Here is a 144,179-nt window from a genome sequence, read left to right as displayed (position 1 = left end):
GGTGTTGTCCCTTCCATTCTCCAGTCAGTGAGTCTTTCCACCTAACCACAGGGGCTGGGGGCTGGGATGGAGAGAATCCCCAGTGTTTATAAGCTGGGATGACCCTTTGGGAATCAAAGTAATCAAAAGTAAGAAAATTGGGCATGTTATGAGGGCTAGTGGAGGGCTCTATGTGTCCCTTTTCCAATTGTTCCTGTACCAATTCTCTAAGGATGCCAAATTTGGATTGTGATATTGGCTACTGCTCTACCTAGATGTTTCCTGTTTTTTCTCATTCAATGGGGATTGGGCCTGGCTTTTGTATGAGGTGAGAAGTGTGTTCTATGGGGGTGAATCTTACTTGTAGGCTCTTCATCAAAGCTGTTGGCTCATGGGGATTTGTGATCCACAGTAAGAACCACTTGCATTTGTGAGAGAACATCTCTCCCCCATAAGGTCATGGAAACCTCAGCAATTAGTGGAAAGATGGTTCCTGTATCTCCACAGTCATCTCACCAAGTTACAGGCGTGATGACCTGATCAGCCAATTTTAATCCTCCAATGCCTTGGAGGTTGGGCCAAGGGAATTTTCTTCCAATGGCGCACTTTCCTTGCATTCCTAGCTTTTAAGACAGTGGAATCCACCCCCATATCAATTAAACCCAAAAAGGCAATATCATCAAAGAATAGGGTCAATTTTTGCCTCAGATTGAAGATGGGCATCGACCAGTTAATGGTGGTGGAACTCCCATTTACTTGCTGGGCCGAAGGTTGCCCCACTGGGAGTTTAAAGGCTTGGTCTTGCAATATCTTTCCCAGTGAAAGCCTTTTTAAAATCTGGAACACAGTGTTTTGGGCTTGCCCTGTCAGTAGTTGGGCAGTTTTGCTGTAGGTGTCCTGTTTCCTGACATCCCCAACAAATTGGAGGATAATTAGACTTCCTTGTGTTTAGTATGTTAATGGATGCAGTTAGGGATTATACGGTGTATCAACAGGGTTTACCTCCTTTTTAGCTACTATCCAATGAAGAAAGGCTTTCATTACAGACAGGGGCAATTGCAACATTTGCCTCTTTGGTAGCACCTCCCCAAGCTAATTGTTTGACCAAGTTGTCTTGATGAGGACCAAGTGGCAATCTTTTCTGTACTGTCTCCAAGACTCTGGTGAGGAAATCAGGGAACAATTTGCCTGGGCCTTGAACTAGGTTTCTAAAGAGCTGACTATAATTAGGAAGATTTATAGTTTATGGCTCTAAGTGCCAAATCTCTAACCTGATCAAAATAGGCACCTACTCCAATGCGGGCCTGTTCACAAGGATATATGTAGGTGCCATGTCCTGTCAGCATATCAGAGGTTACTGCAATTCCATAGGCAGCATTATTCCTTGCCACAGTTACAGCCTCTTCCTTTCCACTGTAAGGACTATGGTCTTGACAAAAATGCTTTGAGCAGTGTAACCCAGTCAAAATGAGTTTGAATGTTCATTGCCCACTGTGTGAGCATCTGTTCAAAAGAGGGAGAGTTGGGACCTGACTCTTGAGAAGGCTTCTTTAGCATAGTAAGGTCATTTACTGGCATTCGTATCCAGGCCCTGAATTCTGTGTCTGTTCCTAAATTAACAGCAAACATGCAGGTGGGATGGATTCTAGCAGCTGCCCTGAGAGCCTGGGGTGCCTGGGGACTGCCACAAATCTGGGGATACTCACTGGGTACAGATGGGATGACTTCACATGGGTTATTGCTTTGAGGTCATCTAAGTTCATCCCATGGGTATTTGGGGAGTGGCTGACTAGGCATTGCTGTGTTGTGTGCTGTCATGTCATTTTCACTGTCAGAGTTCTCTCCCCAAGTCATCAATTGTTGCCTGTGAGGCAGAGGCCTGGAGTGACAGGCTCTTATAATTCACAGATTCATTATGTTTGGTAATCTGTGTGGGTTTCTGACAGGGGGTACCATTCCCATGTTTGAGCACTTAAGAGTGGCATGCCATGCCAACTCTAGACAAAGGAAAGAAACCCACAGCACTGCTGCCAAAACAAAACAATTCCTAGCACCTCAGTGGCTGATGGCATTATGCAGGGGGTTCCCTACATTAGACAAACAGACAGTGATGTATCAGATCATATGTATGTCCTGTGGTTAGTGGGGGACTTCTTTGACTCATTAGGTCAAGACCATCTGCTCAAATGGTGTCTCCAAAGTGTCACCTCTCTTGAGTGAGGGAAGAAGACTTGGTTCCGAATTCGGGGATGAGCAATCCCTTATATGAATTTGCTAGATGGATTCACTGCTGAATTGTACCAGATATTTAAAGAGGAAATAATTCCATTTTTTCCCAAACTTCAAAACAATTGACAGAGAGGGAATCCTCCCAAATTCTTTATATGAAGCCAAAATCACCTTAATCCCTAAGCCGGAAAAAGATGCAGCATTGAAAGAATATTACAGACCAATATCCCTGATGAACATAGACACAAAAATCCTCAATAAAATTCTGGCCAATAGAATGCAACAACACATCAGAAAGATCATCCACGCAGACCAAGTGGGATTTATCCCTGGTATGCAGGGATGGTTCAACATTCGCAAATCAACCAATGTGATTCACCACATTAACAACCTGCAGAAGAAAAACCATATGATTATCTCAATAGATGCAGAGAAAGCATTTAATAAAATACAACACCCTTTCATGATGAAAACTCTAAGAAAACTGGGTATAGAACATTCCTCAATATAATCAAAGCAATTTATGAAAAACCCATGGCCGGCATCCTATTGAATGGGAAAAAGTTGGAAGCATTTCCAGTGAGATCTGGTACCAGACAGGGATGCCCACTCTCACCACTGCTATTCAATATACTTCTGGAAGTTTTAGCCAGAGCCATTAGGCAAGAAAAAGAAATTAAAGGGATATAAATTAGGAGGGAAGAAGTCAAACTATCCCTCTTTGCAGATGATATGATTCTTTACTTAGGGGATCCAAAGAACTCTACTAAGAGACTATTGGAACTCATAGAAGAGTTTGGCAAATTAGCAGGATATAAATCAATGCACAAAAATCAACAGTCTTTGTATACACAGGAATTGCCACAACTGGGAAAGAACTTCTAAGATCAATCCAGTTCACAATAGCCACAAAAACAATCAAATACCTTGGAATAAACTTAACCAAGGATGTCAAAGATCTCTATGATGATAATTGCAAAACCTTAAGAAAGAAATACAAGAAGATACCAAAAAATGGAAAAATCTCCCATGCTCATGGATTGGAAGAATCAATATCATCAAAATGTCCATTCTCCCAAAAGCAATTTATAGATGCAATGCAATACCAATCAAAATACCAAATACATTCTTCTCAGATCTGGAAAAACTGGTGCTGAAATTCATATGGAGACACAGGAGACCTAGAATACCTAAAGCAATCTTGTACAACAAAAACTAATCCAGAGGCATCACAATACCAGATTTCAGGACATACTACAGGGCATTTGTAATCAAAACAGCATGGTACTGGTATAGCAACAGATGGATAGACCAATGGAACAGAATAGAAACACCAGAAATCAATCCAAACATCTATAGTCAACTTATATTTGATCAAGGAGGTAAACCAATTCCTGGAGCAAGGACAGTCTATTCAATAAATGGTGCTGGGAAAACTGGATTTCCATGTGCAGAAGCAGGAAGCAAGACCCCTATCTTACACCTTACACAAAAATCTAATCAACATGGATTAAAGATATAAATCAACAACCCGACATCTTCAAATTATTACAGAACATTGGAGAAAACCTCCAAGATATGGGCACAGTCAAAGATTTCTTAGAATAGACCCCAGAAGCACAGGTAGTCAAAGCCAGAATTGACAATTGGGATAACATCAAATTGAGAGTTTCTGTACTGCAAAAGAAACAGTCAGGAAAGTGAAGAGGCAAATGACAGAATGGAAAAAATATTTGCGAATTATGCAACCGACAAAGTATTAATAACCAGAATCTTCAAAGAGATCAAAAAATCCACAACAACAAAACAAACAACCCACTTACGGGATGGGCCAAGGACCTCAATAGACATTTTTCAAAAGAGGAAATCCAAACGGCCAACAGACACATGAAAATATGTTCAGGATCACTAGCAATCAGGGAAATGCAAATCAAAACCACAATGAGGTTTCACCTCACCCTGGTTAGAATGGCTCACATACAGAAATCAACTAACAACAGATGCTGGCAAGGATGTGGGGAAAAAGGCACATTAACCCACTGCTGATGGGAATGCAAACTGGTAAACCCACTATAGAAGTCAGTTTGGAGATTCCTCAGAAACCTGAATATAGCTCTACCACATGACCCATCCATCCCACTCCTTGGAATTTACCCAAAGGAAATAAAACTGGCAAAAAAAAGGGTGTCTGAGCCTCAGTGTTTATTGCAGCACAATTCCCAATAACTAAGACATGGAATCAACCTAAATGCTCATCAACAGAAGACTGGATAAAGAAATTATGGAATTTGTACTCTATAGAATACTATACAGCATTGAAAAAAATGAAATCCGGTTATTTGCAACAAAATGGAGGAATCTGAAAAACATCATGCTGAATGAAATAATCCAGTCCCAAAGGGATAAATACTATATATTCTCTCTGATCTGTGACAAATAATTGAGCACCTAAAAGGAAAAATGTAGAAGTGAAACAGACACTATGAGAAACAATTACTTGATCAGCCCTTGTCCTGACTGTCAAGGAACAACTTACTATTCTATTCCTTTTAGTATTTTTTATTCTACTTAATACCATTGATTGAACTCTTTAATTAACACACAATTATTCTTAGGTATTTAAATTTAACGGAAAATTGATCCATGTTAAATATAAGACTGGGGATAAGAGAGGGAGTAGATGTATATTTCGCACATGCTCACTTGGACTTACCCCTAATGGTGGAGCTAGAAATGTACTAGGGAATTCCAATTCAATCCCATCAAGGTGGCATGTACCAATGTCATCTTAATATTCAAAGTGATCAGTTCATAATTGATCACCTTGATAGGGTTAAGTGTCAAAGGGATCACATAAACAAGTCCAGTGTCTGCTAATAACTGATAGATTAAAAGGGAGAGAGTGATCCAACATGGGAAGTGGGATACACAGCAGACTCATAAAATGGCAGAGTCCTAAATAATACTCTGGCCTCAGACTCAGCCTTTATGGCATTCAGATCAGGCTAAAAAGCCCATGAGAGTTTCTCAGGCATAGAAAGTCAAGACACTGTGGCAAAAAAATGACCTAAATAAAAGATCTGTATGAGTGAGATCTCAGCAAAAAGAATGGACCATCAAAGAAGGAGGTATCTTTCTCTGGTGAGAGGAGAGAACTTCCACTTTGACTATGAAGTGGGTCTACTTTAAGAACCCTGGAAATGCGAATACAGACCCTGGTAGGTAGCTTGATTTGATTATGTAATTGGTTCCTGGCACATTCTTGGGAGATTTGAATTGAGTGCTAGACTCCTATGCTTCACCACATCCAATCAGGTGCAGCAGTATGGTGGGTATTTTGTGACTATACCAGTGAAGGGGTTTGAATTCTCTGCCCCTCTTGTTACTTATTCTGTCAAATGCACACTAAGATTTAAATCTCTTAGTTTCACAGGGAAAGTGAACAGGAAGCCCACAGCCTACAGAATGCATGTCACAGTCTGGTGATCCAGACAAGGACACAGCTCGAAGCCAAAGGGAGAGATTTCTAAGTCAGTCACAGTGCTGAGACCTCGCCTATGTGTCTCTGTGGTCAGAGCAGGTCAGAACTCTGTGTCCTTTTATTGCTATATCCCTCTCCATCCCAGGAAGTCAGGGAAACCCCCAGCCCTGATGCTCTGCCCTGATGCTCTGCACTGTGACTGGGAAATAAATTGTAAAGGATGTGTGGAGGTTAACATCTGTGCATTGTCTCTCCTGATGCCAGGATTTGAATTGTCCTTGCGTATGGTTCTGACTTTTCTTCACTAGGATGTGTGAAGGGCTGACTGTACCCGAGGTCCAAGGGTTCTATTCCTCTCCTATTGAGCTTACCTGAGTATTGGAGCCTCCTGCCTGCCAATATCCTAAGTTATGATTGTCAACGGGCTTTCTCTGGGTCAACAGTTTCTGAGCACAGGACCTTTTATTGGAAAAGGGCTTGAACTGAGAGATTTGGAGAGGATTTGCTTTTTAAAGACCTGGATATATGACAAGACGGCCTTTGGGGGACCACATGACAGGATAAGTGGGTGAAGTGGGAGGCAACTCTGGAAGACAGCACGGCATTATGAGCATGGTGTGGTCAGAACAAGACTTGCCCTGACCATCTCATGGTGTGCAGGAAGGATATCTACTCTCATCCCTGTCCTTGAGAAAAGGTAAACACTGATTTAGATGTTATCGAGAGCATACTCATGCCTGGGCACACAGGGAAGCCAGTCTCAACAGAGGTGAGCCTTCTCACAGTGAGCTGGGTACACACAGGATACAGGCAGTCAAGTAGGCTGTAAGTCCTGGCCATGGCCATCCATATCCCTGAGCCGCATCTCTATTTAAAATATATGTTCGTTTTACTTTAGACGTTATGTAGAGAATTCTAAAAGTATGCTTCCCTCTGTTTCTATAAATTGACATCTAAAAATGATTTAGATAAGCAGGTTATCTTAATAGACTTTAATCAATTAAGAACAATGGAAGTTTTATTCAATTGTTTTAGTATTTGTGTAACTGTAAAAGATTCTGGGATGAGTGTACTCATTAGCAAAGCAATTAAACCACTAGAGAATATTATCATTGTTCAATATTATTAATGACTAATTTTAGAAAATATTTTTAAAAAGCAATATAAAATGGTTTATGAAATAGACACTTAAGATAACAGTCATTAAAAAGCAATCCATTAAGTAATGTCATGTAAAATTCATATCACATAAAAAACTACTATACTGGTTAAATATTATAACTTATATTTGACTAGAAATTTAACACATTTTGCATATTTGAATAGCAGAGAGTTTTGTTTATTCAGTATCCTCATTATTTCCATCATATCCACATGGGTCTTCGCAGATCAGAAGTCCCCACCCTGAGGGGAAAAGAGGGATTCGGGCAGCCCCAGTGTTGGGCGTTGAATCTGGGGGACTGGGATGGGCTCAGGGCTGCAGGGCTGCAATGAGTCAGGGGCTTTGTGTAACAGGTCTCGCTGGTCCCAGCTGACTGAGTCCCATTCTCCTGCAGGCCACACGGGACACAAGGCAACCTCCCCAAACGGCAGAGACTGCAGCAGGGTCCCAGGCCAGGTAAGGCATTTTCTATGCTCTCACCTGACTGCCCCCACTAGGAAAGGCTCCCCCTTCCAAGGCTGACTGGAACGGGGGAGGGACTTTCTCTAGGATGCCCAGGCCTGCAGCCACCTCCGTGCTGGGAGCAACTATGCCCCTCCACTGGGACTCCTGCGGGACAGCTGCTCCCCTCAACACACTCCGTGTTCCCCTAGATGCAGAGGCTGCCCAGGAATGGCAGCCGTGTCCATGCCATGCTGTAGCGGTGCCCCGTGGAAGCTCGAGGGTAAGTTTTGGGGTCCACGTGACTTGTTGGGATCCAAGGTGTAGGGAAAGTCCATTGGTTGAGCTTGCTGAGGGTGTCAGGACGGTGATGTTTCTGGGTGGCCATGCAGGGATGGATTGCACACCCATAACCCAGAAGAACCAAGCAGAGCTCTCAGGCCACACCCATCTCAAGCCTCCAAGGCTCCTCCAACAGCAGGCAGTCCACTTAACACAGACATAGTATATAAAAAAAAAATACCTCACAGTGAGGGAAAAAGAATTAACCATGCCAAGCAATAAACACAGAAATCGAGGGAACAAGATCAACAATGACACTATGACGCCTCCAAATAAACAAAACACCCCAAGCCAAGATTATGAAGATGATGAGATAGAAGATATGCAAGAAGCAGATCTCAAAAAATTTATGATAAGAACATTTAGAAGTTTTCAAAAACAAATCCTTGAACTAAGAAATCCTTATTGGACAGGATTGAAAATCTCTCTCATGAAAATGAAATATTAAGGAGGAATCAAAATGAAACGAAACAACTAGTACAACAGGAAACTGTGATAGTGATGAGAAATCAAAATGAAATGAAGAGATCAATAGATCAAATGACAAACACAATAGAGAGCCTTAAAAACAGAATGGGTTAAGCAGAAGAGAGAATATCGGACTTAGAAGACAGAGAACAGGAAAGGATACAGTCAACCCAAAGAAAAGAAGAGGAAATTAGAAATCTAAAAAATATTGTAGGGAATCTACAGGATACTATTAAAAAAGCCAACATTCGGGTTCTAGGAGTTCCTGAAGGCATGGAGAGAGAGAAAGGATTAGAAGGCCTTTTTAGTGAGATACTAGCAGAAAATTTCCCAGGTTTGGAGAAGGACAGAGACATCCTAATACAGGAAGCTCATAGAACCCCTAGTAAACATGACCAAAAGAGATCCTCACCACGACACGTTGTAATTAAACTCTCCACAGTGGAACATAAAGAAAAGATCCTAAGTTGTGCAAGAGAGAAACGTCAGATTACTCTCAGAGGATCTCCAATTAGACTCACAGCAGACTTCTCATCAGAAACTACAGGCTAGGAGGGAATGGTGAGACAGAGCCCAGGTGCTAAGAGAGAAAAACTGCCAGCCCAGAATATTATATCCTGCTAAGCTCTCATTTGTGAATGAAGGTGAAATAAAGACCTTTCATAGCAAGCAGAAATTGAAAGACGTTGTGGCCACTCGTCCGGCCCTGCAAAAGATACTTAAAGATATGCTACACTCAGAAACACAGAAACACGGCCATCAATATGAAAGAAGGTAAAGGAAGAACACCTACCAGTAAAAGAGCATGGGAAGCTCAAAGCATATATTAGAACTTATCTTTGGGAAATGGCAGGGCAAAGTCACTATGTATCAATAGTCACATTAAACGTGAATGGACGTAACTCTTCAGTTAAAAGACACCGATTGGCTGACTGGCTTAAGGAACAATACCCAACTATTTGTTGCCTACAAGAAACACATCTCTCTAACAAAGATACATGCAGACTGAAAGTGAAAGGTTGGAAAAAGATATTCCATGCCAACAAAAAACAGAAAAAAGCAGGTGTAGCGATATTAATATCAGACAAAATAAACTTTAATACAAAAACTGTTAAGAGAAACAAAGCGGGGCACTATATAATGATGAAGGGTTCAATTCAACAGGAAGATATAACGATTATCAATGTATATGCACCTAATTACAGGGCACCGGTTTATTTAAAATATATGTTAAGGGACTTAAAAGGAAACTTAGATTCCAATACAATAGTACTAGGGGACTTCAATACTCCACTCTCAGAAATAGACAGATCATCCGGACAGAAGATCAACAAGGAAACAGAGATTTAATCGACACTATTGCCCAAATGGATCTAACAGATATCTACAGAACTTTCAATCCTACATCTACAGACTTCACATTCTTCTCAGCAGTACATGGAACCTTCTCTAGGATTGGACACATACTAGGCCATAAAGCAATTCTCAGAAAATTTAAAAGAATTAGAATCATACCATGCAGCTTCTCAGACTACAGCAGAATGAAGCTGGAAATTAGCAACTCAGGAAACCCTAGAAAGTATGCAAACACATGGAGACTGAACAACATGCACCTGAATGAACACTGGGTCATTCAAGAAATCAAAAGAGAAATCAAAAACTTTCTGGAAGTAAATGAGAATAACAACACAACATATCACAACTTATGGGATCGAGCAAAAGCAGTATTGAAAGGCAAATTTATAGCAGTAGGTGCCTATATCAAGAAATTGGAAAGGTACCAAATCAATGAGCTTTCAGCGCATCTCAAGGAGCTAGAATAAAGCAGCAAACCAAACCCAAATCTAGTAGGAGAAGGGAAATAATTAAAACAAGTGAAGAAATTAACAGGATTGAATCCAAAAAAAAAAAAAAAAAAAAAACTAGAAAAAATCAGCCAAGCGAGAAGCTGGTTTTTTGAAAAAATAAACAAAATTGACACCCCATTGGCCCAACTAACAAAAAAAAAGAAGAGAAAAGACCCAAATCAATAAAATCATTGATGAAATGAAACGTAACAACAGACACCACAGAAATAAAAAGAATCATCAGAAATTACTACAAGGACCTGTATGCCAGCAAACAGGAAAACCTATCAGAAATGGATAGATTCCAGGACACATGCAACCTACCTAAATAGAACCAGGAAAACATCGAAAACCTAAACAGACCCATAACTGAGACAGAAATTGAAACAGTAATAAAGGCCCTCCCAACAAAGAAAAGCCCAGGACCAGATGGATTCACTGCTGAATTCTACCAGCCATTTAAAGAAGAACTGATACCATTTCTTCTGAAACTATTCAGAACAATAAAAAGATGGCATCCTCCCAAATTCTTTCTATGAAGCCAGCATCACCTTAATCCCTAATCCAGGGAAAGATGAAGCACTGAAAGAAAATTATAGATCAATATCCCTGATGAACATAGACGCAAAAATCCTCAATAAAATTCTGGCCAATAGAATGCAACAACACATCAGAAAGATCATCCACCCAGACCAAGTGGGATTTATCCCTGGTATGCAGGGATGGTTCAACATTCGCAAATCAATCAATATGATTCACCACATTAACAGACTGCAGAAGAAAAACCATATGATTATCTCAATAAATGCAGAGAAAGCATTCGACAATATTCAACACCCTTTCATGATCAAAACTCTAAGCAAATTGGGTATAGAAGGAACATTCGTCAATACAATCAAAGCAATTTATGAAAACCCACAGCCAACATCCTATTGAATGGGGAAAAGTTGGAAGCATTTCCACTGAGATCTGGCACCAGACAGGGATGCCCACTCTCACCACTGCTATTCAATATAGTTCTGGAGGTTCTAGCCAGAGCTATTAGGCAAGAAAAAGAAATTAAAGGGATACAAATTGGGAAGGAAGAAGTCAAACTATCCCTCTTTGCAGATGATATGATTCTTTACTTAGGGGACCCAAAGAACTTTACTAAGAGACTATTGGAACTCATAAAAGATTTTGGCAAAGTAGCAGGGTATAAAATCAATGCACAAAAATCAACAGCCTTTGTATACACAGACAATGCCATGGCTGAGGAAGAACTTCTAAGATCAATCCCATTCACAATAGCTACAAAAACAATCAAGTACCTTGGAATAAACTTAACCAAATACGTTAAAGACCTCTACGATGAAAATTACAAAAATTACAAAACCTTAAAGAAAGAAATAGAAGAGGATACCAAGAAATGGAAAAATCTTCCATGCTCATGGATTGGAAGAATCAATATCATCAAAATGTCCATTCTCCCAAAAGCAATTTATAGATTCAATGCAATACCAATCAAGATACCAAAGACATTCTTCTCAGATCTGGAAAAAATGATGCTGAAATTTATATGGAGGTACAGGAGACCTCGAATAGCTAAAGTAATCTTGTACAACAAAAACAAAGCCAGAGGCATCACAATACCAGATTTCAGGACATATTACAGGGCAGTTGTACTCAAAACAGCATGGTACTGGTACAGAAACAGATGGATAGACCAATGGAACAGAATTGAAACACCAGAAATCAACCCAAACATCTACAGCCAACTCATATTTGATCAAGGGTCCAAAACCAATCCCTGGAGTAAGGACAGTCTATACAATAAATGGTGCTGGGAAAATTGGATTTCCATGTGCAGAATCATGAAGCAAGACCCCTACCTTACACCTTACACAAAAATCCACTCAACATGGATTAAAGACTTAAATCTATGACCTGACACCATCAAATTATTAGAGAGCATTGGAAAAACCCTGCAAGATATAGGTACCAGCAATGACTTCTTAGAAAACACCCCAGAAACACAGGCAGTCAAAGCCAATATTAACATTTGGGATTGCATCAAATTGAGAAGTTTCTGTACTGCAAAAGAAACAGTCAGGAAGGTGAGAGACAACCGCCAGAATGGGAAAATATATTTGCAAACTATGCAACTGATAAAGGGTTGATATCCAGAATCTACAAAGTAATCAAAAAACTCCACAAGATCAAAACAAACAACCCTCTTAAGAGATGGGCCAAGGACCTCAATAGACATTTTTCAAAAGAGGAAATGCAAATGGCCAACAGGCACATGAAAAAATGTTCAAGATCACTAGCAATCAGGGAAATGCAAATCAAAACCACAATGAGGTTCCACCTCACCCCAGTTAGAATGGCTCACATTCAGAAATCTACCAACAATAGAGGCTGGAGAGGATGTGGGGGAAAAGGGACACTAACCCGCTGTTGGTGGGAATGCAAACTGGTTAAGCCACTATGGAAGTCAGTCTGGAGATTCCTCAGAAACCTGAATATAACCCTACCATTCAACCCAGCCATCCCACTCCTCCTTGGAATTTACCCAAAGGAAATTAAATTGGCAAACAAAAAAGCTGTCTGCACATTAATGTTTATTGCAGCTCAATTTACAATAGCTAAGACCTGGAACCAACCCAAATGCCCATCAACAGTAGACTGGATAAAGAAATTATGGGACATGTACTCTATAGAATACTATACAGCAGTCAAAAACAGCGAAACCCAGTCATTTGCAACAAGATGGAGGAATCTGGAACACATCATGCTGAGTGAATTAAGCCAGTCAGTCCCAAAGGGACAAATATCATATGTTCTCCCTGATTGGCGACAACTAACTGAGCACCAAAGGGGAAACTTGTTGAAGTGAAATGGACACTATGAGAAACAGTGACTTGATTAGCTCTTGTCCTGATGGTTGATGTACAATGTAATACTTTATCCATTTTAGTATTTTGTTTTTCTTCTAGTACCATTGGTCGAACTCTGTAATTAACAGACAATTATTCTTAGGTGTATAAATTTTAACTGAAAAGTGATCCCTGTTAAGAATTTGGAAAACATTATGTTGAGTGAAATAAGCCAATCCCAAAGGGACAAATACCACTTGTTCTCCTTGATAGGTGACAGCTAACTGAGCACCAAAAAGGAAACCTGTTAAAGTGAAATGAACACTATGAGAAACGGTGACTTGATCAGCCCTCACCCTGACTGTGGATGAGCAGCTTAATATGTTATCCCTCCTAGTATTTTTTTTTTGTTTGTTCTACTTAATACTTTTGGTTGAATACTGTAATCAATACACAATTCTTCTTAAGTGCTGAAACTTAACTGAAAAGTGATCGCTGTTAAATATAAGAGTGGGAATAAGAGAGGGAAGAGATGTGCAATTCGGGACATGCTCAAGCTGACTTACCTCAAACAGTAGAGTTAGAAACATACCAGGGGATTCGAATTCAATCCCATCGAGGTGGCATGTACCAATGCCATCTCACTAGTCCCAGTGATCAATTTCTGTTCACAATTAAACGTTATGATAGGACTAAGAACCAAAGGGATCACATAAACAAGAATAATGTCTGCAAATACTAGCTGATAGAATCAAAAAGGGAGAGAATGATCCAACATGGGAAGAGAGATACACAGCAGACCCATAGAATGGCAAATATCCTAACAGCACTCTGGCCTCATAATCAGCCCTTAAGGCATGCTGATCTGGCTGAAATGCCCATGAGAGTATTTCAGGTATGTAAAGCCAAGACACTCTGGGGGAAAAAAAAAAAAAAACCTAAAGGAAAGATCTCTACGAGTGAGATCGCAGTGGAAAGAATGGGTCATCAAAGGTGGTACCTTTTTCTGGAGGGAGGAGAAAACTTCCACTGTTTGTCTAAAAATGATCAGAGTCAGTGAACTCAGGGGGCTTCCATAGCCTTGGCAGCTCATGACAAGAGGCTAGGGTGATTACTGAGGCCATAAAGAAGAGTTTAATTTGTTAAGTCAACAACAGGAGTCACTGTGCACTTATTCCTCATGTAGGATCTCTGTCCTTAGTGTGCTGTACATTGAGATTTAATGCTATAACTAGTACTCAAACAGTATGTTACACTTTATGTTTTTGTGTGGGAGCAAACTGTTGAAATCTTTACTTAATGTATGCTAAACTGATCTTCTGTACATAAAGAGAATCGAAAACATATCTTGATTTGAATGGAAGGGGAGAGGCAGTGTATAAGGGGAGGGTTGCGGGTTGGAGGGACGTTATGGGGGGGAAAACATTGTAATCCATATTCTGTACTTTGGAAATTTATATTCATTAAATAAAAATTAAAAAAATAAAATATCTCATACATTTGTGGGTTAAAATGACCAAAAATATAACTATTGTTTTTAAGGATTTATTTTATTTATTTAAAAGAATTACAGAGAGAGGGAGACACAGACACAAAAGGGTCTACCATCTGCTGGTTCATTCCCCAAATGGCCACCTTGGCCAGAGTTGAGCTAATCCAAAGCCAGGAGCCAGGAGCTGCCTCCAGGTCACTCAATGGGTGCAAGGGCAAAAGGAGTTGGGCCATTCTCCACTGCTTTCTTAGGCCATAGCAGAGAGCTGGAGTGAAGTGGAGCAGCTGGGACTTAAACCAGCGCCCAATGGGGTGCAGTGCTGCAGGCCAGGGATTTAACGCACTGCACCACAGTGCCAGCCCCATAATGGATAAATATTTTTGGTGATGGATATACTGGTTAGCAGGTTTGGGTCATTGTGTACTGCTCACATGTATGAAAATACTACACATTTGTAGCCAGCATCATGTCACAGCTTGTTAAACAGCCCTTGTGCAATGCCAGCATCACACATTGGAGCAGGGGTTTGGATTCTGAACGCTCCATTTCCCATCCAGCTTCCTGCTAATGCACCTGGGAAAGCAAGAAAAGATGGCCCCAGTGCTTGGACCCTTGCATCCAGGTTGAGGCCCTCTAAGTCCTTTCAATGTAGAGATGGCATCCTGCAGACTTGCTCATTGGCACTGCTAAAATATGCCTTGAAAATTGTGTGTGACAGTGAACACAAGAACCAAAATCCATGAGGGACAGTGTGGGGGCCCAGCGTACATTGCCACCCACATGGCTGCAGCATTCCAGCTGAGTGTCCTCAGAGCACAGGTTGCTGCACTTCTGATCTAGCTTCCTGCAAACACTCCTGGGAAGGCAGTGGAAGATCGCCCAGGTGCTTGTGTCCCCACCACCTCTGTGGGAGATCCAAATGATACTCCAGGTTCCTGGCTTCAGTCTGGTCCAGCCTCTAAATTTTGCAGCCATTTAGGAAGTGATTCATGTATGAGAACTCTCCTCTTTCTTTGTCTCTCCTTCTCTCTCTGTGATCTGCATTTCTAAGAAAGAAAAAATAAATACAAAACACATGGAAATGATTATTTGCAGTTTTATTCAGTCCAAGAAATCCAAGGATTGAGCCCCATAATCCAGATCAAACATAATCCAGATCAAAGTCCTTCCTTTTGAATTCTAAATCCAGGGTGTGTTTCACACATGCAGAAGGACTCCACAAGAAACTTCAGTTCATATAACACACCAGGTATGAACACAGGTTTCACAAGAGATACAGGCCCCAGATTAACCTGACAATCCCAAACTGTCCAAATTCACCCTCAATAAATGCAAGATGTGTAAGAACTCATAGTGCTGCTATATTGATTGTCATCACAGTGACCTGGTATTTACAATTGGAATTGGGTATTACAATGGTGTCACCAAAACTCTCATCCCATTGACAGCAGCGGCGGCCATTGGAGGGTGAACCAATGGCAAAGGAAGACCTTTCTCTCTGTCTCTCTCTCTCACTGTCCACTCTGCCTGTGAAAAATAAAAAAAAAAAAAGGAAATCATTGACACCGAAAATTCATCACTGCCTCTATTTCTCCAGTGCCTGAGGCAGATGTGAGAGCACACGGCATTTCTCCACAGCCCACCAAACCCAGAAGGTCCCCCTCATCAACAGGGGGTGAGGTCAGGAAGGGGGCAATCCTGGAAGGGGCAGATATCCATGGTCTTGCTGTCAGCTTGTCTGCAGTATGTGTGGGGCCTGAGGGCTCCCGGGGGTGGGGGGCATCAGTGTTGGAAGACATGTCTGTGTGCCTAGCAGCCTGGCCTGTGGCAGGCCTTGATGGGAGGGGCTCTGGGCCCTAGGCTGGGAGAGGGAGAGGGAGGCAGAGGTCTGAGGGCAGAGCAGGCCAGGGGTTCCAGGCCATGGAGCCCCAACTGGAACTCAGCTGGCAGAAGATGCCTCTCCGGGTGAGGCCTGGGCATGTGGGAGGAGCCCCGAGGGGCGGCGGCTGTGTAGCAAGGGGTGAGGAAGAGGGTGTTTGGGTGGCCAGAGGAGCGGGCTCCTGGCGCTGCATTGGCTGGGCAATTCAAAGATGGCTGTGGGCTGTGGGGAGCACCAGCCACCCTGTCTGCCTGAGGGACACACACAGCGGCTACTTCCTGGGGAACTGCAGACCCGTATTCCATGCTGATCTCCCAGGTGGGGTCAGCACCTGTGAGCAGGAGCCAGCGGGCCTGGGCAGGGAACCAGAGTCCCTCTGCTGCTGTCAGGACATGCTCAGGGACCACCACGACCACCACATGGCCCAGCGTGAGCTGCAGGGCTGTCTGTGGGGCCAGCACCAGGCCCTCAGCTCCCAGGCGAAGCTGCAGCTCTGTTCCCGCTTCCAAGACCACCACGATCATCTGGGCGCTGGCACTCTGTGGGTCCTGGGGAGGAAAAGCCAGCAGTTAGGGCTTGTCGTGGAGAGGCTGTCAGGGCACAGGGCAGGGGACAGCCCAAATTGCAATCCTAGTCCCCAAACCAAATCTGCATGGCCGCACACAAACCTCACCATCTTGAAACCCTCAGCAAGCTCAACCTATGGACATTCCCTGGGTGCTTGAGCCCAAGCAGCTGGGTTGGACCCCAGGACTTTTATTGGGTGTTACTTGAGGCAACACTTCACTGTGGACTGAACATGGCCACACCTGTGTAGGTTCAACACCTCTGGGTACACAGAGTATGTTGAGGAGAGGCAGCTGTCCTGGATGAAACCCAGTGGAGGGGCTGATTTGGGGACTCCGAAGCCCAGGACAGCATAGCTGCTCCCAGAGCTGAGGTGGCTGCAGGCCTGGGCATCCTAGAGAAAGTCCCTCCCCCGTTCCAGTCAGCCTTGGAAGGGGGAGCCTTTCCTAGCGGAGGGAGTCAGGAGAGGGCATAGAAAATGCCTTACCTGGCCTGGGACCCTGCTGCAGTCTCTGCCGTTTGGGGAGGTTGCCTTGTGTCCCTTGTGGCCTGCAGGAGAATGGGACTCAGTCAGCTGGGACCGGCGAGACCTGTTACACAAAGCCCCTAACTCATTGCAGCCCTGCAGCCCTGAGCCCATCCCAGTCCCCCAGATTAAACCCCCAACACTGGGGCTGCCGGAATCCCTCTTCTCCCCTGAGGGTGGAGACTTCTGACCTGCCAAGGCCCATGTGGATATTACAACATCAATTATGGCTATACCATCCACTCAGCTTAAAAAGGAGTCTGTTCTGCTGTTCTGCAATCTGGGTCCTACCTGCAGATCCTTTAGCACAGCCTGAACAAGAGCATCACTGGACCCATGGGAGTGATGTTCCCATCCCTGGAACTGTGCTCACCTCAGCACATGCAGACATGGGACAGAAACCTTCCAGACATCTCTCTCTCTCTCTCTCTCTCTCTCTCTCTCTACTTCTCCACCCCCCCCCACACACACTCAATCTGTCACCTAGACACTCTCCTCCAACATACCTGCTGTCTCCAACTCGGCTGCTGGTCCCTTCTGGACAGGAGTAAGGGGCTCCTTGGGCACCAGCAGCCACTCATGGTACAGATTCTCTGGTCTGTCTGTGCCAACCCCAGGTGATGTCTGCTTCCTGCAGATGTCCCATTGGATCCTGCTCCTTCTCTTCACCTGAGTCAGAGGGTTCCCTCCATAGCTGGTACCCCAGACAACTTGAGTGCTGGGGAGGTGATCCTGTGGCCTTTCACTGGCAGAGTGAGCTCAGACAGTGGGAGCTCCTGGGAACGCCTCCAGGTGTGGTAGGCAGAGGTAGAGCCAGCTGATTTGCCAGGGAGGAATGGTAGCCTTGGCTTCCTTCGGGTATTTAAAGCCTGATGGGCTGATGAGAGGTGGAGTTTGCTGTGCAGCACTCAGTCAATCGGGATAATGATAGGCTGTCAGTCTGTCTCTCCATGACAGTCAATCAAATATAGCCAGCCCTAGCCCCGTGAGAAAATTTCTACATGGAAAGCTAAGACACTTTGTAAAACACACACACACACACACAAAACAAACACCTAAATGAAAGATCTCTGTGAGTGAGATCCCTGTGGAAAGAATAGGCCATTAATGAAGGAGATACCTTTCTTTGAAGGGAGGGGAGAACTTCTACTTTGACTATGACCTTGTCTAAATAAGATTGGAGTTGGTGAAATCAAAAAGCTTCCATATTGTTGGCAGCTCATGACAAGAGCCTAGGGTGATTACTGATGCCATAAACGGGAGTGTCCATTGTTAAGTCAACAACAGGAGTCACTGTGCACTTACTCTCCATGTAGTATATCTGTCCTTAATGTGCTGTACATTGTGATTTAATGCTAAAACTAGTACTCATACAGTACTTTACACTTTATGTTTCTGTGTGGGTGCAAACTGTTGAAATCTTTACTTCAGATTTTCTAAATTGATCTTCTGCAGATAAAGATAATTGAAAATGAATCTTGGTGAATGGAATGGGAGAGAAGTTATGGGGAGGCAAAAGCCACTGTAATCCAAAAGCTATACTTTGGAAAAGTATCTTTATTCAATAAACGTAAAAGAAAAATCCAATCCAGTAAGAACTCCCTATGGTATGCAATTCTGTTAAGCAAGTGTCCTTACTCCTTGATATGATTCTATTTTCCATAGCCTTGTCCAATTTTAGAGGAATTGACTTTTTTAAAGAGTTATTTATTTATTTGAAAGTCAGGGCTACACAGAGGGAACTGGAGAGGAATAGATAAATAAAGTTCTTCCATCCATTGGTTCACTCTCATTTGATTGCAAAGGCTGGAGCTGATCTGATCTGAATCCAGGAGCCAGAAGCTTATTCCAGATCTCCCACATGGGTACAGGGGCCCAAGGACTTGGGCAATACTCCATTGCCTTCCCAGGCAATAGCAGAAGTTTGAATCTGAAATGGAGCAACCGAGATTCAAACTGGCACACATATGTGATGCCAACACTGCAGGCGGTAGCTTTACCATGCCATAGTGCTGGCTCCATGATTTGATTTTTGAATTCAATCTTTTAACATATTTACTGGTTTACTTACCTATTTATTTATTTAGAAAGGCAGAGTAGCAGTGAGAAAGGGAGACCCAAAGAGACATCTTGCATTAGCTTGTTCTTTCCACTGCTTTTACAGACTCTTCAGGGAGCAGGATTGTAAGTGTGGCAGCAAGAAATTCAACATGTGCCTCTAAGGTTTGTGGGCATTTCTGGAGGTGGCTTATTCCCCTTGGGCTGCTACACCAACACAGTTTCTTCTCTAACCTATTAAAACCAATGTCATACGCAAATTTATGTGCATGGAAACTTCCCATGTTTTACATATGGATAATGTGGTTCCCACATATATTTTCCCTTGGCCCATGGCTTATCCATTGATAGGACTGTCTACTGGGGGAAGTCATTGTATTTTCCAGGGATCCATGGATTTCCTGATGATTTGGTTATCTACTGTCTTCCTCTATAAAGGAAGAGGTTACAGGACAAAGTTCCAGGATTTTCCAAGGATCTGTGGGACTGTGTATCCCACACTGAGGGCGGGCAGGCAAATTCTGACCATGGGAGACCCATGTCCTTCTCATCTGCAAGACAGCCCTCCCTGGTGCATAGAGTATTATTGTGACCACACAGCATCCACTAGTGTACTTTTTCCTTCACTTAAATTTCCTTCAGTAACTGACAGGATTATTTTTCTTAAGATTTAGTTATTTATTTGGAAGTCCAGGTCACAGACAGAGAGGAGAGACACAGAAAGAGAGAAGCCCTCCATCTTCTGGTTCACTACAAAAATGGCCACAACTGAAAACAGTGTTACTTCATGGAGCTTTACTCCCTGATTTTTGAGTGACAGTCAATGTCATCTACTCTTTGTCATAGGAATCTTTCTTGGGATCATAAATCAGATTGTTCTGAAACATTTCTTAATTTATTTCAAAGGAAGAGTTACTGAGAACAATAGTAAGAGTGAGCAAGACATGATCTTCCATCATCCCCTTCTCTCTACTTCTCTCTCTGAGACTCTGCTATCAAATAAAAACAAACCCTAAGACACAGATCTTTTCCTTCTCATATCCACAAACTACCCATGGTCCCCATTCACTTAGCCCAAACCTTCTGGATGACAGTGGTGCAGGTGTGAAGCGGCTTTGCCCATAAGAAGGGGTGGTGGAGGCAGCTGGGTCCCCATCCATGGCTGGAGGTCTGCATCTTCCACTCTGCTCAAAGGGTTTTGTTTTCCAAGGGGAGGCTGAGAAGAATGATGATTCCCAAGACCTTGCAAAGGAAGCAAGAAGTGCTTGTGACCAGCTATGTCTTCCAGAGCCTTGTCACTTGAGTCAACACCCACTCAGGCAATGCAGTCCAGTGCCAGCCTGTGGAGGGGAACCTGGAGAAACCCCAGCAGGTCTGTGTGCTCAGACTACTGCAGGGGTTCTGTGCCAACAGCAGCGAGGGAGAGCCTTTACCCACTTTGGATTTTGCATATGTCTGGAAGATGACAGCACCAGCAATCCCAAACAGATCCCCAGGTCTGGCTGGTGCTGGGGGTCTGCAGCCCAGGTCCAAGCCCACCCTTGAGCCAGCCTCAGAGATGGCAGTGATGCTTCCACCAGCAGATCTGGTTGTCTCCTGTCCTGTCTACAGCCAACAGGTAACTCCTGAGGACATCGAAAGGCAGACGAGGAAAGTGAAGAAGCTGAGGAGGACACTGGCTGAGGCCCTGCAGGCAGACAAGATCATCAGAGTGGGAGAAAAGGTGGGGAGGGGAGACTGACCATAGAGACGCTGGAGAGAAGGAGCAGCCACTTGGTGCGGGCTCTGTAGGGGTGGGAAACCCTCCAAGAAAGAGCTTTCCATGTTTGTCTTTGTGTGTAATGCCAGTTCTGCCCCCTTTATGGATCCAGCAATCCTCAACTTTTTTTATTAAACTCTTTGATAGACAGAAATTGTAGAGTGCCCCTCTTTTTGTGCATGACTGCATAAGTTTTCCATGAGAAAGGAACTCTTTCAGTGGTTCAGTTTCTCTTTACAGTGTGTTTTTTTTTAAGATTTATTTTATTTATTTAAATGTAGAGTGACAAAGAGAGAGGGGTACTTACAGAGAGAGTGGGCTCTTCTATCCTCTAGTTCACTCCCCAAATGTCCCCATGACATTTGAATTTGACCCCTTAAAATATATCATAATGTTGCCCCTTAATATTCCCCAGAAGTCCCATCTGGGGTGCCACATATATGATCGGAATTTGGACCTCTATGTCTGTCTACTTCATCCAGACAACTAAGGCTGATCCCAGCCACAACCAGAAGCCAGGAATTCTACTTTTGTCTCCTACATGAATAGCAGAAAATCAAGTACTTGTATCATCACCCTATGCTTCCCCTGGCACATTAGCAGGGAGCTGGATTGGAAGATGAGCAGCTGAGATGGAATTGGCTCTCCAGTATTGGATGCTGGTGGCTCAAGCAGTGGCTTAACCTGTTGTGCTGCAGCACTGGCCCCTATGTGGCTATTTTATTTTATTTTTTTAAACTTTTATTTTATAAATTTCAAAAGTACAACTTTTGGATTATAGTGGTTTCCCCCCATAACCACCTTCCCACCTGCAAACCATCCCATCTCTACTCCCTTTCCCATCCCATTCTTCACTAAGATTCATTTTAATTATCTTTATATACAGAAGTTCAATTTAGTGCCTACTGAGTAAAGATTTCAACAGATTGCACCCACACAGACACACAAGTATAAAATACTGTTTGAAGACTAGTTTTACCATTAATTCACATAGTACAACACATTAAAGCGAGAGATCCTACATGGGGAGTAAGTGCACAGTGACTCCTGTTGTTGATTTAACAACTTACACTCTTATTTATGATATCAGTAATCACCTGAGGCTCTTGTCATGAGCTGCCAAGGCTATGGAAGCATCTTTAGTTCACAAACTCTGGCCTTATTTAGACAAGGCTGTAATCAAAGTGGAAGTTCTATCCTTCCTTCAGAGAAAGGTTTCATTTTTACATCAATATCTCCATGGGTAACCCATTGAGGGGTTATTGTCATACTTATTTTTCTTCTTCTACTACTTAACATTGAAGGAAAAGATGGCCCCTGCTCCAAAGACTCTCTTTCTTTTATGTCCATTTGAATCATTTTCTTTTAAAAAATAGTTTATGTATTTATTTAATTTTGACATAGAGTTACAGACAGTAAGAGGGAGAGACAGAGAGAAAGGTCTTCCATTGCTGGTTCATTCCCCAAATGGCTGCAGTGGCTGAAGCTGTGCTGATCAGAAGTCAGCAGCCAAGAGCTTTTTCTGGGTTTCCCACTGTGGTGTAGGGGCCCAAGCACTTGATCTATATTGTAGTACTTTCCCTGGCCTTTTCAGAGAGCTGGAATGGAAGAGGAGCAGCTTGGACACCAACCAGCACCCATATGGGATGCTGGCACCACAGGTGGAGAATTAACCTACCGTGCCACAGGGTCAGCCTCTGAAGTATTTTCAAGTGGCAATTCGTACATTTGAAAGCTCAGTCAAGCTTCACGTCTGTCATTTTGATTGATGCCATTGTTTACAATTCTTCTAGCTCAAGCAGCTGAAGAATAAAATCTTTTTAAGGAATATGTGTTGTGGGGCAGCTAAGGGGAAGTATTCTCTCCTGTCTGATGGGTTCAGAGGTAGGCTGTCCATTGAGGCCCAAGACCAGTTTTTGGGTCTCCTGCCAGGTGCAGTCTCTCTCCTGTGAGGTGAAAAGTGTCATGAAGAAGCTGCTGGCAGTTATCCCAAGTCAGTTTGTGGGTGAAGAAAGTAGACACAAGAGGAGAGATTAGAACCTGTGGTTTTTCTGAGAAAGAAGGGTTTTGCTGTTGCCAATTACAGAGATCACTAGTGAAAAAGGGAATATAGATCATTCAGGGGGTCCTGCCCTCCCCAAATGGGGAGGTAACTTGACATAAAGGGAAGATTGGAACCTCTGGCAGCTCTGGGTAAAGATAATACCTCATCCCACTCTGTGTGTGCAGAGGACTAATGAGGCCAGTCTTCTCCAGACCCTGTCAACAGAGGACACACTGAGGTCCTCAGAGTTACTGGTGTTGACAGGCCCTCAGGGGACATTGGAGTGGAAGAGTCAGGGACACTTATGGTCATAGGCACAATCCCAAACTGGGGAGTGTCTAGGACATCTGAATCCTCTGGCAGACTTGGAATGACTGAAGGGGGTGACTTATCCTTCCCTTGGGCCACCAAAACACTGTTTCCTTTTGATGACCTTATCTGTTTCTTTAGGCTGGCTTTTAGCCATGTTGGGGGGGTCTGTGTGAAAATCCATCCAGACCCCAATATACGGGGCCTGGGCAGGATGATCTGGCTCCCCAAAAATCACCCTTTGAAACTATAAAACTATGAAGATATAAGTGGTTCTTTCCGGTGACCACCCAACATTAAAGATTGGCCACTCCTGCTCAAAAAAAAAAGGTGGACATTAAGAGCATTTATTTAATATCCAAAAGATACAATTGCATGTTTTTGACTTCCTCAAAGTCTTTCAGGAAGAAACCCAATGAGGGGTCAGCTGGAAGAGAAGACCCCTGTCCCATCTCCTAAATGAGTAAAACACTGAGCACACAAGGCACAACAGTGAATGAACAGATAAAGATGACTCCTATACAAATTAGGCTGAACCAAAACCAGAAAACCAAAACCAGAGGTCTGAGATGACGTCTAAAACTCAGACCTGGTTCTGGAAGTAGTGCTGTGTCCAGCCTTCCAACAATCCCTGACAGGTCAACTCACAGACCAGAAACCAGAAGAAATCAATAATGATTTCTACTCACTGGGGAGATACCAGACAACTCCTTTGATTTAAATTTAGCGAAGACTCTGAGAAACTGTGCTGAAGTGTCAGAAGTCAGCCCAGAGCTGAGGAACTTCTCCCAGAGGCCACCCCCTGAACCTCCTCATTGGGCTATGGGAGTACAGGGGAGAAATGTATGTTATGGCTTTTTCAAGTTTTACTTAGGTATAGTATACAAATTTAGCATATTTCATGCATATATTTTGATGACTTTGGACATCGAACACATCATAATATCAGTACCATAATCAAAGAAGTAGGCATTCATAGGAACCAAAAATCCCCTTAGGCTGGGTGGTAAAAATACCACCTTAAGTGTGAAAATGATCATTTGGATAGAATTAAGTGTTAAAGTGATCATATAAATAGGATCAAGTGTCTGGTAATAATAATAATTTTTTTTAACTTTTATTTAATGAATATAAATTTCCAAAGTACAGCTTATGGATTACAATGGCTTCCCCCCCATAACATCCCTCCCACCTGCAACCCTCCCCTTTCCCACTCCCTCTCCCCTTCCATTCACATGAGGATTCATTTTTGATTCTCTTTATATACAGTAGATCAGTTTAGCATACATTAAGTAAAGGTTTCAACAGTTTGCTCCCACACAGAAACATAAAGTGAAAAATAATAGATGATTTTTAAATGATGATGAAATCAGATCAGACCTATTGTCATGTTTAATCCCAGTGAGAGTCAAGTTGGGAATTGATAATTTCTTCTTCTTCTTTTTTTTTTTTTTTTACAGAAGATCAGTTTAGTATACATTAAGTAAAGATTTCAGCAGTTTGCACCCCCATAGAAACACAAAGTGAAATATACTGTTTGAGTACTCGTTATAGCATTAAGCCTCAATGTACAGCACATTAAGGACAGAGATCCTACATGACGAGTAAGTGCACAGTGACTCCTGTTGTTGACTTTACAAATTGACACTCCTGTTTATGGCCTCAGTAATCTCCCTATGCACCAGTCATGAGTTTCCAAGGCTATGGAAGCCCCTTGAGTTCTCCTACTCTTATCTTCTTTAGACAAGGTCATAGTCAAAGTGGAGGTTCTCTCCTCCCTTCAGAGAAAGTTACCTCTTTCTTTGAAGACCTGTTCTTTCCACTGGGATCTCACTCACAGTGGTATTTCATTTAGATTTTTTTTTTTGCCAGAGTGTCTTGGCTTTCCATGCCTGAAATACTCTCATGGGCTTTTCAGCCAGATCCGCATGCCTTTAGGGATGATTCTGAGACCAGAGTGCTGTTTAGGACATCCGCCATTCTATGAGTCTGCTGAGTATCTTGCTTCCCATGTTGGATCACTCTCCCCTTTATTCTATCGGTTAGTATTAGCAGGTACTAGACTTGTTTATGTGCTCCCTTTGACTCTTAGTCCTTTCATTATGATGAATTATGAACTGAAATTCATCACTTGGACTAGTGAGATGGCATTGGTACATGCCACCTCAATGGGATTGAATTGGAGTCCCCTGGTATGTTTCTAACTCTACCGTTTGGGGCAAGTCAGCCTGAGCATGTCCCAAATTGTACATCTCTTCCCTCTCTTATTCCCACTCTTATGTTTAACAGGGATCACATTTCAGTTAATTTTCAACACTTAAGAATAACTGTGTATTAATTACAGAATTAACCCAGTCATATTAAGTAGAACAGACAAAAAAAACTACTAAGAGGGATAATGTATTAAGTTGTTCATTAACACTCAGGGCTATGCTGATCAAGTCACCGTTTCTCATAGTGTCCATTTCACTTCAACAGGTTTCCTTTTTGGTGTTCAGTCAGTTGTCACCAATCAGGAAGAACATATGGTATTTGTCCCTTTAGGACTGGCTTATTTCACTCAGCATGATGTGTTCCAGATTCCTCCATTTTGTTGCAAATGATTGCATTTCGTTGTTTCTTACTGTGGTATAGTATTCTAAAGAATACATATCCCATAATTTCTTTATCCAGTCTACCGTTGATGGGCATTTAGGTTGGTTCCAGGTCTTAGCTATTGTGAATTGTGCTGCAATAAACATTAGGGTGCAGACCGCTTTTTTGTTTGCCAATTTAAATTCCTTTGGGTAAATTCCAAGGAGTGGTATGGCTGGGTTTTATGGTAGGGTTATCTTCAGGTTTCTGAGGAATCTCCAGACTGACTTCCATAGTGGCTTGACCAGTTTGCATTCCCACCAACAGTGGGTTAGTGTCCCTTTTTCCCCACATGCTCGCTGGCATCTGTTGTTGGTAGATTTCTGAATGTGAGCCATTCTAACCGGGGTGAGGTGGAACCTCATTGTGGTTTTCATTTGCATTTCCCTGATTGCTAGTGAGCTTGAACATTTTTTCATGTGCCTTTTGGCCATTTGGATTTCCTCTTTTGAAAAATGTCTATTGAGGTCCTTGGCCCATCTCTTAAGTGGGTTGTTTGTTGTGTTTTTGTGGATTTTCTTGATGTCTTTGTAGATTCTGGTTATTAACCCTTTATCTGTTGCATAGTTTGCAAATAGTTTTTTCCCATTCTGTCGGTTGTCTCTTCACTCCCCTAACTGTTTCTTTTGCAGTACAGAAACGTCTCAATTTAATGCATTCCCAATAGTTGATTTTGGCTTTGACTGCCTGTGCCTCCCAGGTCTTTTCCAGAAATTGTTTGCCTGTGCCAATATCTTGAAGGGTTTCTCCAATGTTCTCTAATAACTTGATGGTGTCAATTCGTAGATTTAGGTCTTTAATCCATGTTGAGTGTATTTTTGTGTAAGATGTAAGGTAGGGGTCTTGCTTTATGCTTCTGCACGTGGAAATCCAGTTTTCTCAGCACCATTTATTGAATAGACTGTCCTTGCTCCAGGGATTGGTTTTAGATCCTTGATTAAATATAAGTTGGCTGTAGATGTTTGGGTTGATTTCTGGTGTTTCAATTCTGTTCCATTGGTCTATCCATCTGTTTCTGTACCAGTACCATGCTGTTTTGATTACAACTGCCCTGTAATATGTCCTGAAATCTGGTATTGTGATGCCTCTGGCTTTGTTTTTGTTGTACAAGATTGCTTTAGCTATTCGAGTTCTCTTTTGCCTCCATATAAATTTCAGCACCATTTTTTCCAGATCTGAGAAGAAGGTCTTCGTTATCTTGATTCGTATTGCATTGAATCTATAAATTGCTTTTGGGAGAATGGACATTTTGATGATATTGATTCTTCCAATCCATGAGCATGGAAGATTTTTCCATTTCTTGGTATCCTCTTCTATTTCTTTCTTTAAGATTTAGTAATTCTCATCATAGTGATCTTTAACGTCCTTGGTTAAGTTTATTCCAAGGTATTTGGTGGTTTTTGTAGCTATTGTGAATGGGATTGATCTTAGAAGTTCTTCCTCAGCCATGGCATTGTCTGTGTATACAAAGGCTGTTGATTTTTGTGCATTGATTTTATACCCTGCTACTTTGCCAAACTCCTCTATGAGTTCCAAGAGTCTCCTAGTAGAGTTCTTTGAATCCCCTAAATAAAGAATCTTATCATCTTCAAAGAGGAATAGTTTGAGTTCTTCCTTCCCAATTTGTATCCCTTTAATTTCTTTTTCTTGCCTAATAGCTCTGGCTAGAACCTCCAGAACTATATTGAATAGCAGTGGTGAGAGTGGGAATCTCTGTCTGGTACCAGATCTCACTGGAAATGCTTCCAACTTTTCCCCATTCAATAGGATGTTGGCTGTGGGTTTTTCATAGATTGCTTTGATTGTATTGAGGAATGTTCCTTCCAAACCCAGTTTGCTTAGAGTTTTCATCATGAACGGGTGTTGTATTTTATCAAATGCTTTCTTGGCATCTATTGAGATAATCATATGGTTTTTCTTCTGCAGTCTGTTAATGTCGTGAATCACATTGGTTGATTTGCGAATGTTGAACCATCCCTGCATACCAGGGATAAATCCCACTTGGTCTGCGTGGATGATCTTTCTGATGTGTTGTTGCATTCTATTGGCGAGAATTTCATTGAGGATTTTTGCATCTATGTTCATCAGGGATATTGGTCTGTAATTCACTTTCAATGCTGCATCTTTTTCTGGCTTAGGAATTAAGGTGATGCTGGCTTCATAGAAAGAATTTGGGAGGACTCCCTCTTCTTCGATTGTTCTGAATAGTTTGAGAAGAATTGGAGTCAGTTCTTCTTTAAATGTCTGGTAGAATTCAGCAGTGAATCCATCTGGTCCTGGGCTTTTCTTTGTTGGGAGGGCCTTTATTACTGTTTCAATTTCTGTTTCAGTTATGGGTCTGTTTAGGTTTTTGGTGTTTTCCTGGTTCAATTTAGGTAGGTCGCATGTGTCCTGGAATCTATCCATTTCTGATAGGTTTCCCTGTTTGCTGCCATCCTTGTAGTAATTTCTGATGATTCTTTTTATTTCTGTGGTGTCTGTTGTTACATTTCCTTTTTCATCTCTGATTTTATTGATTTGGGTATTTTCTCTTCTTTTTTTCATTAGTTGGGCCAATGGGGTGTCAATTTTGTTTATTTTTTCAAAAAACCAGCTCCTTGTTTGGCTGATTTTTTGTAATTTTTTTTGATTCAATCCTGTTGATTTCTTCTCTGATTTTAATTATTTCTCTTCTCCTACTAGATTTGGGTCTGGTTTGCTGTAGGTTTTCTAGATCCTTGAGGTGAATTGAAAGCTCATCTATTTGGTGCCTTTCCAATTTCTTGATGTAGGCACCTATTGATATAAACTTTCCTCTTCACACTGCTTTTGCTGTATCCCATAAGTTTTGGTATGTTGTGCTGTTATCCTCATTTACTTCCAGAAAATTTTTGATTTCTCTTTTAATTTCTTCTATGACTCATTATTCATTCAGGAGCATGTTGTTCAATCTCCATGTGTTTGCATATGCTCTAAGGATTCCTGAATTGCTAATTTCCAACTTCATTCCTTTATGGTCTGAGAAGCTGCATGGTATGATTCTAATTCTTTTGAATTTGCTGAGACTTGCTTTATGGCCTAGTATGTGGTCAATCCTAGAGAAGGTTCTATGTACTGCTGAGAAGAATGTAAATGCTTTCTGTGTAGGATGAAAAGTTCTGTAGATATCTGTTAGATCCATTTGGGCTATAGTGTCATTTAAATCTACTGTATCCTTGTCGATCTTCTGTCCTGTTGATCTGTCTATTTCTGAGAGTGGAGTATTGAAGTCCCCCAGTACTATTGTATTGGGGTCTAAGTCTCCCTTTAAGTCACTTAACAAATGTTTTAAAGAAACCGGTGCCCTGTAGTTAGGTGCATATACATTGATAATTGTTATATCTTCTTGTTGTATTGATCCCTTAATCATTATATAGTGTCCCTCTTTGTCTCTCTTAACAGTTTTTGTGGTAAAGTTTATGTTGTCTGATATTAAGATGGCTACGCCCGGTCTTTTTTCATTTCTGCTGGCATGGTATATCTTTTTCCAACCTTTCACTTTCAGTCTGCATGCATCTTTGTTGGAAAGATGTGTTTCTTGTAAGCAGCAAATAGATGAGTTTTGTACCTTAACCCATTCAGCCAATCAGTGTCTTTTAACTGGACAGTTCATTAACGTTCAATGTGACTAATGATAAGTGGTAACTTTGCCCTGCCATTTGCCAAAGATAAGTTCTAATATATGCTTTGAATTCCCTGTGATCTTTTCCTGTGAGGTTTCCTTCCTTGGTTTCCTTCCTTTACCTTCTTTCATATTGATGACCGTGTTTCTGTGTTTCTGTGTGTAACACATCTTTAAGCATCTTTTGCAGGGCTGGACGAGTGGCGACAAATTCTTTCAATTTCTGTTTGCTATGAAAAGTTTTTATTTCACCTTCATTCACAAATGAGAGCTTAGCAGGATATAATATTCTGGGCTGGCAGTTTTTCTCTCTTAGTACCTGGGCTATATCTCGCCATTCCCTCCTAGCTTGTAGAGTTTCTGATGAGAAGTCAGCTGTGAGTCTGATTGGAGATCCTCTGAGAGTAATCTGACGTTTCTCTCTTGCACAATTTAGGATCTTTTCTTTATGTTTCACTGTGGAGAGTTTAATTACAACGCGTCGTGGTGAGGATCTCTTTTGGTCGTGTTTATTAGGGGTTCTGTGAGCTTCCTGTACTAGGATTTCTCTGTCCTTCTCCAAACCTGGGAAATTTTCTGCTAATATCTCACTAAAAAGGCCTTCTAATCCTTTCTCCCTCTCCATGCCTTCAGGAACTCCTAGAACCCGAATGTTGGATTTTTTAATAGTATCCTGTAGATTCCCTACAATATTTTTTAGATTTCTAATTTCCTCTTCTTTTTTTTGGGTTGACTGTATCCTTTCCTGTTCTCTGTCTTCTAAGTCCAATATTCTCTCTTCTGCTTCACCCATTCTGTTTGTAAGGCTCTCTATTGTGTTTGTCATTTGATCTATTGAATTCTTCACTTCATTATGATTTCTCATCACTATCACAGTTTCCTGTTGTACTAGTTGTTTCATTTCATTTTGATTCCTCCTTAATATTTCATTTTCACGAGAGAGATTTTCTATCTTGTCCATTAAGGATTTCTGTAGTTCAAGAATTTGTTTTTGAGAACTTCTTAATGTTCTTATCAATTTTTTGAGATCTGCTTCTTGCATTTCTTCTATCTCATCATCTTCATAATCTTGAATTGGGGTGTTTTTCCTTTGGGGGCATCATGGTTACTTCCTTGTTTTTATTACCTCGGTTTTTGCATTTGTTATTTGGCATATTGGAGATATTTGGTTTCTTCACTGTGGTGCTTTTTCTTGTTATACTATGACTGTAGATTAAGTGGACTGTCTGTTTTTGATGGAGCCTTAGTGGCTTGAGATGGGTGTGGCCTGAGAGCTCTGTTTGGTGTGCCAAAGGTGACACTCCCAGGTTAGGCGTGGTAGATCTCTCTCTCTCTCTTTCTTTTTTTGATTCAAAAGGGAAGTAATTCTGCACAGCTGAATGAAGTTGGAGGTAGTTAGCAGGCAAATGATATACCCACAGGAGCCAGAGATCAGAAGCTCTTTCCCAAGGACCACACAGGGAATCTGTTCAGCCCTCAGAGTGGGCTCAAATTCTCCTTCAGTCTCCCACTGGGTTGCCAAAGTTGTGGAATTGTAGCATCTCTGGAGAGTACTCACATGAATTCCGTGAGTTCTCTCCCCCACCATCTCTTTTTTCACAGTCTCAGTTCAGTACCACCACAAATTTACGAGGTCCTAATATCCTGTTAATTCGCCCCACCCAGAGTCAGGTTTTTCTGCTAGGCTCAGGGCCGGTGCAGACCTGAGGTCGCTCTGCTTATGACGTATGTCCAAGATGGCGCCTGCTCTTTGTCTTGCTCGCCCTTGAGAGGTGAGCGGAGAGAGAGAAACCCGTGTCCGTACCAGTCACCTTTTTTTTTCCTCTCTCTCTCTTCCAGTTAGCCTGGTGAACTTTTCACCCCCGGGGGTCATTCCCTCTAGTCTCCTCTCTCTGCTTGCCTGCCGGTGTCTCGGGCTATGGAGGTTCAGCTCACCTTGCGTTCCAGCGCTGGTGTGTTGAGTCTGCTGCTGGTGTCCCGAACTGTGGGACGCTCTCCACGCAGGTCCACTGTGAATCACGCGTTCTGGAAGAGTTCTCCTGCTGTTTCCTCCCCTACTCTTCCTTGAACCTGCAGTATTCCACTTTTATTAAACTGTCTCTCCCCAGACTATCAGGGTGCTCCCTTCCTATTCCGCCATCTTGCCTCCTCCTATAACAATGAATAATAAAATTTAAAAGTAGAGACTGTTCCAACATGGGAAGCAGTCCACACAGCAGACTCATAGAATGATAATCACATTAAGTAGCACTCTGACCTCAGAATCAGCCCTCAAGGCATTCTGGTCTGGCTAAAAAGTCCACAAGAACATATCTGTCATGGAAAGTCAAGACACTTAGAAAAAAAAAATGTCCTACATGAAGCACTTCGGTGGGTGAAACCCCAGGGGAAAGAAGGGGTCTTCAAAAAATAAGGTACTTTTCTCTGAAGGGAAGAAAGAAATTTAGCTTATGGTCTTCAAAAGTATTCCATAGGGGCTGGCACTGTGGTATAGTGTGCAAAGCCACCACCTGTAGTCCTGGCATCAATATCAGCACCAATTCAAGTCCTGGCTTCTCCATTTCCTATCCAGCTCTCTGTGCACTGAATTTATATCCTGCTACTTTGCCACACTCTTCTATGAGTTCTAAGAGTCTCTTAGTAGAGTTCTTTGGATCCCCTAAATAAAGAATCATATCATCTGCAAAGAGGGATAGTTTGACTTCTTTCTTCCCAAGTTGTATCCCTTTAACATTTTTTCTTGCCTAATAGCTCTGGATAAAACTTCCATTACTATATTGAATAGCAATGGTGAAAGCCGGCATCCCTGTCTGGTACCAGATCTCAGTGGAAATGCTTCCAACTTTTCCCCATTCAATATGGTGCTGGCTGGGGGCTTTTTCACAAGTTACCCTGATTGTGTTGAGGAATGCTCCTAATATACTCAATTTGCTTCTAAGATCAATCCCATTCACAATAGATACAAAGACAAACCAATACCTTGGAATAAGCTTAACCCAGGATGTCAAAGATCTCTATGATAATTACCTTAAAGAAAGAAATAGAAGAGGATACCAAAAAATGGAAAATCTTCCATGCTCATGGATTAGAAGATTCAGTATCATCAAAATTTCCATTCTCCCAAAAGCAATTTACATATTCAATGTGATACCAATCAAAATACAAAGACATTCTTCTCAGATCTGGAAAAAGTGACGCCGAAATTCATATGGAGGCACCGAAGACCTCGAATAGCTAAAGCAATCTTGTGCAAGAAAAACAAAGTTAGAGGCTTCGCAATACCAGATTTCAGGACATACTACAGGGCAGTTATAATCAAAACAGCATGGTACTGGTACAGAAACAGATGGATAGACCAATGGAACAGAATTGAAACACCAGAAATCAATCCAAATGTCTACAGCCACCATATATTTGATCAAGGATCTAAAACCAATTCCTGGAGCAAGGACAGTCTATTCAACCAATGGTGCTGGGAAAACTGCATTTCCATATGCAGAGGCATGAAGCAAGACCCCAACATTACACCTTACACAAAAATCCACTCAACATGAATTAAAGACCTAAATCTATGACATGACACCATCAAATTTTTAGAGAACATCAGAGAAATCCTCCAAGATACAGGCACAGGCAAAAATTTCTTGGAAAGGACCCCAGAGGCACAGGAAGTCAAAGCCAGAATTAACAATTGGGATTACATCAAATTGAGAAGTTCTGTACTGCAAAAGAAACAGTCAGGAAAGTGAAGAGGCAACCAACAGAATGGGAAAAATATTTGCAAATTATGCAACTGATAAAGGATTAATAACCAGAATCCACAGAGATCAAGAAACTCCACAACAACAAAACAAACAACCCACTTAAGAGATGGTCCAAGGACCTAAATAGATATTTTTCAAAAGAGGAAATCCAGGTTGGTGCCGTGGCTCAATAGGCTAATCCTCCACCTGCGGCACCAGCACCCAGGGTTCTAGTCCCAGTCAGGGCACTGGATTCTGTCCCGGTTGCTCCTCTTACAGTCCAGCTCTCTGTTGTGGCCCGGCAGTTAAGTAGAGTATGGCCCAGCTCTTTGGGCCCTGCACCCACATGGAAGACCAAGAGAAAGCACCTGGCTCCTGGCTTCAGGTCAGGGCAGTGCGGTGGCCACAGCACACGGGCCGCAGTGGCCATTGGGGGGTGAACCAACGGAAAAGGAAGACCTTTCTCTCTGTCTCTCTCTCTCACTGTCCACTCTGCCTGTCAAAAAAAAAAAAAGAGGAAATCCAAATGGCCAACAGACACATGAAAAAATGTTCAGGATCACTGGCCATCAGGGAATGCAAATCAAAACTACAATGAGGTTTTACCTCACCCCTGTTACAATAACTTACATACAGAAATCAACTAACAGCAGATGCTGGCAAGGATGTGGGATAAAGGGGCACTAACTCACTGTTGGTGGGGATACAAACTGGTAAAGCCACTATGGAAGTTAGTCTGGAGATTTTTCAGAAACCTGAATGTAGCCCTACCATATGACCCAGCCATCCCACTCCTTGGAATTTACCCAAAGTAAAGTAAATTGGCAAATAAAGTAGCTGTCTGCACCTCAATGTTTATTGCAGCTCAATTCACAATAGCTAAGACATGGAATGAACCTAAATGCCCATCAACAGAAGACTGGAAAATGAAATTATGGGATATGTACCCTATAGAATACTATATAGCAGTAAAAAATGAAATCTGGTCATTTGCAACAAAATGGAGAAATCTGGAAAACATCATGCTAAGTGAATAAGTCAGTCCCAAAGGGACAAATATATGTTCTCCCTAATTGGTGACAATTAACTGAGCACCTAAAAGGTAAACTGTTGAAGTGAAATGGACACCATGAGAAACAATGATTTTATTTATGATTGACACATTCATCCTCACTGTCGAGGAACAACCTACAATTTTATTCCTTTTAGTATGTTTTTTGTTCTACCTAATACCATTGGTCGAACTCTTTTATTAATACAAAATTATTCTTAGGTGTTTAATTTCACTAAAAAGAGACTCCCGTTAAATATAAGAATGTGAATAAGAGAGGTAGGAGATGTACAATTAGACACATGCTCAGTCGGACTTACCCCTAATGGTAAAGCTGAAACATGCCAGGGGATTCCAAGTTAATCCCATCAAGGTGGCATATTCCAATGCCATGTTACTCGTCAAAGTGATCAAAGTTCATAATTGATCATAATGATAGGATTAAGTGTCAAATGGATCACATAAACAAGACTAGTGTCTGCTAATAACTGTAAGAATTAAAAAGGAGAGAAAGAGCCAACATGGAAAGCAGAATACACAGTAGACTCATAGAATGGCAGATGTCCTAAATGTCATAAATAAGAGTGTCGGCGGCCTGCGCCGTGGCTAACTAGGCTAATCCTCCACCTTGCGGTGCCGGCACACTGGGTTCTAGTCCCGGTTGGGGCACCAGATTCTGTCCCGGTTGCCCCTCTTCCAGGCCAGCTCTCTGCTGTGGCCAGGGAGTGCAGTGGAGGATGGCCCAAGTGCTTGGACCCTGCACCCCATGGGAGACCAGGAGAAGCACCTGGCTCCTGCCTTTGGATCAGCGCGATGGGCCAGCCGTGGCGGCCATTGGAGGGTGAACCAATGGCAAAGGAAGACCTTTCTCTCTGTCTCTCTCACTATCCACTCGATATGTCCAAAAAAATAATAAATAAGTAAATAAATAAATAAATAAGAGTGTCAATTGTTAAATCAACAACAGGGGCCACTGTGTACTTACTCCCCATGTAGGATCTCTGTCCTTAATGTTTTTCCTTTGTAAATTTATAGTAAAACTGGTATTAAAATAGTACTTTATACTTTGTGTGTCTGTTTAGGTACAATCTGTTGAAATCTTTGCCTAGTGTATATTAAGTTGATCTTCTGTATATAAAGATTGAAAATGAATCTTAATGAAGAATGGGGGGCAGGTGCTGAGGCACAGAGGGTAAATACCCTGGCCTGAAGCACTGGTGTCTCATATGGGCACCTGTTTGAGACCCAGCTGCTCCACTTATGATCCAGCTCTCTGCTAAGGCCTGTGAAAGAAGTAAAAGATGGCCTAAGTCCATAATCACTGGCACCTGCATGAGACCTTGAGGAAGCTCCTGCCTCCTGGCTTTGGATTGGCATAGCTCTGGCTGTTGTGGACATTGGAGCATGAACCATCAGATAGAAGACCTCTCTCTCTCTTTCTCTCTCTCTCTCTCTCTCTCTCTCTCTGCCCCTCCTCTCTCTGTGGTGTAACTCTGACTCACAAATAAGTAAGTCTTTCAAAAAATGAAGAATGAAATGGGAAAAAGATTAGGAGATGGAATGGTTTGCAAGTGGGAAAGTGGTTATGGAGGGAAAATTGCTATAATCCAAAAGTTGTACTTTTGAAGTTTATATTTATTAAATAAAAGTTTTCCAAAAAAGCTAATGAATAGAGATGGAAGTGGTACAGAAAGAGGCGGTGACCCAAATGCATATATATAAATACCAAAAGTGTTCCTTCATATATTCTAAAACCTTAGGTATATATGATTTGAATAATTATCATACTATGTTATGCCCTAATTCAAGAGATTATGATTGACACATTCATCCTTTGTAGATACCATACATATTTGCCTTTGTCACTTTTATTCCATTCAACCCCTCTCTGTGGAGGATCTCAGGTAAGGCCATTATTTCATGCTGTGTTGTCAGAGGGGGCAATCCTAGGGAATTTTTCAAGTGTTTTCCATAACAACAGGGGTTGAATTCCTAATGCATAGTTAGTTCCTAAGTAGTGGAACCCTCATACCCCAGATTCAGAATCTTAGTCACCTAGGCCCCCAGAGGTGTCAGCCCAGGGTGAAGGGAATCTAGAATGGGGTAGTATAGGAGAGTAGTGATGATATCAATTGCAGATTTGAGACTGGTTTGTTAGGGGTGGAGGGAGCTGTCTAATTTGTTCCATTGACCTTGTAAGTTTCTCAAGACCATCCTAAAGCAGGCACTTTATGTATACACACATGCACACACACATACATATGTAGAATATCAAGTTATATATATATAATGATATATTATTTACATCAAGTATTATATATATAAAATTTAAATGTGAAAGGCAGGGGAGGTAGAGATATGGCTCTTTCATTTGCTGATTCACACCCCAAATACTCAGCCAGGTGTAAGCCAGTCAAGCCAGGTCTCCCTCCATCCTGGTCTCCCACATGGGTTGCAGGAATCCCAGCACTTGGACCACCTGCTTCTGTCTTTCCAGGTACATTAGCAGGAAGCTGGGTCAGAATCAGAGCAGCCGGAACTAAGTATGGGATGCTGTGCCATAACCCCAGCCCCTGGGTGCAGGCACTTTAAGAAGCAAGTATGGGGCCAGCGTGGTGCCATAGCAGTTTAAGCCTCTATCTGTGATGCCAATATCCCATGCAGGTGCCAGTTCGAGACCCAGCTGCCCTACTTCCAATCCAGTTCTCTGCTAGTGCACCTGGGAAGACAGCAGAGGAGGATCCAAGTGCTTGGGACCCTGTACCTGTGTGGGAGAGCCAGAAAAAGCTCCCGGATCCTGGCTTCAGCCTGGCTCAGCCCCAGATGTTATAGCCATTTGAAGAGTGACCCAGTAGACAGAAGATCTGCCCTGTCTCTGTAACTCTGCCTTTCAAGTAAATAAAAACATTAATCTTAAAAAAATAAAAGCAAGTGCATGTGAATGCCATAAATTGTGGACCATAGTGGATATAGCAGTTTGTTTTCTAGATCCTGCAAGACTAAGCTATTCCTTCAGCTGTTGGAAGTATTATTTGCTAATGGCTTATGTTGCTATCCTCTCTGAGAATTCTTTTAGGCAAAAGGAAAGTACCTCATCTGAGAATGTGGCCCCTACTCCACTTCCTCTGACTGGTTAATTTGGAGAGGGGAGGATCATCAGATTATGGCTCAGTTCCCTTGTCTCAATTTGGAACCTCCCTGAAGGGCCACCCCACTTCCAGAATTCCCCATAGAATCAACTGTCTTCTATTTTAGTTTATCACAATTCAATCTTGATTCAATCCTTTATAGAGATTGTGTTCCCAAGAGTTAGTAAGAAAACACTCTACCTCACCTGAGAAGAGATCACAGTATCAGGTGAAGAACCTCAATCAAATGAGAATCTTGCATAGATGAAGGAGGACATGCAAGGAGTTGTGGAAGAAGGCTAGCAGAGTTGGCAGGGAGTATTGAAAGCTGAAGAGTTGTGCAGAACTTTCAGAGGTCACAAATGCTGGGAGTTGAAGTTTGGACTCATCCAAAGTGGAATGACCTAGAGGGGAACCTCAATTATAATAAAAATCCTAGAAATGTCCCACTGTGGGAGTAAGTAGCATACACTAAGAATAAGGACTATATCTTAGGAGTAAATGCAAAACTGAAATGGTATTTCCCTAAAAGGTACAAAACCTAAATTTCGTAGTCTGAGGGTGATCTGTTAGTATTAAACTGCCTGTCATAACAAAATTCAGTATTTAGTGGCAGATGACATAGTTAAGACCCTCTGTAACTATTACTACATCCAGCGCACAGACAAAAGCTAGACAGGCAAAGCCGCAAGAAGATGTTCTCAATTACAAATATAAAAATCAATAGAAATAGGCCCAGAGAAAATTCAGGTGCTAGAGTTAGACAAGGATAGTGGTTAGAAGTAATGATGAATTTGAAATGACTATGAGTAAAATACTAAGGAAAATTGAGAAAATATGGACAAACCATAGAAAATCAAAGACAACCTGAAAGGCCTCAAAGCAACCAAAGAAAAAAGGCAATTTCTATTAAAGGAGCAACAATATTGATGACTTTCAAAAGGACCTATGGAAGTAAGACGACATTGGATGATGATTATGATATTTGACTTTTCAAGGGTTAAGGTAGGACAAGTAGACACTGTGACTTCCTAAAAATTTAGAACTGATGAAAATATTCCTCAAAAATGAAGACAAAATGGGTCCCAGTCCCAGGCCTGGCTGTCCCGCCTCTGTTCCAGCTGTCTTCTTTGGTCTGGGAAAGCAACAGAAGATGACCCAAGTCCTTGGGCCCCTGCACCCATGTGGGAGACGCAGAAGAAGCTCCTGGCTGCTGGCTTCGGATTGGCCCAGCTCCGGCCATTGCGGCCATTTGTGGAGTGAACCAGTGGATGGAAGACCTGTCTTTCTCTTTTTTGAAAAGCTGGAAACACAGAAAAGTGTAACTGCACTAGAAGAAACACTACAGAGATTTCTTCAGGCTGCTGCAGGAAGATGATTTAATGTGGAGATATATAACTCCAGGAATTTAGATAATCAAGACATAAAATGCAAATAAATATAAATGAATACTGACTGTATAAACCCTGTATAGTTTTACAACTTTTATGTACATCTACTTTTTCAAAATAAAATGCTCTTGAAAACCACATTAAACTTCCCCCAAAACCAGAGATGGCAGAAGGCACTTCAGGAGATCCCCAGTCCTTCCCACAAGACTAGAGATTATAATCATCCCAGCAAGTGGCTCATGGTCTAGCCAACAGTGGAGCTGACAGGTTCTTCCATGGAACTACCGAGCTCCTTAAAATTACAGGCACTAGGCCGGCGCCACGGCTCACTAGGCTAATCCTCTGCCTTGTGGCACCGGCACACTGGGTTCTAGTCCTGGTCGGGGTGTCGGATTCTGTCCCGGTTGTCCAGGCCAGCTTTCTGCTGTGGCCAGGGAGTGCAGTGGAGGATGGCCTGAGTACTTGGGCCCTGCACCCCATGGGAGACCAGGAGAAGTACCTGGCTCCTGCCATCGGATCAGCGCGGTGTGGTGGCTACAGCACGCCAGCCGCAGTGGCCATTGGAGGGTGAACCAACAGCAAAAGGAAGACCTTTCTCTCTCTGTCTCTCTCTCACTGTCCACTCTGCCTGTCAAAAAATAAATCAAAAAAATAAATAAATAACAAAATAATTACAGGCCACAGGTGCTCAGATAGCAACTGTCATCCTCATACAAAACAGTGGGTCCAAGCAAAACTTTCATCCTTACAAAACGAGAGTTGATGAGGATCTGAGCCAACACTGTAGTCATATGCAATACTAGAAAGGGGGTAGCATCACAAGAGACTTCCTCAGCTGCCCCTCAACTCTAGAGAATGGAGAGCCCATATCCAGTGGATGACCAAGTCCAGACCAAGTAAGTAGACACGACCCAGAATGACTGCTGGTCCCCCACAACAAGAGAAAGAATAGAAGCTATTAGAGATCCTTCTGCTTCCATTGGCTAGAGGTAAATGAGGCCCCATGCAATAACCGCCCCTGCCACCTGCCATCTCCCTGAACTGGAGATGATGGGACCTCTGTCATCCCAAGATTTGAAAAATGGAAGGGACCAGCATTGTCATAGTGAGTGGAGCTGCTGCCTGTGACATCGGCATCCAACTTGGATGCCAGTTTGAGACCTGGCTGCTCAGCTTCAGATCTGCTCCCTGCTAAGGAGCCTGGGGAAACAGCAGGATATAACTCAGGTGCTTGGGCCCCTGCACTCACATAGGAGACATGAGAGAAAACAGGATCCAAAGCTTTAGGTCCCCTAATTAACCCTTATGTCATGGGGGTTTGTTCACATGTTGGAGGTTTCAAGTCATACCCTGTATCACAACTTGATGGAAATCCTGAAAAAGCAACTCCCAATTCCCTACCCAGTAAATGCCACACCACTGTCCCTCAGTGCAGGTCCCAGCTTGCCTCCCTCTCTCCAAGACTAGATATTAATGTTTCCAGCAGTGACACCTTAGACACCTTTGAGACAATTGAGAGTCTCCACAGGTAGCCCGCCATGGTCTACAACATTTCATATGCTGGGAAACTACCTCTCATGCCATTGTTAAAGTTGGAGCTGATAGAAGCATCTGCCAGCAGCATTCATCACAGATGAGGGGATCCCAGAATGCAAATTCCGCAGGTCTCCCTCAGCATAAGATGACTGCACCCACGGTGAGACTTCCCTTATCCCAAACACAAGGAATAACCAGTCTCAGCAGGCAGCCTCTCCTTGCAGTACAAGTATCCTACGCCACTCTCCCCACATTGTAGTGGATGAACAGAGCCCCAATGAACCAAGTATCTCCTTCCCCAGGGGATGTTGTCTCAGAACATGAAAGTCGAGAGTGGTTCTCACAAGCCAACAGATAATGCCAAAGCTCCCATGATAGGAATGGCAGGAGCCCAGCAACAAATCTCCCCCCAAAATCGAACCATTGAATAGCCTGCACCCAACACAATCCTTTTATCTGCTGTATTCCCCGCTGAATAGCCCCAGAGGAAAGGGAGAGGGGTGCTAGGAACAGGACTGAAAGTGAAAGAGATGTAAGAAGGGAGTGGGAAAAAAAAAGTGGGAAAGGAACAATTATGCACAGACACAAAATCTGGGATCTGAGCAAGCAAAATTATTCTCCCAAAATGCATGGAAGCAAATTTGAGCAAGTACTCCCAGTCATATCTAATAGTAGAAATGGCAACAACAAAAGTGATTCCCTGAATGGCCCGTTCCAGATCCTTGCAAAGCTATCCATGAATAGTAGGGCCCTAAACATGTACAGTCAAACCATATTATCTAGGCCTACTCTACACTGTATAATAATATTTGGCCATTTTTGATTAGCTTGTTTCAGCATGAAACAATCATGTTATAACCTATGTCCTTAATACATTTTTTTGCAAAAAAAATCTTGAGTACCTTTATTCCATAAGTTCTTTTAAGAACTTTTAAGAAGATCCATTGAATGCCACTCGTGTCAACAACTTTTATAATACCAGTTAAAATAGTTTACATTGAGGTTGCTACAGTTACAAAGATTGCATTGAATAGGGCAAAGTTGAGCTTTATGGCTGCTGCCTGTTCTCACCTCTAATTGTTTAAAAAGTCATATATATATAATTTAATTGGAGAGGGGGAGAGAGGGAGATCTTCCATATGCTGATTCACTCTCAAAATGGCTCCCAAGCCCGAGTAGGGCAAGGCTGAACCCAGGAAAGTAATCAGGATTTTAATCTGACTCAAATGCCCATAACATGAAGAAAATCTCATAGGAGCAGATATCTTACCCTTGAACATTATGTATTGTAAGAAAAAAATTGTATCAAATACTATATAATCCCTCATGCTATATTATCCATGTAGACTTTGATATTAAAATAAAGAAAAGGTATTGTAAAGAAAAACTGAACTATTGAAAGAGTTCCTTTCTTATGGGAAAACTATCCTGTCATCCATAAAAAGAGGTGCACTCCACAGTTTCAGTCTAAAGAGTTTCATAAAGAACAGTTGGGGATTACAGGATCAGCAAAGAGGGTGGGACTGGCATTACACAGAAAGCTCTTTCTTGGGGGGGTTTCCTTGCCCCCACAGTGCCTGCACCACGTGGCTGCTCCTTCTCTCCAGCTTCTGCCCCGTCAGTCTCCCCTTCCCGCCTTCTCTCCCTCTCTGATGATCTTGTCTGCATTCAGGGCCTCAGCAAGTCTCCTACTCAGCTTCTTCACTTTCCTTGTCTTCCTTTGGATGTCCGTAGGAGTTACCTGCCGGCTGTAGAAAGACCAGGAAACCCCTGGATCTGCGGGTGGAACCATCAAAGTCATCTCCGAGGCTGGCCCAGGGGTGGGCGTGGGCGTGGGCCTGGACTGCAGACCCACAGCACCAGCCGGACCTGGGGCTCTGCTTGGGATTGCCGGTGCTGTCATCTTCCAGGCATTTGCAAAATTCAAACTGGGTAAAGGCTCTCACTCGCTGCTGCTGGCCCAGAGCCCTGCAGCCACCTGAGTGCACAGACCTGCTGGGGCTTTTCCAGGTTCCCCTCGGCCGGCGGCCCTGGAATGCATTGCCCGAGAGGGCAGTAACTCGAGTAACCGGGTTCTGGAAGGCGCAGCTGGTCTGAGCGGCATTGCGGAGCCTGTGCCGGGTCTCGGCTTGGTCTTCATCACATACGCTTCTTGCTTCCTTCGAAAGGTCTCAGGAATCATTGTTCTTCTCAGCCTCCTCTTGAAAAACAAAACCAAACTTGAGCAGAGTGGAAGACACAGACCGCCATCCATGGATGGGGTCCCAGCTGCCTCCACCTCCCCTTCTGGGCGAAACTGCCTTACACTGTACACCGCTGACATCCAGAAGGCTTGGGGCATGAGCAGTTTGTGAGGATGAGACGGAAAAGCTGTGTGTTTTAGAGTTCGTTTTTATTTGATAGCAGAGTGACAGAGAGGAAGGGGAGGACAGAAGAACGTCTCTCGCTTGCTCTTACAATTGCTCTCAGTAACTCTTTCTTTGAAATAAATTAAGAAACGTTTCAGAACAATCTGGTCTCTGATCCCAAGAAGGTTCACATAACAAAGAGTAGATGACATTGCCTGTCCCTCAAAACCATGGAGATAATACTGTTTGAGGTTGTGGCCATGTTTGGAGTGAACCAGCAGATGGAGGGCTTCTCTACCCTCCCCTCACCCAGTAACTCAGCCTTCCAAATAAATTAGTAAATCTTAAGAAAAAATTCTGTGAGTTACTCAGAGAAATTTCAGTGAAGGAAAAAGTACACCTGTGTACACTCTGCGTTCACAATACTTCTCTACTCACTAGGGAGGGCTGGCTTGGAGATGAGAACAATACAGGTTTTCCCATGGTCACAAGGTTTGCCTGGCTGCCCTCAGTGTGGGATGTGCACAGCCTGTGGATCCTTGGAAAATGCTGGAACTTTGCCCTCTGGCTCGTCCTTTATAGAGGAAGACAGTGGACAACCAACTCATTGGGAAATCCACGGATCCTGGGAAAAATACAATGACTTCCACCAGTAGACAATCCTATCAGTGGATAAGCCACAGGCCAAGGGAAAATATATGCGGGAAGCATTTTCTGTATGTAAAAATTAGAAAGTTTCCATATATATAAATTTGCATATGACATTGTTTTTTTATTTTTTTATTTTTTTTTAAAAATTAAGACTGGGTGATTTATTAATCTTGTTAAGAACTCTGATACAAAACACAGCAAAAGGCCACAGACCAGTAAATAAACAACGTGGCTTTGGGCTACTTTACAATTGCTGCTACAGCACTGTCCGCAATACACTTTTCATCACTTCCAATGAGGGTGTACAAATACCAAAAAGGAAAGTGTCACTCCTCTGATTAAAAAGTTTAATAAAGCTTTAAGTATTTGCTGGTTTAAATATTACCAATCTAAAAAATCTTTTAAAAAAATTTCAGTTAACATGAGATTTACAGAGAAGGTTACTAGGTTTTGAAGGCTCCTATGCCATAAGAAATTTTTCCTTTGAATTTATGCATTAGTAAAGTAGCAGATTGTATTGTAGTCCTCAAGTCACTTAAATTTATATAGGTTATTAGCATTATCTTTAAATATACAATATAAACAAAACTGTACATTGATGGCATATTAACTTTGTTTTCCAAAACAATAGGCAACTGATGAGCTAAAGACACCATAGTCTGCCAAAAACAAAGGCACATCTGAATGAGATACATGCCCTTTCTCCTCTATGATCGGGTTGTCCTTGCTTACATCTGACAAAATAATAAACAGTGCATTCTATTATTTTCATCCTACTTTTCATTTTTGTTAGAAAATGCAGAAACTCCTCAATGACCTTAGCCATATGTAATCATTGAACTGGAATAGTATTTGTAAAGTTTTTTTTTTAATTTATTCAAAAAAGGCATAGTATTTTAGTACTATTTTGTAATGCTTTTACAAAAACGCTACTGATCAAATAAGCTTTTAAGAATCGGAAAAATAAAAATTCAAAAGTCGTTCACCATTTTCCTCAGGTGGTCAGTAGCATTGCCTTGTCTTGGATCCTCAGTGCTGCCAAAAGGCCAGTATAATGAATTTATAATTGCACTGTAGACTCTGCTAAAATATGATTTAAAGTGACATTGATTGCACTGAAAAGGGATAGTGCGTTTGTGGAATTTTTCAAATTTGAGTAATAGCTGCCTTTTTAAGGCAATGAATTTACATAAACATGGAAGCTAATGGTGTTACTGATTTTTAAACCTCTTTGACCATCTTCTAGTTTTTACTCCTAGTTTTTACATCTAGGAGAATTGTGAATAACACCCACAGTTCTTAAACTGTTTAATGCCATGTCTTAAATGCCAGTATTTGCTGCTGAAGACAAAAATGAAAAGTAGGACATTGGTTTTAATAGGCTAAAGTAGAAACTGTGTTGGTACTGTGGCCCAGTGGATTAAGCCACCTCTGGAAATGCCCACATCCCATAGAGGGCCAGGTTGGAGTTCCGACTGGTAGACTTTGAATCCTGCTCCCTGATGGGTCTAGGAAAGCAGTGGAAAGAACCAGCTGATGCAAGATGGCTCTTTGGGTCTGTCTCTCTTGTTCGCTGCCCCTATGCCTTTCTAAATAAATAAGTAGCAAGTAAATCAGTAAATATGTGAAAAGATTGATTTCAAAAATCAAATCCTAAGGTTGGCATGGTGGTGTAGCTGATAAAGCTGCCACCTGCAGTGTCGGCATCCCACTTGGGCACTAGTTTGACTCCTGGCTGCTCCACTTCCTATCCAGCTCTCTGCTATGGCCTGGGAAAGCAGTGGAAGATGGCCCAAGTCCTTGGGCCCTGCACCCATGTGGGAGACCCAGAAGAAGCTCCCGGCTCATGGCTTTGGATCTGCGCAGCTCTGGCCATTGCAGCCAACTGGTGAGTGAACCAGTAGATGGAAGACCTTTCTCTCTCTCCGCCTCTCCTCTCTCTGTGTAATCTGACTTTCAAATAAACAAATAAATCTTTTAAAAAAATCAAGTCCTGTAGCAATGCACAGGACTCATGGAAAAAGATAATCAAATTAAGGCGTGAGGGAACTTGTTTAACAGAATTGCATACCATAGGCAGTTCTTACTTGTGGGCAGCCTTTGGACAAATCAAGGCCAGTCTTGGCTTGTGGAGTTCTTGGGACAAGAAAGTCACATACTCCCATCCTGAAGGAGGGTGGTAATCAAGAACGCTCTGTGGCAGGCGCCGTGGCTCAATAGGCTAATCCTCCACCTTGCGGCACTGGCACACTGGGTTCTAGTCCTGGTCGGGGCACCGGATTCTATCCCGGTTGCCCCTCTTCCAGGCCAGCTCTCTGCTATGGCCAGGGAGTGCAGTGGAGGATGGCCCAGGTGCTTGGGCCCTGCACCCCATGGGAGACCAGGAAAAGCACCTGGCTCCTGGCTCCTGGCTCCTGCCATTGGATCAGTGCGGTGCGCCAGCTGCAGCGGCTGCCATTGGAGGGTGAACCAACGGCAAAGGAAGACCTTTCTCTCTCTGTCTCTCTCTCTCACTGTCTACTCTGCCTGTCTAAATAAATAAATAAATAAATAAATAAAATAAGAATGCTCTGTTAGAATTGTCTGTGTTACCAGAGGCCTGATAAGTTGCTTACGTATGTAGTTATCTTTTGTGCTTCTTTGTGCTGGTTATGTATAAATACCACCGAGACATTGGAATAAATGAGCCTTGATCAGCCTTGTTGTCTTGGCTCCATTCTCTGCGCCCTTGTCCCTCTTTTCATTCTCACTCCCTCCTTCAGGTCCCATTCAACTAGTGCAGCAGGCCCGCACACTTACTGGATGGGATTTTAATCAGGGAGGGTTCTATTTGATTGAATTTCATTGATAGAATGCCAGCCTATCATTTTCTCTGATTGACTGAGTTTCGCCCAGCAAGGCTTGCCCTCACAAGCCCCTCAGGCTTTAAATACCAGGAGGAAGCCAATGCTACCATTCCTCCCTGGAAAATCTTCTGGCTCTACCTTGCTTACCACACATGGAGGCATTCCTTGGGCTCACTCTGTCAAGCTCACCCTGCCTGTGTTCACTTCCCAGATGGCTGGGCCAGGTCAAAGCCAGGAGCCAGGAACTCCACCAAGGTCTTTTGTGGAGAAGCACTCAGGCTAGCTTCGGCTGCTTTGCCTGGTGCACTGGCAGAAAGCTGAATCGGCAAAGGAGCAACCAGAATCAAAATGGTGTTCAGTACATGATGATGACATTGCTGGTGGCAGCCTAACCTGCTGTGCCACAATGCCAACCCTGTCACCAATTAGATTCAGCAAAGAAGGACCAGAAGAACTCAAGCACTGATGAGCTGGTACATGGGATTTTAAATTGCCATTGGTTCACACATTGAGTATGACTCAGCAACAAACAGTTTGAGGTATGCCTGCTACAACAGGATGACAGCCTCAGACAGATGCAAGGAGCTGACCACAAAAATTCAAATTCATGGGCCCTGCAATAAATGCCAAAATCAATGGGGTTACATCAAATTGAGAAGCTTCTGCCAGGCAAAAGAAACAATCAGCAAAGTGAAGAGACAACTGACAGAATGGGAGAGATTATTTGCAAACTATGCAACTGATAAAAGATTAATAACCACAATACATAAAGAACTCAAGAAACTCCACAACAACAAAACAATCCAGTGAAGAAATGGGCAAAGGTCTTAAACAGGCATTTTTTTTTCTTTTTCTTTTTTTTTTCTGACAGGCAGAGTTAGACAGCGAGAGAGAGAGGCAGAGAGAAAGGTCTTCCTTTTTCTGTTGGTTCACCCCTCAAGTGGCCGCTGTGGCCAGCATGTTGCAGCTGGTGTACTGCGCTGATCCGAAGCTGAATCCAGGAGCCAGGTACTTCCTCCTGGTCTCCCATGCAGGTTCAGGGCCCAAGGACTTGGGCCATCCTCCACTGCACTCCCGGGCCACAGCAGAGAGCTGTACTGGAAGAGGAGCAACTGGGACAGAGTCAGGCACCCCAACTGGGATTAGAACCCGGGGTGCTGGTGCCACAGGCAGAGGATTAGCCTAGTGAGCTATGGCGCAGGCCAAAAGAGGCATTTTTCAAAAGAGAAAATCCAAATGACCAAGAGACACATGAAAAACATGCTTAGGATCTCTAGCAGTAGGAGAAATGCAAATCAAAACCACAAGGAGTATTCATCTCACCCCAATTAGGATGGCTTTCATACAGAAATCAACAAACAAGAAATGCTGGTGAGGATGTGGGGAAAAACATACCCTAATGCACTGTTGGTGGGAATGTAAGCTGATAAAGCTGCTATGGAAGTTTATACCTGTAACAAGGTGTAAGAAAATGAATGTCCTGCTGTGGGCTGTTGGATAAAATAAATATGGTAGACAGAAAGACAAATACCACAGATTTGCCCTTAAATGTGGTAGCTAACATTTTTAAAATAGTCACAAGATGAAAATTTAAAATAGCAATTTGATATCTGATAACTTTGGACAGCCCTTGTGTCAATTGTTGAGGAACAGTTTGTTTTTTTCATACTATTTGTTGAACTCTTACTTAATATAGAATTAATCTTAGGTGCATAAAGTTAATTGAAAATAAATCTTAGTGTAAAATAAGAATGGGAAAAGGAGAGGAAGGAGGAAGAAGAGTAGAAGTGTAGGTGCAAGGACAGGTAGCGTGGGAAAAATCACAACGTTCCTAAAGTTGTTTTTATGAAATGTGTCAAGTTTAGATACCTTAGATAAAAGGGTTCTGGGGAAATCTAAGAAAAATTCATTTTGGTTGTGAAGAAAAATAAAGGAAATAAATATGTCTGTTTATACCATTTTGGCTACAAATATAGTATTTTGCCTTACTTTGTTTTAAAACTTTGTTTAAAAATTATTAATAACTAAACACTACTACACTATGAATGTTCTATGGCTATTTTAAAATTTGCTGTATGTGAGGGAAGTTGAACATTTTTCATTGGATTATTGTTTATAGCCCCTGCCTATATTCCTGCAGAACTATGGTCTTCTTGCTTGGTACTTGTTGAACGCTTTATTTAGTGGAGCTTTAAGCTTTTGAGTCAAATGCAAACTAAAACTATGCTATCTCAAAAATAACAAATAAAATATTAGGTTGAGCAGAAAAATGAAACAATAAAATTGCAAAAAAGAATGGTAAAAATCTGTGAGATGGAAAATTATACAGTTTGAAAAAGGAATAAATGATGATGGTGCAATGTGTATGGGTTTGAACCAAGACTCCTAAGCCACATATTGACTGTTGCCACTTGTCAGAATTATTCATAAAATGTAAATTCATAAAAACATATGGAGATGATTGGTTGCATGATATGAGTTTGAAAGTGACTTCTTATTACATAAAGAAATTTTTATAGGGTGATGAAAACCCTTCAATCCACTTAGAGAAGACTACTGCCTGAATGTGTGAACATACTGTGCATAATCTGCATGTTCAATATGAATATGCATGCACTTAAATGCTTTTGACTTGTCCAGTTTAAAATTGGTTCATCTTAGCTATGAGAATTTCACATTAATCCAAACAGCATTGTGTCCCATGTGCAATTGGAAAAAGAAAACTTAAAGCAAAGACAAAAATAAAAACCACTATATTGACGGAAGAACATACAGTTACTGATTCAGTGCCATGTGTAAGTGGATATTCCATATATGTGTAATAAAAGCACCACTTCAAAATAGTTCAACAATGAGTATTTATTAAGATATTTTTGGACAACACAGTATCTCAACAGAGGAACACTGCATGACCAATCACCTCCTGTATCTGGGAAAGAAATCTCACTTAAATCACAATGTCAACAAAGAAATGACAAGCACTCAGTAGCCAGGGCAAACAGAATGCAAGGTATGTTTAATTAGATGTCCTCACATATATGAGCACTTACATTGTCTATACACTGATAAATAAATAGAAATTAATTCATCTCAACTATTTCAGTGATAGCCTTTTAATATAAAATAGCATTGTTGTTGTAGCCTTGATGGGCATTTACACCATAATTTATTTTTACTCGATATAAAAATTTTCTCTAAACTCCCATTACTCTGAGATGGAGAGAAACAGAAGATTAGTGACAGAGACAGAGAGACCTCCCATTCAATGCCTCACATCTCTACACCCCCATGCCTGTGCCTGGGATGAGGCTACAACCAACAACAGTCAGTCAGACCCTAGATTTTCACATGGTTGGACAGGACCAAGTTACGTGAAGATTCACCACTGCCTTCCAGGGTCCCCAGGAATCAGAAGTCCAGGTCAGGAGCCAAAGCCAGAGCCAGAAATCGATGCCTTGCACTCAGAATGCTAGGCTGTATGTCCAATACATAAGTAGTTTTTAAAGGAAAAAAATCAATTTTAGTTCCTTCATTATTTCTGGATTGCTACTTCAGTCTGGATTCATGGTTCTAAACTCTGAATATGTGATAGCAAAACAAGTGGAAAAATTTGAGAATCCTTTAGAACTTGCCTTTATCCTTTAAGCCTTTCAAAGAGTTCATCTCAGGTCTTATGAGAATAACGTAGCACTTGGGGACAAAGATGCAGCCCAGGAGCCCCGCACTGGAGGCCAAGATGGAGAAGACTTCCACAGCTACCATGACCTTCCCCTTGGTGCTGTGGTAGACAGGAAGGAAGGTCACCCAGACACTGCAGAACACCAGAATGCTGAACATCAGGAACTTGGCTTCATTGAAGGTGTCAGGCAGATTCCTGGCTAGGAAAGCCACAGTGAAGCTGGCCAGGGCCAAGGAACCCAGGTAGCCAAGGACACAGTAGAAGGCAGTGACCGAGCCCTTATTGCACACCAGGATGATGTGGCCAGGCTCAGAGTGTGTATCTAACTCAATGAAGGGAGGAGAAGTTCCCAACCAGATGCTACAGAGAATCAGTTGGAGGAGGAAGCAGATGGGAATGACAGAGTTAGAAACTCCTGATATCAACAATCGCCTGACAGGTCTGCCAGGTTTTGTAACCTTGAAGGCCAGAATCACAGTGATGGTCTTGGCCAGCCCAGTAGAAACAGCCACTGTGGACACAAGGCCAAATGCTATTTGCCGGAGGAGGCAGGTGGCTGTGTTGGGACGGCCAAGGAAGAGTAAGGAGCAGAGGAAGCAAAGGAGGAGGGTGATGAGCAGGATGTAGCTGAGGGGCCTGTTATTGGCCTTGATGATGGGAGTGTCTTGGTGCTTCACAAAGACCCAGAGGACGGCAGCTGTGAGGACAGAGAAGCACAGAGCCATGCAGGCCAGAGCCATCCCCAGAGATTCCTCAAAGGCCAAGAATGTCATCAATTTAGGGAGGCAGCGACTTCTATCCTGGTTTGGGTATTCATGATCTTCACATGGGATGCACTGCTTTGCATCTGAGGAAGGAGAAATACTGAAGGTTTACTTTGTAGAAATTCTGAATTTCTTTCTGTTGTGGAAAATGGTCAACTGCAATGCTGCTGGGAGCTTGTGATATATAGCAGGGTACATCTGATCAAGTTTCTGCATTGCTGTCCAGGGAGGATGCCCATCTGCAGATTGGAACGAACTCATTCAAACAACACCTTCAGCATATGGGGGCTAGGTTGACTTATCCTGTGACACATTCCTGTTCCCATGGTCATGGATGCTTCCCAGCCTTTCTCTGTTCTATCCCCTAAGTCAGCCTCATGTCACATCCTGTATCTCTGTAGCTCCGACACAGAAATAAACAACCCCAAACTCCTAAGATAACCTTACAGCGATCAATACTACAGTTATTAGCTTGATATCTGGCAGAATAATCTTTCCTCATTTTATATTTTCATTTCCTTGGGAATCCTTTTGTCAATTTTTAATGGAATCTTAAGGTGCATTTTATTGAATAAGCAACATTTGGATTTGAATAGAGGTGTTTTTAAAATAAAGAAATTTGGATGTAATTGATATTTTACCCAGTTATTGATGGAGAAATTAGATATTTTTCAAGTTAGTATATAATATAAATTTCAAAATGAATTAATACATTGCATTCTCAGGGTCATAGCAAGTGCATGATAATTAGTATAACACAATTCTCATCAATTCTCATGTTAATGTGATATTAATAGAAGCAGAAGAGATTCCATTCCATTCACTGGTACAATTTTAAGATGATTTATTCCTCCATTCCACCTCCCTTCCTTTCTTTTTTCTCTTTTCCCTTCGTCTTTCCTTCCTTTTTCTTCCTTCCTTCATTCCTTCCTCTTTTAATTTTTGAAATAGCATATTTTTAATTTACATTATAGTCAAAGTCTTAAAACTCCACTGAATCAAGAGTTCAAAAAGTAAAAAGTAATAAGATTATAGATCAGTGGGAATTGTAGGAAATGGATATAAACAATACCCAAATAAAAGTGCCTGTTTCACTTATACATGCTAAATGTAAAGAAATCACAGATCATTTATAGCAGTATATCATTCTGAAACTCTGAGAAATTTTTTATTTTGTATTGGAACTTTTCACTCATTCTATGAAATCATAACTTGTTACTCCATTGTTCTTGTAGAAGGTGGGGAACAAATTCAACTCTGGACACCACATTTTCTCTATTTATTGAAATAACATTTTCTTGCCAATGCAGCAAGAAATAAGTCATAGAGACAAGTCAATGAATGGGCATATCTCTGTTTCAGTTAAATACAGAAGATGGTATTGGGGTCTAGCTACACTTGTTGTGAGGGTTTGATTTAGCTTTTTAGATGACACTTCTTCAACCATACAAGATCCTAATGTAAATTAGAGTCAATCTTCCTGGCATTCTTATCTTGAAGCACCAATTTCTCTTCTTGGGGACACCAGGTGCTCTGGCTTCAATCTTAGATACTTTCTACAGTGTTTGTACATACAAGAAAGTGTTGTTGTACAACATGCTTCCAGCATATGTTTTTAAATTCTTTTTATTTGTTATTGAATTTTTGCAAAACCTTTGTGCACAGGGTATCTCTTTGTTCTGTTATCTTCTTCATGGCCAAAACTATTTATTTCCTCTAGGAAATGATTAAAGCCAAATGGTTGCTAATGCTAACACAATAGGAATTGAGAAGCCTTTTTGGAGGAAATCAAATCATTACAAGGTCTATTTCCCATATTTTTTAAAAAAATAGAAGTATTTCTCAGTGAGATATAGCACATTTTTTACATTCTTGGTATTTTTTTTTGCAGGCAGAGTGGACAGTGAGAGAGAGAGTGAGAGACAGAGAGAAAGGTCTTCCTTTTGCCATTGGTTCACCCTCCAATGGCCGCCACGGCTGGCGCGCTGTGGCCAGTGCACCATGCTGATCCGATGGCAGGAGCCAGGTGCTTCTCCTGGTCTCCCATGGGGTGCAGGGCCCAAGCACTTGGGCCATCATCAACTGCACTCCCAGGCCATAGCAGAGAGCTGGCCTGGAAGAGGGGCAACCGGGACAGAATCTGGCGCCCCGACCTGGACTAGAACCCGGTGTGCCGGTGCCGCTAGGTAGAGGATTAGCCTATTGAGCCACGGCGCTGGCCTGGTACATGTATTTTGATAGGTAATTATTTTTATGTTTGTCTTGTTCAAAAGTTTTTATGAGCATACCAAACTGTATATTTTAGTAGGATGTGATATTCATACTTCACCTTGACTCTTTCCTGTAATAAATTCTATAAATCTAAATGTACCTGTGGTACTAGACATCCTTAATTCCATGGAAAATATTAAAGACAGTGCAGGGAGGAATACAGTATTTCCATGATGACATACAAGCACTAGCTCTGTGCTTATCATGTGTTTGTAAGATGAATTGGTTTCAAGATTTACAGGCACCAATAGAAAGCCTTGATGATTACACATCCTACATTTCTCAGTTGGAAATATAGCAAGTTCCACCTGCAAATCTCAGATGATGACTTATCTAACATGGTGTGATATCTTTTAGAATCAGTGCTACAGTTGATGTTACTAGAATGAGCATCACCAGAGCAGAACTTAAACATAAAGTATCTTTAGTGATCATAAATGGATATATTGAATGAATGAGTAAATGTGTGCATAGAGAACAATGATGCACTAGGAACTAACTGCAAATCTCTTTGGTTTCTCTTTTGTGGAGAAATAACTAGAACAGTAAAGATATGGATTGGAAATTTTCTACCTGTCTGATTGGCAATTTCTTTCTCTGGACACAAAACACAAGTATAGCAGCAGATAGGTCTTCCTTCCTGTGACATTTTCCTGAATCCAGGACCACAGCTCTGGCTACACACAGATTGAGGGGTCTGAAGAAAAAAGAGAAGCACTGGTCATGGTTTGGTATGTTATCAGCCACCGTGAAGGGTGTCAGTAGATCCCTCCTCACTACATAACCCCTTGGCCTTCAATTGAAGGTCACGACTATATCCCCTCCTCCTGTACCTGTGACTAATACCTAGACATCCATTTCAGCATTCCTACGATTGCCATTTCTGTTTCCCCAACCTATTTCCCATGTATTACAAAAGAACATGATCACTTCACACTTAACCTCTTCACAAGATTATTGGAAGATCTCTCTGTGGGTATCTCGTATCAAAAGGGTATCATACCACTTTGAATGTGACAGGCCATTCTATCATCTCTTCATTGAAAAGTAAGCTTTGTTCATGTGGACTCTTGGAGGAAAACTCTCCAATTTTAGTAAGCAAACGAAGACCACTAGGAAAATTCACAATGCTCTGGATATCATAATGCGCCATGTGGTTTCTTGTTTCATGGAAGGATACTTTATCTCCAGCACTGTTTGTAAATTGGATTTTCCTCAGAAATTGATGGAGCTGGAGGACAGGCATAATTGGAAATAGACAGCACATCCAAATTAGTTGTGGGAAGTCAGATGCTCTAAACAAGCCCTCTTTGTTGTCTTTTGCATTCAGCTTTTCCATTTGGTAGAACATTAATTTTCTTTGGATGCTTAAACATCTCCCGGGTTAAGGTATTCCTCTGCTCCCTCAACAAAACATCAAAGAGTGATTGTCCCCAATCAGAAAACTATAGTTAGTGGTCCAGAGTTTTACTGGAGCACAGACCCTATTGAAGATTTGGCCATGAATGATTGGTTGGGGCTTTATGGAAGCTAACTCTACTGTTACCAGTTGGGCAGCACATGGATGGCTACTGAAATAACTTGATAGCTGTTTTGAATATTACAGGTGTGTATCTACATAAGTTCTTCATAAGGTTCAAAATATAGTTGATGATTAGTGTATTTTGGTTGGGGAAAAATTAGAGATTAATGCATGATTGTTTCATAAGATATATATTCCATCAAGAGACTCAAGGCCACTGTAATACCTCAGAAGTCCATATCTATAAGATATGTATATTATGTGTAACAGCAATATACATTATACCTTTTAAGGTGTACTTATACCTTAACACAGGTTGAACATGACACAACATGGTGTTCTTTCTCTCTTTGGCTTTGGGTCACTTATTGTGATGACTGTGACTATCTTTGACATATCAGATAGTATGGTATGACCAAAGACAAAATTTCAAATCTATGAAAGCTTATTATGCTTTTATAGTATGTGTTAACCTTGAACCTTCTAGATCACAACACATCTGTACTGGGATACAACTAAGTTGTTATTTTTAAACAACTATCACCTAATTGTGTTTTTAATTTTTAAATTTTTATTTAATGAATGCATTTTTTTGACAGGCAGAGTTAGTGAGAGAGAGAGACAGAGAGAAAGTCTTCCTATCTGTTAGTTCACCCCCCCAATTGACCACTATGGCCAGCATGCTGTGCCCCTCCAAAGCCAGGACACCCAGGTGCTTCCTCCTGGTCTCCTATGTGGGTGCAGGGCCCAAGCACTTGGGCCATCCTCCACTGCCTTCCCAGGCCACAGCAGAGAGCTGGACAGGAAGAGGAGCACCTGGGGCAGATCCGGTGCCCCAACTGGGACTAGAACCCAGAGTGCCGGTGCCGCAGGCGGAGGATTAGCCTAGTGAGCCACAGCACCGGCTAATGAGTACATTTTTACATAGATACAACTTTATGAATATAGTGGTTCTTTCCCCTATAGCCCCCCCACCCCAGGTACCATCCCACCTCCCTTTCCCTCTCCTCTCTCCTTCATTATGGTTCATTTTTAGTATGACTTTATAAACAGAGGACCAACACCATGCTAAGCATAGACTTCAACAATTTGCGCCCAGGCACACACACAACATATAGAGTACAGTTTAGGGAGAGAATTTGCAGTCAATTCTCATATTAACATTCATTAGGGACAGAGATCCTACATGGGGAGCAAGTCACAGTGACTACTGTTGTTCCTTTAATAATTAACACTCTTTTTATGACATCAGCGATCATCTGAGGCTCTTGCCATGGGTTCCCAAGGCTATGGAAGACTTTTTTTTGACCATAGATTCCATCGGTATTTGGACATGGCCATAAGCAAAGTGGATGTTCTCTCCTCCCTTCAGAGAAGAGTGTCTCCTTTGATGACTCTGTCCTCTGAGGTCTCACAGAGATCCTCTGTGTAGGATATTTTTTTGTCACAATGTCTTGGCTTTCCATGCCTGAAAAGATCTCGCAGCCCTTTTAGCCCAACAAGGAAGGCTTAAGGGTTGATTCTGAGGTTAGAGTGTTATTTATAGCAAATGTTATTCTAGGAGTCTGCTGTGTGGACTACTTCCCATGTTGGTCTTTCCTTCCTTTTTTAATTATATTATTTTCCCAGGTACTTGATGTTACTTTTATCATTATATCATCCTTTTTTTTTTTGACAGGCAGAGTGGACAGTGTGAGAGAGAGACAGAGAGAGAAAGGTCTTCCTTTTGCCGTTGGTTCACCCTCCAATGGCCGCCGCTGCAGCCGGAGCACCGCACTGATCCGATGGCAGGAGCCAGGATCCAGGTGCTTTTCCTGGTCTCCCATGGGGTGCAGGGCCCAAGCACCTGGACCATCCTCCACTGCACTCCCTGGCCATAGCAAAGAGCTGGCCTGGAAGAGGGGCAACCGGGACAGAATCCGGCGCCCCAACCGGGACTAGAACCCGGTGTGCCGGCGCCGCAAGGTGGAGGATTAGCCTATTGAGCCACGGCGCCGGCTATATCATCCTTTTTAAACTTAGACTGATCTTTCTGTTGCCTTTAACATTTAATATGACCATTTTAACAGTGAAGATGGCATTTGTACCACCAATTCTTATGGTTTTGGAGCACCATGACTAGTTCTTAGGCTGTACCATTAGAGCTCAGTCTTTATAACTATATGCAGAACTAGACTGTTTTACAGTTGTAGACTACCTCCTCCATCTCTTATTCCCCCTCTTATTTTTATCTGGGATCTTTTCCCAATTGCCTTAAAATAAATAGAACTCTGTGTTACCTAGAGGGTTCAGTATGAAGAAGAGAAATGGGAGAGAGAGAGAAAACAGAGAAAAAAACCCAACAGAACAAAATAAAGAGGATATACACGGTAAAAAGTAACAATGTACTTTTAGAATCAATGTCTTCAAGAGTCCATGACCTAGGCCAGTGCCGTGGTTCACTAGGCTAATCCTCCGCCTTGCGGCGCCGACACACCAGGTTCTAGTCCCGGTTGGGGCACCAGATTCTGTCCCGGTTGCCCCTCTTCAAGGCCAGCTCTCTGCTATGGCCAGGGAGTGCAGTGGGGGATGGCCCAAGTGCTTGGGCCCTGCACCCCATGGGAGACCAGGAGAAGCACCTGGCTCCTGCCATCAGATCAGCGTGGTGCGCCGGCTGCAGTGCACTGGCCATGGCAGCCATTGGAGGGTGAACCAACGGCAAAGGAAGACCTTTCTCTCTGTCTCTCTCTCTCTCACTGTCCACTCTGCCTGTCAAAAAAAAAAAAAAAAGACTCAAAGATTCCATGACCTGATTGTCAAGGGAAAGTTTACCACTTAATTCTTAAATAATGTAGAGGACAAAATTTACAAATAATTCATTAATTATATCTATGGAAGCCTTCTTGAAAAATTAATTTCCTTTCACAAGGTTTGACTCTAATACTGTAGTTTATAAAACATACTTCTAATGCATAAAATACAATTTGATTATGAAGTAAATGTTCTGATGCTAATTTTTACAAATATTTTACTTTTTCTACACATCACCCTTATTTACTATATTCTACAAATTTATGAGCGTATTTGTCCTTGCACATGCAAACAGAATTTCCTAAATACATTCTCTATGTAGGGAATGGATTCATGTAAGCCAGGGTTAAACCCAGAAATATTCAGCTGACTGAGCAGGCAAATCCTGTGCTCATGTGCATCCTCAGTAGTCTCATATGTAAGAAATGGGACTACAGTCCATGCTCCCTGATTGCTGCACAGTTTGTAAGGACAGTTGGTCTAACATGCTTCATTTCCCATCCATTTCCTATCTTGTTTAGGATATTATGTGAAATCCATTTCTGTTCTCACAAAAAGTATCTTATCTCATCCAGGGCTTAGGCAACAGGTTATGCATGATTATAAATCAAATTAAACTGCTGTCAGATTTGAACAATATTTGCAACAAAATACATGGAACTGAAGATCACTATGCTGAGCGAAGTACTCCAGGCCCAGAAAGGCAAATACCATATGTTTTTCTGATTTGTGGAAGTTAATATACAGAGTATAAACATTGTGACGGTATCCTAGCATTTGGTATGTTGTTTCACTGAAGCATACGGTGTATAGGACATATACCCTTATCTTCCTGTACTAGCAACATTGTCATCAATCACTCTCCTTGTGATATTAATATCCCTATTCCAAGAAAAAACTGTAGATATGGATATATATAAAATATGTACCTTTGATGTACATGTGGCAGGATGTCAAAATTGTTAAATTTTACAAATGAAAAATTTATAGAAATGAAAAATAATTTGTCAATATGTCTTTTTTTGGCTTTGTATAAATTCCAAGGAATATTATGGCATGACAAGTTTTTATCTGTTAAATTTTCTCATGTGTTGCAGCATTTCAGCCTATGTTACAAACTTTTCTGATACCATTTCTGTTCAGAAAGTAACCATTCAAAATCCATAGAGATTGAAATTTCCAGCCAAAGCCAACAATCACAGATATACCAATAACTAATGGAAAGAACCCAACTTCTGATGTACCTAATCTCTCTGACCTTGAGAAGATAGCAGGGTCATGATGCTGTATCTCAATACAACATCTCTAGATTCCGTCAGGTGGCAACTTTCTATTCTGTTTTAGGGGAGGTTTACCTGCCAGGGAAGAATCATAGGCTGTATTGCTTCTCCTGGAGATCCCATTTCTACTTTCTCCAAAATCATTTTATGGAGGACGTGGGCCACTGTGTAGACAGCATTGTAAACTAAATAGCTGGAGTCAGATATGGTCAGCAAGTCAATATGTCCTGGAAGAAACTCTAAGGAGGTATTTGGTGGGCAGCTTCCAATATGTCCACAAAATGATCCTTCAAGTGAGCAGTGCAGATGGAAAAGCCATAATTTACTGAAATAAAAGTCTTCTGGGTAGTGGGAAGGGTTTGCTGTCTTGACAAAATGTTTGAGGCCTGGGATTTCTTCCTTGTGGGGTGAAAATGAGAAGCCTCCATGCAAAAAATGCAGCATGTGGTTTGTCTCAGACATAACAAGATCCCACTTTGATGTCATGATCCACACTTTCCCAACAGTTACAAAGGACTGCACTGAAATGTCCACACTGATGAGACCACTTACATCACCATAGAGTATATGCACATTTGCAGATGAAACTCTGATGCTACTCATGAAAGTGAGATCACTATACCCACACAACTTCTTTGTGACAGGGAGCTTAACTGTAAAGGCCACACAGATACCTTTCTTGAGCATTGCTGCTTCAAAGTACTGAAGGAACTGCTCTCCTTTCATGTCATCAGACACAAAGAGCACCACCCAAGTCCAGCCAAAATGCAGCAACAAGTAGATCATTCCATGGCCCAAAGAGCTGTCACTGGTTGCCATCTGATAGAGTGAGGGAAACTGATCTTTATCATTTAGCATGGGATCAAAAGGGCCATAGGTGAGCTGAAAGCAAAGCAAAACATAATCAAACTTTTGTAGGATTTGTGTTATCTCTCTTGGAAGTGAGTGAAAAGAATTTCTCCCCAAGGTCAACTTTAAGTAGGTTACTATTGTGTGAAAAGAAAGAGTGCAGTAGAGATGAAAAATCTTGCTACTCTGGCCACAGAAAAGACCATGCTTCGCATGCCCATTGCTTTAGGTGAATAAATGTGACTCCTCCTTCATAGCTTTAAAGAAAATCTGTCAGTATCTGTATGCTCTTCATGTCCTGCAGTGGGGTCTGAGGAAGAAGGAACTTTGGATGCTGCTTCACCCATCCTTGCCCAGGGTGACTGGTGGAGTAGAGCCACCTCCTCCAGCAGCCACCATTGTAGATAACTCTGAGACAGAAATCTCTACTGTGTTGATCTCTTGGTATTTGGAGTGCATTGATTACCACAGGAAACCTGCATTGTCTCCAAGAATATAATCACCAACCTTTTTTCATTTGGGACAAAATATTTTTTCAAATCCAGAATCCTCTGCTCACCATATGGCCTATGTTTGACAGGCACATGTTCTGATTGTTGCTTGTATAGTGGGTCCCTGGGGAAGTATTTTTGAGTTACTGACACAGACCTGGGGAGGCAGTGATAATGACTCAACTCACTGGGTCATGGCATTCATGTGGAATGACTTCCTGGTTCTACACATGTGCAATGGTAGACTAAGCCCAACACCATGTCAGACATTTGGTAAGCAAATCAGCTGAGTTGTTTATACTAGAGCTCCTTGTCTGCCTGGCTACTTCCCTGTCTCCCAAAGATTGGAATAAACCCATGTCCACAGTTCTGATATGCACAGTTGTAGATGGCATGGCCACTGGGAATCCTGAGAAAAATCAACCTGTGTGCTTGTGACTAATTAGCATTGGGAACATGATCGATTGAGCTCCAGTATAACTGGATGTGAGTCTCAACACTCCATGGTGGAGCCAGCATAGTGGCACTGTGTGTTAGCCTACCAATGATGATACCAGCATCCCACTTCTAAGTGCCAGTTCAAGTCCTGGTTAATCTGCTTTTGATCTACTTGCCTGCTGTTGTACTGGAGGAGTCAGCAATGTATAACAAAAGTACTAGGCCCCTTTCTACCATGTGGTATAACAGGAGGGAAATCCTGGCTGCTGGCTGCTGGCTGGCTCAGATCTAGCTGTTGTGGGCATCTGGGGAGTGACCTGTGGTTAAGAGATCCACTCCAATGCCGTGTGTATGTGTATGTGCCTTTCCATCTTTCTCCATTGCTTTGCCTTTTAGATAAACAAATATAGAAGTCTTTTAAAAATATTTTTCACTGTCTGTTACCCTCATTGTTTTCCCAAAGGGAACCCAGATGCATTCCCTATATCCAACTGTCCTAGGTCTCTGGATGCCACCTGAGATGGTGCTGTCCTTGGATGGGGAACATCTGTGTGCTGTGGACATTAAGAAGTGTAGAGGTGAGACTATTAGACAGTCTATGCTTCCAGCAGGTGGGAGATGGTTACACAGGCCCTAGACAGGAATCTTAAGAAGGCTGTCAACAGGCCCTGCTATTTCCCTTTCTCCCTTCTCCTTCCCCTGTTAATAATCTCACATCCTTAGGAAATCCATGGGATCTCTCCTATACCATGGTGTGGCATGTATACTTGGCTGCCCCATTTCCATTTTTCAGAGGTGAGAGAATGGTGTTGGAGGAAATTTAACTATTGCCCTCCAGATTCACAGCTCATTTACCTGTGGGTTTTTGTAGAGCTCCAAAAGCGTTCCAAACTCAACAGACAATGCTGATGTGGTTCCAGCAATGACAGCAATGTGTCTCCCTTGTGTATGGCAGGTGTAGTTAGGGAAAGGCACATTAATCCCAATCAACCAATATACTATGCTCAGTAAGGTGTACTGTTCACTGGCAAAGGCATTGAAGAATTTGAAACCAAGGGTCAGGTTGGGGAGGAGCTGGGAGTCCTTATTGATCTCCTGGATGGCAAAGAAGAAGGCCAGCACATATTGGTAGTTCTTCCACAGCCACCTAAAGAGAGGGGCAGCATCGGGGAGAAGGGTGAGACCATGGAATTCAGAGCAACAACACAGCCACACCCTGAAGCAGCAGTAGTCAGACTCAGGCTTCCACTCAGTTGTGCCTCAGCTTTGGAAAAAGAAGGAGATGCAAATGAGGTTTCAAGGGCTCTAGAAGATTGTAGAATGGCCCTTGGACTCCTCTGAAGCAAACTGTGCCCATGATCACACTCACCTTCATGAACCCTTCAGGAAAGCTTCAGTGCATCCCAACCTAAGGACAACACCTAGGAGCAAGCATTTCTGTTTCCAGTAATTTCTGGAGTAGGCTGAATGCCACCTGACTCATCAGTTGTTTAAAGTTTTAGAACATTCTCCTCCTCAGCCAGGTCCATCTGAGCCATTTGTCCCTGGTCCTCGCTTTAATTTCCTATTCTAATGTTTTGCTTTGCTCAAATCAGATTTAACATTTTGTTTTCCTTGAAATGTAAACATTTTTTCCTGAACTCAGATAATTTAGGATGTTTCCATAGTTTCCATTTTTTCTCTATTGAATTCACATTTTTCATTTCATATTTTACACTTGTATGTTCAATCCTTTTTTCTATATATCTTCTTAAAAACGTGTTACTAATACAAAGAGATATGATTGTATATATTCCAGATACAGTCCTAAGAAGATAACCACACTTCCCTCCTTCAATTCTTCCTCCATCCTTTCTCTTTTTTCTATTCATCTTTGCTACAACATAATTTCAATTTACTCTATAATCACAGCATATATCCTGAGTGAAAATAGTTTCTTAGAATTTAAGAGCTCTCACATTTCATGTGTATGAGAAATTGGATGGTCTATTTTCTCACTATGGGTTTCTTTTTTTCTTCTTCCCTTGGAATTCTTTTGAACTTTTATAACTTATTACATTTCTTCCAGAATTTGAATGCTAAGAATATTCATACCTGTTAATAAGTTGCATGGGACTTAATATATTCATCCAATCATTTCTTTAGTTGCTCTGCACTGAATATTATGTTTCTGTGTTGGGCTTAACTAATAGTTTGTCATTTCTTCATCTCCTCAATATTATAATACATATTCAAACAGTTTCTAATTGGCAGTGCTTTATTTTTTCTGATTGCCAATTATTGGGTCACACAGTGTTGTACATGTTGTTCTTATATGTGGAGTTTGAAATTGAATTTTGTCTTATTGATAAGTCAACATTCTATACACACTTAATCTGAGGAGATTTTCAGATCACATAGAGGAGTTCTTAAAATTGAGGTTGACCTGGCACAGAATTTATGCTAGTGGCATGTGTCCATAGCTTAAATTTATTTGTTTGAATTACAAAATAAATTCATTGAATAAACATTTTCTGTTAATCTTTTGGCCTTAGTAGAATAATTTTTCACTGTGAAGAGCATACTGCGTTCACCTTGGGTTATTTGTAACACTTGCTGTCAGCTGAAAGTTGACTAGCTTAATTCTTTTTTGCTGAAGGCAAAGTTGTCAGTTGTTAATTTCAGGACCTGGCATGTTGAGTTACTATTTTGAGTAAACAGGAATGTCTGACACCAAGGCAGACTTAGATATTGTGATATTTTGGGTGCCAGCACTGTGGCATAGCAGGTAAAGCTGCCACTTGCAATGCCAGCATCCCATAGGGGCACTGGTTCAAGTCCTGGCTGCTCCACTTCTGATCCAGCTCTCTGCTATAGTCTGGGAAAGCAATAGAAGATGGCCTAAATCTTTGGCTCCTGCTCCCATGTGGGAAGGTCAGAAAGAAGCTCCTTGCTCCTGGCTTCAGCTGGGTGCAGCTCCGGCCATTGTGGCCAATTGGGGAGTGAAACAGTGGATGGAAGACCTCTCTCACTGTCTGCCTCTCCTCTCTCTGAGTAACTCTGACTCTCAAATAAAATTAATTTTAAAAACGATATTTTGAGAAATGTATACTAAATGTTGCTGCAAGCCACAACATGAATAAAACAGGAAACATGGTGCACTGCAATTTGTCAGTCACAAAAGACCACAAAGGATATGAATCAATTCACATGAGGGGGCCATAATAGGCTGACCCTCAGAGACACAAGACAGAGGGGTGGTATGCAGTAGGAGAGAAGGAATGAAGGATGTGGAGACACTGAAAAGGAGTTAGGGATTTATGAGCAGGTGATAAACATCTACATGTTTATCAACAATGATTTGGTAACTCTTTTAAAAATCTTGATAAAAGACTTTATCTCGTTATTTAATGATGTACCCCCAGCATCTCAGAGAAATATGCAGTTTATTAAATAAAACTGATCATTAGAGTATTACAGCCACACAAAATTAATGCCAAATCAATGGCCAAATATTGGGTAAACAAATGAGGGATATTCACATAAAATAACTCCTGTCAGGCAAATAACAACATAACTTCCATCAGCTTTAAGGAAGTTCAATCACAGTATTGAAGCTGGAACTTGAAGTCAAACTTCACAAAAAATTAATCATCTGAGCCCATATTAACTAAAGGAGATTGAAGCAAATGCAATTTTAGAGTGTGGCAAGCACATGAGGGCTAAAGGTCTGCACAAATAAGGGTGGCCAGACACTTTTCTACCTGGGGAAGAGAAGGCAGAGAGCAAAGTCTGGCCTCCTGTTTGTGGCATGGGCTGACCTTTCACCCTGAGATCATGAACAAAGTAGCTCCTCACTGTCTCCCACACAGAGTCCCTGAGATGAGAGATTAATTCACCTTTAGAAAATCACATCCTATCTCCCTAAATCTGACAGAGTACAAACAATCAGTAGCTGCCACATAACCAGAAGATTCACATGCATAAAGTATTTACCATAAATGTCCCATTAGGCATTTTCACTAATAATATAGAAATTAAAAATGCACAAAGAAATTTAATGAAACATTGAGAAGGGACAGAACACTGTGAAGGCACCGACTAGGAGAGACTACATGTTTTAACACTGTGCCTCAGAGGTCGCCAGCCCATTAGCAGTTGCCCAAAGTGCATGGCAACCTGCTGAGTTGATAAGCATTAAATTCCAAAAGTGCTGATAAGAACAGACATGCTCCATTTAAACCAACATCTCTCTGCCTCACTCTCTTCTGAACACATGAGCATGTGGTTCTCTGCAGTGAGTCAGAAGCACACTCCACTGTCACCACCAACAAGGGTGCAGAGACAGGATGTCTTGTTTCTAATCCTCTTCAGGCATCCATGTTAACAGTTACTAAAACGCATGCTGCACAGGTGCGTCAAGCCCAGAATTAATGCAGTTTCTGTGTGGTTCCTGGAGAAGAACCTTCAGGATCCAAGTGAATGTCTTGGGGAAGATAAATCCCTTTAATCTTGCTACATTCAGGGACTGAAGCCTGCAGTCTGAAGGGGCTCAGTTAATGATGTGCGGTGGGACAAAGTCTGTTTAAGGTGGCACATCTTAGATACACATGGATTCACTATTGGGTACAATAGTGACAATGCTCTTTTCAGCACTGGCAATCAGAGTGACCCCTTAATTTTAACACTGACCCCAGACTAGGGTCTCAGTGCCTCAGGACACCTGTGCTTACTCCATGCATGCAGGTAGGATTGGAGTCCCCACATTCTGTCTCATTCCAAGATGCTGAGGGCTGTATTTGAGAGATCTAAGCCAATGGAGTGGGCAGGTAATCATTGATGTCACTTCTCTGTCCCTGAAGGACCAAGAAGCAAATAGAAAAATGAACAGCAAGGCATGGAAGGTACAAGAATGGAGTGAACCTGCAACTTCCTTTATTGGCATTTTGGCACTTTCTTCATACCTTCTAGCATTCTCAGAAAGGATTAAACACAGTAGTAGCACACACTCACATTCAATGGTAGCCACACTTAATGCGTACACACAATCTTGAACTTACCAAGACACAACAGTTTTATACTGGGGACCGTGTAAAAAAGACATCTGGACCTTTTTGCTTTCTGGTTCTGGGTAGTAGAGATGGAGAAAACCACCCAGGATCAGGTCTCCATCTTGGTTGATACTTGGCTTAAGGTAATTATTGCATTCCCAGTGAGTCATGCCCTGTGAGGTGTGTATAGTGTGCAGGAGTAGGCACAGAACACTCACAGACAACATCTTGCCAGGGTTTTCACAATTCAGAGATGAAGTCCAAAATGTCAGCTGAGATTAAGGAACAAGGAGCTGGCAGGTGTCGGCAGGCTTAATCCCCTGCAGAGAACTGCTCTCTGTGCAGGGCACTGCTGAATCCCAGTATTGCTGTCTGCCGGTCTAGTGAGTCAGAAAGGGGCACAACTGGAAACTACAGGGAGTCATTTCTAAAGAACTCCATGCAGTGAGACACCGGTGTCCATGTGATCAGCACAGCACTGGCAGCTCAGCCTTTTCTTTGCTTCACTGTGTCCCATACAGAAACTCAAGGGATCACCCTGTCCTGGGCCTCTGCACCTGTTACTCTCCATTCTCAGGGAAAACACGTTGGAAAAACATGTTTTGGACTCTCATTCCTCTCCTCCTTGTATGATTTCATCATGGTCCAACAAGGCACTGGGGACCACCTAATGATTGGACAGTGCACAAAGGGCTAAGAATTACTCCAGTGGACTTCTTGGTGTGTTTGGCAAGTTTAGAAAGAGTTGATGCTAGGATCAACAAAACGTCCAGTTGCATCATTCCACATATGAGTTGGAAAGAAGTCAAGGGCTGATGTCTATCATTGATGACTCTGTGTTCCCTACCCAGTCTCTTCATTGCTGTGTCTAATATCATTCTCAAGTTTGCAAAACTCTGCTGAGAACATTGGCTTCATGATTAAGACTGAGCAGGCATATTCAGAAAAGGGTACCAATTCTCTCACCATGTATAGCCCTCCACACAATTAATCCAGTTACCCACCTCCCTGAGGTTCTCCCCATTTAACAAGCCTTTAGCATTGGTATGGTTTCCATGTGACAAGTGAAAGGAATTCTGTTCTGTATCAAACATGGATTTCTAAGGCTGTCTATTTTCTCTCACTTTTTACAGGAAACATTCTCAACCAGATTCCTTTACCTTTTTAATTAATAATCTCCTTACCTGTTTAATTGTTAACTTTAAATCATCTTGATTTATGGATCTGAGTGAATGTGTTGATAGCTGTACACATTGTGGATGCATTCATCTGGCTCTTTGCCATGTGTTTTACCTCACATCCTCTTCATTTTTTTGGGTTGACCACGTTAAAGTCAAGTGCCTCAGCATTTTTGCAAGTAAACTGCATGCTGTTCCCAGGCTCCCCATGATGTGCAACACATCACTTGAACTCATTGGTCTTGTCTAAATGAAATTTTATTCCTCTAACTTCTCCTGAGCATTGAAACTCCCAGCCTTGGTAACCTTTGTTCTTTTCTACTTCTGTGAAAAATGACATGGGGATTTTGACAGGATTTGCGCTAAGTTATTATATGCCTTTTGATATTATGTATATTTTAAGACTATTAATACTTATAATACACAATATCATATTTCTTTGCATTTATTTGTGTGTATATCCATTTATCTTATGAAGATTTTAGTTTGTATATCTTTCACTTCCTTGCTTAAATTTATTGAGTTTAGTTTCCCCATCATGATCATTCCCTTCAAGGTTGTACCCCTTACCTATGATATATCTGGTAGCAACCAATTACACTCATTCACAAATAGGCCTCCATTCTACAAGACTCACAAACCAACTTAAAAAGAAAGGTGAAAAGTACTTAATAAATGCATGAAGAATTAGAAATTGAAGAAATAACATGTCATAGAACAGAAGACACATGGTTGACAGTTTCATCAGATCAGGAAGAAAAAGGGGTCAGGTAGGTAGTGGGTAAGAATGTGATTTTTTGTGGAATTCTAGAGGAATCTTTGAATGGTGGGTAGCAACAGTGGTGGGGAAGGGGCCTACTTCCAAGGGCCACCATGTAACTGAGAGATGAAGGGTCTAGAATTTGTGGAGGTGGACAGCTGAGCCTCATGCCTCCTGGACTTCATCCAACATCTCTCTAACATGGCAATGATTCAGGCAACAGGTATGCCTGATAATGTTTTTAGCAAGCTGTCATCCTTGTCTGAGCTGGAGCTTTAAATTCTATATAAAATATTCTAATGATAGCATATTGTAGGCATAATACTTGGGGTAACTACTCAAAAATATATAGGCCAACAGAGAAATGAATGGTATCACATTGTTCACATGAACACATATAGTCACATGGACATGTTCATGTTTAATCCATTTCTAGGATTCCGAATTTGGGGTGTGAGGGTTCCACTACTTAGGAACTAACTATGCATTAGGAATTCAACCTCTGTTGTTATGGAAAACACTTGAAAAATTCCCTAGGATTGTCCCACTATGGAAACACAATATGAAATAATGGACATTGGCTGAGATCCTCCATAAAGAGGTGGTTGAAATTTGAATGGAAAAAAGTGACAAAGGCAAATATGTATGGTCTCTACAAAGATGAATGTGTCAATCATAATCTCTTGAATTATAGTGTACCAAAATATGATAATTATTCTGATTATATATACCTAACATTTTAGAATATATGAAGGAACACATTTGGTATTTACATATATGCATTTGGGTTGCCATCTCTTTCTGTACCACTTCCATCTCTATTCATTAGCTTTTTTTCCTGGAAAACTTTTATTTAATTCCAACAGTACAACTTTTGGATTATAGCAGTCCCCCGCCACCCTTAACCACCCTCCCACCTGCAAACCGTCCCATTTCCTACTCCTTTTCCCATCCCATTCTTCATTTTTTGAAAGACTTATTTATTTATTTGAGAGTCAGAGTTACACACAGAGAGGAGAGAGAGAGAGAGAGAAAGAGAAAGAGGTCTTGCATCCGATGGTTCACTCTCCAATGGCTGCAATGGCCAGAGCTATGCTGATCCAAAGCCAGGAGCCAGGAGCTTCCTCCAGGTCTCCCACACGGGTGCAGGAGCCCATGGATGTGGGCCATCTTCTACTGCTTTCCCAGGCCATAGCAGAGAGCTGGATCGGAAGTGAGGCAGCTGGGTCTTGAACAGGTGCCCATATGGGATGCCAGTGCTTCAGGCCAGGGCATTAAACTTCTGTGCCACAGCACCGCCCCCCCCAATTCTACATTGAGATTCATTTTCAATTATCTTCATATACATAAGATCAACTTAGTATATATTAAGCAGAGATTTCAACAGATTGCACCTACATAGACACACAAAGTATAAAGTACTATGTGAATACTAGTTTTACCATTAATTTGCATAGTGAAAACATTAAGGACAGAGATCTTTTTTAATTTTTTTTAAATTTAATATATTTTCTTTTTTTTTTTGCACTCCAATACATTACATTTTATTTATTTTTTTTTACTAATTCAACAGCATTTATTTTTTTTCATTTTTTTATCTTTTATTTAATGAATATAAATTTCCAAAGTACGACTCATGGGTTACAATGGCTTCCCCCCCCATACCGTCCCTCTCACCCACAACCCTCCCCTTTCCCACTCCTTCTCCCCTTCCATTCACATCAAGATTCATTTTCGATTATCTTAATATACAGAAGATCAGCTTATATTTTCTATTTAGTAAATATATATTCCCAAAGTACAGTTAATGGATTACAATGGCTTCTCCCCCATAATTTCCCTCCCACTCACACCCCTCCCATCTCCTGCTCCCTCTCCCATTCCATTCACATCAAGAATGATTTTAAATTATCTTTATATACAGAAGATCGATTTAGTATAAAGTAAAGATTTCATCAGTTTGCACCCACACAGAAACACAAGTGTAAAATACTGTTTCAGTACTAGTTATAGCATTACTTCACATTGGGCAACACATTAAGGACAGATCCCACATGAGGAGTAAGTACACAGTGTCTCCTGTTGTTCACTTAACAATTTGACACTCTTGTTTATGGTGTCAGTAATCTCCCTAGGCTCTAGTCATGAGTTGCCATGGCTATGGAAGCCTTTGGAGTTCGCCGACTTCGATCTTATTCCGACAGGGTCATAGTAAAAGTGGAAGTTCTCTCCTCCCTTCTGAGAAAGGTACCTCCTTCTTTGATGGCCCCGTTCTTTTCACTGGGATCTCACTCACAGAGATTCAGTCAGGTCTTCTTTTCCCCCCCCCCCCCGCAGGGTGTCTTGGATTTCCATGCCTAAAATATTCTCACAGGCTCTTCAGCCAGATCCGAATACCTTAAGGGCTGATTCTGAGGACAGAGTGCTGTTTCAGACATCTGCCATTTTTTGAGTCTGCTGTGTATTGCGCTTCCCATGATGGATCGTTCTCTACCTTTTTGATTCTATCAGTTAGTATTAGCAGACACTAGTCTTGTTTGTGTGACCCTTTGACTCTTAGACCTATCAGTGTGATCAATTGTGAACTGAAATTGATCACTTGGACTAGAGAGATGGCATTGGTACATACCACCTTGATGGGATTGTATTGGGATCCCCTGGCACGTTTCTAATTCCACCATTTGGGGAAAGTCCGATTGAGTATGTCCCAAATTGTACATCTCCTCCCTCTCTTATTCCCACTCTTACATTTCACAGGGATCACTTTTCAGTTAAAATTTAAACACCTAAGAATAATTGTGTGTTAATTACAGAGTTCATCCAATAGTACTATAACAAAACAAAGAAAAAATACTAAAATGGATAAAGTATTACATTGTACATCAACAGTCAGGACAAGAGCTGATCAAGTCACTGTTTCTCATACTGAAGGACAGAGATCTTACATGGGAAGTAAATGCACAGTGACTCCCGTTGCTGATTTAACAATTGACACTCTTATTTATGATGTTAGTAATCACCCAAGGCCCTTCTCATGAGCTGCCAAGGCTATGGAAGCCTCTTGAGTTCACATATTCCAATCTTATTTAGACAAGGCCATAATCAAAGTGGAAGTTCTCTCCTCCCTTCAGAGAAAGGTACCTCCTTCTTTGATGGTCCATTCTTTCCACTGGGATCTCACTCAAAGAGATCTTTGATTTAGTTCTTTTTTTTTTTCAGGGTGTCTTGGCTTCCCATGCCCAAAATACTCTCATGGGCTCTTCAGACAGATCCGAATGCCTTAATGGCTGATTCTGAGGCCAGAGTGCTGTTTCAGACATCTGCCATTCTATGAGTCTGCTCTGTATCCCACTTCCCATATTGGATCATTCTCTCCTTTTTAATTCTTTTTTTTTTCATGTGGATATGTTCTTTTTTTTTAACTTTTATTTAATGAATATAAATTTCCAAAGTACGACTTATGGATTACAATGGCTTCCCCCCCATACCGTCCCTCCCACCCACAACCCTCCCCTTTCCCACTCCCTCTCCCCTTCCATTCTCATCAAGATTCATTTTCGATTATCTTAATATACAGAAGATCAGCTTAGTATACATTAAGTAAGGATTTCAACAGTTTGCTCCCACACAGAAACATAAAGTGCAAAATAATAGATGATTTTTTTAAATGATGATGAAATCAGATCAGACCTATTGTCATGTTTAATCCCAATGAGAATCAAGTTGGGAGTTGATAATTTCTTTTTTTTTTTTACAGAGGATCAGTTTAGTATACATTAAGTAAAGATTTCAACAGTTTGCACCCCCATAGAAACACAAAGTGAAATATATTGTTTGAGTACTAATTATAGCATTAAGCCTCAATGCACAGCACATTAAGGACAGAGATCCTACATGACGAGTAAGTGCACAGTGACTCCTGTTGTTGACTTTACCAATTGACACTCCTGTCTATGGCATCAGTAATCTCCTTATGCTCCAGTCATGAGTTTCCAAGGCTATGGAAGCCCTCTGAGGCCAGAGTGCTATTTAGGACATCTGCCATTCTATGAGTCTGCTGAGTATCTCACTTCCCATGTTGGATCACTCTCCCCTTTATTTATTCTATCGGTTAGTGTTAGCAGGTACTAGACTTGTTTATGTGCTCCCTTTGACTCTTAGTCCTTTCATTATGATCAATTGTGAACTGAAATTGATCATTTGGACTAGTGAGATGGCATTGGTACATGCCACCTTGATGGGATTGAATTGGAATCCCCTGGTATGTTTCTAACTCTACCATTTGGGGCAAGTCAGGTTTGAACAACTTAATACATTATCCCTCTTATTAGTTTTTTGTCTGTTCTACTTAATATGACTGGTTTAATTCTGTAATTAATACACAGTTATTCTTAAGTGTTGAAAATTAACTTAAATGTGATCCCTGTTAAACATAAGAGCGGGAATAAGAGAGGGAAGAGATGTATAATTTGGGACATGCTCCTTTTTAATTCTATCAGTTATTATGAGCAGACACTACTCTTGTTTATCTGATCCCCTTGAAACTTAAACCTATCACTATGATTAATTATGAACTGAAACTGATCACTTTGACTAGTGAGATGGCATTGGTACATGTCACCTTGATGGGATTGAATTGGATCCCCTGGCATGTTTCTAGCTCTACCATTAGGGGTAAGTCCACGTGACCATGTGCCAAACTATACATCTCCTCCTTCTCTTATTCCCTCACTTATATTTAACAGGGATCACTTTTTGAATAAATTTAAATGCCTAAGAACAATTTTGTGTTAATTAAAGAGTTCAACCAATGATATTAAGTAGAAAAAAATTCTAAAATAAATAAAATAGTAAGTTCTTCCTCGACTTTCAGGACAAGGGCTGATCAAGTCACTCTTTCTCAGAGTGTCCATTTCACTTCAACAGGTTTCCGTTTAAGTGCTCAGTTAGTTGTCACTGATCAGGGAGAACATATGATATTTATCCCTTTGGGACTGGCTTATTGCACTCAGCATGATGTTTTCCAGATTCCTCCATTTTGTTGCAAATAACCGGATTTCATTTCTTTTTTACTGCTGTATAGTATTCTATGGAGTATGTGTCCCATAATTTCCTTATCCAGTCTCCTGTTGATGGGCATTTGGGTTGGTTCCAGGTCTTAGCTATTGTGAATTGAGCTGCAATAAACATTAATGTGCAGACAGCTTGTTTGTTTGCCAATTTAATTTCCTTTGGGTAAATTCCAAGGAGTGGTATGGCTGGGTCATGTGGTAGGGCTATATTCATGTATCTGAGCAATCTCGAAAATTGTTTTTCATAGTGAGTTTCCCAGTTTGTATTCCCAGTAACAGTGAATTAGTGTGCCTTTTTCCCCACATCCTAACCAGCATCTGTTGTTAGTTGATTTCTGTATGTGAGCCATTCTAACCGAGGTGAGGTGAAACCTCATTGTGGTTTTGATTTGCATTTCCCTGATTGCTAGTGATCTTGAACATTTTTTCATGTGTCTGTTGTCCATTTGGATTTCTTCTTTGAAAAATGTCTATTCAGGTCCTTGGTCCTTCTCTTAAGTGGGTTCTTTGTTTTGTTGTTGTGGAGGTTATTTTTTTTATCTCTTTGTAGATTCTGGTTATTAATACTTTATCAGTCGCACAATTTTCAAATATTGTTCCCATTCTGTTGTTGCCTTTTCACTTTCCTGTTTCTTTTGCAGTACAGAGACTTCTCAATTTGATGTTATCACAACTGTTAATTCTGGCTTTGACTGCCTGTGTCTCTAATATTTTTCCAAGAAGTTTTTCCCTGTGCCTATATCTTGCAGGGTTTTTCTGATGTTCTCTAATGATTTGATGGTGTTGGGTCATAGATTCAGATCTTTAATCCATGTTGAGTGGATTTTTGTGTAAGGTGTAAGGTGTAAGGTGTAAGGTGAAAGGTAGGGGTCTTGCTTCATGATTCTGCATGTGGAAATGCAGTTTTCCCAGCACCAGTTATTGAATAGACTGTCCTTGCTCCAGGAATTGGTTTAGCTCCTTGATCAAATATAAGTTGGCTGTAGAAGTTTTGACTGATTTCTGGTGTTTCTATTCTGTTCCATTTGTCTATCCATCTGTTTCTGTACCAGTACCATGCTGTTTTGATAACAACCGCCCTGTAGTATGTCTTGAAATCTGGTATTGTGATGCCTCTGGCTTTGTTTTTGTTGTACAACATTGCTTTAGCTATTCAATTTCTCCTGTGATTCCATAAGAATTTCAGCATCAAATTTTCCAGATCTGAGAAGAATGTCTTTGGTATTTTGATTGGTATTGCACTGAATCTATAAATTGCTTTTGGGAGAATGGACATTTTGATGATATTGATTCTTCCAATCCATGAGCATGGAAGATTTTTATATTTTTGGTATCCTCTTCTATTTCTTCTTTAAGGTTTTGTAATTCTCATCATAGAGATCTTTGACATCCTTGGTTAAGTTTATTCCAAGGTATTTGATTTGTTTTGTAGCTATTGTGAATGGGATTGATCTTAGAATTTCTTTCTCAGCTGTGGCATTGCTTGTGTATACAAAGGCTGTTCATTTTTGTGCATTGATTTATATCCTGCTACTTTGCCAAACTCTTCTGTGAGTTCCAATAATCTCTTAATAGAGTTCTTTGGATCCCCTAAATAAAGAAACATATCATCTGCAAAGAGGGATAGTTTGAGTTCTTCCTTCCCAATTTGTATCCCTTTAATTTCTTTTTCTTGCCTAATGGCTTTGGCTGCAACTTTCAGTACTATATTGAATAGCAGTGGTGAGAGTGGGCATCCCTGTCTGGTACCAGATCTCAGTGGAAATGCTTCCAACTTTTCCCCATTCAATAGGATGTTGGCCATGTGTTTTTCATAAATTGCTTTGATTGTATTGAGGAATGTTCCTTCCATAGCCATTTTGCTTAGAGTTTTCATCATGAAAGGGTGTTGTATTTTATCAAATGTTTTCTCTGCATCTATTGAGATAAAAATATGGTTTTTCTTCTGCAATTTGATAATGTGGTGTATCACATTGATTGATTTGCAAATTTAAACCATCCCAGCATATCAGTGCAGAGAGAGAAATAAAAGCCATGGTAAATTTTTGTTAAACTTTACTGAGGTGAAATTTTTTTATTTTCTTTTTTTAACTTTTATTTAGTAAATGTAAATTTCCAAAATATAGTTTATGGATTACCATGGCTTTCCCCACATAACTTCCCTCCCACTCACACCCCTCCTATCTCCTGCTCCCTATCCAATTCCATTCACATCAAGATTCATTTTCAATCATCCTTATATACAGAAGATCGATTTAGTATATATTAAGTAAAGATTTCATCAGTTTGCACCCACACAGAAACACAAAGTGTAAAATACTGTTTCAGTACTAGTTATAGCATTACTTCACATTGGGCAACACATTAAGGACAGATCCCACATGAGGAGTAAGTACACAGTGTCTCCTGTTGTTCACTTAACAATTTGACACTCTTGTTTATGGTGTCAGTAATCTCCCTAGGCTCTAGTCATGAGTTGCCATGGCTATGGAAGCCTTTGGAGTTCGCCGACTTCGATCTTATTCCGACAGGGTCATAGTAAAAGTGGAAGTTCTCTCCTCCCTTCTGAGAAAGGTACCTCCTTCTTTGATGGCCCCGTTCTTTTCACTGGGATCTCACTCACAGAGATTCAGTCAGGTCTTCTTTTTTTTTTTTTTTCCCCGCAGGGTGTCTTGGATTTCCATGCCTAAAATACTATCCTGGGCTCTTCAGCCAGATCCGACTGCTTGAAGGGCTGATTCTGAGGCCATTGTGGTGTTTAGGACATCTGCCATTTTTTGAGTCTGCTGTGTATTGCGCTTCCCATGATGGATCGTTCTCTACCTTTTTGATTCTATCAGTTAGTATTAGCAGACACTAGTCTTGTTTGTGTGATCCCTTTGACTCTTAGACCTATCAGTGTGATCAATTGTGAACTGAAATTGATCACTTGGACTAGAGAGATGGCATTGGTACATACCACCTTGATGGGATTGTATTGGGATCCCCTGGCACGTTTCTAATTCCACCATTTGGGGAAAGTCCGATTGAGTATGTCCCAAATTGTACATCTCCTCCCTCTCTTATTCCCACTATTATATTTAACAGGGATCACTTTGAAGTTAAATTTAAACACCTAAGAATAACTGAGTGTTGATTAAGAGTTCAACGAATAGTACTAGAACAAAAAAAATATTAAAATGGATAAAGTATTACATTGTACATCAACAGTCAGGACAAGGGCTGATCAAGTCACTCTTTCTCAGAGTGTCCATTTCACTTCAACAGGTTTCCCCTTTGGTGGTCAGTTAATTATCGACGCTCAGGGAGAGCATATGATATTTGTCCCATTGGGACTGGCTTATTTCACTCAGCATGATGTTTTCCAGATTCCTCCATTTTGTTGCAAATGACTTAGTTTCATTTTATTACTGCTGTATAGTATTCTATAGAGTAGTTATCCCATAATTTCTTTATCCAGTCTACTGTTGATGGGCATTTGGGTGGATTCCAGGTCTTAGCTATTGTGAATTGAGCTGCAATAAACATCAAGGTGCAGGCAGCTTTTTTGTTTGCCAATTTAATTTCCTTTGGGTAAATTCCAAGGAGTGGGATGGCTGAGTCGAACGGTAGGGTTATCTTCAGGTTGGTGAGGAATCTCCAGACTGACTTCCATAGTGGCTTGACCAGTTTGCATTCCCACCAACAGTGGGTTAGTGTCCCTTTTTCCCCACATCCTCTCCAGCATCTATTGTTGGTAGATTTCTGAATGTGAGCCATTCTAACCGGGGTGAGGTGAAACCTCATTGTGTTTTTTTTTTTTTTTTTTTTTTTTTTTTTTTTTTGACAGGCAGAGTGGACAGTGAGAGAGAGAGACAGAGAGAGAAAGGTCTTCCTTTTGCCGTTGGTTCACCCTCCAATGGCCGCCGCTGCAGCCGGGCGCACCGCGCTGATCCGATGGCAGGAGCCAGGATCCAGGTGCTTTTCCTGGTCTCCCATGGGGTGCAGGGCCCAAGCACCTGGGCCATCCTCCACTGCACTCCCTGGCCATAGCAGAGAGCTGGCCTGGAAGAGGGGCAACCGGGACAGAATCCGGTGCCCCAACCGGGACTAGAACCCGGTGTGCCGGCGCCGCAAGGTGGAGGATTAGCCTATTGAGCCACGGCGCCGGCCTTCATTGTGGTTTTGATTTGCATTTCCCTGATTGCTAGTGATCTGGAACATTTTTTCATGTGCCTGTTGGCCATTTGGATTTCCTCTTTTGAAAAATGTCTATTGAGGTCCTTGGCCCATCTCTTAAGTGGGTTGTTTGTTTTGTTTTTGTGGAGTTTCTTGATTTCTTTGTAGATTCTGGTTATCAACCCTTTATCTGTTGCATAGTTTGCAAATATTTTTTCCCATTCTGTCTGTTGCCTCTTCGGTTTCCTGACTGTTTCTTTTGAAGTACAGAAAATTCTCAATTTGATTCAATCTCAAATGTTAATTTTGTCTTTGACTGCCTTTGCTTCTGTGGTGCTTTCCAAGAAGTCTTTGCTGGTACCTATATCTTGCAGGGTTTTTCCAATGCTCTCAAATAATTTGATGGTGTCAGGTCATAGATTTAAGTCTTTAATCCATGTTGAGTGGATTTTTGTGTAAGGTGAAAGGTAGGGGTCTTGCTTCATGCTTCTGCATGTGGAAATCCAGTTTTCCCAACACCATTTATTGAATAGACTGTCCTTACTCCTGGGATTGGTTTTAGATCCTTGATCAAATATAAGTTGGCTGTGGATGTTTGGATTGGTTTCTGGTGTTTCAATTCTGTTCCATTGGTCTATCCATGTGTTTCTGTACCAGTACCATGCTGTTTTGATAACAACCGCCCTGTAGAATGTTTTGAAATCTGGTATTGTGATGCCTCTGGCTTTGTTTTTGTTGTACAAGATTGCTTTAGCTATTCGAGGTCTCCTGTGTCTCCATATGAATTTCAGCATCATTTTTTCAAGATCTGAGAAGAATATCTTTCATAAATTGCTTTGATTATATTGAGGAATGTTCTTTCTGTACCCAATTTGCTTAGAGTTTCCAGCTTGAAAGGGTGTTGAATTTTATCGAATGCTTTCTTTGCATCAATAGAGATAATCATATGGTTTTTCTTCTGCAGTCTGTTAATGTGGTATATCACATTGATTGTTTTGCGAACATTGAACCATCCCTGAATACCAGGGATAAATCCCACTTGGTCTGTGTGTATGATCTTTCTGATGTGTTGTTGCATTCTATTGGCCAGGATTTTATTGAAGATTTTTGCATGTATGTTCATCAAGTATATTGGTCTGTAATATTCTTTCAATGCTGCATCTTTTTCCGGCTTAGGAATTAAGGTGATGCAGGCTTCATAGAAAGAATTTGGGAGGATTCCCTGTTTTTTGATTGTTCTGAATAATTTGAGAAGAATTGGAATTAGTTTTTATTTAAATATCTGGTAGAATTCAGCTGTGAATCCATCTGGTCCTGGGCTTTGCTTAGATAGGAGGGCCCTTATTATTGTATCAATTTCTGTCTCAGTTATGGGTCTGTTTAGGTTTTCTATGTCTTCCTTGTTCATATTAGGTATGTTGCATGTGTCCAGGAATCTATCCATTTCTGATAGGTTTCCCTGTTTGCTGGCATACAAGTCCTTGCAGTAATTTCTGATGATTCTTTTTATTTCTGTGGTGTTTTGTTGTTATATTTCCTTTTTCATCTGTGATTTTATTGATTTGGGTCTTTTCTTTTTTTAGTTAGTTGGGCCAATGGGGTGTCAATTTTGTTTATTTTTTAAAAAAAACCAGCTGCTTCTTTGGCTGATTTTGTGTAATTTTTTTGGATTCAATCCTGTTGATTTCTTCTCTGATTTTAATTATTTCTTTTCTCCTACTAGATTTGGGTGTGGTTTGCTGTAGGTTTTCTAGATCCTTGAGATGCATTGAAAGCTCATTTATTTGGTGCCTTTCCAATTTCTTGATGTAGGCACCCATTGCTACAAACTTTCCTCTTAACACTGCTTTTGCTGTATCCCAAAAGTTTTGGTATGTTGTGTTGTTATCATCATTTGCTTCCAGAAAGTTTTTGAATTCTCTTTTGATTTCTCCTGTGACCCATTGTTTATTCAGTAACATGCTGTTCAATCTCCATGTGTTTGTGTATGCTCTAGGGATTCCTGAGTGGCTAATTTCCAACTTCATTCCTTTATGGTCTGAGAAGCTGCATGGTATGATTCTAATTCTTTTGAATTTGCTGAGACTTGCTTTATGTCCTAGTATATGGTCAATCCTAGAGGAGGTTCCATGAACTGCTGAGAAGAATGTAAATGCTTTCTGTGTAAGATGAAAAGTACTGTAGATATCTGTTAGATCCATTTGGGCTATAGTGGCATTTAAATCTACTGTCTCCTTGTTGATCTTCTGTCCTGTTGATCTGTCTATTTCTGAGAGTGGAGTATTGAAGTCCCCCAGTACTATTGTATTGGGGTCTAAGTCTCCCTTTAACTCCCTTAACAAATCTTTTAAATAAACCAGTGCCCTGTAATTAGGTGCATATACATTGATAATCATTATATCTTCCTGTTGAATTGATCCATTAATCATTATATAGTGTCCCTCCTTGTCTCTCTTAACAGTTTTTGTGTTAAAGTTTATTTTGCCTAATATTAAGATGGTTATGCCCGCTCTTTTTTCATTTCTGTTGGCATGGTATATCTTTTTCCAGCCTTTCACTTTCAGTGTGCATGCATATTTGTTGGAAAGATGTGTTTCTTGTAAGCAGCAAATAGATGAGTTTTGTACCTTAATCCATTCAGCCAATTCGTGTCTTTTAACTGGACAGTTCAGGCCATTAACATTCAATGAAACTACTGATAAATAGTAACTTCCCTGCCATTTTCCCAAAGATATTTTCTAACATACGCTTTGAATTCCCTGTGATCTTTTGCTGTGAGGTTTCCTTCCTTTACCTTCTTTCATATTGATGACCATGTTTCTGTGTTTCTGTGTGCAACACATCTTTAAGCATCTTTTGCAGGGCTGGACGAGTGGCGACAAATTCTTTCAATTTCTGTTTGCTATGAAAGGTCTTTATTTCACCTTCATTCACAAATGAGAGCTTTGCAGGATATAATAATCTGGGATGGCAATTTTTCTCTCTTAGTACCTGTGCTATGTCTCGCCATTCCCTTCTAGCCTGTAGGGTTTCTGATGAGAAGTCTGCTGTGAGGCTAATTGGAGATCCTCTGAGAGTAATCTGACGTTTCTCTCTTGCACATTTTAGGATCTTTTCTTTATGTTTCACTGCAGTGAGTTTGATTACAACGTGTCATGGTGAGGATCTCTTTTGGTCATGTTTACTAGGGGTTCTATTAGCTTCCTGTACTAGGATGTCTCTGTCCTTCTCCAAGCCCGGGAAGTTTTCTGCTAGTATCTCACTAAAAAGGCCTTCTAATCCTTTCTCTCTCTCCATGCCTTCAGGAACTCCTAGAACCAGAATGTTGGGGTTTTTAATAGTATCCTGTAGATTCCCCACAATATTTTTTAGATTTCTAATTTCCTTTTCTTTTCTTTGGTTTGACTGTAAACTTTCCTGTGCTCTTTCTTCTAAGTCCAATATTCTCTCTTCTGTTTCACTGAGTCTGTTTTTAAGGCTCTCTAATGTGTTTGTCATTTGATCTATTGAGTTCTTCATTTCATTTTGATTTCTCCTCACTATCACACTTTCCTATTCTACAAGTTTCTGTGTTTCATTTTGATTCCTCCTTAAAATTTCATTTTCTTGAAGGAGATTTTCTATCCTGTCCAGTAAGGATTTCTGTAGCTCAAGCATTTGTTTTTGAAAACTTCTAATTGTTCTTATCATAAGTTTTTTGAAATCCATATCTTGCATTTCTTCCATCTCATCATCTTCATAATCTTGGTTTGGGGTGTCTTGTTCATTTGGGGGTGACATAATTTCCTCCTTTTTCTTGTTTCCTCAGTGTCTGCATTTGTTGCTTGGAATTGTGAAGATATTCTTTGGATTCTTCCCTCACTGTGGTGTTTTTTTCTTGTTATACTATGACTGTATTAAGTGGACTGTCTGCTTTTGATGGAGCCTTAGATGCTTGAGATGGGTGTGGCCTGAGAGCTCTGTTTGGTTCCTCAGGGATAAGGTTGTGCCAAAGGTGACATTCCCAAGTTAGGCATGGTAAATCTCTCTTTCTCTCTCTCTCTCTCTCTCTCTCTCTCTCTCTCTTTCTTTCTTTGATACAGAGAGAAGTAATTCCACAGAGCTGAGCGGAATTGAAGGTAGTTGGCAGGTGAATGATATATCCACAGGAGCCAGAGATCAGAAGCTCTTTCCCAAGGGCCACACAGGGAATCAGTTCTGTCCTCAGTGTGGGCTCAAATTCTCCTGCAGCCTCCCATTGAGTTGCCAAGGTTACCAAATTGTAGTGTCTCTGGAGAGTACTCACGTCAATTCCATGAGTTCTCTCCTCTACCATCTCTTTTTTCACAGTCTCATTTCATTAGCACCACACATTCACTAGGTCCTAATCTCCTGTTATTTCACCCCCTGCCTGAGTCAGGTTTTTCTGCTTGGCTGGGGGTGGGTGCAGTCCTGAGGTCCAGCCACTTATGACGTATGTCCAAAATGGCACCTGCTCTTTGTCTTGCTCTTCTTTGAGAGATGAGTGGAGAGAGAGAAACTCGTGTCCGTACCAGTCACTTTTTTTTTTCCTTTCTCTTCTAGTTAGCCTGGTGAACTTTTCCCCACAGGGTTTCAAGCCTCATTCCCTCTAGTCTCCTGTTTCCACTTTCCCACCAGTTTCTTGGGCTATTGAGGTTTGGCTCACCTCATGTTCCAGTGCTGGTGTGTTGATTTTGCCACTGGTGTCCCGAGCCATGGGCTCCCATGCCCTCCATGCAGGCCAACCATGAATCACTAGTTCCAGAAGAGTTTCCTCTGCTGTTTCTTCCCCTACTCTTCCTTGAATGTGCAGTATCTCCACTTTTATTAAACTGTCTCTTCCCGGACTATCAGTGTGCTCCCTTCCTATTCCACCATATTGTCGCTCTCCCCGAGGTGAAAATTTTACACAAATAAACTACATATACACAACTTCACAACTTTATAAGTTTAGAACTACCAGGGGCAGCCAGAGATGTACAAGCATATTTGGGAAAATGTGTACTAAGGAAAATTGTGCTTGGATATAATTCATTTAATTGAATTCAACTGATATTTCATTCTATTTTGTTAAACTTTAAAAACATTATTTGAAAATCAGAGTTACTGTGTGAGAAAGAGTCAGAGAGAGAGACAGGTCTTGTACCTGCCGATTCACTCACCAATGGCTGCAAAGACCTGGACTAGGGCAGGCCAAGTCAGGATGCAGGAGCTTCAATGATGTCTCCAGTGTGACTGCAGGGGCCCAAGCACTGGGACCCTCATCTGCTGCTTTCCCAGGCACATTAGCTGAAAGTTGAATTGGCAGTAGAGCAGCTGAGATTTGAACCAGTACTCACAGTGATGCAGGGAACTGTGGAAAGTGGCTTCACCTGCTGCACCACAAGGTCAGCCAAAATTTTGTTAAATTAAAAAAAATTATTGCTATAAAATAACAGATTTCATGTGTTCCATTGATAGAATTCTAAGAAGATAACCATCCTTTCTTCCTTTGCTTTCTCAATCTCCCATGCTTCCTTTCCATTTTCCTTTTAATTTTTGCAATAACATCATTTGAATTTGCTTTAAATTTTAGGTTTAATACCCCACAAATCATAATGTTCCACAAGTGAAATGTAGAAAGACCACTGCTCCACAGGAATTTAAGCTAGGGCCATAAAAACAAATCAATTCCTGTGATGCCAGTTTTACTTTTATACATTATGGGTTTTTCTTCCATTCTATATTATGCAGTACATATCACCAAAAATCTTATATGATATTTTCCTTATGCAATGGGTATATTTCACTATGCATAATGGTATCCAGCTGAATCTATTGTTTTGCCACAGAGAGGATTTCATTCTTTTTTGGGGGATGGGTTAAACTTTTAAAAGTGCACATGAATGTACTACCATGTGGAACCATCACAACAATCAAGATATTTCACATATGAAGCCACGTTGTTCTCATGTGGAAGAACTAAGATGAGCTTTCCTAAACCTCTGACTAATCATTCATGGTCAGCCACCCTGTGGGACACATTCCGTGATTTTTCTGTTTGGATTCATATGCTCTCCATCATTTTAATAGGAGAGAGGCAGAATTCCCCACACTTGAACCCATGATATGATGTTCATTCAGACAAACGTCAGCCTACACCAAATAGACTTTCCGAGGATAGAGAGGAGGGAAAAGCAGGATTTCTCATTTGCACCTCCCACCTCTAATCTGAATGTTCTCCCTCTTTCCAATTGTGTCTCCCTTCCAGCTTCATCCACTTCTGAGGAAAATCCAATTTACCAACAGTGCTGGGGAGGACATTTCCTTCCATGAAATGAGACACCGTATGGCACACTATGATATCCACAACATTGTGAATTTTCCTGCTGGATTTCAGTTGCTGATCAAAATCTGGGAGTTTTCCTCCGAGAGTGCATATGGCCATGAATTGGTCCTCAATGAAGAGATGATAAAATGGCCTGTAGCGTTCACGGAGGTGTGGATCCATGGGAATATTGCATACATACAGAGCGTCTGAGTAGCATCTGAGAGGATATTATGGTGCGATTTTAAATAAGCTTTCAACTCTCATTTCACATTTTGGCTTAGAAGATATGGTGTTGCTTACACATATATGAGCCAGTGTGTATTAGAAGTGCACATTTGTACTAGTATTGTTGTTTTTACTTTGGGCATATTTATGTATTCTGAGGTTGAGTGACTAGAAAGAGCAATGTTAAGGAATAGAGATAGAGATCAATATGTAGACATAAAATTACTAAAGACACATCTACACAAATTCTAAAATTTTATTTCAACTTTTTTATTTATATAAGGTGAAAAAACTTCATGTATTAGATATATATCTATAAGCATGGTGATATTTTAATCTTTTGGTGCGAGTCGTAATTATGTTTGATGCAGTATGAACACAAGTAAATTATGAGTTGACTATTTGAAGAAACCATTCCCATTTTCCTTTTTTATTGTGTTTACCAATTACTTCAGTTTTTCTTCTGAATAGTGCCACACAGCTGTGATCAAAAATTTTATCATCATTGTGCTGTTTAAATACCCCAGACAATTTTGTGGGCAATTTTTATAACTATTGTGTTATACCGCAAATGCAATGGTAGTATCAGGAATTGATTTGCTCCCTGGGTCTAGAAGTCCAGAAGTAGATCAATGCACAATCCATAGTTTATAATATTTGCTCATCTTTTCTTTATAGGCTTGTCTTTTTCTGAGTCGTTACAATCAGAAGTGTACATAGTCATCATTTTTTTGGAATATTTTTTCTGTCATGTAAAATCTTCTACTCAATTAAGGAAAGAGGAGTGTAAAATAGTCTCAGACATACACATTCTGAGAATAATTTTACCACATAAAAAGCTGAACTGAAAAGATTTCAGAGAAAGCAATTCCATAAAGAGACAAATGTCCAGAAGCATAGATCTGATGATGATCAATATTAAACCCATCAGGTGCCCTCACAATATTTGATAGGCTGTTGTCAAACTTTAAATAAGCATCATAGAAACTTGAATTTGATGTTTGGATAAAATTGACAAGACACAGACTGTTGAGATTATAGTGATGACCTTGGGATGAAGAGGCAAATAGTGACATCGTATCACAGTGCCTAATGTCGTGCATAGCAATGACCATCACTTCTCCTTCCCTTACAGACGCCTCAGTCTTTGTGTAGCCAGAGGTGTGGTCCAGGATTCAGGAAAATTCACAGGAAGGAAAATATACCTGCTGCTATACTTGTGTTGTTTGTCCAGAGAGAGACATTTCCAATCACACAGGTAGAAAACATTTGACTTACCTGTGAGAACTCCAGCCTATGAACTATTTCTTGATAAAAAGGAAACCAAGAATATTTGCAATGGGATCAGAGTGCCCTATTGTCTGGTGCACACCTCCACTCACTCTTTCCATACCCTTGTTGTATGCTCACTATCACCATCTCATTATGTATAAGCTGTTGTCTGGCGGTGCTCAAACTCTCAAGCTCAGCTCTGACACTGATTCTATCTGGTGTCCTTCTTTCCCATCCAGTGCAGGATGAGACCTTCTCAATCTTTTGATCTAAGGTCTAAACAAGAAATACAATATTTGTGTTTCCTAATGCTCCATTTGGATATCTAGAAGGCTTAAAATCAAAACTTTTTTATACATAACTGACGAGAAGGGAGCTGCTTCATATGAATTGTGATGGGAGTATTATATGACTTTCTGTGCTACATCCTTCACATTGTGCATCCTGTTCACTACACATAATGAATGCCACCGCTTGTCTTTTATGTATATGCTAGAAGAAGAGAAAAAACAAGGTGAAATATAGAGACACAGCATCCTAAAAATGATGCCACTTGCTAACTCCAAAACAATTTGCAAAATGCAAATATTTAAGCAATGTTAGGTATCAAATAAAATATCAAAGCCAATTGTTTTGAGAAATGTAAAAATGTACTAAGTCTCATTGGTAAATAGTTCCACTGTTCAATGTAGAATAAATATCTTTATAATAATTTGAATTCTTCCAAAAGGATGTTTTAATTCACATAATCTGAGCTTTACAAATATTTTTATTTCAGTATCTTCAAACAAGCTATATATAGTTTCCAGTATAAAGAAGATAACAGGCTGGCACTGTGGCTCACTAGGCTATTCCTCCACCTGCAACACCAGCACACCAGGTTCTAGTCCTGGTTGGGGCGCCGGATTCTGTCCCGGTCACTCCTCTTCTAGTCCAGCTCTCTGCTATGGCCCGGGGAGGCAGTGGAGGATGGCCCGGGTCCTTGGGCCCTGCAACTGCATGGGAGACCAGGAGAAGCACCTGGCTCCTGTCTTTAGATGGACGCAGCACGCCAGCCACAGTGGCCACTTGGGGAGTGAACCAATGGATAAAGGAAGACCTTTCTCTCTGTCTCTCTCTCACTGTCTAATTCTGCCTGTCAAAAAAAAGATAACAGAAAAATGACTTCAAGTTTCTGTGAAAATACTCAACATGCAGTAAGTTAGTGAAAGAAAGAAAACTAAAGTATCATGTATTGACCCATTGTACAATGTACACTTGCCTATGTGTTCCTGGGGTATCTTTGAGACAGGTGCTGAAAGCACCTACATTCTATGAAAAGTAAAGGGAACACATTGAAAAGAATTGAAAGAGAGAATTCCTCTAAATTTTTGCAAATATTTATATTTCATTTTTTTTACAAAATATCTTTATTTATTTGTCTGAATATCAGCATTACAGATAGAGGGAGAGCATAATAGAGAGGGAGAGAAGATGCAGAGAAAATCTTCCATCAGGTAGATTCACTCTCCAGGTAGCTGCAATGGCAAGTTCCGGGCGAGGCGAAGGCCAGAAACCAGGAGCTTCTTCCAGGTCTTGCACAGGACCCACATTTGAGCCTTTCTCTGTTGGTTTCCTAGGCACATTGGCATGGAGATGGTTTGGATGTGGATCAGCCAGGACATGAATAAGCACCTGTTCAGATGCCATCATTGCAGGCAGTGGCTTTAACTACTACATCACAACTCCAGTCCCTGAAGCTTGTATTCTTGCATGAGCACTAAGGATAATAACTGAGTAGGACTCATACTGCAAGTGTAGCCATACTAATAATATTTTCTTGCTTTTTTAAAAAAGATTTATTTAATTTAAAAATCAGAGATACAGAGAATGAGAGAGAGAGAGAGAGAGAGAGAGAGAGAGAGAGAGATTCAATCCAATTGCTCAGGCCCCAGATGGAAACAATGGCCCAGGCTGGATGAGGCAGAATCCAGGAGCCAGGAGCCACATCTGGGTCTGCCACATAGGTGTGGGGGTTCCAATTACTTTAGCCATCTTCTGCTGTTCTTTCTAGGCAATTAGCAGGGACCTGTATTGGGAAGTGATCAACTGGAACACAAAACAATGTCCATAAGAGATGCCGGCATTGCAGGTGGTGGCTTTACCCACTGTGCCACAACACTGACGCTATTTTTGTTTGACATTAGATTGAAAGAGAGACATATTCACCAACTGGCCTGTTCTTAATGACTTCTCTCATGCTGTAGCAGCAGAAGTGCATTATTTCAAGTGAGACAATGTGGTGTCCAATGTGGTGTTCACAGGAGCTAAACTGGTGAACAAGTCATGCTTTCAGGTTAACAAGAGTGCCTAGTTGTCTTTCAGTAACATGATGAAAATACCACTTACTACCATATACCCTCATAAAGACAAACAGCTACAATTCTCTTCTATTCAACCACAGTATCACAGTAGTTATATGGAAATACTGACAAGACAAGTCCATGTAGGAATTAGAGTAGAGAAAAATGTATGGCGGTCCCAGGAATGACACATGATTTATATTGGTCATCTCCATTTGAGGATAAGTGAGAAAAACCTTAACACTGATGACCCCAGAAAAATATTCTAACCCATGTGAACAAAAGGCTTCTCCTGAGAAAGACATTGGGGACTGTAGAGAAGAGGGCTTGGAAGAATCCAAGCCCATATGAATTACAGGAAATTCACCATTTTATAGAAATTAAAACACTGAAAAAAAGTCTGAGCGACAGGATGAGACCACAGAGCCCCACGTGCAAAGGAGCTTCTTTGAACCAGTTTCTCCTATGGCAGTCAAGCATTGTCCCTGGGTCAGGAGTGTAGAAATATCCTTTAGTGTTTCTTGGTATACATCAGAGCAGGATGGACTCAACATGATATTGAAGAAGGGACCCTTTTCCTGAACAGGGAAAAAGGAGCAAATTGTGAAATGGAAATGTGGATCTTGCTTTTCCCCACAGATGCAGAGCAGTGCATCCCAGAGCAGATCACGAGTACCCAAACCTGGAGAGAAACCACTGCCTCCCCAAGCTGGTGACCTTCTTAGGCTTTGAGGAATTTCTGGGGATGGCTCTGACCTGCATGGCTCTGTGCTTCTCTGTCCTCACAGCTGCTGTCCTCTGGGTCTTTGTGAAGCACCGAGACACTCCCATCGTCAAGGCCAATAACAGGACCCTCAGCTACATCCTGCTCATCGCCCTCCTCCTGTGCTTCCTCTGCTCCTTACTCTTCCTTGGCCATCCCAACACAGCCACCTGCCTCCTCCAGCAAATAGCATTTGGCCTTGTGTTCACAGTGGCTGTTTCTACTGTGCTGGCCAAGACCATCACTGTGATTCTGGCCTTCAAAGCTCTGAGACCTGGAAGAACAATGAGGCGATTGCTGGTAATAGGAGCTTCGAACTTCATCATTCCCATCTGCTCCTTGATCCAACTGGCTCTCTGTGGCATCTGGTTGGGGAGTTTTCCTCCCTTTATTGACACAGATGCACACTCTGAGCCTGGCCACATCATCCTGGTGTGCAATAAGGGCTCAGTCACTGCCTTCTACTGTGTCCTGGGCTACCTGGGTTCCTTGGCCCTGGCGAGCTTCACTGTGGCTTTCCTAGTCAGGAATCTGCCTGACACATTCAATGAAGCCAAGTTCCTGATATTCAGCATGCTGGTGTTCTGCAGTGTCTGGGTGACCTTCCTTCCTGTCTACCACAGCACCAAGGGGAAGGTCATGGTGGCCGTGGAGGTCTTCTCCATCTTGGCCTCCAGTGCAGGGCTCCTGGGCTGCATCTTTGCCCCCAAATGCTATGTTATTCTCATAAAACCTGATAAAAATTCTTTCAAAGCTTTAAAGAATCAGAGCAGTCTAGGAGATCCTAAATTAATTTTCTCAGGCCTGTCTTCACATTTCTACCTTTGTAAACAAAAGCCAAAGGGAAGTAGCCATTCAACATTGTCTAATAAGCAAAACTAAAAGCCATTGTTGGTTAGGCATTTGGCCTTGCAATTAAGATGACCTTGTACCCCATAATATTATCTGGGTTATTAATTTGTTCTGACTCCTGACCCCAGTCCCCCCCCAAAAAAAAAGCCAATGAGTGGTAACAACTCAGTTATTTTTTTTTTTTTTCTGGCTTCTGGCTCTGACTTCAATCCAGGCTGAGCCACTGCAGGCATTGAGAGGTGAAGCAGTGAAAGGTTGGTCTCTCAACCACCTCTCACTTTCTCTGTTTCTCTCTCTTCCTCACAAAAAACACAATGCAGTCCACAAATATTTTCATATAAAGTAAAAGGAATCACTCTTTAAACTGAAACGCAGCAGACCATCAACTTATAAATACCAATGTCATTTTATATGGTAGGGTTATCCCTGAAAATATGCACACTAATTAATTTCCTTTTTGTTCATCAATTTAGATGCTATAAGCATTCATATTTGAAAACATGTCTCAGTTATACCTGCTTTATCTTGCTTTCCTCAAGGTCTTGAATTTATCCTTTTGTTGTTATAATTTAGTGGAATTTATTTCCCAAACACAAGTCAACTAATCCTTGAGCATTCTTCACTTTGGACACTGTATTGTTCACAAACATCTTAGTCAATAATTACTTTCTGGTTATTTGGATAGCATATCTTTATCTCAACTATCGGTAGATTCCATGAATATAGGCATTATTCTGTAATTGTGTCCTCCATCATTTGACTGCTTTCTCTTTCTGCCTTTGGTTAGTGTTCATATTCCAGGGGAAAATGATGCTTTTATTGTGGTGAAATTCACATACCCTGTGGGAACCACTGAAGTAATGTACAAGGATGTGGTATTACAGTACTTTTACATTCAAATTCTACATCGACTTTTTATAACATATGTTCACAGGGTTGTGCAATTATCATGTCTGTGTAGATTGAAGCCCTTTGCATCATCCCATAATCAAAGCCTTTGTCCACTAAGCAGCCTCTTGCAAACTTGCATGAACGTGGTTCATGCAACCATTCATCTCTTTAGTTGCTATGTGTTTACCTACTCTGGACAGTTCCTGGCATTGGAATGAGGTAATATGAGACCTCTTAGATCTAGCTTCTTTCACATGGCATTCCATTTTTAATTTATCCAAATTATAGCAGATATCCTTCATTATTTTTATAGCTGTCGAACATTCAATCTTATGGATCTGCCATATTCAACTTATTCAATCATTTACAGGTGATGATTTGTGTTGTTTCCACACTTCCAGTGTTATGAACAGATTGCCCTGAGTATTCTTGTAAAAATATATGTTTAGGCATGTACCTCCAGCTCTTTTGAGTGCACAGGATATTTCAAATGGTTTTGAGGAAAATGCAGTGAATATATATGTTTATTTTAGTGAAAACTTTTAGTTTTTATTTATTCATGTTTTAGGCAAGTATTTTACCCTTTGTGTTTCTGTGTGGGTGCAAACTGATGAAATCTTTAATATATACTAAATCGATCTTCTGTATATAAAGATAATTGAAAATGAATCTTGATGTGAATGGAATGGGAGAGGGAGTGGAAGATAGGATTGTTGTGGGTGGGAGGGAGGTTATGGGGGAAAAAAGCCACTGTAATCCAAAGGCTGTACTTTGGAAATTTATATCTATTAAATAAAAGTTAAAAAACATGTAAAACCAAAAAAACCCACAAAATTTCAAAATAACAAAAATAAAACTTAAAGCAACTAAGACACTCCCCAAAAGAAGTGACTTCCAAGAGAAAATTTTTTGAAAATAATGAAAATACTGAAGAAACAAAGCTCCCTAGTAGGTAATTATGTTCTTTAATATGAAGAATGATGAGGCCGGCACTGCAGCGCAATGGGTTGATCTTCTGCTTGCCATGCCAGCATCCCATATGGGTGCTGGTTCTAGTCCCAGCTGCACTTCTTCCAATCTAGCTCTCTGCTACAGCCTGGGAAAGCAGTGGAGGATGCCTCAAGTCCTTGGGCCCCTGCACCTGTGTGGGAGACCAGAAGAGGCTCCTGGCTCCTGGCTTCAGATTGCTGCAGCTCCAGCCTTTGCGACCATTTGGAGAGTGAACCAATGGATGGAAGACCTTTCTCTCTGTCTCTCCCTCTCACTGTTTGTGATTCTATCTCTAAAATAAATAAATAAAAAACTTTCAAAAAATGATACAGAATGGTGGTAAAATACTCAAGTGATTTAAAGACTTTGCTAATGAGTACACCCATCCCAGATTCTTTCACACTCACTGTTTGTAACTCCATCTCTAAAATAAATAAATAAAAATCTTTCAAAAAATAATATAGAATGATGATAAAATACTGAAGCGTTTTAAAGCCTTTGATAATGAGTACACCCATCCCAGATTCTTTCACACATATCACTGCCAAACACAGAATATAGCTCTGGAGGATTCTGGGCTAGTAATTGATTTTATTTTCAAGGTAACTCAGGTCATGCATTGGTAACACATGAACCCCAAAGTTGTAAGACATCAATGCAGTAAAGATTTATATTAGTCTCAGAGTAAATATACAACAGTGGTTGCTGAGAGAGGGGGCTGTGCTCCCCAGAGACATGGAGATAAAATGAGGGAAGTCCACTGTCCTGATGATGCTGCATCCAATGTTAATGCATTCCTCACTTGGAATTTCAAAGCCTACAGAGCCTCTGGGTATCTTGCCTATTTTCATTCCTTCTGTGAGCAAAAGTCACTCTCCTTAAAGCAATGTGCATGTGAAATGTCATCTTCTCTATGCTCAGAATGACAGTGCAGCATGGGGATGGCCTCATCCACAACCATGCCCCACGTTGCTGCCATGGTCCACACCTTAGCCACATGATGAAGCATTTTTCTACAATGTATACACTGACAAGACTCTACATCACTGTGTAGCATGTGCACATTTGCAGAGGAAACTTATGCTCCTCTTGAAAGCAATATCACTAGATACTGAGGATGCCTTTTCTTCCTGAATTATAGCTGGATTTCTCTGGATTTTACTACTATATTATCTGAACCCAAACTTATATTTATTAACTCATGGGACAAAAAGATTAAATTAGTTGAAGAGATTGAAGTCTAGGAAAAAGGCAAATAACCATATGTAAGAAAAATCTCAGAGAGTTTATTTCACCATCTAATTCATTTTTTTAACTTTTAGTAAGAGTTCTTGAAATAGTCTGTGTTCTTATTTACAGTTAGTAACTTGGAATAATTTACAGTGAATTTGTCAATGGGTCTCAAAGATGTATGCCTAATATGCCTTATATTAGGCATCATAAGCCCAGAAGATAAGGTTTAGCTCAGAATATGAATAGTTACAATATCGTGTGGAGATTCAGAAGCTTTCTTTTTTGTTCACACACTGATCTTTAATTTCAAAGGAAAATCTCAGTCTCATAAAGTAGTCCAAGGGTAGAGATGGAACATAACATAAGCAGTATGTATACATAGGCTTAAATTTATAGAATGTGCACATTTTTGTAACTTTGAGCCTACCAGATAACACAAGATGTCTTTAAGGAGAACTTGTGAATTCTGAAAAGTCTATGGATCAGTTTGTATTTGTTGAACCAAAATTGAGCTTGGATTTCATTTGTTGAACTTACATAGAATTTTAAATAAACCTACCACTTTTTGTTTGACCTACACAAAATCATAGTGACCTGTCCACCCATGTTTTGCTTATGTTATTGAAGAACTAGGTTTAGCTTCCACACAGTTGCAGCCAAATCTTTGGGATGAGTTCCAAAGTGCCCATACCCTAGCCAACCTTGAACTACATCATACACCTATCTTGATTGTGTTAAGAAAATTCTCAATTTGGTGGAAGGGTTCATGGAAAAAAATTTCTCATCATTTGAACCTATGACATGCTGTCCACAAAAACTAATTTCTACCAAAAAGAAGCATTGGGGATAGGGATGTTGAGGAAAAAATAAGGACTGCTGAGTACACATGCACCTCCCACCTCTCATTTGAGTGCTCTCTCTCTTTCCAATTATGCCTATTGTACAGCTTCAGCAACTTCCAAGGAAAAGCCCACTTACAAACAGTGCTGGGGTTGAAAAATTCCCCCATCATCAAGTCACCATATAGCACACCACAATATCCATAGTGTGTGGACTTTCCTCTGGGTCTTGGGTTGTTGGCTCAAATCGGAGTTTCCCTACAAGAGTGCACATGACCAAGGCTTGGTCATCCATGCAGACAGATAGAAAGGCCTACTGCATTCAAGGAGGTGTTGTTCCATGAGTAGAATTCGAGACAGAGGGAGGTGAGAATAGATGACGTGTGAAATTTTAAATATGCATTCAATTCTTATTTCACATGTATGCGTTAAATATGATGTTCCTCACACAAGTCATCAGCAAGTGTCTTTCAAATGTGCAACTTTCTATCAGCAGTGGAGAGAATATTAAGAACAAGCTAATATATGTGTTATAAGCAAATTAAGAAGAAACAAGCACACACACACACATGCATGCACACACACACAGATGCTATATATATATTCCTGTATACATTCTGAAAGGCTTAATTATATATGGTGAGCATCTTTACTGTATTTTGATATACTACAAAGACAATTAAATTACACAAGATGATGTAAAAGGGTAAGTGCATGGATGAACTACTGCCCTTCTCTGGATGTACATACTATTTCCAATTTATGAAGCCTATTTCTCCATTAGAGTACTACAGGACTGGGAGAGATGTTAGACACAGCCATGAAGAGACTTCCTGGAGGAACACATAGGGTCATCAGTGGTGAAGGTAACCTTTCACCTTTTTTTTTTTGATAGGCAGAGTGGACAGTAAGAGAGAGAGAGAGAGAGAGAGAGAGAGAGAGAGAAAGGTCTTCCTTTGCCGTTGGTTCACCCTCCAATGGCCACTGCAGCCAGCACACCTCATTGATCTGAAGGCAGGAGCCAGGTGCTCCTCCTGGTCTCCCATGGGGTGCAGGGCACAAGCACTTGGGCCATCCTCAACTGCACTCCCAGGACATAGCAGAGAGCTGGACTGGAAGAGGGGCTACCAGGACAGAATCCGGCACCCCAACCAGGACTAGAACCCGGTGTACTGGCACCGCAAGGCGGAGGATTAGCCTAGTGAGCTTCGGCACCAGCCTCTTTTACCTTCTTGATAAAGGATTTTGTGACATGATGAAACTGAATTTTTTTATTTCCCAAACTAACTATTTCTACAATTGCCAAATCCCTCAAAACAGTTGACTGACCTAACAACTCTTGGCCCCTGTGCATGCAAATTTACAGAGCTCTGTCCTGGCAATGCCCTAGGGAGGAATGAGAGTCCAAAGCATGTTTTTCCAAAACTGTTTTTCCTCCTAATGGAGAGTGGCAGGTGCTTGGCCTCAGGGAGGGATGTTGCCCTGAGTTCCCGGATGGGACAGAAATGAAGCAATGGAAATATATAGAAGCCAGAGCTGATCTGATCACAGGGACATTAAGGCAAGGCCTCAGCCCTGTGACTCCCTTTGAAATGTCTTCCTTGTGATTCTAGCTGTGTCCCTGTGTGACTCAGTAAACTAGCACACACTGTCCACTGATTGAGAACATACAGCTATACTGGGATCAGCTGTACCCTACACAGAACTCTATTCTCCCTTCAGGGAACTGAGATAGCAGATATAATCCAGGCCATTTTCACCTAATATCAACAGGGATTTGGGCCTTTAACTTTATGGTGGGTTGACTTGACATGCTATTTTCTATGATGTTTCTCAACCTACTCCTGAATTTTTCAAACAGTTCACAGGAGATACCTCCCAGGAACTGTTATAATTCCATGAGACCAAGTGTCTACAGAGATGGAGACCTGGTACTGGGTGGGTTTTTCCCCCTTTACTTTCTGGAACCAGAATCAGACATGATCCTGTTATCTTTTTTATCCAGGCCAAAGGATAAAATGGAGATAGATTGGTAAGTGCCACATTGAGTTATGTGTCAACTGTGGTTCAGACTGTGAGAGTGTGCTTGTTTCTGTGAGTGGTTAATTGCACTTGAGAATTTTCCAAAAAAGAACATATACAGAAGTTTCAGGATTGCAGATCAATGAAGGCTGGAGTTTTTTCCCTTCTTTCGCCATTCACAACTTTCCCTTTCCATTTTCTGCTTGCTCTCCACTCCTGCACAGAGTGTGAGATGGACATTTTGTATGTACTCTATTGATCTTACTTCCTGATCAGCCTCCAAGAGTCCTGAAATGAATGTGTAGGTCAGAACTTAAGAGCTGGCAACCTTGTACTCAGGGATAGAAGAAGTAAATTTGTCAGCTTGCAGCTGACAGCAAGTACTGTAAGTAACCCAGCAGTGAATAAAATTGCACAAGATGATGATAATTGCAATTATGCAAAATGATTAAAAGCAAGAAACATTTCAATTGAATGCTCTTAATTTCCATTCAAGTAAGTAAAACTTAGTATTGAACAGTCTTCAGTAGCATATTTTTTGATAGGTCTACTTAATGTATAAGAAATAAACATTGTTTCTGAGGTAAACATTTTGAATCAACCTTTTACTATAAGGAACAAAATTTAACTATTTTTATGGAAAAATAAACTTTCAAATTCTGTAAGTATAATACAAAATTGTGTGAAACTTGAGAAAAAATGTACTAACCTTGAATCAAACACTGCATTTTAGAAAATGCATAAACATATGTCATGAATTGAACGCATATTGAAATGACAATCTATTAAGCTCAGCATTTAAACACATGAATCAATGCACCTAAACAACAGATGATTGCATAAATTTATTAAATCCCACATAATCTATTGACAAGTATGTGTTTGCTTGACATTCAAATTATGGATGAATTGTAAAAATAAGAAAGAAAATTCCAAGAAGAGGAGCAAAGATATCCATTGTGTGAAAACAAAACATCCACACTCTTGGACAGGTAACATTTGAGAGCCATTACTAAATCCCAAGAACTCATAATTTTGCTTAAGCTTTATAGAAACATGCAGAGAATGTTAAGGAATAAAAAGTGAAATGTTAAAAGACATTTCAGTGCATAAGGAAAACAATGAATAAAAATAAAGTGAACCTCGTAAATCTTCTGAGAATTTGACCTTCTGAATAAAATGCTCATTTTCAAGGCAAATATATTTGAACAAAATTGCTTCTGTGATTGTTGGTATATTAAGAGGGAAATTACAGAAAAGACTCATGAAAATGGCCTTGGTGAATAGGTTAGAGATGCTCCCAAATGCTAATATACCTGACAAGTCAGATGGTGTTAAACTATTTTAGAAGTTTCTGAAAATAAAGATGTTTGCCTCTTGGGTACCATCCCTATGTAGAAGTGAAATCCCATGTTGGGGCACATCAAGGCTTTCCTGAAGGGCTCGGGAAGGTGAGTGTGATCATGGGCACAGTTTGCTTCAGAGGAGTCCAAGGGCCATTCCATGATCTTCTAGAGCCCTTAGAATCTCACTTACACCTCCTCCATGTGCCAGAGCTGAGGCACCCCAGAGTGGCAGCCTGAGTCTGACCATTGCTGCCTCAGGACATGGTTGTGTTGTTGCTCTGAATTCCATGGTCTCTCCCTTCTCCCTGATACTGCCCCTCTCTTTAGGTGGCTGTGGAAGAACTACCAATATGTGCTGGCCTTCCATTTTGCCATCCAGGAGATCAATAAGGAGCCTCAGCTCCTCCCCAATCTGACCCTGGGTTTCCAGCTCTACAATTCTGTTACCAGTGGTAAGTTCACCCTGAGGAGCACTCTGCACTGGCTGACTGGAAAGCATCATCTCATCCCTAACTACACCTTCCAAACACAAGGCAAGACAGTTGCCATCATTGCTGGAACCACATCAGCATTTTCGGCTGAAATTGGAATGATGTTGGAGCTGTACAAAACCCCACAGGTAAATGGGTTGTGAATTCTGGTGAGAAATATTTCCATCTGCCACCAGATCAACCACATCTGAAGCAAGGGTCATTGGAAGCCACGTGACATATACCACTGTTAGTTGAAAGAGATCTCCAGAGATCTCTTTTGGCTGTGAGAAAGGGAAGGAGAAGTGGAAGCTGAGAGCCTCCACCCAGATCCAGCTTGGGCCAATGTATCCATCCCCACCTGCTGGGAATGTTGATTGTTGACTACTCACAGGAAATACCCATAGCACAGACATGTCCTAGGATGACTCCATGTTAGACATGGGTATATAAGTCATCGGCCTGTACTTTCATTTGGAGCACATGAGGACCATGAGAGTCCCAATGATCATCAAAGAGTGTTTGATGCTGAGTTGCATTTAGGTGAGATTTTACCCTCTCCCTATCCCAATCCTGACTTCATCACATTGAGCAGATTCTTTCACAGGGCTCCCAGATCACTTTCCATGTCAGCACAGTGATTTAATCTTAGAGTGTGGTTGATAGACTGAGAAACAAAGAGAGGAAGACAGTGTACACACATTCACTAGTTGAGTCATCAAATACCCACTATGGTGCTGGTGCTGACGCTCTGTGGTGAGAATGAGGGACTAGCACTCAATTGAAATCTCATAAGAAAGTCTCAGGAACCAATTAAAGAATTCGATCAAGCTTCCTCCAAGGGTCTGAATTCACGGTTTCAGGATTCTGAAAGAGACCCACTTCAAACAGGTAGCAATCTGCACAGATTAATATCAAGCTAGACTGGAATAGCATAGGAAGATTCTGGTCTGAAAAGCAACTTCACCAAAACTCAGAGGTGGTAGGTGAATGTATCCTTCAAGGCAATATAGGTTATGCTGTGAAAACATATGTAATTCAAACTATGAAGTGATTAACAGAGTAAGGGGTTGTTTGTCTCAGAGGTAACATTTAACATCAGTTGCAGTGTGGGCTGCTCTCCACATGTGAAATGGGGTGAGAAGTGGGGAAGTCCAATGTCCTGGTCCAAAATCCATGTACTCTTCTTCCCTTGGATGAATAGGAAGATATACGGGTGTCTTACACATTTTCTTTCATGCTATGAATGAGGATATGTATTTCTCCTCCTGAAAGCAATAGGCATTGAAGCATGGGCTTCTCTGAGCCCAGTTGATAGAAATTGACCTTCTTTACCCACAAAAGTCAGATCATGATTGTTTTCTTTCCATTCAGATCACATATGGTCCCTTTGATCCCATGCTAAGTGAGAGAGACAAGTTTCCATCACTCTATCAGATGGCCACACGTGACAGCTCTCTAGCCTGTGGAATGCTCTCATTGCTGCTCCATTTTGGCTGGATTTGGGTGGCAATCTTTGTATCTAATGATCTGAAAGGAGAGCAGTTCCTTCAGGATATTTTAGCCGAGATGGTAAAGAAAGGTGTCTGCTTGGCCTATGTATTAAAGCTCCCTGACACTAAGAAAAGGTATGAAAACACTCACATGTCTTTCTTAGCTGATCTTCATATTTCATCAGCAAATGTGCATATTCTGTATGGTGATGCGAGGAGTCTTTATACCATGGAATTTCTAAGCAAATACTATTTAACCCTGGGGAAAGTGTGGATCATGGCTGCAAAGTGGGAGATTGATGTGCATGAGACAGACCACATGCTGCACTCTTTCCATGGAGGCTTCTCATTTTCACATCACAAGGGGGAAATCCCTGGCCTCAACCACTTTGTCAAGACAGTGGACCCTTCCCACTACCCAGAAGATTTCTTCCTCAGTCAACTATGGCTTCATGCTCTTCACTGCTTACCTCCTGGGTCACACTGCAGAACAATTGGAGTCTGCCCACCAAATGCTTCCTTTGAGTTTTTCCCAGGACACATTGACATGCTGACCATATCTGACTCCAGCTATTTCATCTACAATGCTGTGTATGCAGTGGCCCATGCCCTCCATAAGATGCTTTCAGAGCAAATAGAAAAGGGATCTCCAGGAGATGCAGCTCAACCTAGGATTCTTCCATGGCAGGTAAACATCTCCCAGAACAGGACACGCACTGAACACCTGTTGGCATCCTCAGGTGTTTATTGTAGTTCCACATAACCAGGTTTTCATTTTGAAAAAACTAGCATGATCACGCATGTTGGAAAGTGGGCTCTTTAACATTTCACTGGGCATGGATACATCTGTAATAGTTATCTATGTGTGGAGGATTTGTTATCTACTATTGAACATTTCAGAAAACATTTTCTGCTATGGACATGTTGAAAATATTTAAAAACAGTATATATACTAAGAAATGCACATAAGTCTACAGATAAATGAGTTTTTGTTTTTGCATCACACTCATAATCAACACCCAAATTCAGCAAGCTTATAGTATTACTAGTATCGCTAAGGAGCTCTGTATCCCCAACTCAATTTTTTCAATATGTGAAGGAGGAGAATATTGTCATTAGCATGCTATGATTCAGTGAAGCAGTATTAATATTGCATAGTCAATGATCTGACATCCACACAATTTTATACTCTATGCATTAACTAGCACAAATAAGAGAAAACTTACTATTTTTTTATGTCTGGCTTATATAATATAATGCAATGATCTCCAGTTTTAAATGTCAAATATTCATTCTTTCTCATGGCTGAGTAACATTCCACTATATATGCTTGTGTGTGTGTATATATATATGTGTGTGTACATATATATTTGTATGTATATATATGTATATATGTCACATTTCCTTCGTCCAGTCATCAGTTGATGGACATTTAGATGATTCCACATCTTAGCTAATGTGCGTTGAGCTGCTTTAAACATGGGAGTATGGGTGATTCCTTCATGTGCTGATTTCACATGAATACAAGTTGTCCTTGTAATGAGCTGTATTAATATAAATTAGTGAGCTGTCAAATATCTTAATACAGCTCATTACAAGGACATGAATATTTCCTTTGAATACATTCCCAGGTGTGGACAGCTGGACCATAAGTTACAACTAGTATTGGTTTTCTGAGGTTTCACTCTACTAACTTCCATTATGGTTGTACCAGCTTACAATCTTTCCCATCATCAATGTATTGGGGTACTTCTTTTCCATATCCTCACCAGACTTTGTTATTTTTCACATTTTGGATAATAGTCAAGCTATGTGGGGTGGAGTGAAATCTCACTGTAGTTTTTATTGGCACTTCAAATAAATTTAATGTCACAGTAGAAATACATATAATCTATATATAATATATAAAAATTATATATTAATATATTATATAATATATATTGTATATTATATTATAAAATATATAATCTATATATGCATATATGTAAATGGACATCAGCATGTTTACTTGACTATGTAACTTTTGTGTTTATGTACAGTAATGGTTGACAGACAGATGTGATTTGGTAGCCTCATAATGAGAAAAGTAAGTATCTTGGCCAAGTATGTTTACAAAGATAAGATTATTGATATTTATGAAGTTCTTGTTTCAAGTTAGTGAAGACATGATGACAGTTGTTTAAAGAACTGGTCATCCCACAAAGGCATCAAGTGACTCCAAAAGTCAGGGCTAGTACACACTGTTCAGATCCTAACTACCATCAGGGTATTCTTAATTATCTTTTTGGTTATACAATATTTCCCCTATCATCTCAAAAGGTACCTTTATTCCCAAACAAAAGAGTCAAAGTGCAGAGAGTCAAATAAAAGTCATGCATATTTCTGTTCAACTCTATTGAGGTGAAAATGCTATACAAATAGACCTGTACATACACAGCATACACATTTTTATAAGTTTAACTACCAGGTGCAGCCAGGGATGTACAAGCAGATTTTGCAAAATGTTTTTAAGAAAAATTATGCTTGGATTTCTAATTCATTTAACCAAAATCAACAGATATTTCATTCAGTTTTGTTAAACTTTAAAAAATTATTTGAAAATCAGAGTTACTGGGAGGGAGAGATAGAGAGAGAAAGAGAACAGATCTTGCATCTGCTGATTCACTCACCAATGGCTGTAAAGACCTGTAAAGACATGGAATAGGCCAAGCCAAGCCAGGATGCAGGAGCTTCAACCACGTCTCCCATATGAGTGCAGGGGCCCAAGCACTGGGACCCTCATCTGCTGCTTTCCCAGGCACATTAGCAGAAAACTGAATCAGCAGTAGAACAACTGGGATTTGAACCGGCATTCACAGGGATGCTGGGCACTGTGGACAGCAGCTTTACCTGCTGAACCACAAGGTCAGCCTAATTTTTGTTAAATTAAAGAGAAATTTACTGATATAAAAGAACAGATTTCATGTATTCATTCATACAATTCTAAGAAGATAACCATCGTGTCTTCCTTTTCTTTCTCAATCTCCTCTAATTCCTTTCCTTTTTCTTTTTAACTTCAATTTACGTTAACTCACAGGTTTAATACTGCACTAATCATAATGTTCCACAAGTGAAATGTAGAAATACCACTGCTCCACAGGAATTTACACAAGGGTGATAAACAAAAATCAAATCCAGAGATGTCAGTTTCATTTTTATACATTGTGCTTTTTTTCCAATCTATATTATGTAGTACATATTACCAAAAAACTTATATGATATTTTCTTTATGGAATGGGTGTATTTCACTATGCATAATGGTATCCAGCAAAAACCACTTTTTGCCAAAGAACAGATTTAATTCCTTTTTGGGGAATGAGTTAAACTTTTAAAAGTGCACATGAATGTACTACCCTGTGGAACCATCACAACAATCAAGATATTTCACATATAAAGCCATGTTGTTCTCATGTGGAAGAACTAAGATGAGCTTTCCTAAACCTCTAACCAATCATTCATGGTCAGCCACTCTGTGGGACACATTCTGTGATTTCTCTGTTTGGAATCTGATACTCCCCATCATTCTAATAGGGGAGAGGCAGAATTCCCCTTACTTGAACCCACAATATGGAGACCATTCAGGCAAAAGTAAAGCAAATACACTCTCTGATGTTAGAAGGAGGGAATAGAAGGATTTCTTAGTCGTGTGCACCTCCCACCTCCAATCTGAATGTTCTCCCTCTTTCCAATTGTGCCTCCCCTCCAGCTTCATCCACTTCTGAGGGAAATCCAATTTACCAACAGTGCTGGGGAGGATGTTTCCTTCCATGAAATGAGACACCGTGTGGCACACTATGATATCCACAACATTGTGAACTTTCCTGCTGGATTTCGGTTGCTGATTAAAATCGGGGAGTTTTCCTCTGAGAGTAAACATGATCAAAGCTTGGACCTCAATGAAGAAATGATAGAATGGCCTGTAGCATTCAAGGAGGTGTGGAATGTTGGATACATACAGAGGGTCTGAGGAGAGTCTGAGAGGATACAATGTGTGAAACTTTAAATAACCATTCAGTTCTCATTTCACAACTTGGCTTCAAAAAATATGGTGGTGCTTACACATATAGGAGCCAGTGTATATTAGAAGTACACGTTTGTGTTAGATATTGATGTTTTTACTCTGGGCATATTTATGCATCCCGAGTTTGAGTGACTAGAAAGAGCAATGTTAAGGAATAGAGATAGAGATCAATATGTAGACATAAAATTACTAAATGCATGTCTACACAAATTCCAAAATTTTATTTCAACTTTTTATTCATATAATGTGAAAAACTTCATGTATTAGATATATATCTATAAGCATAGTGATATTTTAATCTTTTGGTGAGAGTCGTAATTATGTTTGATGCAGTATGAACACAAGTAAATTATGAGTGGACTTATCCATCACCTATTTGTAGAAACCATTTCCATTATTTATATTTTCATTGCGCTTGCCAATCAGTTCAGTTTTTCTTTGGAGTAGAACCTCAAAACTGTGATCAAAAATTTTATCATCACTGAGCTGTGAAATACCCAATTTTTGGGGTGATTTTATAACTATTGTTTGTTATACTGCAAATGCATTGGTGTATTAGGAATTGATTCTCTCCCTGGGTCTAGAAGTCTAGAAGTAGATCAATGGGCAATCTACGTTTTAGAATATTTGCTCATCTTTTCTGTGTGGGCTTGTCTTTTCCTGAGTAGTTACTCAGAAGTGTACCTAGTCATTCTGATTTTTGGATATTATTTTTCTGGCATGTAAAATCTACTCAATTAAGGAAAGACACATGTCAAATAGTCTCAGGCATACACATTCTCAAAATAATTATCAAATAAAAAGCTGAACAGCAAAGATTTCAGAGGAAACAATTCAATAAAGAGAGAAATGTTCGGAAGCATATATCTGGTGATGAATGAAATTTAAGTGATCAGGTACCCTCATATTATTTGTTACACAGATGAAAAACCTCTAATGAGCATCATAGAAACTCCAAATTGGGTGTCCAGGTAAAATCAAGGAGATACAGATAAAGATTGGGAAGGACACAGTGATGTCCTTGGGGGTGATGAGGTAAATAGTCATCCTATCACAGTGCCTAATGTTGTGCAAAGCAATCATCATCATTCTCTTTTCTCCACAGACTCCTCAGTCTTTGTGTAGCCAGAGGTGTGGTCCAGGATTCAGGAAAATACCACAGGAAGGAAGACCTGTCTGCTGCTATACTTGTGTTGTTTGTTCAGAAAGAGACATTTCCAATCATACAGGTAAAAACCGTAGAATTGACCTATGAGAATCCAGCCTCTGAACTATCTCTTGATAAAAAGGAAACCAAGAATATTTGCATTGGGATCAGACTGCCCTATTGTTCTCCATGCACACCTTCACTCACTCTTTCCATACCCTTGTTGTATGCTCACTATCACCATCTCATTATGTATAAGCTGTTGTCTGACAGTGCTCATCCTCTCTAGCTCTTCTCTGACACTGGTTTCCTTCTTTCCCATCCAGTCCTGGAGGAGACTGTCTCAATCTGAGACCTAATGTCTAAACAAGAGATATAATATTTATATTTGTTAAGGCTCACTTTGGATCTAAAGGGCTTGAAATCAAAACTTTTCCATACACAACTGACGAGCAGGGCGCTACTTCACATGAATTGTGATGGGAATACTGTGTTATTTTCTGTGCTACATCTTTGACACTGTGCATGGTGTGCAGTACACATAACAAAAGCTAACACTTCGTCCTTTGGATGTATATAATAGAGTAAGAGAAAATCAATGTGAAATGTAGAGACACAAAATCCTAAAAATGATACAGCTTGGTAACCCCAAAAACCATTGCAAAAGGTCAACTTTTAAGCAATGTTAAATATAACAGTCAATCATTTTGAGAAATGTAAAAATGTACTAAGTCTCATTGGTAAATAGTTCCACTGTTCAATGTAGAATAAATATCTTTTTTTTTAACTTTTATTTAATGAATATAAATTTCCAAAGTACGGCTTATGGATTACAATGGCTTCCCCCCATAACGTCCCTCCCACCCGCAACCCTCCCCTTTCCCATTCCCTCTCCCCTTCCATTCACATGAGGATTCATTTTCGATTCTCTTTATATACAGAAGATCAGTTTAGCATACATTAAGTAAATATTTCAGCAGTATGCTCCCATACAGAAACATAAAGTGAAAAATAATAGATGATTTTTTAAATGATGATGAAATCAGATCAGACCTATTGTCATGTTTAATCCCAGTGAGAGTCAAGTTGGGAATTGATGATTTTTTTATTTATTTATTTTTTTACAGAAGATCAGTTTAGTATACATTAAGTAAAGATTTCAGCAGTTTGCACCCCCATAGAAACACAAAGTGAAATATACTGCTTGAGTACTCGTTATAGCATTAAGCCTCAATGTACAGCACATTAAGGACAGAGATCCTACATGAGGAGTAAGTGCACAGTGACTCCTGTTGTTGACTTTACAAATTGACACTCCTGTTTATGGCATCAGTAATCTCCCTATGCACCAGTCATGAGTTTCCAAGGCTATGGAAGCCCTCTGAGTTCTCCGACTCTTATCTTGTTTAGACAAGGTCATAGTCAAAGTGGAGGTTCTCTCCTCCCTTCAGAGAAAGGTACCTCCTTCTTTGAAGACCTGTTCTTTCCACTGGGATCTCACTCACAGAGATCTTTCATTTAGTTTTTTTTTTTTTTTTTTTTTTTTTTTTTTTTTTTTTGCCAGAGTGTCTTGGCTTTCCATGCCTGAAATACTCTCATGGGCTTTTCAGCCAGATTGGAATGCCTTTACGGCTGATTCTGAGGCCAGAGTGCTGTTTAGGACATCTGCCATTTTATGAGTCTGCTGAGTATCTCGCTTCCCATGTTGGATCACTCTCCCCTTTATTCTATCGGTTAGTATTAGCAGGTACTAGACTTGTTTATGTGCTCCCTTTGACTCTTAGTCCTTTCATTATGATCAATTGTGAACTGAAATTGATCACTTGGACTAGTGAGATGGCATTGGTACATGCCACCTTGATGGGATTAAATTGGATTCCCCTGGTATGTTTCTAACTCTACCATTTGGGGCAAGTCAGCTTGAGCATGTCCCAAATTGTACATCTCTTCCCTCTCTTATTCCCACTCTTATGTTTAACAGGGATCACATTTCAGTTAAATTTCAACACTTAAGAATAACTGTGTATTAATTACAGAATTAACCCAGTCATATTAAGTAGAACAGACAGAAAAAACTACTAAGGGGGATAATGTATTAAGTTGTTCACTAACAGTCAGAGCTATGCTGATCAAGTCAATATCTTTATAATAATTTGAATTCTTTCAAAAGGTTGTTTAAATTCCCATAATCTTAGTTCTAGAAATATTTTATTTCAGTATCTTCAAATAAGGTCTATAAAGTTCCCTTTATGAAGAAGATAACAAAAATGACTTCAAGTTTTGTGAGAATATTCAACATGCATTAAGTTAAAGAAAGAAAACTAAAGTATCATGCATTGACTCATTGTACAATGTACACTTGCCTATGTGTGTCCAGTGCATCTCTGATACTGGTGCCAGAAGCACCTAGAGATTCTATCAAAAGTAAAGGATGCACGTTGAAAAGAATTGTAAGAGAAAATTCTTCAAATATTTACAGATGCTTATATTCTTTCACTCTGTCCTTTTTTTTTACCAAATATGTTTATTTTTTGAATGTGAGTTACAGAGAGAGGGAGAGCCTAATAGAGAGAGAGAAGTGAAAGATAAGACCTTCCATCTGGTAGTTTCACTCCCCAGATAGCTGCAATGGCCTGAACTTGGCCTGGCCAAAGCCAGAAACCAGGAACTACTTCCAGGCATTGCAGAGGCCCACCTATTTGGCCTTCCTATAATGGTTTCTTAGGCGCATTGGCATGGAGTTGGTTTGGAAGAGGAGCAGCCAGGACACGAACTGGTGCCTGTATGGGATGCCATCATCCCAGGCTGTGGCTTTTCCTCCTACATCACAACTTCATTCCCTGAAGCTTGTATTCTTGCATGAACACCAAGGATAAAAACTGAGTAGGACTCTTACTGCAAGTGTAGCCCTACTGATAGCATTTTCTTGATTTTTCAGAAAAGATTTATTTATTTTATTTGAAAATCAGAGATTCAGAGAACAGGAGAGAGAGAGAGTGAGAGCAAGAGTGAGTGAGAGAGAGAGAGAGAGAATTGCTCATGCCCCAGATGAAAACAATGGCCTGGGCTGGGCCAGGCAGAAGTCATGAACCAGGAGCTTCATTTGAGTTTCCCACATGGATTTGGGGGCCCCAAATACTTGGAACACCTTCTGCTGCTTTCTGTAGGTTATTCACAGGAAGCTGCGTTGGAAATTTATGAACTGGAGCACAAAACAATGTCCATATGGGATGCTAGCATTGCAGGTAATGGCTTTACCTACTATGCCAAACACTGACCCCACTAGTTTTGTTTATTTAATGGACATTTGTTTGAAAGAGATTTACCAGCTGACTGGTTCTTAATGACTTTGAAAATCATAGATTCAGAGATGGAGAGAGAGAGAGAGAGAGAGAAAGAGAGAGAGAGAAAATTAATTGTTCACTACCCAGATGGAAAGAAAGAGTGGCCTGGGCTGGACCAGGCACAATCCAGGAACCAGGAGCTTCATTTGCCTTTCCCACATGGGTGTGGGGTTCAAAGTACTTTGGCCATCTTCTGCTTTTCTTTCTAGGCAATTATCAGGGACCTGTATTGGGAAGTGATCAACTGGAACACAAAACAATGTCCATAAGACATGCTGGCATTGTCGGTGGTGGCTTTGCCAGAATACTGGCCCTATTTTTGTTTGTTTGACATATGATTGAAAGAGAGACATATTCACCAACTGGCCTGTTCTTAATGACTTCTCTCATGCTGTAGCAGCAGAAGTGCATTATTTCAAGTGAGACAATGTGGTGTCCAATGTGGTGTTCACAGGAGCTAAAATGGTGAACACGTCATGCTTTCAGGTTAACAAGAGTGCCTAGTTGTCTTTCAGTAACATGATGAAAATACCACTTACTACCATATACCCTCATAAAGACAAACAGCTACAATTCTCTTCTATTCAACCACAGTATCACAGTAGTTATATGGAAATACTGACAAGACAAGTCCATGTAGGAATTAGAGTAGAGAAAAATGTATGGCGGTCCCAGGAATGACACATGATTTATATTGGTCATCTCCATTTGAGGATAAGTGAGAAAAACCTTAACACTGATGACCCCAGAAAAATATTCTAACCCATGTGAACAAAAGGCTTCTCCTGAGAAAGACACTGGGGACTGTAGAGAAGAGAGCTTGGAAGAATCCAAGCCCATATGAATTATAGGAAATTCACCATTTTATAGAAATTAAAACACTGAAAAAAAGTCTGAGCGACAGGATGAGACCACAGAGCCCCACGTGCAAAGGAGCTTCTTTGAACCAGTTTCTCCTATGGCAGTCAAGCATTGTCCCTGGGTCAGGGGTGCAGAAATATCCTTTAGTGTTTCTTGGTATACATCAGAGCAGGATGGACTCAACATGATATTGAAGAAGGGACCCTTTTCCTGAACAGGGAAAAAGGAGCAAATTGTGAAATGGAAACGTGGATCTTGCTTTTCCCCACAGATGCAGAGCAGTGCATCCCATGTGCAGATCACGAGTACCCAAACCTGGAGAGAAACCACTGCCTCCCCAAGCTGGTGACCTTCTTAGGCTTTGAGGAATTTCTGGGGATGGCTCTGACCTGCATGGCTCTGTGCTTCTCTGTCCTCACAGCTGCTGTCCTCTGGGTCTTTGTGAAGCACCGAGACACTCCCATCATCGAGGCCAATAACAGGACCCTCAGCTACATCCTGCTCATCGCCCTCCTCCTGTGCTTCCTCTGCTCCTTACTCTTCCTTGGCCGTCCCAACACAGCCACCTGCCTCCTCCAGCAAATAGCATTTGGCCTTGTGTTCACAGTGGCTGTTTCCACTGTGCTGGCCAAGACCATCACTGTGATTCTGGCCTTCAAAGCTCTGAGACCTGGAAGAACAATGAGGCGATTGCTGGTAATAGGAGCTTCGAACTTCATCATTCCCATCTGCTCCTTGATCCAACTGGCTCTCTGTGGCATCTGGTTGGGAATTTCTCCTCCATTTATTGAGTTAGATGCACATTCTGAGTCTGACCACATCATCCTGGTGTGCAATAAGGGCTCGGTCACTGCCTTCTACTGTGTCCTGGGCTACCTGGGTTCCTTGGCCCTGGCGAGCTTCACTGTGGCTTTCCTAGCCAGGAATATGCCTGACACATTCAATGAAACCAAGTTCCTGACCTTCAGCATGCTGGTGTTCTGCAGTGTCTGGGTGACCTTCCTTCCTGTCTACCACAGCACCAAGGGGAAGGTCATGGTGGCCGTGGAGGTCTTCTCCATCTTGGCCTCCAGTGCAGGGCTCCTGGGCTGCATCTTTGCCCCCAAATGCTATGTTATTCTCATAAAACCTGATAAAAATTCTTTCAAAGCTTTAAAGAATCAGAGTAGTTTTAGAAGACCCTAAATTATTTTTCTCAAGATTTTCTTCACATTTCTACATTTGTAAGCAAAATCCAAAGTGAAGTAGCCTTTCAACTTTGTCAGATAAGCAAAACTGAAAGCCATTGTTGGTTAGGCATTTGGCTTTGCAATTAAGATGACCTTGCATTCCATAATAGTATCTCAGTTACTAATTTGGTTCTGACTCCTGACCCCAGTTCCCCCCCCCCCAAAAAAAAAACCCATTGAGTGAGTGGTAACAACTCAAGCTATTGGATCCTTGTCAGTTATTTTTTTTCCTGGCTCCTTGCTCTGTCTTCAATCCAGGCTCAGCCACTACAGACATTGTGAGGTGAAGCACTGAAAGGTTTGTCTCTCAACCATCTCTCCGTTTCTCTCAGTTTTTCTATCTTCCTCTCAAAAAATACAAGGCAGTCTAGAAATATTTTCATATATCTGATATGATTTGGATAAATTGAAAATGTAATGCCATGTTAAAGAAGCTAAATCTAAGAGGTCTCATATTACCTCATTCCATTGCCAGGAACTGTCCAGAGTAGGTAAACACATAGCAAATAAAGAGATGAATGGTTGCATGAACCAAGTTCATGCAAGTTTGCAAGTGGCTGCTTAGTGGACAAAGGCTTTGATTATGGGATGATGCAAAAGGCTTCAATCTACATAGACATGATAATTGTACAACCCTGTGAACATACTTTATAAAAAGTCAATGCAGAATTTGAATGTAAAAGTACTGTAATACAACATATTTGTACATTACTTCAGTGGTTCCCACAGGGTATGTGAATTTCATCGGAATAATAGCATCATTGTCTCCTGGAATATGAACACTAAGCAAAGGCAAAAAGAGAAAGCAGTCAAATGATGGAGGACACAATTACAGAATAATGTCTATAATCGTGGAATCTACCGATAGTTGTGATAAAGATATGCTGTCCAAATAACTAGACAGTAATTATTGACTAAGATGTTTGTGAACAATACAGTGTCCAAAGTGAAGAATGCTCAAGGATTAGTTGACTCTTGTGTTTGGGAAATAAATTCCACTAAATTATAACAACAAAAGGATAAATTCAAGACCTCAAGGAAAGCAAGATAAAGCAGGTATAACTGAGACATGTTTTCAAATATAAACATTTATAGCATCTAAATTGATAAACAAAAAGGAAATTAATTAGTGTACATATTTTCAGGGATAACCCTACCATATAAAATGACATTGCTATTTATAAGTTGATGGTCTGCTGTCTTTCAGTTTCCTTCATTATTTTTATAGCTGTAGAACATTCAATCTTATGGATCTGCCATATTCAACTTATTGAATCATTCACAGGTGATGATTTGTGTTGTTTCCACACTTCCAGTGTTATGAACAGATTATCCTGACTATTCTTTTAAAAATATATGTTTGGGTATGTACCTCCAACTGTTTGAGTGCACAGGATATTTCAAATGGTTCTGAGGAAAATGCAGTGAATATATATGTTTATTTTAGTGAAAAATTTAGTTTTTATTTATTCATGTTTTAAGCGAGTTTCTAAAACTTAAAACAACTAAAAAAACACCCCCCAAAAGAAGTGACTTCTAAGTGAAAAGTTTTTGAAAGTAATGAAGATACTGAAGAAACAAAACTCTGTTATCCAAACATAACACATACATAAACATAAATAAGTTGAGTTTTAAAATTCTAGGCAAATATAACTTATAAGTGTGTAACCATTACAGTAGTATTCTATGTGATCTGAATTTTCATGACATTTCTTATGTTTTGCTATTTTCTTAAATATCCATTTCATAATTCATTTATTTATTTTATATTAAATATTTAAATAATGTTTCCTAAAAGTAGGTAATTATGTTCTTTAGATGAAGAATGATGAGGCCGGCACTGCGGCACAATGGGTTGATCCTCTGCCTGCTGTGCTGGCATCCCATGTGGGTGCTGGTTCTAGTCCCAGCTGCTCCTCTTCCAATCCAGCTCTCTGCTATGGCCTGGGAAAGCAGTGGAGGATGGCTCAAGTCCTTGGGCCCCTGCACCTGTGTGGGAGACCAGAAGAGGCTCTGTCTCCTGGCTTTGGATCGGCGCAGCTCCAGCCATTGCGACCATTTGGGGAGTGAACCAATGGACAGAAGACCTTTCTCTCTGTCTCTCCCTCTCACTGTTTGTAACTCTATCTCTAAAATCAATAAATAAAAATCTTTCAAAAAATAATACAGAATGATGATAAAATACTGAAGCAATTTAAAGGCTTTGCTAATGAGTACACCCATCCCAGATTCTTTCACACTCACTGTTTGTAGCTCCATCTCTAAAATAAATAAATAAAAATCTTTCAAAAAATAATTCAGAATGATGATAAAATACCGAAGCAATTTAAAGCCTTTGCTAATGAGTACACCCATCCCAGATTCTTTCACACATATCACTGCCAAACACAGAACATAGCTCTGGAGGATTCTGAGCTAGAAATTGATTTTATTTCCAAGGTAACTCAGGTCATGCTTTGGTAACATATGAACCCCAAAGTTGTAAGACATCAATGCAGTAAAGATTTACATTAGTCTCAGAGTAAATATATAACAGTGGTTGCTGAGAGAGGGGGCTGTGCTCCCCAGAGACATGGAGATAAAATGAGGGAAGTCCACTGTCCTGATGATGCTGCACCGAATGTTCATGCTTTCCTCACTTGGAATTTCAAAGCATAGAGCCTCTGGGTATCTTGCCTATTTTCATTCCTTCTGTGAGCAAAAGTCACACTCCTTAAAGCAATGTGCATGTGAAATGTCATCTTCTCTATGTCCAGAATGACAGAGTGCAGCATGGGGATGGCCTCATCCACAACCATGCCCCACGTTGCTGCCATGATCCACACCTTCCCCACATGAAGAAGCATTTTTCTACAATGTATACACTGACAAGACTCTACATCACTGTGTAGCATGTGCACATTTGCAGAAGTAATTCTTGTTCTCCTCTTGAAAGCAATATCACTGGATACTGAGGATGCCTTTTCTTCCTGAATTATAGCTGGATTTGTGTGGATTTTACTACCACATTATCTGAACCCACACTTATGTTTATTAACTCATGGGACAAAAAGATTAAATTAGTTGAAGAGATTAAAGTCTAGGGAAAAGGCAAATAACCATATGTAAAAAAAAATCTCAGAGAGTTTATTTCAGCATCTAATTTCATTTTTTACTTGTAGTTAGAGTTCTTGAAATAGTCTGTGTTCTTATTTACAGTTAGTAACTTGGAATAATTTACAGTGAATTTGTCAAAGGGTCTCAAAGATGTATGCCTAATATGCCATATATTAGGCATCATAAGCACAGAAGATAAAGTTTAGCTCAGACTATGAATAGTTGCAATATTTTGTGGAGATTTGGAAGCTTTCTTTTTGGTCACACCCTGATCCTTAATTTCAAAGGAAAATCACAGTCTCATAAAATAGTCCAAGGGTAGAGATAGAACATAACATAAGTAGTATGCATACATATGTTTAGATTTATAGAATGTGAACGTTTTGTAACTTTGGGCCACCAGATAACACAAGGTGTCTTTAAGGAGAAATTGTGAATTCTGAAACATCTATGTTTCTCACACGTGTCATCAGCAAATGTCTTTCAATTGTGAAGCTTTCTATCAGCAGCTGAGAGAATATTAGGAACAAAGCTAATACATGTGCTAGAAGCAAATTAAGAAGAAACAAGCACACACACACACACACACACAAACACAGACGCTATGTATATTCCTGTATACATTCTGAAAGGCTTAATTATATATGGTGAGCATCTTTACTGTATTTTTATGTACTGCAAAGACAATTAGATTACACAAAGTGATGTAAAAGGGTAAGTATATGGATAAACTACTGCCCTTCTCTGGATGTACATACTATTTCCAATTTATGAAGCCTATTTCTCCATTAGAGTACTACAGGACTGGGAGAGATGTTAGACACAGCCATGAAGAGACTTCCTGGAGGTACACATAGGGTCATCAGTGGTGAAGATGACCTTTCACCTTCTTGATGAAGGGTTTTGTGACATGATGAAATTGAATATTTTTTTTAGCTCCAAACTAATTATTTCTACAATTGCCAAATCCCTCAAAACAGTTGACTGACCTAACAACTCTTGGCCCCTGTGCATGCAAATTTACAGAGCTCTGTCCTGGCAATGCCCTAGGGAGGAATGAGAGTCCAAAGCATGTTTTTCCAAAACTGTTTTTCCTCCTAATGGAGAGTGGCAGGTGCTTGGCCTCAGGGAGGGATGATGCCCTGAGTTCCCGGATGGGACAGAAATGAAGCAATGGAAATATATAGAAGCCAGAGCTGATTTAATCACAGGGACATTAAGTCAAGGCCTCAGCCCTGTGACTCCCTTTGAAATGTCTTCCTTGTGATTCTAGCTGTGTCCCTGTGTGACTCAGTAGACTAGCACACACTGTCCACAGGTTGAGAACATACAGCTACTGGGATCAGCTGTGCCCTACACAGAGCTCTATTCTCCCTGCAGGGAGCTGAGATAGCAGATATAATCCAGACCATTTTTACCCAATATCAACAGAGATTCGGGCCTTTAACTTTATGGTTGGTTGTCTTGACATGCTGTTTTCTATGATGTTTCTCAACCTACTCCTGAATTTTTCATACAGTTCGCAGGAAATACCTCCCAGGAACTGTTATAATTCCATGAGGCCAAGTGTCTACAGAGAGGGAGACCTGGTACTGGGTGGGTTTTTCCCTCTTTACTTTCTGGAACCAGAATCAGAGATGGACTGGAAGAGGAGCAATTTAAAATTAAATCAATGAATTAAATACAGTTTAGAGCTTCAAGAACAGATAAACCAAGACAGAGGGGAAACAAAACTGCTGTTCTTGAGAATAGATTTTTGGAATAATACAGTCTGGTAAAAATAATGAAAAGGCCAGTGTGATATATGGCATATCAATAAGTAAACAAACATTTGTTGTTACAGGAATAATTGAAGGAAAAGGCTATGGAGAACTTCCTGAATGCAATAATAACTGGAAGCTTCTTAGTTCTTGAAAGAGATATGAACATTCAGATAACGGACGTTCAACCCTTTACAGACTCAACCAATAAAGATGTTCCATAAGGAATGTTGCAGTCAAATTGTCAAAAGGTAATAATAGTGGGCCGGTGCTGTGGCACAGTGGGGTAAATCCCTGGCCTGAAGCTCTGGAATCCCAAATTGGTGCTGATTGTTGTCCCAGCTGCTCCTCTTCCGATTCAGCTCCCTGCTGGGAAAGCAGTAGAAGATGGCCCAAGTGCTTGGGTCCTGCACCCATGTGGGAGACCTGGAATAAGCTCCTGGCTCCTGGCTTTGGATCAGCACAGCCTTGGCCATTGCAGCCATTTGGGGAGTGAACCAACAGAAGGAAGACCTTTCTCCCTGTCTCTTCCTCTCATTGTCTGTAACTCTACCTCTCAAATAAGTAAATAAAATTTTTTAAATAAACTATACCCAAGCCTACATTATCCATAAAAAACTCACTTCACAGGTTAAGATACACATTCACTGAGAGTAAAGGATTGCAAAAAATATTAGATACAAATAGAGAGAAAAAATGATCAGGAGTAGATGTACTCATATCAGGTAAAAACAGATTTCAATCCAGAAATTAAAAAAGAGACAAAGAAGATTATATATTAATAAGAGAAATCATTTAGAAAGAAGACATAACTATATATATATACATATATAATACAAAACCCCAAATATATAAAGCAAATATTATTATAAATAAATGGAGAGATAGATTGCAATACAATAATAGTGATGCACTTCAATATCTCACTGTCATTAATGGACACATTATCTATGCAGAAACTCCACAAAGGTATATAAGAGAGCCAAACCATGGAGCAAATGAACAACACAGGCATTGACAGAACATTTTAATTAAAAACCACAAGAATACACATTCTCCTCATTAGCACACCAAACAATGTCCAGGATAAATCATACATTGGGTGACAATCAGGTCTCAGAATTTACATATTCAACATTTTCTTCATTTACTCATTGTTACTATTATGGATTGTGCTTCAATAAACAGAGTTCATGTATCTCTTTCATAGGCTGACTAAGCTAGACACAGACAGAGAAATACCACATATTCTCTCATATGTGAAAGTTAATACATGTAGAGTATAAAAAATGTAGGTGTGTTATATTGTTTGGTGTATAAAAGTTATAAATATTGTCTTCACTAAATTATAACATCAATATAATATACCCTTATTTCCTCAGTTTATGATCATTGTCATGAGTCCTGCATTATGTCATATTAATATTTAAATATAGTATGTGTACATATATAATATCTACATATGAAAGGAATTTGGCAAACTGTTAAGACTTATTAAATCTAAAAATCAACTACAGTTTTTAAAAATTCCTTGAAACAAAAAATGAAAACACAGCATGTCAAGTGTATTTATCTATTCTACCAAAAGTAGAATTAAGAAATTTCAGAAATAAATAAATACAGAAATATTTCAGATAAAACAGTATAACAATGCATTTTCAAGGACTTAAAAAAGCAAGAACAAATGTAACTCCAAATTAGAAGGAGGTGAGAAATGAAAGGGACTGAACAAACATAAATAAAATTGAAATTAAAAAATGAAAAAGATCAACAAAACAAAAAACTGGTACTATGTACAGATAAACAAAATAGACAAAACTTTACTCAGGACAACAAAGAAAAATTTGAATAAAATTAGGGATGAAAGTGGAAACATCATAACTGATATCACAGAAACACAGAGAACCATAAGAAATTACTACAAACCACTGTATGTAAGCAAAATAGAAAACTTTGCAGAAATGGAAAGGAACCTAGATACATGCAACTTGTCAAAATTACATCAAGAAGATGTATAGGGGGCTGGCACGGTGGTGCAGCGGGTAAGGCCACTGCCTGAAGTACCAGCATCCCATATGGGCACTGGTTTTAGTCCTGGCTGCTCCACTTCTGATCCAGCTCTCTGCTATGGCCTGGAAAAGCAGTGGAAGATGGCCCAAGTCCTTGTGCCCCTGTACCCATGTGGGAGACCCAGAAGAAGCTCCTATCCCTGGCTTTGGATTGACACAGCTCCAGCCATCGCAGCCATCTGAGGAGTGAACCAACAGATGAAAGTCCTTTCTGTCTCTCTCTGCCTCTACCTCTGCCTCTCTATAACTCTGCCTTTCAAATAAATAATTTAAAAAAAAAAGAAGATATATAAAACCTAACCTAATAACACTAAAGCAGTAATGAAATATCGCATCAAAGAAAAATCCAGGGCCCAGTGGCTTCAAAACTGAATTCTACAGAAATAACTCTGATTCTTCTATAACTGTTTCAAAATATTGAAAAGGATGGAACTCTACCAGCATCACTCAGATACCAAAATGAAACACAGACACAACAGAAAAAAAAATACTGATCAATATACTTAAAAAACACAAGTGCAAAAATTCCCAAAAAAATGTTAGCAAGGTGAATTTAACACTACAACAAAATACCATACATTGTGATGAAGTGAGATTTAACCCAGGAATGCCAACTGGGTTTAAAATTCACAAATCACATATTGTAGTAAATCACATCAACAGAATGAAGGAAAAAAATCACATGATCATCTCAATGGATGCAGAATTTTTTTTTTAACTTAGGCAGAGTTAGACAGTGAGAGAGAGAGAGAGAGACAGAGAGAAAGGTCTTCCTTCCATTGGTTCACTCACAAATTGGCCTCCACGGCCGCTGTGCTTGGCCAATCCAAAGCCAGGAACCAGGTGCTTCCTCCTGGTCTCCCATGTGGGTGCAGGGCCCAAGCACCTGGGCCATCCTCCACTGCCTTCCCAGGACACAGCAGAGAGCTGGACTGGAAGAAGAACAACCAGGACCAGAACACGGTGCCCCATCTGGGACTAGAACCCGGGGTGCCAGTGCCACAGGTGGAGGATTAGCCAAGTGAGCCACGGTGCTGGCTACAGAAAATTATTTGATAATATTCAACATTCATTCACAATTTTTAAAAAACGTACCAAACTAGGTACAGAAAGAACATACACCAAAATTGCAATGACTCTACATTTTAAAAAAGCCAATATCATATTGAATGAGGAAAATCTGAAATCATTTCCCCTCAGATCTGGAAGAAGACAAAGACATTCAGTTTCAACACTCTTAGTATAGTATCAGAAACAATAACAAGAGAAGAGGAGAATGAAAAAGAAATAGAGGGGCTCCAAGATGGTGGAATGGAAGGAGGGAGTTCATTGATAGTCCAGGGAAAGATAGTTTAATTTTTTTTTGACAGGCAGAGCAGAGAGTGACAGAGAGAGACAGAGAGAAAGGTCTTCCTTTTTGCCGTTGGTTCACCCCCCAATGGCCACTGCGGCTGGCACATCATGCTGATCCGAAGCCAGGAGCCAGGTGCTTCTCCTGGTCTCCCATGTGGGTGCAGGGCCCAAGAAAGATAGTTTAATAAAAGTGGAGATAGTGAAGTCTCAGAGAAGAGTTAGGGGAAAAACAACTGCAGAGGAAACCCTTCCAGAATTAGAGGGACATGGTAGATCTACGTAGAGGACATGGGCGCCCACGGCTCAGGAGCCCAGCTGCCGAGAATCTTCTCCTCCGCACCAGCACTGAAAAGAGAGGTGAGGCAAAACCACAGTAGCCCGAGACACTGGCAGAAAAGTGGCAGGAAGAGCCTAGAGGGAATGAGGCTTGAATCCCCATGGGGGAAAGTACACTAGCCTAACTAGAGGAGAGAAAAAAGTAAAAGGGATGGTACGGACATGATTCTCTCTCTCCACACACCTTACAAAGGTGTGCAAGACAATAGAGCAGGCACCATTTTGGACATACATATCATCTGCACCAGCTCAAGGCTGCACCCACCCTCAAGCAAGCAGAAAAACCTAACTCAGGTTGGGAGTAATAACAGGAGACTAAGACTTAGTGAATGTGTGGAGCTTATGAACCGGGACTGTGGAAAAAAAAATTGAGAGTGTGTGGGAGAACTCACAGTGTGGCTGAGATGTGAGTAGTCTCATGTTTCTGTGGATTTGTTCGGAGAGGAGGAGCGTGGTGGGTTCAGGAGGTGCGGAGTCACCACACAGACCCCGGGAGACTGGTGAAAGCAGGCCAGAGGTGAGCAGCCTGCAGACTTGTTTATTTCAGTTGGTACAGCAGCCAAGGCAGCCAAGGCAGCCAAGGCAGCCAATCCAGTCAAGGGGTGGTTTATGCCCTAACCAATCACAGCCTGTTCCAGGCAGGCTCCATTGCCAGGTGGGTTTTTAAGCAATTCCTGAGTAACTGATACTCACTTCCCAGCAGCCATCTTGGCATGGCCTTCTCATTCCACCACAGTCTCGTTGGGAGAAGCCACAAACTCGAGTGGCCTTGGCTACCCGGTGAGAGACATTGCAGGGGAATCTGAGCTTACACTGAGGACTGAACAGATCCTTTGTGTGGTCCTTGGGACAGAGCAGACGAAGATTATACCCACTGTGACTAGTGCTCAGGCACTGATTGCCATCGAGGAGAAGAGCTCAGCTGAGTGGAATTACTTCCCTTCTGGATAAGAGAGAGAGAGAGTTACCACTCCAAACCTGGGTGTGTCTCCTTTGGCACAGCCTTAACCCTGAAAAACTGTATAGAGCTCTCTGGCCACACCCACCACAAACCTCTGGAGATTCACCAAAAGCAGACAGTCCACTTAATCTAGAGTCATAGTATAATGAGAAAAGCCACCACAGAAAAAAAAGAATAAACCAAAGAATATCTCCACAATGCCAAACAACAAACTGAGGAAACAAGAACAAGGAAGACTTCATGACACTCCAATACAAGATTATGGAGACGATGAGATCAAAGAAATACAAGACATGGAATTCAAAAAATTTATGATAAGACCATTTAGAAGTTTTCAAAAACAAATGCATGAACTACAGAAATCCATACAGGACAGGACAGAAAATCTCTCTCATGAAAATGAAATCATAAGGAGGAATCAAAATGAAATGAGGAATTTAGTAGAACATGAAATTGAGATATTGAAGAGAAACCAAAATGAAATGAAGAATTCAATAGACCAAATAAACAACACATTTGAGAGCCTTAGAAACAGAATCAGTGAGGCAGGAGAGAGAATATCGGACTTAGAAGACAGAGCACAGGAAAGTATACAGTCAAACTAGAGAAAAGAAGAGGAAATTTAGGAATCAAAAAATATTGTTGGGAATCTACAGGATACTATTAAAAAACCCAACATTTGAGTTCTAAGAGTTCCTGAAGGCATGGAGGGAGAGAAAGGTTCAGAAGGCCTTTTTAGTGAGATACCAGCAGAAAACTTCCTGGGTTTGGAGAAGGAAAGAGACATCCAAGTACAGGAAGCACCTAGAACCCCCAATAAACCTGAGCAAAGGAAATCCTCATCAGGACACATTGTAATCAAACTCACCACAGTGAAACATAAAGAAAAGATTCTAAAATGTGCAATAGAGAAACGTCAGATTACTCTCAGAGGATCTCCAATTAGACTCACGCAGACTTCTCATCAGAAACCCTACAGGCTAGGAGGGAATGGCGAGACATAGCCCAGGTGCTCAGAGAAAAACTGATTTCACAGAATACTATATTCTGCAAAGCTCTCATTGGTGAGTGAAGGTGAAATAAAGACCTTTCAGAGCAAACAGAAATTGAAAGAATTTGTCAACACACATCCATCCCTGCAAAAGATGCTTAAAGATGTGTTACCCACAGAAACACAGCCATCAATATGAAAGAAGGTGAAGGAAGAAAACCTCACAGTAAAAGATCACAAGAAGTTCAAAGCATATATTAGAAATATCTTTGGCAAATGGCAGGGCAAAGTCACTACTTATCAAGAGTCACATTGAATGTAAATGGCCTCAACTCTCCAATTAAAAGACACAGGCTGGCTGAATGGATTAAGGAACAAAACCCATCTATTTGCTGCCTACAAGAAACACATCTTTCCAACAAAGATGCATGCAGACTGAAAGTGAAAGGTTGGAAAAAGATATGCCATGCCAACAGAAACCAAAAAAGAGCTGGTGTAGCCATCTTAATATCAGACAAAATAAACTTTAACACAAAAACTGTTAAGAGAGACAAAGAAGGGCACTATTTAATGACTAAGGGATCAATTCAACTGGAAGTTGTAACTATTATAAATGTATATGCACCTAAGTACAGGGCACCGGTTTATTTAGAAGATATGGTAAGAAACTTAAAGATAGACTTAGACTCCAATACAATAGAATTGGGGGATTTCAAAGCTCCACATTCAGCAATAGACAGATCAACCCGACAGATGATCAACAAAGAAACAACATATTTAATCGACACTATAAACCAAATGGACCTAACAAATATCTACAGAACTTTTCATCCTACACTTAAGGAATACACATTCTTTTCAGGAGTACATGGAACCTACTTTAGGATTGACCACATACTAGGCCATAAAGCAAGTCTCAGCAAATTCAAAAAATTAGAATCATACCATGAAGCTTCTCAGAGCACAGTGGAATGAATCTGGAAATTAGCAATCCTGAGAGCATATGCAAACACATGGAGACTGAACAACATGCTCCTGAATGAACACTGGGTCACAGAAGAAATCAAAAGAGAAATCAAAAAGTAAATGAAGATAACAACACAATATATCAAAAGGTGGTCCAAGTACTTGGGACCCCCAACCCATGTGGGACACTCAAATGAAGTTCCTGGTTCCTGGCTTCTGCCTGGCCCAGCCAGTGCCATTGATTTCATTGGGGGCATGAGCAATTACATTCATACTTTCTCTCTCTCTCTTTCTCTCTCTCTCTCTCTCTCTCCCCTCTGTTCTCTGAATCTCTGATTTTCAAATAAAATAAATAAATATTTTTTAAAAAGCAAGAAAATGGTATTAGTAGGGCTACACTTGCAGTAAGAGTCCTACTAAGTTTTTATCCTTGGTGTTCATGCAAGAATACAAGCTTCAGGGACTGAAGTTGTGATGTAGGAGGAAAAGCCACAGCCTGGGATGATGGCATCCCATACAGGCACCAGTTCACGTCCTGGCTGCTCCTCTTCCAAACCAACTCCATGCCAATGTGCCTGAGAAACCATCATAGGAAGGCCAAATACTTGGGCCTCTGCGATGCCTGGAAGCAGCTCCTGGTTTCTGGCTTTGTCCAGGCCCAGTTCAAGCCATTGCAGTTATCTTGGAGTGAATCTACCTGATGGAAGATCTTATCTTTCACTTTTCTCTCTCTCTCTCTCTCTCTATTAGGCTCTACCTCTCTCTGTAACTGACATTCAAACAGAGAAATAAAATATTTTAGAGAGAGAGAGAGAATATAAGCATCTGTAAATATTTGAAGAATTCTCTCTTACAATTCTTTTCAACGTGCACCCTTTACTTTTTATAGAATGTAGGTGCTTCTGGCACCCGTATCAGAGATGCACTGGACACACATAGGCAAGTGTACATTGTACAATGGGTCAATGCATGGTACTTTAGTTTTCTTTATTTCACTAACTTACTGCATGTTGAATATTTTAACAAAACTTGAAGTCATTTTTGTTATCTTCCTCATAAGGGAAACTATATAGACCTTATTTGAAGATACTGCAATAAAAATATTTCTAGAGCTAAGATTATGGAAATTAAATATACTTTTGAAAGAATTCAAATCATTATAAACATATTTATTCTGCATTGAACAGTGGAAATATTTATCATTGAGACTTAGTACATTTTTACATTTCTCAAAATGATTGGCTTTGATATTTAACATTGCTTAAATGTTGACCTTTTGCAATGGTTTTTGGGGTTACCAAGTTGTATCATTTTTAGGATTTTGTGTCTCTACATTTCACATTGATTTTCCTCTTCTTCTAGTATATACATCCAAAGGACAAAGTGGTGGCCTTCGTTATGTGTACTGCACACCATGCACAGTGTCAAAGATGTAGCACAGAAAATAACACAGTATTCCCATCACAATTCATGTGAAGTAGCGCCCTGCTCGTCAGTTGTGTATGGAAAAGTTTTGATTTCAAGCCCTTTAGATCCAAAGTGAGCCTTAACAAATATAAATATTATATTTCTTGTTTAGACATTAGGTTTCAGATTGAGACAGTCTCCTCCAGGACTGGATGGGAAAGAAGGACACCAGATAGAATCAGTTTCAGAGTTGAGCTAGAGAGGATGAGCACCGTCAGACAACAGCTTATACATAATGAGATGGTGATAGTGAGCATACAACAAGGGTATGGAAAGAGTGAGTGAAGGTGTGCATGGAGAACAATAGGGCACTCTGATCCCAATGCAAATATTCTTGGTTTCCTTTTTATCAAGAGATAGTTCAGAGGCTGGATTCTCATAGGTCAATTCTAGGGTTTTTACCTGTATGATTGGAAATGTCTCTTTCTGAACAAATAACACAAGTATAGCAGCAGACAGGTCTTCCTTCCTGTGTCATTTTCCTGAATCCTGGACCACACCTCTGGCTACGCAAAGACTGAGGAGTCTGTGGAGAAAAGAGAATGATGATGATTGCTTTGCACGACATTAGGCACTGTGATAGGATGACTATTTGCCTCATCACCCCCAAGGACATCACTGTGTCCTTCCCAATCTTTATCTGTATCTCCTTGATTTTACCTGGACACCCAATTTGGAGTTTCTATGATGCTCATTAGAGGTTTTTCATCTGTGTAACAAATAATATGAGGGTACCTGATCACTTAAATTTCATTCATCACCAGATATATGCTTCCGAACATTTCTCTCTTTATTGAATTGTTTCCTCTGAAATCTTTGCTGTTCAGCTTTTTATTTGATAATTATTTTGAGAATGTGCATGCCTGAGACTATTTGACATGTGTCTTTCCTTAATTGAGTAGATTTTACATGCCAGAAAAATAATATCCAAAAATCAGTATGACTAGGTACACTTCTGAGTAAGCAGATTGATTCTACAATCTTTGGTGCCTGGAGGCAGAACAAGATCTTTGATTGCTTCATTGGTCAATTTGCCAAATATTTAAGTTATAGATAACACCAATGGTAAAGTTTCTATCCAGAAGATTGAAAAGCATGTATTCTTAGCAAAAAACATATTAAGTAATTTCATTTCATCTACAAGGATGCAGGACAGTTGAGGGAGGGGGGACAAGCATTTTATAAACCTTTAATGCTATCATAATAAGAATTTTGTTTTGCAGTAGTAATATTCTTAATTAGCAGATGAAGAATATAAGGTTTGATGTAATAAACAGATAGAAGGCAAAGTCAGGATTTATATCTCCTACCTGTCTGTAAACATTTCTCATACTCCTTCCAAGTCTACAGTGACCAGGTAATTGACATTCCAAGCTGATACACTTTTAACAACAAGATGGGATGACATTAATGAATACTCAAGGATTATTTGCATAAATTGGCTGTAGGAAGCAAACCAGAATGTGTGATCATTTTAGATAAAAAATATCTGTCTCACATGTAGACATCCAGTGATTTCATGATTTGTACTATAACCATGCATAGCATGTTTAGTTTGGCACATGAGAGGTACTCGGTAAATTATTTGATGAATAACCGATATTTTGTTCAGTATATTCTAAAATTCATTAAGTTTAGGTTTTCCAAGTTGTGAGATATAAATCATGTGAAATAAGTTATGTAAGTGAAAAAAAAAGAATAGAATTTTGATAACAAAGAAAAACATATATTCCTAATTTTATATCAATAATAAGTAAACACAAGCATCTGGATATCAAATGTAGACCTATCTATTAAGTTATTATGAGAAGGGGGGTGATAGTGTGGTGTACCTGGTAAAGCTGCCTCCTACACTGCTGTATTCCCATATAGGTGCCAGTTCAGGTCCTGGCTTCTCTACTTCCAATTCAGCTTTCTGTTATGCCTGGGAAAGCAATAGAAAATGGCCCAAGTCCTTGGGCCTCTGCACCTGTGTAGGAGACCCTGAGGAGGATGCTGGCTCCTGGCTTCAGGTTGGCACAGCTCTGGCCATTGCAGCCAACTGGGGAATGAACCAATGGATGGAAGACCTCTCTCTCTCTCTCTCTCTCTCTCTCGCTCTCTCTCTCTCCCTCTCTCTCCCTCTGCCTCTCCTTCTCTCTGTGTGTAACTCTGACTTTCAAATAAATAAATAAATCTTTAAAATATTATGAGAAAATTATGCTACAGGTTGATACAAGCCATTAAATGGAAAAGACTTGAAAGCATTGTGCAGTGAAAGGTGCCAATCAACAGATGATAACAAAGGCTATGAATCAGTTTATATGCAGTCTCCACAACAAGCAGACCCATAGAGACACAAGGTGAACTGGGGGTGTGCTGGGCAGGAGGAAGGCCTGAGTATGGGGACACACTGACAAAGGGTGTGGGGATTTGTGAGGGTAATGGAAACCTGTGGGTTTATCAGCAAGAATTTGTCAAGAAGTACCATAAGCTTTATAAAGAAATATACCTCATGATCCAAGAATTTGCCCCAATTATTTCAGTCAGAGAAATATACAAATAAAATGATCATTAATATATTACATCGAGAAGCAAGAAATGAGTGACATTCCAAATATTCAATATTGGGTAAACAAGTATGAGTTATGCATATGAAATGACACTTGGTGGCCATAACATAATGTCCAGCAGTTAGGGGGAAATAGTTTCATGGCATATTGTGTCATGTGGAAGTCTAATGACACATAGAATTGGCAGTTTGTGCCCATATAGGACTTTTCTACATCTAGGCACAGTAATTCCTGAGACATCAGATGGACACACATGATGACTGACTCTCTTCTGCATAGAATGGAGATGGACATTGTTTGCCAGTTGAACAGTAGGTAGAATGCAATGTATGGGGGGACAGGCTCTATTTCAGGTGGTGGATCTCAGACAATGATAGCTTCTACACGAGGCATATTTGTTAGCAATGACACCCAGGGTGAGTGCCTTAGACCTAACACTGACCTCAGGCCATTCTCTATTCCATGGGTTTTGTCTGTGGCAGACAAGGGTGGGGGCAAGGATGGGGGCTGGAGTTCCACTAGTCCACTCATTTCAAGATTCTTAGAGGCTGATTAGGATATCAGATTAATAGAGTGGATATAAAATATGTCCATCTCTCTCTCTTCTCTTCTAGAGGAGTGGAGAGCAAAATAAAATGGAAAGGGAACGTTGTGAAAGGCAAAAGAAAGGAAGGAACTCCAGAGTTCTTTGATCTGCATTGCTGCAACTTCTGTGTACATTTTTTAGAATTCTCAAGCAGATTAACCAATACAAGCAGACACTCACTTGCAGTCTGAACCACAATTGACACATAACTCAATGTTGGACTTACCAATTAACTGACATTTTATACTTTGGCCCTGATAAAAAAGGTAACCAGACCATGTCTGTTTCTCGTTCCAGGATGTAAAGGGGGGGAAAACCCACCCAATAGCAAGTCTCCATCTCTGTAGACACTTGGCCTCATGAAATTATAACAGATCAAGGGAGGAATGTCTTGTGAACTGCATATAGGATTCAAGAGTAATTTGAGAAAAATCACAGAAAACAGGTCAAGTCCACCCAACATAAAGTTAAAAGCCCAAGTCTCTACTGATATTAGGAAAAAATAGACTGGATTATGTCTGCTATCTCAGCTCCCTACAAGGGGAGTATCTCTGTGTAGGGCAAAGCTGGTCCCAGTATTGCTGTATGCTCTCAACAAGTAGACAGTGTGTGCTAATCTACTGAGTCACACAGAGACACAGCTAGAATCACTAGGAAGACATTTCAAAGGAAGTCACAGGGTTGAGGCCTTGCCTTAATGTCCCTGTGATCAGATCAGCTGATCTGATTTTCATTGCTTCATTTCTGCCCTATCCAGGAACTGTAGGCATCACCTTGTCCTGAGGCTATGCGTCTGCCACTCTCTATGAGCATAAAAACAGCTTTGGAAAAACATGATTTGGACTCTCATTCCTCCCTAGGGCATTGCTGGAAAAGAACTCTGTAACCTGCGTGCACAGAGGCAAGGGTCATTACATCAGTAGATGTAATGGGAATTTGGGATTTGGCAATTGTAGAAAGAATTAGTGTTCGAATTAAAAAAAAAAAACACATCCAGTTTCATCATTTCACATGATCCTTCATCGAGAAGGTGAAAGGTCACATTCACCACTGATGACCCTATGTGTACCCTAGGAAGTCTCTTCATGGCTTTGTCTAATATCTCTCTCAGGCCTACAGAACTTTAATGGAGAAATGGGCTTCATGATTTGCCAATGTGTAAGCATATCCAGAGAAGGGCAGAAGTTCATCCCCCTACTGACACATCCACAAAATTAATCCTTTTACTCAACTTCTTGTGTAATCTGCTTGATTTCGAAGTATATCAAAATACAGCAAAGATTCTCACCATATATGACTAAATGATTTAGAATGTATAAAGAAATATATGTAGCATCTGTGTATGTGTGTGTGTGTTTGTGCTTCTGTTTTCTTAAGTTGCTTCTTTCTCCATGTATTAACTTTGCTCCTACCGTTCTCTCAGCTGCTGATACAAACTTGCACATATGAAAGACAGTGGCTGAGGACATGTGTGAGGAACATCATATTTTATGCATACATGTGAAATGAGAATTCAATGCATATTTAAAATTTCACATATCATCTCCTCCCACCTCTCTCTGTTTCTAAATCTTCTCATAGAATGACACATCCTTGAATGCAGGAGGCCATTCTATCATCTCTGCATTGATGACCAAGACTTATTCATGTACACTTTTGGCAGGGGAACTCTCCAATTTTAGCCAACAACCCAAGACCCAGAGGGAAATACACACACTCTGGATATCACAGTGTGTCATACAGTGCCTGAATCATGGGAGAATATGTTATCCCCAGCACTGTTTGCAAATTTGCTTTTCCTTGGAAGTTGCTGAAGCTGTAGGACAGGCATAATTGGAAAGAGAGAGAGCACTCAAATGAGAGGTGGGAGGTGCATGTGTACTCAGCAGTCCTTATTTTTCCTCAACCTCCCTATCCTAAAGGTTTCATTTGGGTAGAAGCTTAGTCTTTTGTTTTTGGTGGCCACCATCTCATGAGTTTAAATGATGAGAAATTGATTGTCCATGCATCCTTTCAACAAATTGGGAATTGCTTTAACTCAATCAAGAAAAGTGTATGAAGTAGTTGCAAGGGTGATTATGGTATGGACTGTTCTGGAACCCATCCCACGGAGGTTTTGTTGCAACTTTAGGTTAGCTAATTACAGTACTTCAATAACATAAGCAAAACATGGATGGAGATGTTTGTATGATTTTTGGGTAGGTTGCACTACTGTGTACATACAGGATTAAGTTTTTTAAAATAATTCTATTTAAGTTAAAAAAATGAAATTCAAGTTGTGTTTTTGTTCCACAATTAGAAATCCATCATAGATTTTTCAGAATTCACAATTTCTGTTTATAGGCACCTTGTATTACTTGGTAGACCCAAACTTACAAAAAATGTATAAATGCAATTCTATGTATACATATTACTCAGGTTTTCTTCTGTCTCTACCATTGGACTATTTTGTGAGAATGTGATTTCTTTTGGTATTATAAGTTCAGGGTATGACCAAAAAGAAAACTTCCAAATCTTCCCATTGTTTTGAAATTATCTATAGTGTTAGCTAACCCTTGTCTTCTGGGTCACAAGATGCCTAATATAGTGTATATCAGGAATATATTGTTGGAACCTTTTGACAAATTCACTTCTTTTTTATTTTTAAGATTTACTTATTTTTTGAAACAGTTACACAGAGAGGAGAGGCAGAGAGAGAGAGAGAGAGAGAGGTCTTTCATCCGATGGTTCACTACCCAGTTGGCCACAACGGCTGGAGCTGTGCCGATCTGAAGCCAGGAGCTTCTTCTGGGTCTCCCACACAGGTGCAGGGGCCCAAGGACCTGGGCCATCTTCCACTGCTTTCCCAGGCCACAGCAGAGAGCTGGATGGGAAGTGGAGCAGCCACATCTCAAACTGGCACCCATATGGGATGCTGCTGCTGCAGGCCAGGGCATTAACCCACTGCACCACAGTCCAGCCCCATAATTCATTCTTTTCTAAGGATTCTTTGGTACACAGAGCATTTCAATCAATATTACTATACATAAAAAGAGAAATTAGATGGTGAAAGAAACTTTCCAGGATAATTTTTACATATGGTTATTTGCCTTTCCCCCAGATTTTAATTCCTCCAACTAATTTAATTAATGTGTTTGTCCCATGTACATGGATATACAAGCTCTTAAATATATTCTACATGTAAGCTATGATATCAAATAACAAAGGGATACATTTTTATTTTTTTAGAAAACTTTTGTTACTTCATATAGTATATTCACAGTTTCAAAATGGCAGTGTTTCATTTTTAATATAAGGTACTTTTCTATTTTGTCACACTCTATTGTATATATTATCCTGCCACATGAATCTAAAATTTTTCCTGTGGTATAAACATATAAACAAGTGTTCCTTTTCCATACACACCCAACCAAATTGGATTTCTGATCACAGAGAGGACTCGCTTGTGGGACACTAAATATATCTGGCGCAAAAATTATGCTGTGGATCCATTGAGTAATTGAGTAATAAGAGTGGTGAATTAAATTATTTAAAATCATTTTGCTGTACCAGTGCCATATCACTATTCAAAGTGATCGGTTTCAGTTCACAATTGATCATAATGATAGGATTAAGAGTCAAAGGGATCACATAACTAAGACTAGTGTCTGATAATATTACTGATAGAATTAAAAAGACTAGAATGAACCAACATGGGAAGCGGGATACACAGCAGACTCATAAAAATGTCAGATGTCCTAAACAGCACTCTGGCCTCAAAATCAGCCCTTAAGGCATTTGGATCTGGCTGAAGAGCCCATGAGAGTATTTTAGGCATGGAAAGCCAAGACACTCTGGCAAAAAGGAAACAAACAAACAAACAAAAAAACCCCACAAAAAATAAAAAAAAAACCCACATGGAAGATCTCAGCGAGTGAGATCACAGTGGAAATAATGAGCCATCAAACCTCCATCTCCTCCCTCTGAAGGGAGGAGAGAACTTCCACTTTGACTATGACCTTGTCTAAATAAGATCAGAGTTGGCGAACTCAAAAGGCTTCCATAGCCTTGGCAATGCACGACAAGAGCCTGGGGTGATTACTGACACTATAAACTAGAGTGTCAATTGTTAAGTCAACAACAGGAGTCACTGTGCACATACTCCCCGTTTAGGATCTCTGTCCTTAATGTGTTGTCCAATGTGAATTAATGCTACAACTAGTACTCAAACAGTACTTTACACTTTGTGTTTCTGTGTGGGAGCAAACTGTTGAAATCTTTACTTAATATGTACTAAATTGATCTTCTGTATATAAAGATAATCGAAAATGCATCTTTTTTTAAACTTTTATTTAATAAATATAAATTTCCAAAGTACAGCTTATGGATTACAATGGCTCCCTCCCCCCATAACTTCTCCCACCGGCAACCCTCCCATCTCCCGCTCCCTCTCCCATTCCATATGCATCAAGATTCATTTTCAATTATCTTTATATACAGAAAAGCAGTTTAGTAAATATTAAGTAAAGATTTCAACTGTTTGCACCCACACAGAAACACAAATTGTAAAATATTGTTTGAGTACTAGTTATAGCATTAAATCTCAATGTACAGCACACTAAGGACAGAGATCCCACATGAGGAGTAAGTGCACAGTGACTCCTGTTGTTGACTTAACAAATTGACACTCTTGTTTATGGCATAGTAAAATGAATCTTGATGTTAATGGAATGGGAGAGGGAGTGGGAGACGGGAGGGTTGTGGGTGGGAGGGAAGTTATGAGGGGGGAATGCCACTGTAATCCAAAAGTTGTACTTGGAAATTTATATTTATTAAATAAAAATTTAAAAATAAAATAAAATCATTTTACCCTAGTGATATACTTTGCCATTATGATGGGTATATTTGTTCACCCCTGGGTTATTTATAGCACTGATAATCAACTGAATATTGAGTACCTTAATATTTTTCCAAAATATGAAGCTGTCATCTATTAAGTTCTGTACTGTGCACAAAGTTGGAAGAAAAATCAAAGACTCAAGAACAAATACTTGTAAAATTCCCACCTTATTATAAGCAACCAAAAATATACTAATACAAAAAGTCCATGTATATGTTCTGAAAAAAGTATACTTCTCACTGATACAGTACAACATGGGTAAAAAATGAAAATATTGGGCAGTGAAAGAAGCTCATCCCAAAGGCTGACAAAGTGAAATAGAGGTTCTTGTCTTCCGATAAGAAATTAATTTCAGATATAAGATGGAGGAATGATAAGCAAGGCAGCAAGGTTGAATGAGGTAGTGCATGCATCAGAATACCTAGGCACCTTTCCAGACACATCTGCTCATTGTTAGTAGTGGTCCTGGGTCTCAAAATTCATCCATGCCAAGACCCTGGAGTTGGATCAGGGGATGTGCTTATGGGGTGAGCCCAAAAATCTTGATGCCTGTCTTCTACCTCTGAAAGGCTGGGGAGCAAACACAAAATTCTATGGAAGGCAGAACAAGGGTGAGGACCTCTGCTTTCATTCATCTGCCTTTCTGCCATACATTTGTCAGATTTGCCAATAGGGACAGAATACACAAAGGCACAAAGATACACTCACCTGCAGTCACAATGATACTTAGCACATACACACAACCTTGAACTTACCAAGATGAGGACACTGTATTTTCTGGTTTGAACATTAGAGTCTGGTTGTATCTCTATTGGTAGACTTTCTGTGTAGACATTTATCCTCAGATAAATTTGGTAGCTGCAGACCGACATATTCAGTGAAGTGTGCAAGAGTTGGAGTTGCAGGCGAATACAGAGATGACGACATGTCAAGATCTCCTCAGCATAGAGTTAGAGACCAGAGTGTCAGCTGAAATGGGGAGAACATGGGGTAGATACTGTCTGCAGGGCCAGCCCTCTGCAGGGAGAACTAGTCTCTGTGTAGGGCACAGCCAATCCCAGGATTGCTGTGTCCACAGCCTACAGAATGCATGTCACAGTCTGGTGATCCAGACAAGGACACAGCTCGAAGCCAAAGGGAGAGATTTCTAAGTCAGTCACAGTGCTGAGACCTCGCCTATGTGTCTCTGTGGTCAGAGCAGGTCAGAACTCTGTGTCCTTTTATTGCTATATCCCTCTCCATCCCAGGAAGTCAGGGAAACCCCCAGCCCTGATGCTCTGCACTGTGACTGGGAAATAAATTGTAAAGGATGTGTGGAGGTTAACATCTGTGCATTGTCTCTCCTGATGCCAGGATTTGAATTGTCCTTGTGTATGGTTCTGACTTTTCTTCACCAGGATGTGTGAAGGGCTGACTGTACCCGAGGTCCAAGGGTTCTATTCCTCTCCTATTGAGCTTACCTGAGTATTGGAGCCTCCTGCCTGCCAATATCTTAAGTTATGATTGTCAACGGGCTTTCTCTGGGTCAACAGTTTCTGAGCACAGGACCTTTTATTGGAAAAGGGCTTGAACTGAGAGATTTGGAGAGGATTTGCTTTTTAAAGACCTGGATATATGACAAGACGGCCTTTGGGGGACCACATGACAGGATAAGTGGGTGAAGTGGGAGGCAACTCTGGAAGACAGCACGGCATTATGAGCATGGTGTGGTCAGAACAAGACTTGCCCTGACCATCTCATGGTGTGCAGGAAGGATATCTACTCTCATCCCTGTCCTTGAGAAAAAGTAAACACTGATTTAGATGTTATCGAGAGCATACTCATGCCTGGGCACACGTGGAAGCCAGTCTCAACAGAGGTGAGCCTTCCCACAGTGAGCTGGGGACACACAGGATACAGGCAGTCAAGTAGGCTGTAAGCCCTGGCCATGGCCATCCATATCCCTGAGCCGCATCTCTATTTAAAATATATGTTCGTTTTACTTTAGACGTTACGTAGAGAATTCTAAAAGTATGCTTCCCTCTGTTTCTATAAATTGACATCTAAAAATGATTTAGATAAGCAGGTTATCTTAATAGACTTTAATCAATTAAGAACAATGGAAGTTTTATTCAATTGTTTTAGTATTTGTGTAACTGTAAAAGATTCTGGGATGAGTGTACTCATTAGCAAAGCAATTAAACCACTAGAGAATATTATCATTGTTCAATATTATTAATGACTAAGTTTTAGAAAATATTTTTAAAAAGCAATATAAAATGGTTTATGAAATAGACACTTAAGATAATAGTCATTAAAAAGCAATCCATTAAGTAATGTCATGTAAAATTCATATCCCTTAAAATACTACTATACTGGTTAAATATTATAACTTATATTTGACTAGAAATTTAACAATCAACATATTTATATTTAAATATCTTGCATATTTGGATAGCAGAGAGTTTTGTTTATCCAGTATCCTCATTATTTCCATCATATCCACATGGGTCTTGGCAGATCAGAAGTCCCTACCCTGAGGGGAACAGAGGGATTCCGGCAGCCAGCATCTCCAGCTGGTGACAAATATTCCATCCTGGGGCCGGGGCTGTGGTGTAGCAGGTCAAGCCACCGCCTGCTGTGTCAGCATCCCAGGGGGAAGCTGGTTTGAGTCCTGGCTGCTCCACTGCTGATCCAGCTCTTTGCTAGAGCCTGGGAAGGCCAGAGAGCATGACCCAAGTCCTAGGGCCTGTGTACCCATGTGGGAGACCCAGTCGAAGTTCTTGGCTACTGGCTTCGGATCGGCACATCTATGGCTTTGCAATTCACTGGGGAGTGAACCAGTGCATGGAAGAATTTTCTCCGTCTCTGCCTCTCCAGCTCTGTCGCTCCCCCTCTTCGTGGAGGAATGACACAGGACCCTGGGCTGTTTTATCTGCTCAGCCCTTCCCGGGTTTCCTGATGGTCCTTGCCAAGTTGGCTGCCGACCCCTCCACCTCCTTGGAGGAGTGGCTCCCCCTGCTACTTTCCCCACTTCCGCGGAGGAGTGGCACACTGCCGGCCGGCTCTCTCGGGGGCTGCTCAGATGTTATCCGGATGTTCCCTGGTGCATGTTGTCTCTCTCCTCCTTGTCCTCTTCCACCAATCTCAACTCTGATACCCACACACTGAACATGCTGCTCTCCTCCAATCAGGAGCAGGATCAGCTCCTGCAGCTCATCAGTCAAACTGGTGAGAGGCAGCTGCATAGAGGTTGTTTGGTCTCTTTCTCTCAGCGCCATATTGTAGGAGAGCAGATGCATAGAATAAGTCTTAATTCCAGTAACTTAGTCTAGTCTGAGTTGCTACACACAGCTCACTCTGTGTAACTCCGACTTTCAAAAACATAAATACAATAAAAATAAATAAAAGTGTTCTTTTAAAAAATCCATTCCTGTAAAATCACGCAAGCCTCATGGAAAAAGATAACCACATCAAGGAGTGAGAGGACCTGTTGACCAGAACTGCATCCCATAGGCAGTTCTTCCTGGATGGGATTTTCATCAGGGAGGGTTCTATTGGATTTTGACTGTCCTGGATAGACAGACTGCCAGCCTCTCATTATCCCGATTGACTGGGTTCTGCTCAGCAAGCCCCGCCCCTCACCAGCCCAGCAGGCTTTAAATACCAGGAGGAAGCCAAGGCTACCATTCCTCCCTGGCTCCACCTCTGCCTCCCACACCTGGATGCGTTCCCAGGAGCTCCCTCTGTCCAAGCTCACTCTGCCCTGCCCGTGTGAGGACGCAGGAACATCTCCCTAGCACTCAAGTTGCCTGGGGTACCAGCTGGGGGGCTGATCCCTCTGCCTCGGGTGAAGAGAAAGAGCAGGAGCCAACGGGAGATCTGCAGGAAGCAGACATCGCCTGGGGTTGGCACAGACAGACCAGAGAATCTGTACCATGAGCGGCTGCCGGCGCCCCAGGAGTCCCAGTGACTCCTGCCAGGAAGGGACCAGCAGCCCTGTTGGAGACAGCAGGTATGTTGGAGGAGAGTGTCTAGGTGACAGATTGAGTGTGTGTGTGTGTGTGTGTGTGTGAGAGAGAGAGAGAGAGAGAGAGAGAGACAGAGAGTGAGAGATAGACAGAGATGCCTCGTAGGTTCCTGTCCCATGTCGGTGTGTGCTGAGGTGAGCACAGTTTCAGGGGTGGGAACATCAGCCCCCTGGGTCCAGTGATGCTCTTTTGTTCAGCCTGTGCTAAAGGATCTGCAGGTGGGAGCCTGATTGCAGAACAGCAGAGCAGGCTCCTTTTTAAGCTGCGTGGGGGGTATGGCCCCCAATTGATGTTGTAATATCCACATGGGCCTTGGCAGATCAGAAGTCCCCACCCTCAGGGGAGAAGAGGGATTCGGGCAGCCCCAGCGTTGGGCATTGAATGTGGGGGACTGGGATGGGCTCAGGGCTGCAGGGCTGCAATGAGTTAGGGGCTTTGTGTAACAGGTCTCGCTGGTCTCAGCTGACCGAGTCCCATTCTCCTGCAGGCCACACGGGACACAAGGCAACCTCCCCAAACGGCAGAGACTGCAGCAGGGTCCCAGGCCAGGTAAGGCATTTTCTATGCTCTCACCTGACTGCCCCCACTAGGAAAGGCTCCCCCTTCCAAGGCTGACTGGAACGGGGGAGGGACTTTCTCTAGGATGCCCAGGCCTGCAGCCACCTCCGCGCTGGGAGCAACTATGCCCCTCCACTGGGACTCCTGCGGGACAGCCGCCTCCCCTCAACACACTCCGTGTTCCCCTAGGTGCAGAAGCTGCCCAGGAATGGCGGCCGTGTCCATGCCATGCTGCAGCGGTGCCCCGTGGAAGCTCGAGGGTAAGTTTTGGGGTCCACGTGACTTGTTGGGATCCAAGGTGTAGGGAAAGTCCATTGGTTGAGCTCGCTGCGGGTGTCAGGACGGTGAGGTTTCTGGGTGGCCATGCAGGGCTGGATTGGGGGCTGGGTTTGCAGTTGGGGCTGTGCCCTGGCCTGTGCCCTGCCAGCCACTGCACGACAAGCCCTAACTGCTGGCTTTTCCTCCCCAGGGCCCGCAGAGTGCCAGCGCCCAGATGATCGTGGTGGTCTTGGAAGCGGGAACAGAGCTGCAGCTTCGCCTGGGAGCTGAGGGCCTGGTGCTGGCCCCACAGACAGCCCTGCAGCTCACGCTGGGCCATGTGGTGGTCGTGGTGGTCCCTGAGCACGTCCTGACAGCAGCAGAGGGGCTCTGGTTCCCTGGCCAGGCCCGCTGGCTCCTGCTCACAGGTGCTGACCCCACCTGGGAGATCAGCATGGAAGACGGGTCTGCCGTTCCCCAGGGAGCAGACAGGGCGGCTGGTGCTCCCCACGGCCCCCAGCCACCTTCGGCACGCCCAGCCAATGCAGCGCCAGGAGCCCGCTCCTCTGGCCACCCAAACACCCTCTTCCTCACCCCTCGCTACAGCTACAGAGCCGCCGCCCCTCGGGGCTCCTCCCACATGCCCAAGCCTCCCCCGGAGAGGCATCCTCTGCCAGCTGAGTTCCACTTGAGTCTCCATGGCCTGGAACCCCTGGCCTGCTCTGCCCTCAGACCTCTGCCTCCCTCTCCCTCTCCCAGCCCAGGGCCCAGAGCCCCTCCCATCAAGGCCCGCCCCAGGCCAGGCTGCAAGGCGCGCAGACGTCTCTTCCAACACTGATGCCCCCCACCCCCGGGAGCCCTCAGGCCCCACACAAACTGCAGACAAGCTGACAGCAAGACCATGGACACCTGCCCCTTCTGGGATTGCCGCCTCCCTGACCTCACGCCCCGCTGAACGAGGGGGACACTGTGGGTGTGGGGGGCTGTGGAGAAATGCCGTGGGCTCTCGCCAGACTGTCACCAGCTGGAGATGCTTGGAGGAGAAGTGGAGCTCCGGATTCGCTGGAGTGGGGGTGGGGGAGAGGGTGGGGGTGGAATGCTGCCAGTGACCCTCCCATTGTGCTGGCTGGGGAAGATGGTGGAAAGGCTCCTAGCACTTGCCTTGTTAGTGGCTGAAAGAAGAGACTCCAAGTTCACTCCACAGTGAGAGAACTCACCAACTGTGACCCGCTGGGAGGATTGTCTCCTCTGCTGTATCTGGATGAGAATTTTGTGCGCTGCCATTGTCTCTGTGGAAAAGCCACCATCAAGAACTGAGACTTACGCAGTCCTTGGAACATGTTCCGCTCCATGAGACAGTTTGTCCATAGACAATCATTCTCCTGTTTGTAACTCTTGTGAATCCTATCAACACATTTTGGTATGCAAATGTTCTATGGAGATGTGCTCTCTTTGTGATCTACACCCTGGGTTGAGCATTCAGAAAAAGGGGAGAGAGTCACAACGTGTGATGTCTTAGTTTCTCAGGATGCTACTTGGATACTTTGGCTGGAATACAACAGAAAAATGAGTTGTGTGTGTGTTCTATTTCTTTTCTATCCCAAGCATACATTTCAAAAGGCACCTTGCAGATGACCACAAAAGGATACCTATTGTTTGTAAAGAGTGATTTTATTTCTTTGACAGACATAGAGAGAGGTAGGTGCAGAGAGAGAAAGAGAGTGAGGGGGAGGGAGAGAGGGTGAGAGAGGGTGAGAGGGACAGAGAGAGAGAGATAGAAAATCTTCCATCTGCTGGTCTACTCCCCAATGGCAGGAGCCTTCCTGGGTCTCACACAGGGATGCCAGGGCCCAAGCATTTGGGCCATCCTGTACTGCATTCCCTGCCCTGGCCATGGCAGAGAGCTGCATCAGAATGGAGCTGCCAGGACTCAAACCGGCGCCCATATGGGAGCCGGCACTGCAGGCGGCGGCTTTGCACGCTATGCCACAGCACCGGCCCCCGGAGGAGTTTGTTTATTTATTTGACAGATAGATTTATAGACACACACACACACACACACACACACACACACAGAGAGAGAGAGAGAGAGAGAGAGAGAGAGTAGACAGACAGAGACAGAGAGAGACAAATAGAAAAGTCCTCCCTCCTTTGGTTCGCTTCCCCAGATGGCTGCTAGGGCTGGTAATGTGCCGAACCGAAGCCAGGAGCCAGGTGGGACGCCTTTTTTTTTTTTTTAAGATTTATTTCTTTTATCTTAAATGTAGAGTTCCAAAGTGGTAGGTCTTCCATCTGCTGGTTCACTCGCCAGATTGCTGCAATGGTGGGCAAAGCAGAGCGAGGTGAGGTGGAAGACGCAGCCTGCCAGCGGTGGATGGGGTCCCAGCTGCCTCCACCTCCCCTTCTCCTGGGTGAGGCTGCCTCCCACTGGGCACCACTGTCATCCAGAAGGTTGGAGCCAGGTGCACGGGGACCACGGGCAGTTTGTGGGGATGAGAAAGAAAAGCTGTGTGTTGCAGGGTTTGCTTTTCTTGGAGAGCAGAGTAACAGAGAGTGAAGGAGAGAAGGGCAGGTGGAAGATGGTGCCACGCTTGCTCTTCCAATTGCTCTCAGTAACTCTCTATTTGAAATCAATTAAGAAATGTGTCAGCACAATCTGGTCTATGACCCCAAGAAAGTTCACATGACAAAGATTAGATGACATTGCCTGTCCCTCGACACCCTGGAGTGAAGACCCATGAGATAATACTGTCTGAGGTTGTGGCCATGTTTGGAGTGAACCAGGAGGGGGAGGGCTTCTCCCCAGCCCTCCCCCCACCCCATCTGTAACCCAGCCTTCCAAATAGATCACTGAATCTGAAGGAAAACATCCTGTCAGTTATGGAGAGAAATGTGAGTGAAGGCAGAAGTATACCAGTGGACACTGGGGAGTCACAATCCTTCTCTACTCACCAGGGAGGGCTGGCTTGCAGAATGGAAGGACACAGGTTCTCTCTCCCATGGTCACAAGGTTTGCCTGGCTGCCCTCAGTGCGGGATGCGCACACAGCCTGTGGATCCTTGGACAATGCTGCTGCAGCTCTGCCGTCTGGCTCATCTTTCGAGAGGAAGACAGTACACAACCAACTCATCAGGAACTCCACAGCTCCCGGGACAAATGCAGTCACTTTCCCCGGTCACAATCCCATCAGCGGTGAAGCCACAGGCCAAGGGAAAAATCTGGGTGGGAAACATATTTTCTCTATGGAAAACAATAGCAAGTTTGCAGACACACCAATTTGCTTAGGGCATCGGTTTTCATAGGCTACAGGAGAAACTGTGCTGCTGTTGTGGCCCAGGGGAGGAAGCCACCTGTGGAAATGCCCACATCCCATAGAGGCACAGGGTGGAGTCCTGGCTGCTGCCCTTGCAATCCTGCTCCCTGATGCGCCTGGAAAAGCAGTGGGAAGAGCCAGTGGATGCAAGATGGCTCTTTGGGTCTCCCTTTCACACTGTCCCTCCGCCTTTCTCAATCAATACAGAAGGAAGGAAACCAGTAGTAAAGATGGGAAAAGACTGATCTCAAACATTCCATCCTGGGGCTGGGGCTGTGGTGTAGCAGGTCAAGCCACCGCCTGCCTGCCGTGTCAGCATCCCAGGGGGAAGCTGGTTTGAGTCCTGGCTGCTCCACTGCTGATCCAGCTCTTTGCTAGAGCCTGGGAAGGCCAGAGAGCATGGCCCAAGTCCTAGGGCCTGTGTACCCACGGGGGAGACCCAGTCGAAGTTCTTGGCTACTGGCTTCGGATCGGCGCAGCTATGGCTTTGGAATTCACTGGGGAGCGAACCGGTGCATGGAAGACTTTTCTCCGTCTCTGCCTCTCCAGCTCCCTCTGTGTAACTCCGACTTTCAAAAACATCAATACAATAAAAATAAATAAAAGTGTTCTTTTAAAAAATCCATTCCTGTAAAATCACACAAGCCTCATGGGAAAAGATAACCACATCAAGGAGTGAGAGGACCTGTTGACCAGAACTGCATCCCATAGGCAGTTCTTCCTGGATGGGATTTTCATCAGGGAGGGTTCTATTGGATTTTGACTGTCCTGGATAGACAGACTGCCAGCCTATCATTATCCCGATTGAATGGGTTCCGCTCAGCAAGCCCCGCCCCTCACCAGCCCAGCAGGCTTTAAATAGCAGGAGGAAGCCAAGGCTACCATTCCTCCCTGGCTCCACCTCTGCCTCCCACACCTGGATGCGTTCCCAGGAGCTCCCTCTGTCCAAGCTCACTCTGCCCTGCCCGTGTGAGGACGCAGGAACATCTCCCTAGCACTCAAGTTGCCTGGGGTACCAGCTGGGGGGCTGATCCCTCTGCCTCGGGTGAAGAGAAAGAGCAGGAGCCAACGGGAGATCTGCAGGAAGCAGACATCGCCTGGGGTTGGCACAGACAGACCAGAGAATCTGTACCATGAGCGGCTGCCGGCGCCCAAGGAGTCCCAGTGACTCCTGCCAGGAAGGGACCAGCGGCCCTGTTGGAGACAGCAGGTATGTTGGAGGAGAGTGTCTAGGTGACAGATTGAGTGTGTGTGTGTGTGTGTGTGTGTGAGAGAGAGAGAGAGAGAGAGAGAGAGACAGAGAGTGAGAGATAGACAGAGATGCCTCGTAGGTTCCTGTCCCATGTCGGTGTGTGCTGAGGTGAGCACAGTTTCAGGGGTGGGAACATCAGCCCCCTGGGTCCAGTGATGCTCTTTTGTTCAGCCTGTGCTAAAGGATCTGCAGGTGGGAGCCTGATTGCAGAACAGCAGAGCAGGCTCCTTTTTAAGCTGCGTGGGGGGTATGGCCCCCAATTGATGTTGTAATATCCACATGGGCCTTGGCAGATCAGAAGTCCCCACCCTCAGGGGAGAAGAGGGATTCGGGCAGCCCCAGCGTTGGGCATTGAATGTGGGGGACTGGGATGGGCTCAGGGCTGCAGGGCTGCAATGAGTTAGGGGCTTTGTGTAACAGGTCTCGCTGGTCTCAGCTGACCGAGTCCCATTCTCCTGCAGGCCACACGGGACACAAGGCAACCTCCCCAAACGGCAGAGACTGCAGCAGGGTCCCAGGCCAGGTAAGGCATTTTCTATGCTCTCACCTGACTGCCCCCACTAGGAAAGGCTCCCCCTTCCAAGGCTGACTGGAACGGGGGAGGGACTTTCTCTAGGATGCCCAGGCCTGCAGCCACCTCCGCGCTGGGAGCAACTATGCCCCTCCACTGGGACTCCTGCGGGACAGCCGCCTCCCCTCAACACACTCCGTGTTCCCCTAGGTGCAGAAGCTGCCCAGGAATGGCGGCCGTGTCCATGCCATGCTGCAGCGGTGCCCCGTGGAAGCTCGAGGGTAAGTTTTGGGGTCCACGTGACTTGTTGGGATCCAAGGTGTAGGGAAAGTCCATTGGTTGAGCTCGCTGCGGGTGTCAGGACGGTGAGGTTTCTGGGTGGCCATGCAGGGCTGGATTGGGGGCTGGGTTTGCAGTTGGGGCTGTGCCCTGGCCTGTGCCCTGCCAGCCACTGCACGACAAGCCCTAACTGCTGGCTTTTCCTCCCCAGGGCCCGCAGAGTGCCAGCGCCCAGATGATCGTGGTGGTCTTGGAAGCGGGAACAGAGCTGCAGCTTCGCCTGGGAGCTGAGGGCCTGGTGCTGGCCCCACAGACAGCCCTGCAGCTCACGCTGGGCCATGTGGTGGTCGTGGTGGTCCCTGAGCACGTCCTGACAGCAGCAGAGGGGCTCTGGTTCCCTGGCCAGGCCCGCTGGCTCCTGCTCACAGGTGCTGACCCCACCTGGGAGATCAGCATGGAAGACGGGTCTGCCGTTCCCCAGGGAGCAGACAGGGCGGCTGGTGCTCCCCACGGCCCCCAGCCACCTTCGGCACGCCCAGCCAATGCAGCGCCAGGAGCCCGCTCCTCTGGCCACCCAAACACCCTCTTCCTCACCCCTCGCTACAGCTACAGAGCCGCCGCCCCTCGGGGCTCCTCCCACATGCCCAAGCCTCACCCGGAGAGGCATCCTCTGCCAGCTGAGTTCCACTTGAGTCTCCATGGCCTGGAACCCCTGGCCTGCTCTGCCCTCAGACCTCTGCCTCCCTCTCCCTCTCCCAGCCCAGGGCCCAGAGCCCCTCCCATCAAGGCCCGCCCCAGGCCAGGCTGCAAGGCGCGCAGACGTCTCTTCCAACACTGATGCCCCCCACCCCCGGGAGCCCTCAGGCCCCACACAAACTGCAGACAAGCTGACAGCAAGACCATGGACACCTGCCCCTTCTGGGATTGCCGCCTCCCTGACCTCACGCCCCGCTGAACGAGGGGGACACTGTGGGTGTGGGGGGCTGTGGAGAAATGCCGTGGGCTCTCGCCAGACTGTCACCAGCTGGAGATGCTTGGAGGAGAAGTGGAGCTCCGGATTCGCTGGAGTGGGGGTGGGGGAGAGGGTGGGGGTGGAATGCTGCCAGTGACCCTCCCATTGTGCTGGCTGGGGAAGATGGTGGAAAGGCTCCTAGCACTTGCCTTGTTAGTGGCTGAAAGAAGAGACTCCAAGTTCACTCCACAGTGAGAGAACTCACCAACTGTGACCCGCTGGGAGGATTGTCTCCTCTGCTGTATCTGGATGAGAATTTTGTGCGCTGCCATTGTCTCTGTGGAAAAGCCACCATCAAGAACTGAGACTTACGCAGTCCTTGGAACATGTTCCGCTCCATGAGACAGTTTGCCCATAGACAATCATTCTCCTGTTTGTAACTCTTGTGAATCCTATCAACACATTTTGGTATGCAAATGTTCTATGGAGATGTGCTCTCTTTGTGATCTACACCCTGGGTTGAGCATTCAGAAAAAGGGGAGAGAGTCACAACGTGTGATGTCTTAGTTTCTCAGGATGCTACTTGGATACTTTGGCTGGAATACAACAGAAAAATGAGTTGTGTGTGTGTTCTATTTCTTTTCTATCCCAAGCATACATTTCAAAAGGCACCTTGCAGATGACCACAAAAGGATACCTATTGTTTGTAAAGAGTGATTTTATTTCTTTGACAGACATAGAGAGAGGTAGGTGCAGAGAGAGAAAGAGAGTGAGGGGGAGGGAGAGAGGGTGAGAGAGGGTGAGAGGGACAGAGAGAGAGAGATAGAAAATCTTCCATCTGCTGGTCTACTCCCCAATGGCAGGAGCCTTCCTGGGTCTCACACAGGGATGCCAGGGCCCAAGCATTTGGGCCATCCTGTACTGCATTCCCTGCCCTGGCCATGGCAGAGAGCTGCATCAGAATGGAGCTGCCAGGACTCAAACCGGCGCCCATATGGGAGCCGGCACTGCAGGCGGCGGCTTTGCACGCTATGCCACAGCACCGGCCCCCGGAGGAGTTTGTTTATTTATTTGACAGATAGATTTATAGACACACACACACACACACACACACACACACAGAGAGAGAGAGAGAGAGAGAGAGAGAGAGAGTAGACAGACAGAGACAGAGAGAGACAAATAGAAAAGTCCTCCCTCCTTTGGTTCGCTTCCCCAGATGGCTGCTAGGGCTGGTAATGTGCCGAACCGAAGCCAGGAGCCAGGTGGGACGCCTTTTTTTTTTTTTTAAGATTTATTTCTTTTATCTTAAATGTAGAGTTCCAAAGTGGTAGGTCTTCCATCTGCTGGTTCACTCGCCAGATTGCTGCAATGGTGGGCAAAGCAGAGCGAGGTGAGGTGGAAGACGCAGCCTGCCAGCGGTGGATGGGGTCCCAGCTGCCTCCACCTCCCCTTCTCCTGGGTGAGGCTGCCTCCCACTGGGCACCACTGTCATCCAGAAGGTTGGAGCCAGGTGCACGGGGACCACGGGCAGTTTGTGGGGATGAGAAAGAAAAGCTGTGTGTTGCAGGGTTTGCTTTTCTTGGAGAGCAGAGTAACAGAGAGTGAAGGAGAGAAGGGCAGGTGGAAGATGGTGCCACGCTTGCTCTTCCAATTGCTCTCAGTAACTCTCTATTTGAAATCAATTAAGAAATGTGTCAGCACAATCTGGTCTATGACCCCAAGAAAGTTCACATGACAAAGATTAGATGACATTGCCTGTCCCTCGACACCCTGGAGTGAAGACCCATGAGATAATACTGTCTGAGGTTGTGGCCATGTTTGGAGTGAACCAGCAGGGGGAGGGCTTCTCCCCAGCCCTCCCCCCACCCCATCTGTAACCCAGCCTTCCAAATAGATCACTGAATCTGAAGGAAAACATCCTGTCAGTTATGGAGAGAAATGTGAGTGAAGGCAGAAGTATACCAGTGGACACTGGGGAGTCACAATCCTTCTCTACTCACCAGGGAGGGCTGGCTTGCAGAATGGAAGGACACAGGTTCTCTCTCCCATGGTCACAAGGTTTGCCTGGCTGCCCTCAGTGCGGGATGCGCACACAGCCTGTGGATCCTTGGACAATGCTGCTGCAGCTCTGCCGTCTGGCTCATCTTTCGAGAGGAAGACAGTACACAACCAACTCATCAGGAACTCCACAGCTCCCGGGACAAATGCAGTCACTTTCCCCGGTCACAATCCCATCAGCGGTGAAGCCACAGGCCAAGGGAAAAATCTGGGTGGGAAACATATTTTCTCTATGGAAAACAATAGCAAGTTTGCAGACACACCAATTTGCTTAGGGCATCGGTTTTCATAGGCTACAGGAGAAACTGTGCTGCTGTTGTGGCCCAGGGGAGGAAGCCACCTGTGGAAATGCCCACATCCCATAGAGGCACAGGGTGGAGTCCTGGCTGCTGCCCTTGCAATCCTGCTCCCTGATGCGCCTGGAAAAGCAGTGGGAAGAGCCAGTGGATGCAAGATGGCTCTTTGGGTCTCCCTTTCACACTGTCCCTCCGCCTTTCTCAATCAATACAGAAGGAAGGAAACCAGTAGTAAAGATGGGAAAAGACTGATCTCAAACATTCCATCCTGGGGCTGGGGCTGTGGTGTAGCAGGTCAAGCCACCGCCTGCCTGCCGTGTCAGCATCCCAGGGGGAAGCTGGTTTGAGTCCTGGCTGCTCCACTGCTGATCCAGCTCTTTGCTAGAGCCTGGGAAGGCCAGAGAGCATGGCCCAAGTCCTAGGGCCTGTGTACCCACGGGGGAGACCCAGTCGAAGTTCTTGGCTACTGGCTTCGGATCGGCGCAGCTATGGCTTTGGAATTCACTGGGGAGCGAACCGGTGCATGGAAGACTTTTCTCCGTCTCTGCCTCTCCAGCTCCCTCTGTGGAACTCCGACTTTCAAAAACATCAATACAATAAAAATAAATAAAAGTGTTCTTTGAAAAAATCCATTCCTGTAAAATCACACAAGCCTCATGGGAAAAGATAACCACATCAAGGAGTGAGAGGACCTGTTGACCAGAACTGCATCCCATAGGCAGTTCTTCCTGGATGGGATTTTCATCAGGGAGGGTTCTATTGGATTTTGACTGTCCTGGATAGACAGACTGCCAGCCTATCATTATCCCGATTGAATGGGTTCCGCTCAGCAAGCCCCGCCCCTCACCAGCCCAGCAGGCTTTAAATACCAGGAGGAAGCCAAGGCTACCATTCCTCCCTGGCTCCACCTCTGCCTCCCACACCTGGATGCGTTCCCAGGAGCTCCCTCTGTCCAAGCTCACTCTGCCCTGCCCGTGTGAGGACGCAGGAACATCTCCCTAGCACTCAAGTTGCCTGGGGTACCAGCTGGGGGGCTGATCCCTCTGCCTCGGGTGAAGAGAAAGAGCAGGAGCCAACGGGAGATCTGCAGGAAGCAGACATCGCCTGGGGTTGGCACAGACAGACCAGAGAATCTGTACCATGAGCGGCTGCCGGCGCCCAAGGAGTCCCAGTGACTCCTGCCAGGAAGGGACCAGCGGCCCTGTTGGAGACAGCAGGTATGTTGGAGGAGAGTGTCTAGGTGACAGATTGAGTGTGTGTGTGTGTGTGTGTGTGAGAGAGAGAGAGAGAGAGAGA

The 144,179-nt window shown here is 41.9% G+C and overlaps 1 protein-coding gene across 1 annotated transcript; it reads right to left on the bottom strand.

The window, feature by feature from the left end:
• Positions 1-50,030: 50,030 nt before the first annotated feature.
• LOC149121472 (vomeronasal type-2 receptor 116-like) lies at positions 50,031-111,196 on the bottom strand. The gene is made up of 5 exons (XM_089315523.1): positions 111,020-111,196; positions 58,791-59,597; positions 54,127-54,354; positions 53,697-53,820; positions 50,031-50,935 (listed from the first exon to the last, which is right to left on the bottom strand). Exons 1-5 carry the CDS (start codon positions 111,194-111,196, stop codon positions 50,031-50,033), a joined length of 2,241 nt encoding a protein of 746 aa, XP_089171649.1.
• Positions 111,197-144,179: the final 32,983 nt, after the last annotated feature.

The sequence above is a fragment of the Oryctolagus cuniculus genome, chromosome 16 (genome assembly GCF_051225735.1).
Source record: "Oryctolagus cuniculus isolate XC-2025 breed Fujian yellow rabbit chromosome 16, ASM5122573v1, whole genome shotgun sequence".
Taxonomy (NCBI): domain Eukaryota; kingdom Metazoa; phylum Chordata; class Mammalia; order Lagomorpha; family Leporidae; genus Oryctolagus; species Oryctolagus cuniculus.
Note: the sequence above shows the minus strand (reverse complement) of the source record. Positions and strands in the feature narration are given on the sequence as shown.

Coding starts and splice junctions, on each gene's coding strand:
- LOC149121472 (XM_089315523.1), bottom strand. CDS start 111,196: ATGGCAGCAACGTGGGGCATGGTTGTGGATGAGGCCATCCCCATGCTG. Junction 54,355..58,790: donor CTATGATTCTTCCCTGGCAG/GTAAACCTCCCC, acceptor CCTGTCCTCCAG/CTCCATCAATTTCTGAGGAA. Junction 53,821..54,126: donor GGCCTGTCACATTCAAAGTG/GTATGATACCCT, acceptor TTTTTTCTTCAG/ACCCCTCAATCTGTGTGTAG.